Source organism: Thalassophryne amazonica, chromosome 5, assembly GCF_902500255.1.
Source record: "Thalassophryne amazonica chromosome 5, fThaAma1.1, whole genome shotgun sequence".
NCBI lineage: Eukaryota > Metazoa > Chordata > Actinopteri > Batrachoidiformes > Batrachoididae > Thalassophryne > Thalassophryne amazonica.
The window spans coordinates 118,121,384-118,265,562 of record NC_047107.1 but is presented as its reverse complement, the minus strand read 5'-3'; the positions used below and the strand labels follow the sequence as shown (position 1 = coordinate 118,265,562).

General features: G+C 41.9%; 4 protein-coding genes and 1 long non-coding RNA gene across 6 annotated transcripts; 2 read left to right on the top strand and 3 right to left on the bottom strand.

Annotated features, from left to right (window-relative positions):
- Positions 1–17,560: 17,560 nt before the first annotated feature.
- Positions 17,561–18,816, bottom strand: LOC117509999. Its single transcript, XM_034169607.1, is given in 2 exon segments — positions 17,561–18,096; positions 18,099–18,816. Coding segments are annotated over 2 exon segments (1,254 nt in total).
- Positions 18,817–21,679: 2,863 nt separating this feature from the next.
- LOC117511190 lies at positions 21,680–30,780 on the top strand. The gene is made up of 3 exons (XR_004560906.1): positions 21,680–21,690; positions 22,971–22,976; positions 30,438–30,780. It is a non-coding gene; the product is annotated as an uncharacterized LOC117511190 (long non-coding RNA).
- Positions 30,781–31,361: 581 nt separating this feature from the next.
- Positions 31,362–48,564, bottom strand: LOC117511189 (zinc finger protein OZF-like). 2 transcript variants are annotated; one of them, XM_034171185.1, is made up of 2 exons: positions 48,325–48,564; positions 31,362–32,751 (listed from the first exon to the last, which is right to left on the bottom strand). In XM_034171185.1, exons 1-2 carry the CDS (start codon positions 48,488–48,490, stop codon positions 31,637–31,639), a joined length of 1,281 nt encoding a protein of 426 aa, XP_034027076.1. In that variant the 5' UTR covers positions 48,491–48,564; the 3' UTR covers positions 31,362–31,636. The 2 variants fall into 2 exon arrangements, with proteins under 2 accessions (XP_034027076.1, XP_034027075.1); XM_034171184.1 differs by having other exon boundaries at positions 48,301–48,563.
- A 3,601-nt stretch (positions 48,565–52,165) lies between these two features.
- Positions 52,166–69,203, top strand: tmem175 (transmembrane protein 175). The gene is made up of 10 exons (XM_034171183.1): positions 52,166–52,426; positions 58,649–58,687; positions 58,767–58,862; positions 58,942–58,995; positions 62,032–62,067; positions 62,144–62,230; positions 62,486–62,650; positions 63,834–63,912; positions 64,000–64,135; positions 66,695–69,203. Exons 1-10 carry the CDS (start codon positions 52,232–52,234, stop codon positions 67,362–67,364), a joined length of 1,557 nt encoding a protein of 518 aa, XP_034027074.1. The 5' UTR covers positions 52,166–52,231; the 3' UTR covers positions 67,365–69,203.
- A 2,542-nt stretch (positions 69,204–71,745) lies between these two features.
- cds1 (CDP-diacylglycerol synthase (phosphatidate cytidylyltransferase) 1) lies at positions 71,746–143,572 on the bottom strand. The gene is made up of 13 exons (XM_034171182.1): positions 143,316–143,572; positions 116,188–116,345; positions 103,655–103,751; positions 102,787–102,884; positions 101,638–101,777; positions 93,648–93,706; positions 91,314–91,396; positions 88,244–88,331; positions 87,885–87,953; positions 83,378–83,530; positions 79,275–79,394; positions 77,579–77,682; positions 71,746–74,573 (listed from the first exon to the last, which is right to left on the bottom strand). The coding sequence occupies exons 1-13, from the start codon at positions 143,382–143,384 to the stop codon at positions 74,438–74,440; spliced, it is 1,374 nt and encodes a 457-aa protein (XP_034027073.1). The 5' UTR covers positions 143,385–143,572; the 3' UTR covers positions 71,746–74,437.
- Between the last annotated feature and the right edge of the window lie 607 nt (positions 143,573–144,179).

The window sequence follows — 144,179 nt, the reverse complement described above, 5'->3', positions numbered from 1 at the left end:
TATAAAAAAGCCCTCCGTAAAGCTAGGACATCTTACTACTCATCACTTATTGAAGAAAATAAGAACAACCCCAGGTTTCTTTTCAGCACTGTAGCCAGGCTGACAAAGAGTCAGAGCTCTATTGAGCTGAGTACCGTATTTTCCGCACCATAAGGCGCACCTAAAAGCCTTAAATTTTCACAAAAATCGGCTGTGCGTCCTCTAATCCGGTGCGCCTTATGTGCGCACTGAATTCCAAAATCTGTAAAAACGACCGACGTTGTCTTTGACCATCGGAATATCGGACCATTTCCCGCTGACACAGGGACGTAATACGTAAAGTACGTACGCTGGCAGCATAGAGTACGTACCCTGGCAGCGATAAACCAATCGGAGAACATTACGTAATACGTAAAGTACGTACGCTGGTAGCGTAGAGTACGTACGCTGCCAGCGATAAACCAATCAGAGAAGAGTCCGTGAGTCCGTGGTACATACACTTACCTCCGCCACTCCTCCGGTAGTTACCGTATACTACAGGTATCCTGCAAAACAACATTTGTTTGTCTAAGGACCCCCGAAAATGGCGTCAGCGAAGAGACATGCTTACGAGGCACAATTCAAACTGCAGGCTATCAGTTACGCGGCTGTTCATGGGAATAGAGCAGCTGCGAGAGGAAACAAGAAAATGAACTGCGCAAAGTTAAAAGGACCAAACAGAGTTTCCGCAGAAACAAAGTTGGCCACAGCTAGAAGACCAACTCGAGCAATGGGTCATTGAACAAAGAACAGCCAGGAGAAGCGTCTCTACAGTCACCATTCGGCTGAAGGCAAAAACGACAGCGATGATGAGAGGGAAGATGAGTGGGAACCGATCTTAAATATGATCAATCTTTATTAGTTGGCTATGTACCACAGGCTTTTAAGGTGGCAGTAATTAAACCATAACTTAAAAAGCCATCACTTGATCCAGCTATCTTAGCTAATTATAGGCCAATCTCCAACCTTCCTTTTCTCTCAAAAATTCTTGAAAGGGTAGTTGTAAAACAGCTAACTGAGGAATGGTCTATTTGAAGAGTTTCAGTCAGGTTTTAGAATCCATCATAGTACAGAAACAGCATTAGTGAAGGTTACAAATGATCTTCTTATGGCCTCAGACAGTGGACTCATCTCTGTGCTTGTTCTGTTAGACCTCAGTGCTGCTTTTGATACTGTTGACCATAAAATTTTATTACAGAGATTAGAGCATGCCATAGGTATTAAAGGCACTGCGCTGCGGTGGTTTGAATCATATTTATCTAATAGATTACAATTTGTTCATGTAAATGGGGAATCTTCTTCACAGACTTCCACAAGGTTCTGTGCTAGGACCAATTTTATTCACTTTATACATGCTTCCCTTAGGCAGTATTATTAGACGGCATTGCTTAAATTTTCATTGTTACGCAGATGATACCCAGCTTTATCTATCCATGAAGCCAGAGGACACACCAATTAGCTAAACTGCAGGATTGTCTTACAGACATAAAGACATGGATGACCTCTAATTTCCTGCTTTTAAACTCAGATAAAACTGAAGTTATTGTACTTGGCCCCACAAATCTTAGAAACATGGTGTCTAACCAGATCCTTACTCTGGATGGCATTACCCTGACCTCTAGTAATACTGTGACAAATCTTGGAGTCACTTTGATCAGGATATGTCATTCAATGCGCATATTAAACAAATATGTAGGACTGCTTTTTTGCATTTGCGCAATATCTCTAAAATTAGAAAGGTCTTGTCTCAGAGTGATGCTGAAAAACTAATTCATGCATTTATTTCCTCTAGGCTGGACTATTGTAATTCATTATTATCAGGTTGTCCTAAAAGTTCCCTGAAAAGCCTTCAGTTAATTCAAAATGCTGCAGCTAGAGTACTGACAGGGACTAGAAGGAGAGAGCATATCTCACCTGTATTGGCCTCTCTTCATTGGCTTCCTGTTAATTCTAGAATAGAATTTAAAATTCTTCTTATTACTTATAAGGTTTTGAATAATCAGGTCCCATCTTATCTTAGGGACCTCATAGTACCATATCACCCCAACAGAGCGCTTCGCTCTCAGACTGCAGGCTTACTTGTAGTTCCTAGGGTTTGTAAGAGTAGAATGGGAGGCAGAGCCTTCAGCTTTCAGGCTCCTCTCCTGTGGAACCAGCTCCCAATTCAGATCAGGGAGACAGACACCCTCTCTACTTTTAAGATTAGGCTTAAAACTTTCCTTTTTGCTAAAGCTTATAGTTAGGGCTGGATCAGGTGACCCTGAACCATCCCTTAGTTATGCTGCTATAGACTTAGACTGCTGGGGGGTTCCCATGATGCACTGAGTGTTTCTTTTCTTTTTGCTCTGTATGCACCACTCTGCATTTAATCATTAGTGATTGATCTCTGCTCCCCTCCACAGGATGTCTTTTTCCAGGTTCTCTCCCTCAGCCCCAACCAGTCCCAGCAGAAGACTGCCCCTCCCTGAGCCTGGTTCTGCTGGAGGTTTCTTCCTGTTAAAAGGGAGTTTTTCCTTCCCACTGTCGCCAAGTGCTTGCTCACAGGGGGTCGTTTTGACCGTTGGGGTTTTTCCGTAATTATTGTATGGCCTTGCCTTACAATATAAAGCACCTTGGGGCAACTGTTTGTTGTGATTTGGTGCTATATAAATAAAATTGATTTGATGTTAACCGCTGATATCCACAACTGACGGGGATTTGCGGCTTGGACTGGGACAGTGTGTAAAACGGATATATATCGTGCCCATCATGTCCACATCACAAACTAAAATATGTTGTAGTGAATGCATACAAATTGGCCATGAATAAAGCGTTTTTATTACATCTGCTTTGCAGCTGTTTTGCGGACAATCTGTGAACGCATAACAAACACGTCACGTAAACCCAAAGTACTATATGTGGCAGAAAGCGACATACCTGCCAGTCAGTGCCGGTCCGGCTGTGTAGATCCACAAAGACGTAGCTGCTGCAATCCAGGACTTTTATTTAACACTAACAAAAGGAAGAGTTGCTGTTTTAGCCACAACTCACTCACTCAAAAAACAAACACCCAGAGCGGCTTCCCCCCTCCCCCCCCTCCCGCTCCCCAAACTCATGAACAGTTAACCCTCGCATGACAACACTCTGATCAACTTGTAAAGTCCAACAAATGCTCCAGAGGCTGTATTGCTGGTGTGAATAGTGATGCTGACGGCCCGAGTGAGCTTCTTTTATGACCACAATGCAGATTCTGTGCACGTGCAACACGTGCGAGATGCATTCATAATACACCTGTAATACTGCCGTGATAATCTCAATGTGTCAGATCAGTTTCCTCACTACATGCATTATATAACCGGAAGAAAATGGATGGATGGATGGATATTCGCTATATATAATTAATATATCCGTAATTCATACTGGGACATTTGTCATTTTTTGGCCATTTTTGTTGCGGATGACAACGAATGCCCGCAATTTGTGTACTCAATTCATGCGCAGTTATTCCTCTCCCCATTGGGACAGGGCCCTAATATTGTTGATGTTTCGTAATCACTCACTCACTCATCTTCAATAGCTTACTCCACATCTTGTTGCTCAATGCTGACAAATTATACTATATTTGTTGTCATTCTGCCGCCTGATTCTGTTTTTTTCTCTCTGTTTGAGGTGCAGCTCCATCCAGAGGTGGGAGTGGGTGTCTTCTTCTGCAAGCCTCCCATCCTGGACACCAGCATGGACTCCCAAAATTTCCTGTATATTTATAGTCAATTGTGTCTGTAGCATGGCCCAAGCAGAGGGTCGCCACTGAGTCTGGTCTGCTTGAGGTTTCTTCCTCAAATCATCAGAGGGAGTTTTTCCTTACCACTGTCACCTGTGTGCTTGCTCTAGGGGTTGGTAAGGTTAGACCTTACTTGTGTGAAGCACCTTGAGGCAACTTTGTTGTGACTGTTTACACAGAGACTGCTACCTGCTGCTTTGGACTTGAATTAACAGTCTTTTTCAAGACTTTTTTACTTTTTTACCTTTTACTTTTTTTAACTTTTACTGTGCTCCAACGCCTAAGGAAGACCTCTAACGGTCAAAACATCGCGACGGAGCACTTTTATCAGCTAACTTTCATCAGCGTTGGCCAAGCTAACTAGCGTGCTAACGCTTTCGTTTTATTTATTTATTTTTATTTATTTATTTATTTATTATTTTTTATTGTAATTTTATTATTTTTTTTTCTCTTTTAGCACTGTTGTCGTGCGTTATCTGTGCTGCTCCACAGCGTGTTTAGTTGATTTTTATTTTAGTTTAGCATCGTTGTCGTGCGTTGACTGTGCTGCTTCATGCCTGTTTGGTGCCTTGATTGGGGCACTACCTTCTGCTGAATCACCTTTAAATTATTTACACATTATTCACTTTGTGTGTTTTTAGGAGTCCGCTAGGTTGCGTAGCTACTAGCTCTTAGCCGATTTAGCATGGCGGCTTCTCCTGTCTCTCCCGTACTTTTCTGCTCTGGGTGTGAAATGTTTAGTTATTCCTCGGCCTCCTTTAGCAGTAACGGTACTTGTAATAAGTGTAGCTTATTCGTAGCTTTGGAGGCCAGGCTGGGCGAATTGGAGACTCGGCTCCGCACCGTGGAAAATTCTACAGCTAGCCAGGCCCCTGTAGTCGGTGCGGACCAAGGTAGCTTAGCCGCCGCTAGTTCCCCCCTGGCAGATCCCGGGCAGTCGGGAAAGCAGGCTGACTGGGTGACTGTGAGGAGGAAGCGTAGCCCTAAACAGAAGCCCCGTGTACACCGTCAACCCGTTCACATCTCTAACCGTTTTTCCCCACTCGACGATACACTCGCCGAGGATCAAACTCTGGTTATTGGCGACTCTATTTTGAGAAATGTGAAGTTAGCGACACCAGCAACCATTGTCAATTGTCTTCCGGGGGCCAGAGCAGGCGACATTGAAGGACATTTGAAATTGCTGGCTAAGGCTAAGCGTAAATTTGGTAAGATTGTAATTCACGTCGGCAGTAATGACACTCGGTTACGCCAATCGGAGGTCACTAAAATTAACATTAAATCGGTGTGTAACTTTGCAAAAACAATGTCGGACTCTGTAGTTTTCTCTGGGCCCCTCCCCAATCAGACCGGGAGTGACATGTTTAGCCGCATGTTCTCCTTGAATTGCTGGCTGTCTGAGTGGTGTCCAAAAAATGAGGTGGGCTTCATTGATAATTGGCAAAGCTTCTGGGGAAAACCTGGTCTTGTTAGGAGAGACGGCATCCATCCCACTTTAGATGGAGCAGCTCTCATTTCTAGAAATCTGGCCAATTTTCTTGGATCCTCCAAACTGTGACTGTCCAGCGTTGGGACCAGGAGGCAGAGCTGTGGTCTTACACACCTCTCTGCGGCTTCTCTCCCCCTGCCATCCCCTCATTACCCCATCCCCGTAGAGACGGTGCCTGCTCCCAGACTACCAATAACCAGCAAAAATCTATTTAAGCATAAAAATTCAAAAAGAAAAAATATATAGCACCTTCAACTGCACCACAGACTAAAACAGTTAAATGTGGTCTATTAAACATTAGGTCTCTCTCTTCTAAGTCCCTGTTGGTAAATTGATATAATAATTGATCAACGTATTGATTTATTCTGCCTAACAGAAACCTGGTTACAGCAGGATGAATATGTTAGTTTAATGAGTCAACACCCCCGAGTCACACTAACTGTCAGAATGCTCGTAGCACGGGCCGGGGCGAGGATTAGCAGCAATCTTCCATTTCAGCTTATTATTAATCAAAAAAACCCAGACAGAGCTTTAATTCATTTGAAAGCTTGTCTTTAGTCTTGTCCATCCAAATTGGAAGTCCCAAAAAACCAGTTTTATTTGTTATTATCTATCGTCCACCTGGTCGTTACTGTGAGTTTCCTCTGTGAATTTTCAGACCTTTTGTCTGACTTAGTGCTTAGCTCAGATAAGATAATTATAGTTGGGCGATTTTAATATCCACACAGATGCTGAGAATGACAGCCTCAACACTGCATTTAATCTATTATTAGACTCTATCGGCTTTGCTCAAAAAGTAATGAGTCCACCCACCACTTTATCATATCTTAGATCTTGTTCTGACTTATGGTATGGAAATAGAAGACTTAACAGTATTCCCTGAAAACTCCCTTCTGTCTGATCATTTTTTATAACATTTACATTTACCCTGATGGACTACCCTGCAGTAGGGAATAAGTTTCATTACACTAGAAGTCTTTCAGAAAGCGCTGTAACTAGGTTTAAGGATAGATTCCTTCGTTATGTTCTCTAATGTCATATACCAACACTGAGCAGAGTAGCTACCTAAACTCTGTAAGGGAGTTAGAGTATCTCGTCAATAGTTTTACATCCTCATTGAAGACAACTTTGGATGCTGTAGCTCCTCTGAAAAAGAGAGCTTTAAAATCAGAAGTGTCTGACTCCGTGGTATAACTCACAAACTCGTAGCTTAAAGCAGATAACCCGTAAGTTGGAGAGGAAATGGCGTCCTCACTAATTTAGAAGATCTTCACTTAGCCTGGAAAAAGAGTTTGTTGCTCTATAAAAAAGCCCTCCGTAAAGCTAGGACATCTTTCTACTCATCACTAATTGAAGAAAATAAGAATAACCTCAGGTTTCTTTCAGCACTGTAGCTAGGCTGACAAAGAGTCAGAGCTCTATTGAGCTGAGTATTCCATTAACTTTAACTAGTAATGACTTCATGACTTTCTTTGCTAACAAAATTTTGACTATTAGAGAAAAAATTACTCATAACCATCCCAAAGATGTATCGTTATCTTTGGCTGCTTTCAGTGATGCCGTGATTTGGTTAGACTCTTTCTCTCCGGTTGTTCTGTCTGAGTTATTTTCATTGGTTGCTTCGTCCAAACCATCGGCATGTTTATTGGACCCCATTCCTGCCAGCTGCTCAGGAAGTCCTACCATTATTTAATGCTTCACTCTTAAATATGATCAATCTATCTTTGTTAGTTGGCTATGTACCACAGGCCTTTAGGTGGCAGTAATTAAACCATTACTTAAAAAGCCATCACTTGACCCAGCTATCTTAGCTAATTATAGGCCAATTTCCAACCTTCCTTTTCTCTCAAAGATTCTTGAGAGGGTAGTTGTAAAACAGTTAACTGATCACCTGCAGAGGAATGGTCTATTGAAAGAGTTCAGTCAGGTTTTAGAATTCATCATAGTACAGAAACAGCATTAGTGAAGGTTACAAATGATCTTCTTATGGCTTCGGACAGTGGACTTATCTCTGTGCTTGTTCTGTTGGACCTCAGTGTTGCTTTGATACTGTTGACCATAAAATTTTATTACAGAGATTAGAGCATGTCATAGGTATTAAAGGCACTGCGCTGCGGTGGTTTGAATCATATTTGTCTAATAGATTACAGTTTGTTCATGTAAATGGGGAATCTTCTTCACAGACTAAAGTTAATTATGGAGTTCCACAAGGTTCTGTGCTAGGACCAATTTTATTCACTTTATACATGCTTCCCTTAGGCAGTATTATTAGACGGTATTGCTTAAATTTTCATTGTTACGCAGATGATACCCAGCTTTATCTATCCATGAAGCCAGAGGATACACACCAATTAGCTAAACTGCAGGATTGTCTTACAGACATAAAGACATGATGACCTCTAATTTTCCTGCTTTTAAACTCAGATAAAACTGAGTTATTGTACTTGGCCCCACAAATCTTAGAAGCATGGTGTCTAACCAGATCGTTACTCTGGATGGCATTTCCCTGATCTCTAGTAATACTGTGAGAAATCTTGGAGTCATTTTTGATCAGGATATGTCATTCAAAGCGATATCAAACAAATATGTAGGACTGGCCTTTTTGCATTTACACAATATCTCTAAAATCAGAAAGGTCTTGTCTCAGAGTGATGCTGAAAAACTAATTCATGCATTTATTTCCTCTAGGCTGGACTATTGTAATTCATTATTATCAGGTTGTCCTAAAAGTTCCCTAAAAAGCCTTCAGTTGGTTCAGAATGCTGCAGCTAGAGTATTGACGGGGACTAGCAGGAGAGAGCATATCTCACCCGTGTTGGCCTCTCTTCATTGGCTTCCTGTTAATTCTAGAATAGAATTTAAAATTCTTCTTCTTACTTATAAGGTTTTGAATAATCAGGTCCCATCTTATCTTAGGGACCTCGTAGTACCATATTACCCCATTAGAGCGCTTCGTTCTCAGACTGCGGGCTTACTTGTAGTTCCTAGGGTTTGTAAGAGTAGAATGGGAGGCAGAGCCTTCAGCTTTCAGGCTCCTCTCCTGTGGAACCAGCTCCCAATTCAGATCAGGGAGACAGATACCCTCTCTACTTTTAAGATTAGGCTTAAAACTTTCCTTTTCGCTAAGGCTTATAGTTAGGGCTGGATCGGGTGACCCTGGACCATCCCTTGGTTATGCTGCTTTAGACGTAGATTGTGGGGGGGTTCCCATGATGCACTGTTTCTTTCTCTTTTTGCTCCGTATGCATCACTCTGCATTTAATCATTAGTGATCGATCTCTGCCCCCCTTCACGGCATGTTCTTTTCCTGTTTTTTCCCTCAGCCCCAACATCTCAGCAGAAGACTGCCCCTCCCTGAGGCCTGGTTCTGCTGGAGGTTTCTTCCTGTTAAAAGGGAGTTTTTCCTTCCCACTGTTGCCAAGTGCTTGCTCATAGGGGGTCGTTTTGACCGTTGGGGTTTTTCATAATTATTGTATGGCCCTGCCTTACAATATGGAGCGCCTTGGGGCAACTGTTTGTTGTGATTTGGCGCTATATAAGAAAAAAGTTGATTGATTGATTGATTGATTTGGTGCTATATAAATGAAATAAATTGAATTTGAAATGAAGGGGCACGGGGTGGAGCCTATTCCAGCAATTGTTTCATAATCATTTGTCAACAATTATTTGGATTTTACTTATAAACATTTCCTATTTGTAATTATAACATGGAACCTAAAATGCCCCCCCTTTTTTTAAATTACAAACCTTTTTTGGGGGGGGGGGGGCAGTGAATCTCACAATGACTCTTGGGATTGTATGGGTCATGAAGGATACGCCTGTTGTAGCCTTCATTTTCGGGGTGGGGGCAGGAGAGAACGCTGCATTTGCTGCACCTATCACCTTTTGGCCACATTAGTTACAAGAGACAGAGGCAAAGCAACCAGCTGCCTTTAATTTTTCAATCAGAGTGGATGTGTTTTACAACCTCAATTCCAATGAAGTTGGGACGTTGTGTAAAATGTAAATAAAAACAGAATACAATGATTTGCAAATCCTCTTCAACCTATATTCAATCAATCAATCAACTTTTTTCTTGTATAGCGCCAAATCACAACAAACAGTTGCCCCAAGGCGCTCCACATTGCAGGCAAGGCCATACAATAATTATGAAACACAGTCTACGTCTAAAGCAACATAACCAAGGGATGGTCCAGGGTCACCCGATCCAGCCCTAACTATAAGCCTTAGCGAAAAGGAAAGTTTTAAGCCTAATCTTAAAAGTAGAGAGGGTATCTGTCTCCCTGATCTGAATTGGGAGCTGGTTCCACAGGAGAGGAGCCTGAAAGCTGAAGGCTCTGCCTCCCATTCTACTCTTACAAACCCTAGGAACTACAAGTAAGCCCGCAGTCTGAGAGCGAAGCGCTCTAATGGGGTAATATGGTACTACGAGGTCCCTAAGATAAGATGGGACCTGATTATTCAAAACCTTATAAGTAAGAAGAAGAATTTTAAATTCTATTCTAGCATTAACAGGAAGCCAATGAAGGGAGGCCAACACGGGTGAGATATGCTCTCTCCTGCTAGTCCCCGTCAGTACTCTAGCTGCAGCATTCTGAACCAACTGAAGGCTTTTTAGGGGTACTTTTAGGACAACCTGATAATAATGAATTACAATAGTCCAGCCTAGAGGAAACAAATGCATAATTAGTTTTTCAGCATCACTCTGAGACAAGACCTTTCTGATTTTAGAGATATTGCGTAAATGCAAAAAGGCAGTCCTACATATTTGTTTAATATGCGCTTTGAATGACATATCCTGATCAAAAATAACTCCAAGATTTCTCACAGTATTACTAGAGATCAGGGAAATGCCATCCAGAGTAACGATCTGGTTAGACACCATGCTTCTAAGATTTGTGGGGCCAAGTACAATAACTTCAGTTTTATCTGAGTTTAAAAGCAGGAAATTAGAGGTCATCCATGTCTTTATGTCTGTAAGACAATCCTGCAGTTTAGCTAATTGGTGCGCATCCTCTGGCTTCATGGATAGATAAAGCTGGGTATCATCTGCGTAACAATGAAAATTTAAGCAATACCGTCTAATAATACTGCCCAAGGGAAGCATGTATAAAGTGAATAAAATTGGTCCTAGCACAGAACCTTGTGGAACTCCATAATTAACTTTAGTCTGTGAAGAAGATTCCCCATTTACATGAACAAACTGTAATCTATTAGACAAATATGATTCAAACCACCGCAGCGCAATGCCTTTAATACCTATGGCATGCTCTAATCTCTGTAATAAAATTTTATGGTCAACAGTATCAAAAGCAGCACTGAGGTCCACAGAACAAGCACAGAGATAAGTCCACTGTCCGAAGCCATAAGAAGATCATTTGTAACCTTCACTAATGCTGTTTCTGTACTATGATGAATTCTAAAACCTGACTGAAACTCTTCAAATAGACCATTCCTCTGCAGGTGATCAGTTAGCTGTTTTACAACTACCCTCTCAAGAATCTTTGAGAGAAAGGAAGGTTGGAGATTGGCCTATAATTAGCTAAGATAGCTGGGTCAAGTGATGGCTTTTTAAGTAATGGTTTAATTACTGCCACCTTAAAGGCCTGTGGTACATAACCAACTAACAAAGATAGATTGATCATATTTAAGATTGAAGCATTAAATAATGGTAGGACTTCCTTGAGCAGCCTGGCAGGAATGGGGTCTAATAAGCATGTTGATGGTTTGGATGAAGTAACTAATGAAAATAACTCAGACAGAACAATCGGAGAGAAAGAGTCTAACCAAATACCGGCATCACTGAAAGCAGCCAAAGATAACGATACATCTTTGGGATGGTTATGAGTAATTTTTTTCTCTAATAGTCAAAATTTGTTAGCAAAGAAAGTCATGAAGTCATTACTAGTTAAAGTTAATGGAATACTCAGCTCAATAGAGCTCTGACTCTTGTCAGCCTGGCTACAGTGCTGAAAAGAAACCTGGGGTTGTTCTTATTTTCTTCAATTAGTGATGAGTAGAAAGATGTCCTAGCTTCACGAAGGGCTTTCTTATAGAGCAACAAACTCTTTTTCCAGGCTAAGTGAAGATCTTCTAAATTAGTGAGACGCCATTTCCTCTCCAACTTACGGGTTATCTGCTTTAAGCTACGAGTTTGTGAGTTATACCACGGAGTCAGACACTTCTGATTTAAAGCTCTCTTTTTCAGAGGAGCTACAGCATCCAAAGTTGTCTTCAATGAGGATGTAAAACTATTGACAGATACTCTAACTCCCTTACAGAGTTAACTCCCTTACAGAGTTAGGTAGCTACTCTGCTCTGTGTTGGTATATGACATTAGAGAACATAAAGAAGGAATCATATCCTTAAACCTAGTTACAGCGCTTTCTGAAAGACTTCTAGTGTAATGAAACTTATTCCCCACTGCAGGGTAGTCCATCAGGGTAAATGTAAATGTTATTAAAAAATGATCAGACAAAAGGGAGTTTTCAGGGAATACTGTTAAGTCTTCTATTTCCATACCATAAGTCAGAACAAGATCTAAAATATGATTAAAGTGGTGGGTGGACTCATTTACTTTTTGAGCAAAGCCGATAGAGTCTAATAATAGATTAAATGCAGTGCTGAGGCTGTCATTCTCAGCATCTATGTGGATGTTAAAATCGCCCACTATAATTATCTTATCTGAGCTAAGCACTAAGTCAGACAAAAGGTCTGAAAATTCACAGAGAAACTCACAGTAACGACCAGGTGGATGATAGATAATAACAAATAAAACTGGTTTTGGGACTTCCAATTTGGATGGACAAGACTAAGAGACAAGCTTTCAAATGAATTAAAGCTCTGTCTAGGTTTTTGATTAATTAATAAGCTGGAATGGAAGATTGCTGCTAATCCTCCGCCCCGGCCCGTGCTACGAGCATTCTGACAGTTAGTGTGACTCGGGGGTGTTGACTCATTTAAACTAACATATTCATCCTGCTGTAACCAAGTTTCTGTTAGGCAGAATAAATCAATACGTTGATCAATTATTATATCATTACCAACAGGGACTTAGAAGAAAAGAGACCTAATGTTTAATAGACCACATTTAACTGTTTTAGTCTGTGGTGCAATTGAAGGTGCTATATTATTTTTTCTTTTGAATTTTTATGCTTAAATAGATTTTTGCTAGTTATGTGGTCTGGGAGCAGGCACCGTCTACGGGGATGGGGTAATAGGGGGATGGCAGGGGGAGAGAAGCTGCAGAGAGGTGTATAAGACCACAGCTCTGCCTCCTGGTCCCAACGCTAGACAGTCACAGTTTGGAGGATCCCAAAAAATTGGCCAGATTTCTAGAAATGAGAGCTGCTCCCTCTAAAGTGGGATGGATGCCGTCTCTCCTAACAAGACCAGGTTTTCCCCAGAAGCTTTGCCAATTATCAATGAAGCCCACCTCATTTTTTGGACACCACTCAGACAGCCAGCAATTCAGGAGAACATGCGCTAAACATGTCACTTCCCGGTCTGATTGGGGAGGGGCCCAGAGAAAACAACAGAGTCCTACATTTGTTTTTGCAAAGTTACACACCGATTCAATGTTAATTTTAGTGACCTCCGATTGGCGTAACCGAGTGTCATTACTGCCGACGTGAATTACAATCTTACCAAATTTACGCTTAGCCTTAGCCAGCAATTTCAAATGTCCTTCGATGTCGCCTGCTCTGGCCCCCGGAAGACAATTGACAATGGTTGCTGGTGTCGCTACTTCACATTTCTCAAAACAGAGTCGCCAATAACCAGAGTTTGATCCTCGGCGAGTGTATCGTCGAGTGGGGAAAAACGGTTAGAGATGTGAACGGGTTGACGGTGTACACGGGGCTTCTGTTTAGGGCTACGCTTCCTCCTCACAGTCACCCAGTCAGCCTGCCTTCCCGACTGCACGGGGTCTGCCAGGGGGGAACTAACGGCGGCTAAGCTACCTTGGTCCGCACCGACTACAGGGGCCTGGCTAGCTGTAGAATTTTCCACGGTGCGGAGCGAGCCTCCAATTTCGCCCAGCCTGGCCTCCAAAGCTACGAATAAGCTGCACTTATTACATGTACCGTTACTGCTAAAAGAGGCCGAGGAATAACTAAACATTTCACACCCAGAGCAGAAAGTACGGGAGAGACAGGAGAAGCCGCCATGCTAAAACGGCTAAGAGCTAGTAGCTACGCTAAGCTAGCAGATTCCCAAACAGGGAATCCGACACTAGACAGGCTGTGGAGCAGCACAGGTAACGCACACAACAGTGCCAAAACAAAATAAAAATCCACTAGACAGGCTGTGGAGCAGCACAGGTAACGCACAACAACAGTGCTAAAACAAAAAAAAAATCCACTAGACAGGCTTGTGGAGCAGCACAGGTAACGCACGACAACAGTGCTAAAAATAAAATAAAAATCCACTAGACAGGCTGTGGAGCAGCACAGGTAACGCACAACAACAGTGCTAAAAATAAAATAAAATAAAAATAAAAATCCACTGGACAGGCTGTGGAGCAGCACAGGTAACGCACAACAACAGTGCTAAAAAATAAAATAAAATAAAAATAAAAATCCACTGGACAGGCTGTGGAGCAGCACAGGCAACGCACGACAACAGCGCCAAAAAAAAAAAAAAAATCCACTAGACAGGCTGTGGAGCAGCACAGGCAACGCACGACAACAGTGCTAAAACAAATAAAAATCCACTAGACAGGCTGTGGAGCAGCACAGGTAACGCACAACAACAGTGCCAAAACAAAATAAAAATCCACTAGACAGGCTGTGGAGCAGCACAGGTAACGCACAACAACAGTGCTAAAACAAAATAAAAATCCACTAGACAGGCTGTGGAGCAGCACAGGTAAATGCACGACAACAGTGCTAAAACAAATAAAAATCCACTAGACAGGCTGTGGAGCAGCACAGGTAACGCACAACAACAGTGCTAAACAAAATAAAAATCCACTGGACAGGCTGTGGAGCAGCACAGGTAACGCACAACACAGTGCTAAAAAATAAATAAAATAAAAATAAAATCCACTGGACAGGCTGTGGGGCAGCACAGGCAACGCACGACAACAGTGCTAAAACAAAATAAAAATCCACTAGACAGGCTGTGGAGCAGCACAGGTAACGCAGGACAACAGCGCTAAATAAAAATCCACTGGACAGGCTGTGGAGCAGCACAGGTAACGCACGACAACAGCGCCCAAAAAAATAAAATAAAAATCAAAATCCACTGGACAGGCTGTGGAGCAGCACAGGTAACGCACGACAACAGTGGTAAAAAATAAATAAAAATCCACTGGACAGGCTGTGGAGCAGCAAGGTAACGCACGACAACAGTGCTAAAAAATAAAATAAAATCCACTGGACAGGCTGTGGAGCGCACAGGTAACGCACGACAACAGTGCTTAAAAAAAAATAATAAATAAAAATAAATAAATAAATAATACAATAAAATGTTTTAATGTTCAAACTGATAAACTATTGTTTTGTGCAAACATTTGCTCATTTTGAAATGGATGCCAGCAACACATTTCAAAAAAGCTGGGACAGTGGTATGTTTACCACTGTGTTACATCACCTTTCCTTACAGCAATCAATAACTCAACAACAATCAATAAGCATTTGGGAACTGAGGACACTAATTGTGTCATGATTGGGTATAAAAGAGCATCCCCAAAAGGTTCAGCCATTCACCAGCAAAGGTGGAGCGAGGATCACCACTTTATGAACAACTGCGTGAAAAAATAGTTCAACAGTTTAAAGAACAATGTTTTTCAACGTTCAATTGCAAGGAATTTAGGGATTCCATCATCTACAGTCCATAATATAATCAGAAGATTCAGAGAATCTGGAGAACTTTCTACACGTAAGTGGCAAGGCTGAAAACGAACAGTGAATGCACATGTCCTTCGATCCCTTAGGTGGCAATGCATTAACCCTCTGGGGCCGACGCCATCGTATACGATGGCTAAGACCAAGCTTTACTAAATTATAAATAACCTTTGAATGATAAGATAGAAACTTACTTTTTTTTTTTTTTTTTGCTGAAAAGTTAACTCTGCGGACTTTCGAGCCAGCCATCAGCCATCTTTGTACTCCTCATAGAAGCTGTGTGATGACGTGCGCAATGTGAGTGTCCAATCGGAATTGGTTCACCGTCACATGGTTTTCCAAAATCCAATCATAGGGCAAATTTACCTCAGGTGAAAAGCCAAAGATCGTTTTCAGGAGTGATGTGTTACTAGTTGGCCCGTTTGAATAGCCCCCTGGGTGCTCAATGAGTACATACTATTAGTACATACTCAGTGTGTCCTGCACCATTACGCACAGCGATCAGTGAAAGCAGGAGCAGGAGCCTCTGATGATAATCTCACGTGCTCAAACAAAGAGTGTGTAACTATCAGGATTGCTCCACTAGTTTGCTTGTAAATGTTACTGGATAACTCTGTGGCTTTCTCTGCATAAAACATTGTTTACCATATCAATGGACAACAAAATGCATAGACTATTTTGTATATATTGTTCAAAATGTGCATTTATATTTATTGTTTGAACCTTTTTGTTGTACAGACTTTCACACAAGACCTCAAATTAAATTACCTTCATAAAGTGTCAAAACAGTTGTTTATTATAGTTTGCTGTGTGTTTTGAATAAATGTGTGGAAAAAATTTTTTTCGCTTTATTTTTTCCTTGCCTATTTTTGATTGTAAACCTTTATTACACTTATAAAATACAAAAAAAACATATATATTCTGAAAGCACAGGTTGTCCTGAAAAAAAAATACATAAAACTTGATTGTGGGATGCAGGGAGAGCTGTTAACAGCAATAATAAAACATTTATGCCAGGCGAGTGAACTGTCCAAAAAAATGCTCTCGGACCCCAAAGGGTTAAAAACCGACATCATTGTGTAAAGGATCTTACTGCGTGGGCTCAGGAACACTTCAAAAAATGAAGGTTACGTATGTAACCATGGTTCTATGAATCCCGTATGACCGCCAGAAGGCGGTACTGAAAGCACTGAATGATCCCTTCGCGCATGCGCAGTTCGAGCAATAATGCCAAAATAGTCACACCTGTGACACCACGGATGACCAATCACAGTGTATATAAGCATACATCATCCGAGGCTCTGCTCCTACAGAATCTTCTTGCACAAAGCGGAGATTCCGAGAGACAGAGAATCTCTGGCGGTCATCCGGGATTCAAAGAACCGTGGTTACATACGTAACCTTCATTCCATTTCATCCCTCCTGACCGCCAGAGGGCAGTGCTAAAAGCACTGAATGACTAATACCAACAATGTCATGAGGAATCCTGAGCACCTACATCACAGAGGAGATCCAGAGGACCCCAACAGGAGCACACGACCCAAAAGATGAGGGTCGGCCACATTGACATTGTAGAAACAAATGAACATACTCGGAGAAGCCCATGATGCCGCAGTGCAGATGGCATTCAGCAGAACCCCTCTCAGAGCTGCCCAGGAAGCAGAGACACTCCTGGTAGAGTGAGCCTTCATGCCGGCCGGCCGGGAACAGCCCCCTGCACGAAAGGCATGGCAGATGACATCAACGATCCGATGAGAGAGACGTTGTTTAGATAAAGGAAAGCCCAACTTAGGACACCCATGACACAAAAACAGCTGGTCAGAGCATCTCAAACTCTCAGTAGCCGCAATATACGCCTCCAGTGCTCTCACTGGACACAACAACTCAGACCCATCCCCGGCCACAGACGCCTAGGCTCGAAACTGCGCTAATCTCAATGGCTGGTTACTATGAGCACAGGACAACACCTTAGGCAAAAATGCCATGTTCGGCCACAGGTTAACATCAGCCCGATCGGGACCCCATCTGAGACATGAGGGGCTGACAGATAGAGCATGTAACTCACCCACTCTTTTAGCGGGAGACGATGGCCAACAAAAATGCAGTCTTACCCGAGAACCACTTGAGGTCTGCCTCTGCCAAAGGCTCGAATGGAGGACGACAAAGTGCTTCGAGAACCAGGGTCAGATCCCAGGCTGGTGCACATGGGGCAGCCGGTGGATGCAACCAACGAGCACCACGCAGAAAAAGAGAAACTGGATGATGGCTTCCAACTGAACAACCACCCACTCTAGTATGGTAACATGAAATAGCTGCTACATATACCTTCAGTGTCGAGGGAGAGCGGCCCTCATCAAGGACAGATTGGAGAAAATCCAGAATAGTAGAAACGGAACAGGTGTCTGGATCCTCACTGCAGGCAGAACACCATTGACAAAATAGTCGTCACTTGTTGTCATATAGCTGCTGGGTAGAAGGTGCCCTGGCAGACAAAATGGCATGCCTGACAGGATCAGCGAGTCCAGTCAGTCTTGTTCCCAATGGGAACCATGGACGCGCGGGCCAGGACGCAGCCACCAGCAAGAGTCTGTGGCCCTCTCTGAGAACCCGCTGTAGAGTGGACCAAATCAACGGAAGAGGAGGAAAAGCATACAGGAGCACCTTGGGCCACGGATGAGCAAATGCATACCGACCCAACGTGCCCAACACCCCTGTAAGGGAAAACCACAAAGGGCAATGAGTTGACACTTCCGTCGTGAACAGATCCACCTCTGCGCGACCATAGAGGTCCCAGATCCTGCTCACCACATCAGTGTGAAGACACCACTCCCCTGGAGCAGGCGCCTGACAGAGTGCGTCCACAGCTCGGTTCTGCTCTCCCGGTAGATACTCTGCCCGCAGAGTGGACAGACGAGGAAAGGCCCATTCCAGCAGATCCCTGGAGACTTTCAGAAGCTGAGCCGATCTGGTACCCCCTGATGGTTGATGTCGTAGACAACTGAGGTGTTGTCCGACCATACCAGAACGTGTCTCCCCTCCAGGTAGGGAAGAAAGTGCCTCAGAGCTAGATGCACTGCCAGTAGCTACAGCACATTGATATGTCTCAAGCGATCCCGTCGGCTCCAGAGCCCTTGAACCGCTCTGTGCTGCCAGACCACGCCCCCATCCGTGGAACTGGTATCCGTGGTGACCACCTCTCTGCGGTACACCACCATTCCCATCGGGACACCCCTGGACAAATAAGCCCTGTTCCTCCAGGGAGCCAGGGCCCAGAGGCACAACCATGTTACCGTGAGCATGCAATGTCTGAGCAGTTGGGGGTCCAGACAAAAGCTGTTGAGCCACCTCTGCACAGGGCATAACGAAAGCAAGCCCAACGGCACAACGCGAGTGACTGACGTCACTTTGCCGAGAAGATGCAGGACGGCGATGTATGGAAACCGCCTGCCTAGTCTGAACCGACTGACCAACTGGAGGATATTGTCTATCCTGCGGACAGATGGACGAGCCTCCATGGAAGTTGAATCCAAGGCCACCCCAAAAAAAACAGTGGTCTGAGAAGGACTAAGGCAACTCTTCTCCAGGTTGACCTTGAGACCCAACTGGGACGCGTGAGCAAGCAGCCGATGCATATCCTGAGATGCACGCGCTCGAGATGGGGCGCACAGAAGCCAATCGTTGAGATACGGCAGAATCTGCATTCCGCATGCTTGCAGTGGGGCGAGAGCTGCCTTCACACATTGAGTAAACACTCTTGGAGAAAGGGAGAGGCCAAACAGGAGTACCCGAAACTGCCAATGACAACCTTGATAGGCAAACCTCAAAAAGCGGAGGTGGTCTCCCGCAATAAGTACATGAAAATAGGCATCGGTCAGATCTATTGATGTAAACCACTCTCCCCTTGCCACAGTTTGAAGGACCTCTGCCGTGGTCAACATGTGAAACGGCAGCACCTTCAAATAACAATTGAGTCTCCACAGATCTAAAATGGGATGAAACCCACTAGTCTTTTTCGGTATGAGGAAATATGTTGAATCCTCTGGGCTGCTGCAGATGATCCATCTCCTCGATAGCACCCTTGGCCAAGAGGGTGGAGAGCTCCCGGTGTAGTGCTTGGGCTTTTACCGGGTCAGCAATCAAAGTCACCTTGACCCAGTCCGAGATGTGTGGCCGGCACCAGAATTGCAACCTGTAACCACGGGTCAAAGTAGCAACCACCCACGGATCCACAGTGTGAGCAGCCCAGTAGTCGAGCTGCTAATGGGAAAACCATCCGACTGCCGGCCCAGTGGCCTCACCTCCACTCCCCACAACCCCTAGGGGCCCTGGGGGGTTGGCGGCCACCATCTGAAGCTCAGGTCTGCCTGGATGGGTGGCTGACTGGCTAACGAAAACCACCACCCAGCCTCCGCTGAGAGCCGAGTGTCCAATGCCGCCTAGTCTGCTGTGTCTGGATGGTCTGCTCCAGTGCCTCCAGGACAGCTTGGCCAAACAGCTCACATGGCTCCACGGGAACACCACGGATGGTCCTCCAACATACCTCAGTCAGGGTAGACTGCGCCAGCCAAACCTGCGGACGAGCCTGAACAAGGAAAGACATAACTCGGCCAAGCTCCCTTGACATTAGGGCAAAAGCCTGCAACGCAGTATCATTAAATCCTACCACACTTGCCGCAGCACCAGTATCCAGCAGAGATGCAGAAACTGCAAACAGGAGGTGCACCAGGGAATTACCCAACTGGCCAGCATGCACTCCGGCATTATAAGTCTTGCAAAAGAGGTCGGTCACACGGCACTGAGTCCATGGGACCCAAGCCTCACTGTGTAGAGCCTCCTCAGGAGACACAATAAGCGAGGCTACCGCCAGGTCAACTACTGGCATGCGGTCAAAACCGGCCCTGGCAGACTCATGCATAGAGGCCAACGCTTGACCGTCCGCCGAGAGACGTGATAAGGCCGAGGGTCCCACCAACACGCTGACAATTCGCTCAAATAGTCCACTGATGGGGGAACAGAAAAGGCAGTGGGCCCTACGCATAACATCCTGCTCAGCGGCATCGCTCGACTCACTGACTACACTTTGAGATAAGCCGAATGAACCCGTTTCAGAAGCAAGAGACGACAGAGTCTTTGCTTCCGCCCCAAAATGAGAGGCCGAGGCAACGAGAGACCTCCACTGCCAACTCAGGCATAGGTGGAGAAGCACCCGTCTCAGGCAAGGGAGCTTCCAGTTGCCGGGCTTGAAACAATGACTTCATCTCAGCCAATTCTGCAGACAGCTGCTCTACCCTTGATTGGCTTTGACCCGCTTCTTCTTAGGAGGAGCCGCGGTAGCAGGGACCTCACTCCGACGCTTTGAACGCCTGGGTGCAGTCACCTGCACCGAAGGCGGGAGCTGGTCGGCCTCTTGTTGAGGGTGCACGTGTGCCAGCTGAGCCAATCTCACAGCACGAGGCATGTAACTGCAGTTCATACAGGGATGTTCTGACAGCGCCTCTATCAGGTGATCAAGCCCGAGACAAGCTGGGCACAGGTCATGACCGTCATCTGCTTGGACTGCGAGCCCACAAGCAGCACAGCAGTGGCAGCCGTCGATAATCCTGACCACTCAACAGACGAATCCACACATCTAGCAGTCTTCAGAACATATGCCAGCACCGGGAGAGGGGGCGCGAACGCTGCCGTCACCAGTAATAGCGAAACAGGAGACCAACTCCGTTAGCTGTGACAAAATGCAGGCCAAAAAAAAAAAAAAAACTGGGATAGGGGAGCGTGCATGCCGCCGTCACCAGAAGTAGCCAAAGACACACACAAAAAAGACTAATACAGTCAGCTGTCAATGTAAGCAGGCTCAAAACCGGGAGAGGGGACGCTTACGCTGCCATCACCGGTAGTAGCAAAAACTAAACAACAAAAGGAGGCCAACACCGTCAGCTGTAAACATAAATAGGCTCAAAACTGGGAGAAGGGGCACTCATGCTGCCGTCACCGGTAGTAGCAAAAACTAAACAACAAAATGAGGCCAACACCGTCGGCTGTAAACATAATAGGCTCAAAACCGGGAGAGGGGCGCTCACGCTGCCGTCACCGGTAGTAGCAAAAACTAAACAACAAAATGAGGCCAATACCGTCCGCTGTAAACATAAATAGGCTCAAAACCGGGAGAGGGGCCGATCATGCTGCCATCACCGGTAGTAGCAAAAACTAAACAACAAAAAGACCAAAGACTAACTCAGGTAGCTCTAAACAATATATATATGTCCATATACACGCGCAATACCGGGAGAGGGGGTGAACACGCTGCCGTCACCGGTAAGGTCGAATAAAAGAGACACTTACCGCAGTAACAAAAACTGTCGCAGCCCCAGGAGGGCGAAAAATGCTGCTCCTGCCAAAAGGAAAGGCGAAAGGGCATCCAACGATGGCAAAACCACAATAAATATCCAGCACAAAATGGGGGACACCAACAGTAGTGGACCGCACGCGAGAAGAAAAAAAGGAACACAGCCTCGGATGACATATGCTTATATACACTGTGATTGGTCATCCGTGGTGTCACAGGTGTGACTATTTTGGTATTGTTACTCGAACTGCGCATGTGCGAAGGGATCATTCAGTGCTTTCAGCATCGTCCTCTGGGAGTCAGGAGGGATGAAATGGAACCATTGTCAGTTAACCCAGTTCATCGCTACATCTACAAGTGCAAGTTAAAACTCTACCATGCAAAGTGAAAGCCATACATCAACAACATCCAGTTGCTCCAATTCAAGAACCTTGAGTACAGACTGCTGTGGGACACAACAACGAACCTGTTGCTAGTAGAAGATACAAATCATCACTTTTACAGCCAGTTTATTTGAGACAAGTCAGGGGATGTACACAAACATTTCCATGCCTCTGAATATGTCCTGGACTCAATCATGATGAAATACAAACAGTATGGTACTGTATGGTAAATCTGCCTGCAAGAAGGAAAAAAGTGAAGGAAGCCACCAAGTGAAGAAATTGTGCATCATGTAAGTTTTGTCTGTCCTCTTCCTGGTGGACCAAAGGATCTACAGACCCTGGACCAGGGTCAGGTCTCCTGTGTGCCTTCTGGCAAACAGTAGCTAAAATTTCACATCTTTTTTTTTTTTTTTTTTAGAAAAGCTTTTGCTGTTGGCCATAAATAAATGTTCAGCATTTTGACTGTAAGTCGTAGTACCTCACTTGTGTACCTGATGGCGGTGTTGTGACAGAAACCATTTTTCAGTCTCACCTTGAATATTTTTCCATCACATTGCCATGGAGATGATCTTGGCATAAAGCCGCCTCAATCTCTGTAACCATGAAATTATGCTGGAGGTTCGGTGAGCTCACATTAGCCCGACAACCGGCCCAGTAGAGCTGAAACAACTAATCGAGTTAATCGATTAAAATCGATTATTAAAATAGTTGTCAACTAATTTAGTCATTGATTAGTTGCTAATAACTTTATTTTACTGCAAATGTTTCATGTCTTCCATATAATCAACCGAGCTTTGCTTTGAATCTTGAACCAAAGAAGGAGTGCTTTGAGCTGCTGCTTCGTTGGTTTCATTTGTTTTGTTTTGCTTTATCTTAATTTTTCCCCACTAAAACACTAAAGAGCATATGTCTGTGAGGAATATTTACCTTTTCAATGTTAAACTGACCTGTTAAGGTCTTCTGAAACAGTTGATAGATGTATTTTATGCTAACACCGATGCTAATGCGTTAACATGTCTATGGCGTTTTCAATGTTAAAGTTAGCATTAAGCTGCTAGCATTTCAGCATGTTTGTACATTTGTTTTCTGTATAATAATTAATGGCTCAGCATTTGTTGTCGTAAAAGAGTCAAATGTATTACAAACTATAATATTTTTTAATTTATTTTTATTTATATATTAATAATAGCAACAATAATAATGGTAATAATAAATAATAATGCTACAATACAATTTTAGAGAAAGAGACATGAGTCACGTGTCATTGTGAAATGACCACATAGTTTACAAGTTATACAGAGAATGTTGCACATATAATGAGTCAGGCTACAGTTTTTGATTTAGGTTTTATGGTTAACTGGTCATGCTAATTGCTCATTTGCAGCAACAAAAATACCTCTTTTTCACCATATATTTTATAACATGTATATGTTTCAATGTTGTTTTATGGCAACTCAGCACTTTGATAAAGCAATGCCATTTGAAATAATTATTTTTGTTCTTTATTATTTTATATTTCAACAACCAAGGGACATCTGACGATTTGTTGATTTTCAAGTATTTGAAGTTTTCAAATAATGTTCTGTTGTTAAATAAAGTGATGGAAGGAGAGAAAAATTGTTTCCCTGGCACATATTAAAAAAAATTCCCCGCTAATCCGATTAATCGTGTCAAAACCCCATCAGATTCATCGATGATCCAAATAATTGTTTGTTGCAGCCCTATGGCCCAGCTATGAATTTTGGGGGCTTTATTGACCTCGATGGCTGAAAACCCAAAGATGGAAACGTCACTGCCAAGATCCGTCTCTAGGAGTTTTACAGCTTCACTGGGTCGCACTCTTCCACTGGTCTCACTGAATCCAAGGATTCATTTAGATGAATCCATGTTTCCCTCCCAGAGTCCATCTGTTTTTTATTTGTTCATACCTTTGTGCTGCTATTAGTGCTTCAGAGCTGCTACCTTTAATATGGACGTGTTCCCGTGTGTTTTTGCTGCTGTTCCACATCATGACGGGCACTTCGTATTTACTATTTGGCAATGAAAATGCTGTTTTTCTGTTATCATGACGATTTGAAAGATTCCACAGTGATCAAACAAATGAGTGGATGTTTTCGCTCTCTCACCCTCATGCCGTCATGCCAGGAGCTGCTGAATGTTGCATCAAAGGCCCAGCTGATGGTCGTGCGACGTGGAATGGAGGCTTTTCTCTTAATCACTGCCTCAGTGTCTCCGATGGATCTTCATGGCGTCAATGCCACGTGTACAGCTGCTGCTCCATCCTCAACCTCATGAAGCATTAAACAGCTCCTGAGGGACTGCAGGAGACCGAGGGCCAAAGAGAGTGAAGAATAAAGACAAGACCAGGTGCACTTGCCTTGCACTGCAGCACGACACAGGAAGTGATTTATCCATCAGCAGGCCCACAGGAACTGGCTTTCACCATTAGCTAATGAGTCCTATTCACCGCAACAACACACAACGCTCCCTAGGGTCTCAAAGTGCCAAAGCCCCCCCACAGTCCATCTCACACACACATTTTGGTGGGAATTTTGTTTATTTTCTAAAATTTCAGTTAACAGAAGATTCATTTATATTCAGTCGAGGAGGCAAAATATACACTTGCATAAAGTTTTTTTGTACACTGAATTTAAATTTGGTAAATATTGATGTGAACTGTGCCAAAGCATCACAATAAATATCTTTATGCCTCAAATTGTGAAGCACAGAAGCTGTTATTTCACAAAATGAACTTTTAGAAAATCTGCTAGAAAGTGTTCTACAAACAAATCAGTGGAGCTGACAGTCGATTCAAATCAATTTATTTATACAGCAGCAAATCACAACAAACATAGCCCCAAGATGGTGCACATGCGCAAGGTTCAAGTCTTACCCAGCCCAAAAGCAAGGCCACTGATGACTGCAGTAAGAAAACAGGTGATTTTTGATTACAGGAAGAAACCTAAAGCTGACCAGACTCAGGCTGTGTACCAATTCAGCATCTGTATCCTTGTATGGCTGTGTCCCAGTTTGGATCTGCAACCTTTTTCAGAGATGTACCTCAAGGCAGGGTCTGCATCCTTCTCAGGGTGATCTCCAAATTGAGGGTCTGCACCCTTCTAAGGGCAGTCTCCCTATTCAGGGTCTGTACCCTTTTAAGGGCGGTCTCCTAATTCAGGGTCTGTACCCTTTTAAGGGCGGTCTCCCTATTCAGGGTCTGTACCCTTTTAAGGGCGGTCTCCTAATTCAGGGTCTGTACCCTTTTAAGGGCGGTCTCCCTATTCAGGGTCTGTACCCTTCTAAGGGCGGTCTCCCTATTCAGGGTCTGCACCCTTCTAAGGGCAGTCTCCCTATTCAGGGTCTGCACCCTTTTAAGGGCGGTCTCCCTATTCAGGGTCTGTACCCTTCTAAGGGCGGTCTCCCTATTCAGGGTCTGCACCCTTCTAAGGGCGGTCTCCCTATTCAGGGTCTGCACCCTTTAAGGGCAGTCTCCCAATTCAGGATCTGTACCCTTTTAAGGGAAGTCTCCCTATTCAGGGTCTGCACCCTTCTAAGGGCAGTCTCCCTATTCAGGGTCTGCACCCTTCTAAGGGCAGTCTCCCTATTCAGGGTCTGTACCCTTTTAAGGGCAGTCTCCCAATTCAGGATCTGTACCCTTTTAAGGGAAGTCTCCCCATTCAGGGTCTGCACCCTTCTAATTTTTGTATTTCTTGTATTTAAATGGTATAAACAAATTAGAATGTGTGAAATTCCAAGTGTTCCAATACTTTTGGAGGGCACAGTATCCTAACCTTATGATGAGTGCAAAATGAGTGTGGTATTATTAGTTTTGTTTAAGAATGTTTAATTTTCACTGTCGCTGCACTTTGCGTTAAATCATAGTCATATCGTATATCATATTGATATGGCAATATTGAGAGATACGATAATTTGGCCAAAACTAGCTGAAAACTTTGAATATTAATTTACATCTACATTTTTAAAAAATGCTTAAAGTGACAGGAGGTTAAGAGGGCTGTAATTAGGGGGATCAGCTGAAAAGCATGGGGGGCAGAGCCCCTCCAGAAGCTCAAAAAGCAAAATAAGGAAAACTGTTAAAAAGGCAGGCGGTCTGAAGCTGAAAGGTTTTAATCATGCTTATGCTCCCAAGAACCATTTTTCTGAAAAACGTCTGAAGGACCTAAGGACATGGTTTGATGGCAAGGAGCTTTTCCAGGCATGTGAGAAGCAAATAAAGAAAAATGTTTAAAAAGGCGGGGGTCTTGGGGGGGGGTGGAGCCCCCCCAGAAGCTGAAAGGTGCTCCCCTGAAGCATTTACTCAAAATAAAGTCTGAAGGACCTAAATGACATGGTGAGATGCTGACGAGCTTTGCTCATTCATTTCTGTGACATATGCATATTCACATGACCATTTGCATCATAAAAGGGCCCTCGTGCTTTGTGTTGAGTCTCCAAAAACAACTTTTTTTTTTCTTCCTAGTACTAGCATCAGCAAACTTTTGCCATACTTGTTTAAAATATATCAAACTCACCTGTGTCTGCTGAGGGAACAAATCGTAGCCTTTCTTCTTTGTTTTATAAATTGCTGACATGACTCACAGCTATTCTGCGCCCCCTACAGGCCTGGGAGTGCACTTTAAAGTGCTCAATTATGCTCTTGAGATCAATCCACCCCGGTAACTCACCCCATGCTATATCTCAATTCAAGGGCCGCCTCGGAAGGCTGTATTCGCCAACCGCATACATCACAGTGACATGACTGGGCTGTCTGATTTTAAAGGCTCTTTGGAATGCAGTTGTCTTTCTCCCAAAGACATGAAACAGTAATAAAAACAGGATACAGCAATAGAAAGGCAGCAGATTTTTGTATGTGTGCAGAACAAACCAGGTTTATGGAATGATTTGGGCAATGACAATGGCCACTATGCTAGCTTACCTAGCTAAGGTTGCTAGGTAACAACACAGGGCACGACCAAGATAAGCAAACACAATTGTAATAGCCACAGTCTCATTTCAGAATGGTTAGCTCAGCCCAGGGGTGGATTGACCATTAAGAGTACCAGGATTTTTCCTGGTGGGCCGAACAATGAATGGACTGATGGCAGCCTTTTTTTTTTTCCCTCATGGTAACTCTCCCCATAGACATTATAAAGAGTAGACGCCGCATTGGGTGTTGAGGCGCAAGAAATCTTGGACCGGTCATCGTGATTACATCATAAGGCACAGTAAAGGCTTGATTTTATATTCTTTCTTATTTTTTAATCTTTCTATATTAAAGTTGCTTTGTTTGTTATTTTCTCTGTTCCGTAAAGTTTCTTTTAACACTGTGTAAAGCCTTATATAAATATAATGCATTATTATTAGTATTATAATAATGTGCTGAGAGCTGCAGAGAGCTCTGTATACAGTCCTCTTTTAGTGCTTTTAGCTGGAAAACTTTCACAAGTTTGTACATGTGTAAATATGGTTTGGGGTGGGGATGTCATGTTCTTGTGTTAATTTCACAATTTACATTTACATTTTATTCTCTCTCCGCTTTGTACAGCTTTGGAACTCTTTCTCTCTCTGAACTGATATTGATACACTATGTGACACACACACACACACACACACATTATATATATATATATATATATATACACATACATACATACATACACACACACACACACACAGAGTTGTATGCAAACGTTTGGGCACCCCTGATAATTTTTTGGATTTTCCTTTATAAATCATTATTGTCTGGATCAGAAATTTCAGTTAAATATATCATATAGCAGACGAATACACTGATATTTGAGAAGTGAAATGAAGTTTCTAGTATTTACATAAAGAGTGCAATAATTATTTAAACAAAATTAGGCAGGTGCATAGGTTTGGGCACCCTTGTCATTATAAATACATTTAGTTCTAATTATTGGAACACAAGATTGGTTTGGTAAGCTCATTGACCCTTGACCTCCTTACACAGGTAATCAATTATGAGAAAGGGTATTTAAGATGGCCATTTGCAAATGTTTCCCCTCTTTGCATCTCTTATAATGAGTGGCAACATGGGAGCCTCTAAACAACTCTCAAATAACCTGAAAACAAAGATTGTTCAACATCAGATAAGCTGAAGCGAAGGATGGTGATAACAGTCAGTCAACCCACAGACCTCTTCCAAAGACCTAAAACATGATCTTGCTGCAGATAGTGTCTCTGTCCATCGTTCAACTATACAGTGCACTTTGCACAAGATGCTGCTGTAATGCAGAGGAAGCCTTTTCTGCGTACACACCACAGAGTTGCTTGAGGTATGCTAAAGCACATTTGGACAAACCAGCTTCGTTTTGGAATAAGGTGCTGTGGACTGATGCAACTAAAATTGAGTTATTTGAACATAAGGGGCAGTATGCATGGCTGAAAAAGGAATGAATGATTGAATGAATGAATAAGTTTTATTCGGCACGCACATAAACAAAATACCAACAAAAGAATCTCTTACTAACAAAACAAACTGAAAAAAAACAAACAAGATAATACAACAATAACAAAGGATTTCCCAATTGGGTGCGGCCGAAAGGACCACAGAGCGTGAAAATCAGTTTAGTATTCAGAGTCTTAAGATGGATTAAATGCGCTGCGCTGGTCAAACGCATGGTGGCCCCATGGCTCGTCAGCACGGCTGATGCTGCGTCTACTCTTTATAATGTCTATGACTCTCCTGGCCCAAGGAGAGAGACTGGCCCACAGAGCTCAGCAGCAGCCTGCAGACACAGCATAGGCCCAGTGGCTTGTCTGTCAAAAGAATACCTAACCCAATTGTGGCCCTATAGGCTACAGAGGCCAAGGAGACCCTACCATACATGTTCCAAACCCCCCACTCTCATCCAATCCAATCACCTTTAATGATAAGCAATCATGGGGGGGCAACATAGCAGAACATGATAAACAAAGCAAGCCACAAAATGGAGAAAAAGTGGTGCAGAAAAAACACCTCTCGCTACTGATGCTGGTAAGAGCAGAAAATTTTCAGAGATGTTTGCTCCGGAGGTCAGCCTAGCAGGGGTGCCTGCGGGTCCCGAGGGAGACAGAAATACCAAAGGACATCCACACCATGTCCAAATCACCTCAGCTGGCTCATTTTGTTGTGACGGAGCAGCGGCTCTACTCAGAGTCCCTCTTGGATAGTTGAGCCTCTCACCCTGTCCCACACTGTAAGCTCAGATACCCAACAGAGGAACTTTATTTCCAGCGCTTGTGTACGTGACCTTGTTCTTCCAGTTGTTACTCAAAGTTCATGACCATACGTAGGTGTGTAGTATAAACAGTCCTGCCTTCTGGCGCAGCTTTTTTTTTTTTTTTTTTAATCACCATGACAGTCCAGTACAACATCCTTAAAATCTCAGACGCAGCCCCAATCTGTTTATTTCATGTTCCCACTTGGAACAAGCCCCTGGGATACTTGATCTCCCCCATTTTGGGACATCACTCTCTCCTGACCAGTTAATTAATTTTTATGATATGCTCTTTTTTGTACTTCAGTGAAACATGTACCAATCTGTTTTGGGGCCAGTTTCCACTCTGACTGAGCAGGATTTTTATCAAATTTTAGCAAATATGACAGCTCTTGCTATGTAGGACAATGTTTAATAATTTTAAGTTGTCCATAAGGTGAGGGACACAACTTAAGTTGATTTTTGCCTGTCAGATTATCTTATTTTCACCAAACATTAACTCCTCTAATGTATAAAGTCAAGATCTGGCTGCATATTTGAGCAGCTTTTGCCACCATCTAGTGAGCAATGTGAGCATTTCAGGGCTTCGGATACATCTTAAGTCTTAAGATGTCAGAAATGTGATTTTTTTTTAAAGCATGTAGAGCTTTGACTTCCCAGTATAAATGTATTAAAACTTTGGATTTTGAGAGTTTTACAATTCTTGAGTTTTAATATACAAAAGTTTGCCGGAAGGATGGAATTTCTCCTGACTAGTACAAGTTATAGTTGTGAATAACTGTAGAGCTTTCCTGGAAATAATGCAAACAAATAAATGAATTAAACAAAAAGGCTGCATTAAAAACAGGCACAGAAGGTTTTTTAGTTTATGTTTTTATTGAAGTACCTGAGCAGCGAAAGAGAAAAAAAAAAAAAAACCCTACATATCAGCTCCAGGCCAAACAAAAGCTAACTGTAGTATATGTAGCAATTTCAAACAATCAATGAAATGTACATCAAAATAATACAATATGTCAGTAAGACAGCTAACATGTAATAAAGAATAGGAAATGACTAGAAAAGTTGACTATGTAGAACATAACCACTTAAATTTAACATACTCGATCACACTTTCCTGATGCATTCACTGGACACTGGTGGTTACATGACGCTTGTGTTTTCATGTGTTAAACATGTTGTAAACATGTTTTGTTGCAAAAAAAAAAAAAAAAAAAAATCACCTGGATGAACACTGACCAGGAAACAATAAATTTAGTCTCAATATCTGAAATCTGGACAATTACTAGTTCATTTACTAAATTCATACTGATGCAGTGGATCTTAATGTTCTACCAATTCTTGTCCAGTAATTACGTCCTTGAAACACTCTTTAGAAGAAAGAACTCTTTACCGCTCAACTGCATAAAAAGAAAACTAAATACATACATTTAGTACATGCAGTCTGGACGGTTAACAGTGTTGATGCAAAATGAATACATATAATGTCAGATAATGGTGAGAAATGTCTACAATTTAGAGCCCAACCAGTACTGAACTGTGTTGGGGGGGAGAACAATACTGATATTAGGGAGTTAAAAACAAAAAAAATTACAATACCAATATGTCTGCCTATATATACATTAAAAATGGAAATGATTACTAACGTTTCATAATCAAACCCTTATGACGAAGAAATGTAATTGAGGCTTGACTTTTTTACAGTATAAACAAGAACTTTATTATAAATAAATATAAATTTAACAGTGTCACATCACTCAGCATTTGCATAAAATAGACTTCTTGTCTATTTTGGCCCCACCCAGCTGTTGGCATAGAAATCGTCTCTTGTCACTGTAAAACACCTACTGTGATTGAAAATGAATGGCAGCAGGTCGCTTTGTCTCCGTCTCTTATAGCTAAAGTTACAAAGGGGTGATGGGGGTCCCAGCCATGCTTAACACCACTGTTAACAAATCCATCAGATTGACCCCTGCTGGGCAAAACTACCTCACGGCACCAAAGGGTTTTTGTCTGCATTGTTTATTCGGAAAGTTTCTATATCAGCAAAATTAATGCCGACACAAATATGTTCATGATAGGCCTATATCGGCTGATATTATCATTCACGTAATACATCAATTGGACTCCACTACAAATGTATTTTTGTCAAACTGAAATTTACAGTGCTGTGTAGATTAGGGACATAAAGCTGGGAAACATTGTATATGTAGATAATTGTCAAATAAAAAGTTCTGATAAGTCCTTTTGTTAACTCCTTTATTGCAAACATTTCATAGTGACTAAAAAAAAAAAAAAAAAAAATCCTCTGTGGAATGCCAAGTGTCTCAGATTATATTTTTTTGTTAAACTGTTACCACAAATTTCGCAACAATAAAGATCTTCCGTGCAGAGTCTTGTGAAATTTAAAATGTTTTTCTTTTTTTTTTTTTGCATCAAGAAAAACGTTTCTTATGAACTCAACAGCTGAATGTCCTGTATGGCCGTGTAGCACAAACTGAACAACTAAGTGGTTTCTCATCAGAAAGCCAAATCTGTCCACACTCACGAATGGATAAATGACTTATCTCCTAATTTATTACTCATGAATTGTCATGTGTCTTTTTAGATGGCTCATAGAGCCAAATCCTTTATCACACACTGTGCAGCAGTATGGTTTCTCTGCACTGTGACTCATCATATGTACATTCAGAGTGCCCTTTTGCCGAAATCGCCTCCCACATTTAAAGCAGCTAAAAGGCTTCTCGCCTGTGCCAAGGTGAGTAAGCATGTGTTTCTCCAGACTCCTCCTCTCGCTAAACTGCTTACTACACTTAGAGCAGCTAAACGGTTTCTCTCCTGTGTGGATTTTCATGTGTGTGTTCAGACTGCTTTTTTGTGTGAACCTCGTGTTACACACGGAGCAGCTGAATGGTTTCTCTCCTGTGTGAACTGCCATGTGTCTCTTCAGGTGGCTCTTGGAGCTGTAGATTTTCATGCAGACTTTGCAGCTAAACGGATTCTCTTCACTGTGACTCATCATGTGTATGTTCAGAGTGCCCTCTTGGCTAAATCGCCTCCCACACTTAAAACAGATAAATGGTTTCTTCTTCCCTGTGTGACTTCTCAAAAATCCTGTCATATGGCCCTGTTCTTCATCGATAACAGAGCCGCTAAATGGGTTCTCTGAGGTTTTGGTTTCAGTATCATTGACAGAGACTTCGTCATTTTTTGGACAGTTCAAACCTGGTTCCCGCTTGCTGGTCTCGATCCAGTCATCACTGTCTTCAGTCTCCGATTCAGATGGGTTTGTACTGCTGTCACCGGGGCGCAGCTGGAAATGACTCTCTAGATCCGGGTTGCCGATTTCTGATCCTCCACACGACTGTCCATCAATTTCTGCTTCCACATGCTCAGTTAAGATGTTGGACAAAGACTCATCTGCAAACTCTGCTCGGATGTGATGAAGCTGGGAGGACTGAGGCTTCTCGCCATCATTTCCACTCTCCACATGAACAGGCGGAAACGGCGTCTTCAGGATATCAGCCTCATCCAGACTCTGAAGCCGTGCTTGCTGCAGACTCATCCCAGGTTCGAGCTGTTTTTCCTTCATCTGTAAGGACTGTGCATCCTCCACATCCACACATACGATGCAGTCCGGCTGCTCAGGAGGAATCTCAGGTTGTTTGCCCACCAACACCACCTGCTGTTCATCTGCACAAACCACACACACACACACACACACACACTATGATAAACCATGTTTGTGAAACCCTATGAATTCCTGGTATAAACTTACATTTAAATGTCTTATAATCACTATGTACCTTTTAGTTGATGCACTACCATCTACACCTATTTAAGATGTGGCAAAAAGCATTAGGTCAGAGGCAAAGTTTGGAGAATTTATCCCAATGTTAACAATATTAAAATTGGTAACACTTGTTCTAGAATGCGCCACTGACATTTGCAACAGATGGCCCGGGCATTCATCAGTACATGGGTTGCTCAATTTGGCACTCCATCTGACTTTTCTTCAGACAGGGGCTTACAGTTTATGTCCAAGCTCTGGAACGCAATCGCAGACAGCCTGGGTGTGAAGTTCCACCGGACCACGGCGTGTCACCCCCAGGCTACTGGACTGTGCGAGCACTTTAATCATTTCATAAAAGACACTCTGCAGACAGACGGTGGTTGGGTGGACAGGCTACCGTAGGTCATGCTGGGCCTAAGGACTACCCCCAAGGAAGACCTCCACATTCCTCATCAGCGGAGTTGGTTTATGGGCAACCACTACGGGTCCCCGGGGATTTTATACCCGACACCACCACACCAACAGAGTGAGTTCTCCAGGACAAAGTTAAGCTTTTCACACCTGTGCCTACTTCACAACAAGGCTCCCCGCCTGCCTACATGCAGCCACACCTACAGTTTGCGGACTACATTTTTATTTATCATGACGCTCACAGAGGACTGCTACAGCCCCATATGACGGCCGTTTCAGGTACTGAAAACTGGACAAAAACTTTGTCGATGACAATGACAAGAAGGCCAAATGCATTTCAGTGGACTGCCTCAAGTTGGCCCACCTGTATGTGGACAGGCACAATAAGCTAGCCTGTCTCCCTGCACGGTGCCGCCCGCCTCACCAGCCCAGGTGGACGGCGATGGCTCCTTTATGCCACAGCGCCTCTGACACCCCGATACGAAGAAGCTGTTGTGGCCGGATAATTCCCCTGCCCCCTCTATAATGGTTTCCCCTTTTTGTTGTTCTTCCTTATGGTGAATTCTGGGGGGGATCTGTGTGGCGGACACGCAACATGTTGTTCAAACATAAATTCACCAAGTCAGATTGCCACCTGTGGTTACAATGTGTCCAGGTCTTTATGGTAAAACCTGTCTCACGTGTATGTGAATTATCTGCTTTATACATGTTAATAAGCCAAAGACACGTACACCAATTTCTCGGGAGGCCCTCTGCCAGGCGATATACAACTGCTTGTCCTCAAAGCTGTCTGATAACCCATATTCGAATGCTGACCACTCATTGCATGGTGTCAAGAGCAGGCAACAGTCTGCACCTGCTGTGTTTGTAACAGCTGACCCGGTCCTTTGATGTTTTACTGTCGGGACTCCCTTGGTGTGAGAATCCGGGCCAAGCCTTATAAAAGTCTGTATGTGAAAGTTTTTCAGTGTGCTTTTCATGGAATAAAGGGACATGTTTTGCATTACTGAAATGTAGAAATTGTCTCTTTATTTTGCCTGGCTCAATTTCTACACAGCTTGGAGCATCTATCTTTGGGAAGTTTTGCCCATTCTTCATGCAGCACCTCTCAAGCTCCATCAGGTTGGATGGGGAGCATCTGAGCTCAGCCATTTTCAGATCTCTCCAGAGATGTTCAATTGGATTCAGGTCTGGCTAGGTCACGCAAGGACATTCACAGAATTGTCCTGAAGCCACTCCTTTGATGTCTGGACATTGTCTTGCTGAAAGATGATCTGCCGTCCCAGTCTGAGATCAAGAGCACTGTTTTCATCCAGGATGTCTCTGTACATTGTTGCATTCATCTTTCCCTCAATCCTGACTAGTCTCCCAGTTTCTGCAACTGAAAAACATCCCCACAGCATGATGCTGCCACCACCATTCTTCACTGTAGGAATGGTACCTGGTTTCCTCCAAATATAACACTTGACATTCATGTCAAAGAGTTCAATCTGTCTCATCAGAGCAGAGAATTTTTCTTCTCATGGTCCAAGAGTCCTTCAGGTGCCTTTTGTCAAACTCCAGGTGGGCTGCCATGTGCCTTTTACTAAGGAGTGGCTTCCGTCTGGCCACTCTACCATACAGGCCTGATTGGGGCCTGTACGGTATGGTCATCTGCTGCAGAGATGGTTGTCCTTCTGGAAGGTTCTCCTCTCTCCACACAGGAATGCTGGAGCTCTGATAGAGTGACCATCGGGTTCTTGGTCAGCTCCCTGACTAAGGCCCTTCTCCCACGATCACTCAGTTGAGACAGGCAGCCAGCTCTAGGAAGAGTCCTGGTGTATCCGAACACCTTCCATTTAAGAATGATGGAGACCACTGTGCTCATTGGGATCTTCAAAGCAGCAGAAATGTTTCTGTACCCTTCCCCAGATTTGTGCCTTGAGACAATCCTGTCTCAGAGGTCTCCAGACAATACCTTTGACTTCATGCTTGGTTTGTGCTCTGACACGCACTGTCAACTGTGGGACCTTATATATAAAGACAGGTATGTGCCTTTCTAAATCATGCCCAGTCAACTGACTTTACCCCAGGTGGACCCCAATTAAGTTGTAGAAACACCTCAAGGATTATCATTGGAAACAGGATGCATCTGAGCTCAATTTTGAGCTTCATGGAAAAGGCTCTGAATACTTCTGTACATGTGCTTTCTTAGATGATTTTATTTCTAATAAATTTTCAAATATCTCTCCAACACTGCATCCAGGTGGACAACAGGAGGAGTGACACACCCTTTAAGTGTCAGGCCTGTGTGACCCCCTGTTCTTGTGTTGGACAGGAATTATTTATTTGCATGGCGCAAATAATTTATTGTTTTGTAAATAGTTGTACAAGAAACACCTGAAGCATTTCCTGTATCTTAATGTAAATGTTGTATATAACTTTGCTTGCTACATTTATGCAACGTTTTTGAAATTTACAATTTATATTTTCATTCTAAGTTATAAAAATGGCTCGTTAAACATGTTTTCACAGTACAAAACAAAAACTTTTACACTGGTTTTATGTTTTTGTGTGAATTTAGGTCAATTGTGTTGTGCTGAAAAATATGACATCAAACATGGCAAAGTAAACAGTTTTTAAGGTAATTTATAAAGGTAAAACCAAAAGTAGTCCAAAACTGCAGCAGCATTTTGGAGGCAAGTTGGAGGCATGCAAGAGAAGAATAGTTAACACCAGCAGAAAGTGCATTACAGTAATCAAGTCTGGAGCTGATGAAAGTATGAATGGCTGTCTGAAGATCATGTCTACTGAGAAAGCGCTTTACTTTATCCAGAAGACGTAGCTGGAAAAAACGTGATGTGACAAGAGTTTATCTGTTGATCAAACCTCAAACAGCTGTTAAATGCATACTAACCCCAAGAGCCATAATCATTTACATATTTATGGCTTCCTGAACTCTAAATTGCCTGATCTTAAAGCCAGAAGACCTGCTCACATATGTATGTGTATCCGAAGATTGACAGGACTCCAAATGCATACTTATTCATGTTAATTAAGTGTCAGGGATGGCATTTCATGTTTCAAACACAAGTTTGTCTGGTTTGGGAAGGTTTTCAATATCACTTCATTTGTGATTCTGAGAGAGAATGACCTTCTGACAGGCAACATTTTCAAGATCAGCTGTCAAGCGTTTGAACATGGACACCCATATATCTTTGTCGGCATGTCAGCCAGTTCCATCTCAAGATCGGGTTGACTTACACCTGCATATGCATTCATATTCATCTGGGATGGATCGATGCTCAATGGAGTGACAGGGAAGAATGATGTGGTTTTTTTCCTCTCTGAACTCACAGAATTGTTTCCCAAACAATATTTGCATTGTGATTCCAGACACGCAGCAAAGCGTTTCAGCACCTCCCTTCTGGACAGCCCCCAGATTTTGTTATGCAGCAGGAGATCAGAAAGCGCGCCGTGAACCATGAGATCAGAATGCGCGCCGTCCACCATGAGATCAGAATGCACGCCGTCCACCATGAGATCAGAATGCGCGCTGTCCAACTCACCCAGTAACAAACGGAACTGATGGAGATTTAAACCTTTTCCATGATTTTGCTGACAATCTGAATGACGACATTCATTACTTCTGTACATTCTGGAGGAAATGTTTGAGCGCACAGTGCCCCTTGGTGCAGGATGCAGTGAAATTTCAGCAGCTTTCTATCCACCGACTTCTGCAGTAAAGTCCTTCTGCACTTCTGTCATACTCGGTGCCCCATCAGTAGCCACTGACACCAAGTGGGTGGTGTTTACTTCTTTAGCTCTAAAACAATCCTCCCCACGTGTTTGGCCTTTTAGTGGCATCAATTCAATCATTTCTTCCTGTGGCCCCACAGAGTTCACATATCGGCAGAACAGCACCATTTGTTCAATAGCACTTTTGTCTTTGGACTCGCCACAGGCGATTGAGTGTGCCAAAGCTGAATTGTTGTCTTTAATTTGCTGTCTGATTTTCTGCACAATTTCACTTTTGTTTTTGAAGTCCGAGAATAGATGTTCTGAAATCTTAATGAATGATTCTTTTATGTATTCTCCATCTGTGAACTGGCTTCCCGTGCCCGACTATTTCCTAATCAGCCACAAAACTAGCATATGTGGTTGAATTTGAAGCCTTAATCCACTTCCATGAAATGTTTTTCCTCAAGTCAACCTTCCAAATCAGTCCCAAAACGGCCTTTTCTCCCTCCTCTCCATCTGGATATTTTCCAGCAAAGGCTATGTGTTAATTCTCAAAATGTCTCGCAACATTTGATGTTTCACTGTTTGCCAATTTGTCACCACATATCAAGCATACTGGCAACACCAGTCTCATCAGCAGTGAAAGCATATGATTCTGCCCATGGAGCATTAAACGTTCTGTTTGCTTCAGGAATGTTTCTTTTCTTGGATTTATCAATCGTTGACCTACAGGGGGTTCAATAGCTCAATAAATCTTGCTGTCAGGTGTTGCACATTGTTGCGACGCATATTTTGAGTGACAAAAGATGAAAAACGTTTTATTTTAATGTTACAAGAACACCATAATCTTCAAATTTAGAATTACATTGGGAAAAAAATGAACAAAGTAAAAAAAAAACATTTAAATTAAATACTCATTTAGTTCAGGCAGGAGATACAGAATATAACAAACCAGAACAAACCGTCTAAAAAATAGTTTTCATCCAAAGGGAATCATGGCACTTAACTCTTCAAGGTGAAATAGTATGTTCAGTATGCAATACTGGCAGTCTTTTTCACCCAGTACAACCTGTGACCGTACCATTCCTGTCCATAAACAGTGCAATTTGTTTTATATATTTTTTTTTAGATGTTTTATTCCTGTTCATAGTCAGTGCAATATGTTTTTATGTTTTTAAACTATTTATTACTCTTAACTCACGAGCCGAAGCACTTTCAATTTCGTTGTGACTTTGTAAAAAGTAACAATGACAATAAAGACTATCTATCGTATCTATCTATAAGTACGCTGTACTTGTCTATAAGCTGCAGGTCTCCACGTTGTAACATGAGATATTTACACAAAGATGTTAGAAAGATTTTTTTAACATCTAATTAAATGTGTACCGTAAATGCTTTTTTCCCCTCAAGTGTTACACATAAATATTGATGCGCATGTCATCCAGCGAGCGTGCAGTGTCCCTGTTCCACACAGAGAACTGAGCAATTTTATAACTTTTTCTTGAGATTTCATCGCATGTGCAGCCAGGATCGCATGGAGGCTGTGGTAAATGAGACGTCAATGAGGTGCTGTGACTTTTTCGACTTGTTGTGCCAAGACAGAGAACCAGTGGGGGGGGGAGAGAAGGCTCTGCTCTGCTAACTGATCTGACGGCACAAAGTGCCGCAGAGCGACTTTTCTTCGCTAAAATGCACAGGTAAGACCTTATATTTACACTGTGTGTGTGTGTGTGAATTCAGACCGCATGAGGAGCGCAGATTTCAGGAAATCATCTGACAGCATCAAATAACATATTTGTTGTTTATCTGAGAACATTTTATTTAACTTATTACCAGGCAGCACTTTGCAATTATTTTACTGTCCTGTTTGTATAATGTTACAATAAATTGTTGGTTTAAACAACAAGCAAATTTAGGTTTTGCATTTTGTTCCCATACTGTACCGAAAATAAACCGAACTGTGACCTCAAAACAGAGGTAAGTATCGAACCGTGATTTTTGTGTATTGTTATACCCCTACACTGCAGTGATCGGTCGCATCACTGGAGGTGATGAAGCAGCCTGCAGGAGTGAGGTGGCCAGTCTAGTGTCATGGTGTGAGGACAACAACCTCACCATCAACACAGACATGAGGAAGGAGAAGACACCTCATCATCCACTGTTTATCTGGCAGCTTGAAGTGGAGAGTTTGAGCAGCCTTAAATGCCTGGGTGTTGACATCAGTGAGAAGCTCACCTGGACACTGAACACCCCACAGCTGGTTAAGAAGGTCCAACAAGGGCTGTATTTCCTGAGGAGCATTTTAACCAACTACCTCACAATGTGGTATGGCAGCACTACTGCTGCAGACTGCAGTCGCCTGCAGAGACTGCTGAGAGGATCACCAGGAGTCCACTGCCCACTCTGCAGTGCATCTACCACCACAGAGTCCACAGGAGAGCTGCCTCCATGCTCAAAGAACCCACCAACCCACAACACTGACTGTTCACACAAGACTAAAAAACTTTCTTCTCCTCTGCCACCAGAGAGGAGTCACAATTCAATTTCAATTAATTTCATTTATATAGCACCAAATCACAACAGAGCCGTGTCTCAAAGTGCTTCACATGAGTAAAGCCTCGGTCCCACTGAATATTAAGCCATGCATTATGTGCCCCAAATGGTTGTGTCAGCGATTATTCAAAAAATTATCCACGTTTTAAGCCGTCACGTATCCGCTACTAAGGTGCCTCTATGTGCCTCTCGTGGGCCAGCCTGTCTCGTGTCGCCGCATATGAGCCACGTCAAGCCACATACGATCCATGTAGCGCCATGTAAATGTGACGTTGGTGCACGTTTAGGCATGGGTTTGGTCCAAACCTCCAGCCTTCCCACACTTGGTCCCTTTAAAGTGTGGGCTTTCAATTCACAGCATCCATTCATGATGTTGTCACATTTTTTAAAGGCAGTCCAAAAATAGATGCTCCAGTACATTCCGGCTGGTGTGCGCCGTGCATCAGGCTGTTGTTCACCTGTTACAGAGTCATTAAATACACCAGACCAGCTTGAACCAAACCACGAGTTCCTGGACAATCGCTTCTGCGCTTCCTGTCGCCGGCTTTATTTCTTTTGACACTGTGATCCCACTTTTAACTTTGTGTTCATCCGTTAATGTCTGCAAAATCACTCTTTCGCGTGTGCGCTGCTGTTCTGCGTTCCTGGACAGCCGTCTCTGTGCTCCTTCTCGCTGGCTTTATTTCTTCCATGGCTTTAAACACAGTCATTTTCACACTGTGATCCAACTTTTAACTTTGTGTTTGTTTGTTATTGACTGCAAAATCACTCTTTGGCGTTCTGCCTAAATGCTCGTTTTGAGTGCGAGTCATTGCACCAGTGCGCGCGCACACAGCGGAGCTCCTCATCCATTAACAAGATATTAAATCTATCATAGACATACTTTTACAGCTGATTATATAGAATGAATGAACATGCAACTGTTTTACCAAGCTATTAAAATAAAAACATTACGAATAACTACCTTTTAGCTGCTTCAAACCTGTTCTCCACTTCATGGAGCAGGGGAGAGAGAGAGAGAAAAAAAACAAACAAACAAACAAAAAAAAAAAAACAGGCAGAATTGTGTGCGCAAGAGGGCTGAGCTTCTCCAAAAAACAGCCTCTTCCGGTCCTCGTAGCTGCCAGACACTCGGATAATGGCCTTTTACAGCCTTATCCTCACCACTAACATGCTTCTATAATCCTCATTAGTCCTTGTAGTAACTCGTACGCAAACTGCCCCACGCTTTTGTTGCTAAATTTTGAACATCTTGAAATTAGCACAATGCTCAGAGATGAGCCTCGTTAACCGAATATACTGCCTCTTAGAACCACTATTCTCCCACGATAGTTGAATACCTCCTCTTGTAGCAACAAAAGCATGCTGCGTGGCTCGTTATTCATCCTTCATTATTTGGTGGGACCAGGGCTTAAGTTCTAACCTTACCAACTCCTAGAGAAAGCACACAAGTGACAGTGGTGAGGAAAAACTCATTCTGATGATACTGAGGAAGAAACCTCAAGCAGACCAGACTCAGAAGTGGCCCACAACCACGGAGTACACATTTGCATTTTGCACAACTGTGTTGCACATTCCATTACACATCCCATTGCAGGTATCAGACACTTTGTATATATCAGATATTTTTACCATTGTATTTTTTTTTTCATTCTATTATTTACTATTTATATATAACTCAGCACCAGTATGAACAGCAAAGTAAGAATTTCATTGCACGGAGAAACATGTTTCTTCTTGCTGTATATTACAATAAACACTTCGAATCTTGAATCATTTTCCCCCTTAGTCATAGATTTCTATGTCCCCACTTTAAAAATGTTCCATTCCAGAAAATATTATCAATTGTGAATTCTGAGGTGATCTGGCTAATATTTAGGGGGAGCACAGTGAGGTTATAATTCTCTGCAAATTTAAGTTTGCAATGGGGGGGGGGGGGGGGCAGTATATGTGGTAGATGGTATAAATTGTATAAATTTGGCCTATGGTAGAGATTTGGACTCCACCAACCAATCGCAATAATGTTTGTTGATGCAAGCACAGAGATGACAGAGCAGCAGGAGCTGGTTAAAATAAATGATGCACACTTCAAGCTCTATACCCGTTTTAAAATTCTGTTAATAGGCCTATTATAATGTGAATTACGCTTAATAATTTTTGCAAATGTTATGGTCATATTTGGTGCACGTATTTGCAGAAAGCCTGAGCAAGAAGTCTCATTTCCTCATTTAAGTCTGTCTCGGGACAGGAAAGCAGAGAAAAAAAAAACATGCCTTCCCATTTATCATTGGTGGAAACGTATGACCTAAGCCAATCAGGATCACCAACCCACATGGGGTGGTCTCTGACGAGTTTCTGGACAAAATGTCACCAAAGGCAGACAAAAGTACTAACACTGCCTCCAGCTGGACAGAAGCAAGAATGCCAAAGTGTGAGGTCACTCCAATGTCCAAAATTACATGTCCAACACAAGTCAGAGAAGTCTTGTTTTGGACAGGAATTGATTTTCTGAGTGGCACAAATAGAATTTGTGTGGCATCTTGTTGCATGCACATAGTTGTACAAAAAACACCTGAAGCATTTCCTGCATTTTAATGTAAATAGTTGTATTTAGTAAGGATGTCCCGATCAGGTTTTTTGGGCACCGATCCGATTCCGAGTCATTTGATTTTGAGTATCTGCCGATACCGAGTCCCGATCCAATACTTTAAAAAACTGAATGAACAATGAACAAATGCTAAATACATAATATTTTCATTTTAATCACCTTATTTTATTATCACTTATACAGTGCACTTCTCCTTGAGGTCGCTTGAACAATCAAGTAATAATCTACCAGACTTAAAAAAAAAATGTACAAATTTATAATTTTATATAATCTGAAATAACAGGTGGTTTTAATTTAGAGATGAAAGGTTTCTAAAAAACCATTTATTGATAAAGCTATTTTAATTACAAGTGTTCTAAACTTTTAGGACAGCGCGAAGCTACGTCACAGCTCAGAGCATCGAAAGTTGGATTGGGTTGAACTTATGTTTTTTCTTTTGTTCAATTTAAAAAATAATAATAAAATAAAATAAAAAAGACTGGGTTGAACTTTGACCGCATCAGCCTGCCGACAAGCGGCAATGCATGCTCCCCTCAGAAGCGTCACTTTAGTTCGGAATTTGACGCCTCTAAAAAGCAACACGTCTCATTGAAAATAATGCTTTTTAGAATGATTCTTGATGCCTCTGACGCTTCCAACGCGTGAAAGGGCCATTAATCTGCAATAATGAGCTTGAAATAGCGCTGATCAAAATAATGAGGATGAAGTCTACATCGGATTCTTGATCGGGATGCAATGCCCGATTTCGATCAAGTCTGAAACTTCGTGATCAGGCCCGATTTCTGATCACGTGATCGGATCAGGACATCCCTAGTATTTAACTTTGTTTGGTTTTTTGCTACATTTGTTCATGTTTTTGAAATTTACAATTTATATTTGCACTCTACGTTACTAAAATGGTGTTTGTGTTCACTGCACTATTTTGCACTATAGAGCGCTGAGTTTTAATTTTAAGTTTTAAGATCAACACAATAAATGTTCTCAAAATTACAATATATATGTTTTTGTTGTTTTTATTTATTTATTTATTTATTTATAATCAATTCAGTTTTGCTAAGGGACTATATAACTCATTCAGAAACACTTCCATCATTTTTACACTTTAGTTTATATTGTGATTTACGTATATAACAGCTGAGGGGATTGTCATTTCATTGGTGCTTTGTATGTCACATGACATGGATTAATTTGTCCCATTTGTGTTGCATTGCATTTAGAGTGCAGTTTGATTCCATTTAGAGTGCAAATTTGGTTCCATATGTTTGGTACCATTGCACTCTGTACACATGGGCACACATACACACACAAGCGTGTTCATACATGCACATGAGTGTGCCCATACGTGCTCATGCACGCGCGTGCGCGCACACACATACATACACACACACACAAAACAGATCCACTGAGCTGTCTGCAGGCTGTTAGCAGGAAGAAAGAATGAAAAGCTAGACTAATTTCTGACCATGGAACTGTATATAAGAACTAGAGAGCGCAGTCCCAATGCTGTACACTAAACGAAAACATCCCTTCATGGACAGCGACATAACGTCTCCTAACCGGGCAAAATATTGATGAAGTACCCGGATGTTAATGCATTTTCAATGGAGATTCACGACTGAACACACTCAGAAAAATGCTCGCAAAATACGTGTTAAAATGCCATTTTGCCCTGATATCGAGATAGTAAAATTTAATTACATTAAATTATGTCAGGAAAGTATTAAACTTACTCTGACACACACACATTTCCAAATATTAGTGTTGAAAGTTACACGGATCTGCGCTAAGCTACGCTGCTAGGCTGAGCTGCTGCTGTGTTCAATGCAACACGGCTCCTAAAGCCATTACAATACACACACACACACACATATATATATATATATATATATTTTTTTTTTTTTTTTTTTTTTTTTTACACAATTATCCTTTATTGACGGAGTTTCATTCATGAAGTCAGCGGTGCGGGTACACATTTCTATGTGTGGGTGTGACTGTGAGCAGCACAGCGCGGGTCATTATAATCTCATTATTTTAAGGTGCAAATTTAAAAAAAATCCCCAGTCTTGTTGAACAATTTGAATTACTAACAACAAGTATTTTAACTAGACATTGGTCTAGCAGTGGAAAATATCAACTAGACATAAGTGAAGAGGTAATGGTCCGTGTCATCGGGCGACACAGGTACGGCAGGAGACATACAGCTGCTTATCATCCAAATATCACGGACAAAGTGACAAGAAGAACCAAAACCACTTACTTATGGAAGGAAATATTGTCTCCCTTGTTACTCCGTTTGTGGCTTTGCCAACATGCGCAGCTTTCCGGCATATTCCACCTGTTTCTTGATGAGACTAAGTGAACTTTTATGCATGCAAATCACTAACTTGCCCGGAATTAAAATGCCGATCACGCCTCCTTTGTCGGCACACGGCTCAGCGCTACTGCGCTCTCTAGTTCTTATATACAGCTCCATGTTTCTGACATGATTTTTTTTTTCCACTGCACTGAGGATGTACACAGTCTTTTTTTTTTTTGGTACTACACGCGCACACAAGCGCTGACTCGATTGTGTGTGCGCACACACGGGGGACAACGACACGATGATTTGATTGAGCTAACTGACGTTGCTAATTCTTGTAACACACATACACAAAATCCACTCCGCTGTAAGCCGTCTGGATGCATGAAGAATGGTTCCGATGAAAAGTTAACGTGATTTTTGGCTGGAGTGAGGAACTACACAGTCTTTTTTTATGGAAGTCCAAAGTCGGTGCACAGCATCAATGGACTACACGTCACAATTTGGACTTCAGCAGCAGAACACCAAAATGTACGTCCCTTTTCTGTTGTTTATGAATTAATAAAATATCAAATGACAAGGATTTATTTTAGCCATTATATAAAACAAATAACGAATGTTTTTACATTCTTTCAATGGAACGAATATTTAATTTGGTGAAAGCTGGAACATACCTCATTGAATGGTTTGCAGACAAGCGTCGACTCCATTGTGTGTGCGCGCACGCGCGGGGGACAACGGCTGGGGCAAACCATTCAACGAGGTTTGTTCCAGCTTTCACCGAATTAAATATTCGTACCATTAAACTCATGAACATTCATTATTTGTATAATATACCGTTACCGTGAAAAGATTCAATTTATACTGCAATATGAATGTTAGGTCATATTGTCCAGCCCTAGTTTGCAATTTTCCTGATTTAGACGAGTGGCATATATGACTCTCTGACAAAATAAAGACAGTAGAGTGTGCCTATTGAAATTTCATGAAAAAAAAAAAAAATTTCAAGGCAGTTTTATTTCCCAACAACTTTCAGTACCAGTTTCATACCTCATGCCATTCTGTCTGTTACAGAAATTAGCACAGAATACAGAATTTGGAGAGGAAACATCCCTCTCTGCCTTCTACTGTGTTAAGAGACAATATAAACAATAAACAAAGTGTATATTATTTGAAATCATAAATGTGGACTTTTTTATGGTTTTTGAAGAATTTCAAAGCCTTCGTGGCCCCTTAAATATATTTTGATTTTGCTGAAATTTGTGCTGTAGTAATTTCTTGGGTAGTGTAACAAAATAAACCTGGGGACAAGATGGTTTTCAAAACTTTTTGAAAAAAGTGGGAAAATGATGCACCCTACTCTGCAGTCTGTTCTTTGCTCTCTGTGTCCTCACAATCAATCAATCAATTTTTTATATAGCGCCAAATCACAACAAACAGTTGCCCCAAGGCGCTCCACATTGCAAGGCAAGGCCATACAATAATTATGTAAAACCCCAACGGTCAAAACGACCCCCTGTGAGCAAGCACTTGGCTACAGTGGGAAGGAAAAACTCCCTTTTAACAGGAAGAAACCTCCAGCAGAACCAGGCTCAGGGAGGGGCAGTCTTCTGCTGGGACTGGTTGGGGCTGAGGGAGAGAACCAGGAAAAAGACATGCTGTGGAGGGGAGCAGAGATCGATCACTAATGATTAAATGCAGAGTGGTGCATACAGAGCAAAAAGAGAAAGAAACAGTGCATCATGGGAACCCCCCAGCAGTCTACGTCTATAGCAGCATAACTAAGGGATGGTTCAGGGTCACCTGATCCAGCCCTAACTATAAGCTTTAGCAAAAAGGAAGTTTTAAGCCTAATCTTAAAAGTAGAGAGGGTGTCTGTCTCCCTGATCTGAATTGTGAGCTGGTTCCACAGGAGAGGAGCCTGAAAGCTGAAGGCTCTGCCTCCCATTCTACTCTTACAAACCCTAGGAACTACAAGTAAGCCTGCAGTCTGAGAGCGAAGCGCTCTATTGGGGTGATATGGTACTACGAGGTCCCTAAGATAAGATGGGACCTGATTATTCAAAACCTTATAAGTAAGAAGAAGAATTTTAAATTCTATTCTAGAATTAACAGGAAGCCAATGAAGAGAGGCCAATATGGGTGAGACAATCTGAGACATGGAAGGGAACTCTGCGCAAAACAGCAGACTGACAGCTCGCAGCATCAAACTCTGATGTAAACAGAGGGAGTTAAGGTTTTCCAGGGAGCTAGTTGCCCTGCTTAGTAGTGTAATGAGTAAAGTGGTTGGGACTCTCACAGGTCACAATCTCTTCAAAAGACATAGAACGGTAATGAAATACCAATAGGTCAGTATATGTACAGCTTGTTGGGAGGAACCTGAGATGTCTGTCCATTTTTTGGGCCAATGTCCAGCATGGTGGAGACTGAGGCAAAGGTTCTTGAGTTCCTTTATCTTGGAACCTGACCAGATTAGGAAACTAAACCTAAGAAACCTGGTATCCTTTATCAGGGGTACCAAAAGGTTTAACTAAGAACCTTTATTATGGGGGGAGAGCAATGGTCCCATTTGTGGCCTACGCTGTGTTGGGCTGATAGTCCACTCTCTCTTCCCTAACCTAATCTAAACACAGGGAGTGATTACAGGTGCATGTGCAGAACATGTTACACTGGTTCTTCGATAATACCGTGATCCGGTAGAGACCCTGAACAGGCACCAGTATGAAAATCATGGCCAAAGTGGGTAAAGTAGAAGTTTGTCTGAGCTACCCTGGCTACAGGCCAGACAACAGAGTGTGGTAGCTACATGAAATAGGACATGTTTATACATTCTTACTGTGATTTTTGCCAAGTTTTTGGGGGAAAAAATTATTGTGTTTATTACAAACGAGATTGCTGGCGTCATATTCCTGGAATCAATGTTATGTATTTACGGAAGAATTAATCACCGAGGGTAAGGCTGTATGCTAGGAATAACACTTAAAAAATAATAAATAAATAAATAAATCTGCATTTTGGCGAAGGAGCGCAGAGCCAACACAAGGGAGCGCTGTGCCCCCATTTCCCAGTTTAGAAAGACCCCGAAGATGTACTGGAACTCATTTAGATAGGATGTCAGAAATAGACAACTTCAGGGTCCCGTCATCCTTTGCGCACATGGAGTTGCTCCAGTCTCATTCTAACATGGCACTGCATGGAGAGCCATCATTTCCTTGCAAGTATTGGGAAATTAAGGACTTTTTGGAATGGGAATATTGATGGCACGGAACATGGATGCGATTCAAAAAAAAATCTATGCATACATTAACTTGTGTTTGAATACTTTTGGCAAACCACATTTCATGCTGGTTTGCCTTTCTTTTCCTTGTGCCTGACATGCAATGATGTCATTTTCGTTATTTACAACTTGAGTTGAACTGGAACCACTCCTGGGACCCTAAAAGACTCCATACAGAATCAGAATTATTGACTTCTGGCATCCAAAAGAATGCAGATTTTTCTCTCTTCTGTATCTGCAGGAAATCTATACATTTTACACCCATCTTCAGATAGATGTTTGCAACCATACGCGCATACATCTCAACAACCCGTCGGGTTGAGATGTTGTGATTCCGAGTCTGATCGCCGTCTGATTGGAAACAACATGGCGCCTGACTGTCGCCAATCTGTAGGTAGACGCTCTACAGCCAATGACGGCGTCCCCTCTAGTCATTATTCATCTCTATGGTGGCCACACCGTTAACTAGCTTAGCATAGCGCCAACACACTTACAAATCCTGCGGAGACGCTTCAGTAAAAGTACATCTGAAACGTAACAGCGCTGTTGTTTGAATATGTGACAATAATAAAAGAACAAACCTGCTACTTGTACTTGAAACTGACCAAAAACAGCTTGTAGCAGTTTATGCTGTCGGCTGTTCTCCTCTTTTGACCGCTTAAGTTCTTGCTCATATTCTACAAAGGTTCTCTCAAACAGAATATAGATGTCTTCGGCGGCTGCAGCTAAACGCTGACTCACTAACTCTCTCATTAACTCAACTTTAGACATTTTTTTGAAAAACCTCCGTCGAAACGAATCTGTGCTGCTCTGCTAGCTTAACCGTGTTGCCAGGTCTGGTGAGAGAAACAAGCATCGCCGTTCAGACAAGAAACTAACAAAACAGCAAAATGTAAAAAAAAAAAAAAAAAAAAAGAAAAATGCCCCAAATGGTTTGTTTCGGCAACACACAGCTGGTTAATATATATATATATATATATATATATATATATATATATATATATATATATATATATATATATATATATATATATATATATAAAAAAAATGAAAAACAATTATATATTTGAGCGTTTTATTAAGTTATAATAAAGCATTTTTCTGAACCTCTTCATTTCATTTATTCAGATAAAAATTATATATGCACAGTGGGTACAAATATAAGAACAGAAGATTACACTTAAAGTACTCATAAAATAATACTAAAAATAATAAGAATAATTCCAAACAGGTCCTTGGAAAAAAGAAGACATTTGGCCAGAACGGTTTGGACATTAAAAGAGAAAAAGAAAGAAAAAAAAATAAAAATAATAAGATACTGAAATGACGAATAACCTAAAATTACAAATTAAACTATACAACAAACTAAAAAATAATACAGAAAAAAATAATAATGAGAGTGAGGGGACGGTGGAGCGTGAGATTGGCCGGAGAATTGGCGCAGCAGAGGCAGTGTTGCATTCGCTGTACCGTACTGTTGTGACAAAGAGGGAGCTGAGCCAAAAGGTGAAGTTCTCGATCTATTGGTCAATCTTCATTCCTCTCACCTATGGTCATGAGGGTTGGGTCATGACTGAAAGAACTAGACTGGGGTACATTTGGCCGAATTGGGCTTCCTTAGGAGGGTGGCTGGCGTCTCCCTTAGAGATAGGGTGAGACGTTCGGTCATCCGTGGGGAGCTCAGAGTAGAGCCGCTGCTCCTTTGCATTGAAAGGAGCCAGCTGAGGTGGTTCGGGCAACTGGTAAGGATACCCCCTGGGTGCCTCTCTGGGGAGGTGTTCCAGGCATGTCCATCTGGGAGGAGCCCCGGGGAAGACCCAGGACTAGGTGGAGAGATTATGTCTCCACATTGGCCTGGGAACGCCTCGGGATCCCCCAGTCAGAGATGGTCAATGTGGCTCAGGAAAGGGAAGTCTGGGGTCCCCTGCTGGAGCTGTTGCCCCCGTGACCTGCAAATATTGCTCATTTTGAAATGGATGCCTGCAACACATTTCAAAAAAGCTGGGACAGTGTTATGTTTACCACTGTGTTACAGCACCTTTCCTTCTAACAACACTCAATAAGCGTTTGGGAACTGAGGACACTAATTGTTGAAGCTTTGTAGGTGGAATTCTTTCCCATTATTGCTTGATGTACGACTTCAGTTGTTCAACAGTCCGGGGTCTCCATTGTCATATTTTGCGCTTCATAATGTGCCACACATTTTCAATGGTTGACAGGTCTGGACTGCAGGCAGACCGGTCTAGTACCCGCACTCTTTTACTACGAAGCCATGCTGTTGTAACACGTGCAGAATGTGGCTTAGCATTGTCTTGCTGATATAAGCAGAGACGTCCCTGAAAAAGACGCTGCTTGGATGGCAGCATGTGTTGCTCCAAAACCTGGATGTACCTTTCAGCATTGATGGTGCCATCACAGATGTGTAAGGTGCCCATGCCATGGGCACTAACATACCCCCATACCATCACAGATGCTGGCTTTTGAACTTTGCGCTGGTAACACTCTGGATGGTCTTTTTCCTCTTTTGTCCGGAGGACACAACGTCCATGATTTCCAAAAACAATTTGAAACATGGACTCATCTGACCACAGCACACTTTTCCACTTTCGTCTGTCCATTTCAAATGAGCTCGGGACCAGAGAAGGTGGCAGTGTTTCTGGATGTTGTTGATGTATGGCTTTCAATTTGCATGGTAGAGTTTTAACTTGCACTTGTAGATGTAGCGACAAACTGTGTTAACTGACAATGATTTTCTGAAGTGTTCCTGAGCTCACGCAGTAAGATCCTTTACACAATGATATTGTTGGGAAAGTGTAGGTACACGGACCCACAACAGGGGGCGCAAATGAACGGACAATGGAGGAGGTCAAATAACAACACTTTACTGTTGTGAATGGGCACAACAAATACAACAGATTACAACAATAGACAAAAAGCCAAATCACAAAAGGTGTCGTGTGGGCAGGCTCGAAGATAGGAGACGTCTGTCCAAAGCAGAACCGGAACCACACGATTTCCTCCGCCACCAGACCCCGGGAATACTGGAGCCGCCAAGTCCCGAACTCCCAGGTGGCCACTGCCTCCGCGTGTCGGACCTGGTACTGCTGGCGAGGAACAAAAAAACAATTAAATGTGGGCGCGTTTGCACCCAGCAATCCGCACGGCAGGAAAACTACTTCCACCTCTCGTTGGAAAAGGAGTCTGCTATACAACGCACAAAAGTCACAAAAGGTGACTGTCACACAGTCAGCTGTGAACGTTACCTTCCAGGTAGAACGATATCTCGGCAAAGAGGTGGAGACGTCGTCCTGCTGATGTACCCCTGCTGATCGGATGATTGGTAACAGCTGTTGCAGGTGATGCGTGACAGCTGTCACCCTGGCTGCTCCTGTGAGGCGGCTGCGCCCTCTGGTGCCTGGAGCCCGCACTCCAGACAGGGCGCCCTCTGGTGGTGGGCCAGCAGTACCTCCTCTTCTGGCGGCCCACACAACAGATATCAGTTTTTAATGCAGTGCCGCCTGAGGGATTGAAGGTCACAGGCATTCAACAGGCAGTCCCAACGTTTCTGAAACGTGTTGCAGGCATCCATTTCAAAATGAGCAAATATTTGCACAAAAACAATAACATTTATCAGTTTGAACATTAAATATCTTGTCTTTGTGGTGTATTCAACTAAATATAGGTTGAAGAGGATTTGCAAATCATTATATTCTGTTTTTATTTACATTTTACACAATGTCCCAACTTCATTGGAATTGGGGTTGTAAGAGTTAAGTTTTACTTCCATCATTTATGTTTAAGCTTTGGATACAGGGAGGGCTCCCCTATCTGTGAAAGCCAGTAACATTAGAAATGTGAGACTAAACTATAAATCCACATTGTATAAAAAGTGCTGTATGACCCATTTTCTGGGCTGTCTGTGAGGGTCCCGGTCTGGTTTTCATTGTGACCTTTAATAAACCCAAAATGAGGAATACAAGAGTTTGATTCTCGGAATGGCAGTAAATTACATAAAGAGCCGGGAGAAATTACACGGTTGAAGACAAGAGGAAATAATAGGTCACATAACTTGGTAAATTATAATCAGAGGTCTTCACCCCTTCTGGGTTTGGACCCCTAATTATTCCATTTATGGAGTTACCTGTTTCAGAAAGCTATACTTCCACTAAAAAGTGTTCAGTTGTACATAAAAACACACATCATGTATAAAAATTGTCCAGAAACTTTTAAAATTTAAATTTATATTACATAAATTATGTTTTGTCTTTAAAAAATGATTCGTTTACATACTATAGTTGTCGTCTTGCTATACCTGCTTTGAATAAAGTTATTTAAAAAAGAGAGAGAGAGAGAGTTAGAGGGAGGTCACACTGCCCGGAGCTTCTGAGCAGTGGCGAGCGGTGGAGGACGGGAGGGAGGCGTCCTGTCTGCGCAGGCGGCGCGCAGCACTGACGCAGCCGGTCCCCGGTCAGCTGACGCTCGGTGTGGTGTGTTTACGTTCAATTCCACGTAATGATGGAGGAAAATGACAGCAGCGACATCATCGAGCACCACGTCGAGGAGGAGATGGAGAAGAAAACCAAGAGGTGCAGCACAGGTTCCGTCCGGGTGAGCGGGAGTCCGTCCGAACCACCGGGAGGGACTCAGTCTTCACACCGGCTCCTGTCCTACAGCGACGCCGTCATCTCCATCATCGCCACCGTCATGGTACAAGATTACATAGAATAAAACGTCACAGTGGCAGCACGATCTTTTAAAAAGTCCAAATTAAACTTTTTCTACATCGGCATAAAAATAATTCATTCACCCACAGTATTATATTTATATCTGCGCAGGTGCTTTATGACACCTGTGCCTTTAAAATGCACTTGTTTAGTTTTTACTTTTTTCTAAACAACCAAATTAATAAACTCTAAAATAGACATAATTATTTGATTCCATCAGCCGGTGCTGTTGGGTTTTTATGTTCCAGTATTATGCCTGTTTTTAATTTGGTTTTATCCTTGTTTACTGACGTAATTGTCAATTGGGCTGCTTTGAAATTCATGGTTGGATTGGTGATATTCAGATCTGACAGAGTGGCTTCCCTCACCTGAAACATCGCTATATATACAAACTGTAAAAAAAAAAAAAAAAATCTTCCCCACGTCAGTGGGCGTGGCTCTCTTTGAGTTTCTGTATATTCAAACTGTAATGAGTCATCAGAGGGCTGATTAACACTATGCACACTCAACACACCAAAATACAAAATACAAGTAAATATACATCAGCCTATCGTGGTGTTTTCACTGTGAGACTTCATGATGAAGTCATGACAAATTTGCTGACCAATATATGTTTTAGATTATCCATTTAGGCTTCTTGGTTGTTGGGATATATAAAAAAAAAACGTTAAGCTTTTTTTGGGGGGTGGGGGTGGGAGGGGGCTTGTTTTCATTGATCTTTGACCAAATTACTTCACACTCTAATCACCACTAGATGTCGCTATACATAATGTTCACACCAAGTTTGAAGGAAATCCGTCCAGCTGTCTCTGAGTTATCTGATCCAAAGACACAGACGTCAGTAAAAATAGTGCGCTATCACTACTGCACTGACGCCCAAGATAAACAAATTTTCTACATCTCTTTGTAGTAGAGAAGCTTGAATCTTTGACTGGACTGGGTTGCTTGACGCGTGGACGTTTCGCTTCAAATCACAGAAGCTTCCTCAGCTAAAATTCTTGCTCTGGTAGTCTGACTTCTGTCTTGACCCTTGCAGAGAAGAACAAACAGAAGCCACAAAAGCTGGAGTTTTAAACCTAACCAGACCCCTCCTACCGAAAGGCAGACTGCTATTGGTTAGTGACTAAACAACTGCTTTAATTAGCACTTATTGGGCTCTAGTTAGCACCCTCCTAATGACAGGGTAGCTGTCCCTCCTAACGAAGGGACTGACGCCTCTCCTGATGAGTCTCCTAATGACGTGAATGACTCATTACCATGAACAAAAGACTGAAACTGCTTTGACCTGAGTACCCCATTGTAAACAGGGGACAAAGCGTGTCTCAGACCCCCTTCCCGGTTAAGGCTGGGTTTAAACTGTTTCACACAGAATGCCTCCTTCACCCCTCTCTCAAACCATTTCTTCTCTCTGGCTAAGATTTTATCTTCCTTGTCCTCACATGTGTGGTTAGTGTCTTTAAGGTGGAGATTAACTGCAGACTGAGGTCCACTGGTGCCCTCTCTGCGGTGCTGGTATAGCCTTTTGTGCAACGGCTGCATCGTTTCACCTATGTAGTGTTCGTTACAGTTTTCCTGACATCTGATAGAATACACTACATTGCTCCGTTTGTAACTAGGGATCCTGTCCTTAGGGTGAACTAATTTCTGTCTCAAGGTGTTAACAGGTTTAAAGTAAACTGGGATTTTGTGCTGTGTGAAGATCCTCTGTAGTTTTTGCCCTACTCCTGCTAAATAAGGAAGAGACACTCCTCTTCTTTTTGTCTCCGTCTCCTGTCTGACTGGTCTCTTTGTTCTCTGGGACTTCTGCACTTTATCCAGGGACCATTTATTTATTTATTTTATTTATTCAATGTTTTACCAGGTAAGTCAATTGAGAACATTTTCTCATTTACAATGACGACCTGGACAAGAGGCAACACAACAGCAGGAGAGAATAACAGATTCACAATCTCCACATACAACAGTGAAAAACATACAGTAAAACAACTGCAGAAACAACAACAATAAAACAGAAAATGTTAAGAATTAAGATATACAATATTAAAAACATGTGCAGTGGTCCTGTAAAATGTTAGAAATTGAGTTTTTAAAAGTAGATAGACGTAAAAACAAACTAAGCTTTAGAGACTGTTGTAAGTTATTCCAGTCACTTGCTGCAGAAAACTGGAAAGAGGAGCGACCAAAGACTGTGCGAACTTTTGGGACCACCAGACTGATGTAAGTGCTGGAGCGGAGAGTGCGACTAGAAGCATGGATGTTTAATAAAGAGCTCAAATAAGCCAATCAAACATTTGTAAATACACAATAGCCAATGGATTTGTCTACGTGTGTGGAGAGAGGGCCACTTCACCATTGAGTACAAGTCACAGTGGTGCATGGTGAAAGGTGCACCTGTAACAAAGCGTGTGGCAGCATGATATACAACATCAAGTTTGTGGAGCAGAGTCTTTGATGCCATTCTGTAAACTAAGTCTCCATAATCAAGGATGGGGAGAACTGTAGTTTTTACCAAAAGCTCTCTTATTGGGCGAGTGAAAGTGTTTTGTGGCGGTATAAAAAGCCATTCTCGCCTTTGCTTTGGTGAGCAGATTAATGATGTGGGTTTCAAAAACTAGAGAGTTATCAAGCCATACACCTAGATACTTATAGTGCGAGACAGTCTGAATTTCTGATCCGTCCAGGGATACAATTTTACCTGGACTCTCGGGGAGCGGGTACCCAATATGTGGTACCCACCTTTGGGTACCCACATATTGTGAGGGCTTTCCGGACAAGTTGTTTAGCCCTTCCCTCTGTAGTTGTGGGCACCTGTAGGGTTCTGTGTTGAAGAGTCCTGATCACCCGAGCTTGTGTTCAAGGGTTGGTTTGAGCCAAAGAGCAGATATTGGTCGGTGTGAGTGGGTTTTCTGTAAACCCCTGTCTGGAGCTGCCTGTTCTCTCCAATTGTAACATCACAGTCCAAGAAGGCTAAATGGTTGTTTCTGGCATCCTCACATGTGAACTTGATATTGGAGTCCACCGAGTTGATGTGCTCTGTAAAGTCCTCAACTTCCTGTTGCTTGATTTTAACCCATGTGTCATCGACATATCTGAACCATATCTGGGGTGTTGCTTACATTTATAAATCCAGGTTTACCTTATTGACTGTTGGGGGTCATAAATATAATTCGTTTGAGCATCTGACTCTCCGCTCTGATGCTACATATTGTCAGGGTCAGAAGTATGGAAATCAGTCATGTTATTTTGTCACTGTTTATAGGCCTCCTGGCCCATATTCTGAATTCTTAGATGAATTTGGTGCATTCATCTCTAGCCTGTCAGCTAGTGCAGACAACATTTTGATTATTGGTGACTTTAACATTCATATAAATAAGCCCTCTGAACCCCTTTGCAAGTCATTTATGGAACTTGTGGATGCTTTGGGATTCCAGCAATGAATTCAGGATTCAACGCACATTAGTGGAAATACCCTTGATTTGGTTCTCACACGTGGCCTTGCTATCACGAACATTGACATTTTGCCTCTTGCCTCGGTGGTCTCTGACCACTCATTTATTAGGTGTGCATTTATGTTGCCGCGTTTAGTGGACCGAAAGCCTTGTCTGTCTCTGCAGCGACGCATTAATCCCTCAACTATGACTGAACTCGAAACCAGACTGCCTGAAATTTTGGCTTCAGGTTTGGAGAATGTTCAGTCAGTGGATAGTCTTGCGGATGGCTTGAATTCAGCGCTCAAGGCTACACTGGATAAGGTTGCGCCTCCTCTTTTAAGGCCACACCTTCCCAGGGCGCAGTCGCCTTGGTTCAATGGTTACTTGCGTGACCTTAGGCAGAAGGTTCGAGGTTTGGAACGGAAATGGCATAATTCTAAATTACAGGTGTTCCACCTTGCATGGCGTGATGCTGTCTTAGATTATAAGCATGCACTACTGGCTACAAAGCGTGCCTATTATTCTGATTTGATCAATAAAACAAGCATAATTCAAAGTTTTGTTTGACACTGTAGCATTTCTCATTCATGGACAACCACCTGTTATTCACTCTCCCTTTTCAGCACAGGACTTCTTGGACTATTTCGAGAAGAAAATTGAGGATATTAGGTTGAGCATATCTCACCAGGCTTTGGTCCAGCCACCGCATACTGCTATGTAGGTGGATGCGCTCACTGAGGTGTTACCCAGATTTACAGATTTTGATGGTATCTCGCTAGGCGCGCTGACGAAGCTCATGATGTCTACTAAAAGCACAACCTGTTCATTGGATCCTATACCAACAAAACTGTTTAAGGACCTGTGGCCCACTCTTGGACCGACTGTGCTGGAAATTATAAATCTCTCATTAACTTCTGGATCTGTTCCTAAATGTTTCAAGTCTGCAGTGATTAAACCATTACTTAAGAAATCCAATCTTGACCCTTGTGGATTGAAAAATTATAGACCAATATCAAATCTATCATTTGTTCTAAAATCCTGGAAAAAGTGGTTTCGCGACAGCTCGTGGACTACCTCACTGAGAATAATCTTTTTGAGCCACTGCAGTCTGCTTTTAGAAAATATCACTCCACAGAGACAGCACTTACTAAAGTAGTGAATGACCTTTTGCAAGCAATGGACTCAGATACCGCTACAGTCTTGGTGCTGTTGGATCTTAGTGCTGCGTTTGATACTGTGGATCATCATATTTTACTCAGTAGGCTGGAGAATCACTTTGGGATTACTGGAACTGCTCTTGCATGGTTGACGTCATACCTGTCCAGTCGTTCTTACTGTGTCTTGTGTAATGGCACCTCCTCTGAATGTAGGGACATGAAATTTGGGGTTCCGCAGGGATCTGTTTTAGGCCCCCTGCTTTTTTTCCTTTATGTAGCACCCCTTGGGAATACCCTGCTGCGCTTTGGGATTCCATTTCATTACTATGCTGAGGACACTCAATTGTACATGCCAGTAACTGCTGGTAATCTCATTCACATAAAATCTTTGGAAGATTGCCTTGTATCAGTAAGAAGTTGGATGTCTAGTAACTTCCTACTTTTAAATTCTGATAAGACTGAAGTTATGGTTCTTGGTCCAGCGAGGTATCGGCATCAATTTGATCAGCTAGCATTTAGCTTAGGTTCGTGTGTTATACATCATACGGATAAAGTGAGGAACCTTGGAGTAATTTTTGATCCTACGTTGTCCTTTGATCTCCACATTAGAGACATTACGAGGACTGCTTTCTTCCATTTGCGAAATATAGCGAAGATTCGTCCCATCCTGTCTATGGCTGATGCTGAGACTTTGATTCATGCATTTGTCTCTTCTAGATTGGACTATTGTAATGCTCTATTTTCTGTCTTACCGCAGTCCAGGATTAGGGGTCTTCAACTGGTTCAAAATGCTGCTGCCAGACTTTTGACACAAAGCAATTCAATCAATTCAATCAATCAATTTTTTTATATAGCGCCAAATCACAACAAACAGTTGCCCCAAGGCGCTTTATATTGTAAGGCAAGGCCATACATTATGTAAAACCCCAACGGTCAAAACGACCCCCTGTGAGCAAGCACTTGGCTACAGTGGGAAGGAAAAACTCCCTTTTAACAGGAAGAAACCTCCAGCAGAACCAGGCTCAGGGACGGGCAGTCTTCTGCTGGGACTGGTTGGGGCTGAGGGAGAGACCCAGGAAAAAGACATGCTGTGGAGGGGAGCAGAGATCGATCACTAATGATTAAATGCAGAGTGGTGCATACAGAGAAAAAAGAGAAAGAAACAGTGCATCATTATAAATTAATAAATTTGAATTTGAACCAGTGAGGGTTAGGAGCATGCTAACTAGAGCACAATAGGTGCTAATTAAAGCAATTAGCCAATAGCAGTCTGCCTCTTGGTAGGAGGGGTCTGGTTAGGTTTAAAACTCCAGCTTTTGTGGCTTCTGTTTGTTCTTCTCTACAAGGGTCAAGACAGAAGTCAGACTACCAGAACAAGAATTTTAGCTGAGGAAGCTTCTGCGATTTGAAGCAAAATGTCTTCACGTCAAGCAGCCCAGTCCAGTTGAAGATTCAAGCTTCTCTACAATGGAAACCACCTGGACAACTGAGAGCCTTCACAGAAATACAGCTGTTTTTGGATGTTTGGAATTGTTTCAGTTGGGGAAAGTTAGTTCATTGTTGTTTCTGCGGATGTGATGGTGTGTAAATGCGACCTTTCTTAAACTGTGATTTCAGATTCTGCCAGTTGCACATACAAAGGTGGAAGATCAGGAGGTAACGTTAACGTCTGCGACTTCTTACCAACAGAGTGTAAGTGTTTAAATGGTGTAAAATTAATCCGTTTGTGTTTCAGGATTTGAGTGAAAGTGTTCAGCTTCTGCTGACAACTAAGATCGCTGTTTACTTGATGACCTTCCTGATCGTGACGGTGGCGTGGGCCGCTCACATCAGTCAGTTGTCAGTGCTAACGCAGGAGTCATCTTGTTTTTGTTTTTTAATATTGGTTACTGATTGTTTTTGGTTTTCTTAGATTGTTCCAGGTGATCAATAAAATTGATGATTGCCTGGCACTGCTGAACCTCGTAAGTATCGGTTGGGTTCTAGTTACCAGAGCAGGGGGCCTCATGTACAAAGCGTGCTTACGCACAAAAAACCTAATGTACGTCCGTCTCCACGCCAACGTACAGGTGTATCAAAAGTGAAATGATCGTGGAAATGTGCGGTGCGTCATGCAAAAATCCTGGCTCACGTACACACGTTTCTAAAGCTATTGTTCCATTGCGGACACATAAAGGAATCTTTAATAGTGTGAAAACAAGAAATCATCAGAGTGATGTGCACATCAGAGAGACAGTGATGAGCAAATAACGCGTTTGCAATTATATGGATGGATATAAAAGCACGCGCAAAGTGATGCGTAAAATGGCACTAACAGTGGCTGTGTTTGTGTTGTTAGGAGACCTTGCAAATGGTGCAATCCGACATGAGGTGTGTACTCAGGGAACGCAAAGATTTACTTGCAAATGACAATAATTGGCTCATAAACCAATTTTGATTACCAGGCCACTGCTACTGGGAATACCACACAGAACTGCAGCCGCCCAGAGCACATACGGCGAGGAGCCAGGGGTTGTCTCTGCGCACACAGGTGCTGATCACGCTGGGCATCCTGGCATCATGGGCATTCCAACGGGAGCTGGCTGATCAGTCAGGAGTGTGCCAGTCAACCTTGTGCGGAGCCATTTCAGCTCTGTGGGGACGCAATCATCCGAATGTCATCCAGGTACATTCCAACATTACAGCGCATTTTGCAGCGAGAGCCGGTTTCCCGAAGGTAATTGGGGCTGTTAACTGCACACATACGTATATGAAAGCGTCATCACATGATTTAGCAGTTTAATTGTTCCTAAGGAAAAACCAGCGTGGACCATTTGGGCATGTGCACATTCGATTTTTATTATTATATTATTAATGTTTTCTTGATGGTTGAACTAGGGAGCCTCTTAACAAGCCCCCGATAAAAGCGTGTGTAATGTTAATGTCACACACTGTTAGCCGCCGTTTACCTATCTCTTTACTTCAGCGGGCTCGTACAGCTCAGTTCAGCATTTACACACACAAATATACTTATTTAATTTCCGTTTTACATTACAGCGAGCTGTGAGAACGGCGATCTAACCACAGCTTTCCTTGTTTTTGCACCTGTCTCTGAAAGTTCTTAACTTTTACACACAACAACACACAGACAATGGTGGGCATCATCAAATGCACAACACTCCACACTTATGGTTCTGTCAGCACGACACAACCAAACTACTGAATACATTTGCATATTCAAATAGAGGTGTGGCCAGGATTTGATGCGTGTTCACGTGTGCTAAATTCCACGTTCAGTGGGATGTACAAACTGAACGTGCGTGGATTCATGCCTACGCACACTTTGATACACCTGAATATACAGTAGTGTTCAGAATAATATTAGTGCTATGTGACTAAAAAGATTAATCCAGGTTTGAGTATATTTCTGATTGTTACAATGGGGAACAAGGTACCAGTAGATTCAGTAGATTCTCACAAATCCAACAAGACCAAGCATTCATGATATGCACATTCTTAAGGCTATGAAATTGGGCTATTAGTAAAAAAAAAAGTAGAAAAGGGGGTGTTCACAATAATAGTAACATCTGCTGTTGACGCTACAAACTCAAAACTGTTATGTTCAAACTGCTTTTTTAGCAATCCTGTGAATCACTAAACTAGTATTTAGTTGTATAACCACAGTTTTTCATGATTTCTTCACATCTGCAAGGCATTAATTTTGTTGGTTTGGAACCAAGGTTTTGCTCGTTTACTAGTGTGCTTGGGGTCATTGTCTTGTTGAAACACCCATTTCAAGGGCATGTCCTCTTCAGCATAAGGCAACATGACCTCTTCAAGTATTTTGACATATCCAAACTGATCCATGATACCTGGTATGCGATATATAGGCCCAACACCATAGTAGGAGAAACATGCCCATATCATGATGCTTGCACCACCATGCTTCACCTGTCTTCACTGTGAACTGTGGCTTGAATTCAGAGTTTGGGGTCGTCTCACAAACTGTCTGCGGCCCTTGGACCCAAAAAGAACAATTTTACTCTCATCAGTCCACAAAATATTCCTCCATTTCTCTTTAGGCCAGTTGATGTGTTCTTTGGCAAATTGTAACCTCTTCTGCACATGTCTTTTATTTAACAGAGGGACTTTGCGGGGGATTCTTGCAAATAAATTAGCTTCACACAGGCGTCTTCTAACTGTCACAGCACTTACAGGTAATTCCAGACTGTCTTTGATCATCCTGGAGCTGATCAATGGGTGAGCCTTTGCCATTCTGGTTATTCTTCTATCCATTTTGATGGTTGTTTGTTGTGAACAGCCCCTTTTCTACTTTTTTATTTTACTAATAGCCCAATTTCATAGCCTTAAGAGTGTGCATATCATGAATGCTTGGTCTTGTTGGATTTGTGAGAATCTACTGAATCTACTGGTACCTTGTTTCCCATGTAACAATAAGAAATATACTCAAAACCTGGATTAATCTTTTTAGTCACATAGCACTACTATTATTCTGAAAAACTACTGTATTTGTGCTTACGCCAGATTCAGGGTTTTGGCGTATGCCAACCTTTAGTAGAAAGTCAACGCAAGTCTTTGTACATGAGGCCGCTGGTGATCTTCAGAAGTAAGACTTAAAAGAATTTAAAAAGAAAAATTTAAAATTTGTAGACCAGTGTAATATCTGCATCAATACCCCCCCCCCCCCCCAAAAAAAAGAAAAATCAATATCGGTATGGCTCTAGTTAACAGAGCAAGTGATTTTCAGGTGTAGGACTGTGATTTAAAAAATAAGAAAAATTTGTAGAACAGTGTATTCAGTGACTTGAAAAGTGTTCTTGCATTAATCTCCTGATGCGTCGATGCATATTAAGGAGATGAAACATTTATCTATTGCAATTAACCTTAAATATGTAAACGTGCTATGTGAGCATCATGTTGCACATTTATTTAAGGCTAATTGTAGGTTTCTCGGATAAACGCTGTTTTCTGCTGTAGTTGTGCTTTTGGTCCTGTTTCAGGCGTGCATGATGTTGATAACGTTCCTGCCATACACGGTGAGTACCAAACATTGCGCATCGTTCTGGTTTCTGTTTTTTATCTGCTGTCTAATGCTAACATCCATGGTTGCAGTTCTCCCTGATGGCGACTTTCCCCAAGAACATTCTCGGGATTTTGCTGTTTTGTGGATGCGTGATAGTGATTGGCCTCATCAGGTCAGTATTCTCCTTTCTTCACTTCATGTGATGGTTCTGCTGTTTTTTGACTGTAGATCAAACTGTTGCCTAAGAAACAGGAAACTGAGATCAAAGTTTGCTTATTTTTCCAGAAAATTAAAGATCCTGGATTCACTTTATTTCCTTTATTTTGTGATCCAAAAGTCACATTTTGGCTCAAGTTGCTTTCCAGTGAACTTCCTAACGTCTGCCTAACGTGTGTTGTTTTTGCACCTTCGATCTTATTTCCCGGCCGCAGGCGGTGATCGTGCTGTACGCCTTCAGCCAGCCCTTCCTGCTGAACGAGCAGATCCAGATCTTGGAGAACCGGACTTTCTACAAACACCACATCTTGAAAGTCATCCTGAGGGTCCCCATCATGTGTTTCTTTGCCAGCATCACCTCATTCTTCCTGTTCCAGTTGGTCGGTCACGTTTCTGTCTCTCCATAATCATAATCTCCATCATCAGACGTTATCAGAGATTGTCTGCTCGTTACTGTTGTTTATTTAATCAATAAGGTCAACAAATATTGAAAAAAGTCTTCTGAAGCCTGAGATTCTCAAATTCAAATATTCAAATTACAGCACATGAATAGTTGTTTTTCATCTGCTCCCATTGCGCTACAGCAGATTTTGCATCTTCCATCTCACCTCGTCCTCCTGTCTCATCGACCACCAGCATATCCTCCATTACTTCATCCATAAACCTTCTCTTTGGTCTCCCTTTTCTTCTCCTGCCTGGTGACTCCATCCTCAGTATCCTTCTCGCTATATACCCTGCATCCAAACCTCTCAATCTTGCCTCTCTGACTTGGTCTCCAAACCGTTCCGTCGTTGTTCATTCCTAATCGTGTCCATCCTCGTCACTCTCAAAACTGTAGCATCTTCAGCTCCGCCTCCTGTCTTTTTTTTTTTGCACCTTTCCTTTTCAGTCTTGCACCTTCGATCACAAGTCATTACTTTTGCCACTCTCCTCCACCACACTCACAGCAATATAAAGAGAAGAATATAAATTTTAAGGGAGCCAAACTGTCCACAGATCTCAAATCCAAAGGCTTTCCAGAATTCCACCAGTTGGGAGCCACAGTCTCCTTTGGTTTTCAGCCGAGACAGACTAACCACTAACAGGCTTTGGTCAGAAGACCTCAGAGACCTGCTTGTTCTGTGGAGACACAAGAGTTTGGGAGGCATTTGACCACGTAGCGCTCAAGAAAACCAAAATCTTTCTCCCCACGAAGTCTTAACTTTATGGAGTCAGTGTGAAGATGACAAAACTGGTGTCACTTGAGACCTCTTGGAGGATCTTGAAGAAGCCATCCAGAGGCGGCTTGCTGAGGCAGCAATAAGTTTTTGAAATCTAATCGTGACAAAATGAATGCATGAATGTGACTGAGTCAGGCAATGTTCAATGAGTGGAGAAAAAACAAGGTGATGTCAGACAACTGACGTGATAATCTAAACTGAGATCCTGGTCAAATGTAAGGCACAGATTTGTAATAGTTGGATGACCTAAGATGACGAGTGAAAGTTCTTCATTTCTACTGAAGTCTTTTTGTTATAAGTAAATTCAGCATTTTTCCACACTGGAAATATTTTTGTATTCCAGTCATACGTGTTGCTGGCCATTGTCATCTTCCTGCCGTACATCTCACAGTGTGTGAAGTGGTGTCGCTCGAAAGCAGTCGGTAAGGTTTTCGGGAGGTTTTCTATCCACATCTTGACTCTGGTCAGACATTCTGAAGTGAAGTTTTGTGATCTCTGCTCATCTTCAGGTCACGTGGAGGAAACACCAGACTCCATGTTGTTCTACACCTACCTCCCTAATGAGCCCCTCAGTAAGGAGCGAGTGGAGGCATTCAGTGATGGCGTTTACGCCATCGTGGCAACGCTGCTCATCCTCGACATCTGGTTTGTTGGTTTCTAATCACTTTCTGCTGCCTTGCGATAATTCTCTTCTGGATCTGCTGCCATTCTTCCGCTGTGTTGCACCTCTTGGTTAGTTTATATGTAGCCACGGGATCCATGTTCACCGTTATGCTGATGACTTGCAGATGTACTTCCTGTTATGTTGGTAGCATCTCATACTGCAAATCTGAAGGTGTGTCTGAAGAAGAACAAGTAAGTCCTATACAGGCCCTGAGGCCCGTTGCTTATCTTAGGATTCTGTACCGTGAAGTACATGAGAGACTACAACTCCTTCTGGATAGGACGCCAGTCCAACGCAGGTTACTTCCACAGCAAAGACTGATATCCACTTACAGTTGGGGGGGACTAAGACAATACCTTCCCTTGGCCATACCATTTTGCCAAGGGATAGTATTGGGATTGAGCCAGTGTCATGTCCAAGGATGTGGACAGGTAGCGTGACTGCCAGACAAACCCAAGTCTACATACTTGGAAGTCCAGACCTGCTCTACATGACTCAGTCTCATGAAAGACTTAAAAATCTTGATGTGAACTTTGATCTGCATATTAGCGAGGTGGCTCATCCTGCCCGTTATCTTTATGTGACATTGTAAAGTCACATGAGTCATTTTAACCAGCGAGTGTTGAGCAGCAAGATGCTGTTCCACTTGCAGATGTGATTCCATGTGCTTGGATCAGGTATAAGATCTGTTTTTTATGTGTAAATGTGTTGAACCTACAACTCTAATTCCAGTGAAGTTGGGACATTGTGTAAAATGTAAATAAAAACAGAATACAATGATTTGCAAATTCTCTTCAACCTTATTCAGTTGAATACACCACAAAGACAAGATATTTAATGTTCAAACTGTTCTGTGAAGGCTCTCAGTTGTCCAGGTGGTTTCCATCGTAGAGAAGCTTGAATCTTCGACTGGCTGGGTTACTTGACGCGAGGACATTTCGCTTCAAATCGCAGAAGCTTCCTCAGCTAAAATTCTTGCTCTGGTTGTCTGACTTCTGTCTTGACCCTTGTAGAGAAGAAGTGAAACATTCTCGCGTCAAGCAACCCAGTCCAGTCGAAGATTCAAGCTTCTCTACAATGTTCAAACTGATAAACTTTATTGTTTTTGTGGAAATATTTGCTCATTTTGAAATGGATGCCTGCAACACGTTTCAAAAAAAACTGGGACAGTGGTATGTTTACTACTGTGTTACATCACCTTTCTTTCTAACAACACTCAATAGAGTTTGAGAACTGAGGACACTGATTATTGAAGCTTTGTAGGTGGAATTCTTTCCCATTCTTGCTTGATGTACGACTTCAGTTGTTCAACAGTCCGGGGTCTCCATTGTCGTATTTTGCGCTTCATAATGCGCCAAACATTTTCAATGGGCGACAGGTCTGGACTGCAGGCAGGCCAATCTAGTACCCGCACTCATTTACTACGAAGCCACGCTGTTGTAACGTGCAGAAATTGACTTGGCATTGTCTTGCTGAAATAAGCAGGGGCGTCCCTGAAAAAGACGTTGCTTGGATTGCAGCATGTGTCGCTCCAAAACCTGAATGTACCTTTCAGCATTGATGGTGCCACCACAGATGTGTAAGTTGCTCATGCCATGGGCACTAACACACCCCCATACCATCACAGATGCTGGCTTTTAAACTTTGCGCTCGTAACATTCTGGATGGTCTTTTTCCTCTGTTGTCTGGAGGACACGACATCCATGATTTCCCAAAACAATATGAAATGTGGACTCATCAGACCACAGCACACTTTTCCACTTTGCGTCTGTCCATTTCAAATGAGCTCGGGCCCAGAGAAGGCGGCGACGTTTCTAGATGCTGTTGATGTATGGCTTTCACTTTGCATAGTAGTTTTAACTTGCACTTGTAGATGTAGCGACGAACTGTATTAACTGACAATGGTTTTCTGAAGTGTTCCTGAGCCCACGCAGTAAGATCCTTTACAAAATGATGATGGTTTTTAATGCATTGCTGCCTGAGGGATCAAAGGTCACGGGCATTCAGTGTTGGTGTTCAGCCTTCCCGCTTACGTGTAGAAAGTTCTCCAGATTCTCCGAATCTTCTGATTATATTATAGACTGTAGGTGATGGAATCCATAAATTCCTTGCAACTGAACATTGAGAAACATTGTTCTTAAACTGTTGGACTATTTTTTCATATACCCAATCATGACACCTGTTTCCAGTTAACCTGTTCACCTGTGGAATGTTCCAAACAGATGTTCTTTGAGCATTTATCAACTTTCCCAGTCTTCTGTGGCCCTGTTCCAGCTTTTTTGAAACGTGTTGCAGGCATCCATTTCAAAATGAGCAAATATTTGCACAAGAACAATAAAGTTGATCAGTTTGAACATTAAATATCTTGTCTTTGTGGTGTATTCAATTGAATATAGGTTGAAGAGGATTTACAAATCATTGTATTCTGTTTTTATTTACATTTTACACAACATCCCAACTTCACTGGAATTGGGGTTGTATGTAAATGCCATGAATGTGTTCAAAAACGTCTAAACCTTTGTTCTCTTTGGTTCCCTCAGTGAAGACAACGTTCCAGACCCAACAACCGTGAGGAACCAGTTTGGCGGGAGCCTGATTGCGGCACTGCAGGTCTACGGTCCAGAATACCTTGCATACTTTGGCTCCTTCGCTACTGTAGGCCTCCTGTGGTTCGTCCATCACTCACTCTTCCTCCATGTCACCAAGGCAACGCGTCTCATGGGCCTACTGAACACCTTCTCTCTGGCTTTTGTCGGAGGTTTGCCTTTAGCTTACCAGCTAACACACGAGTTCCTGCGAAATTCCCGCAATGAACTGGAAGCCATCCAGATCAGTTGTGTTATAATTTTCTTTGCAGGAATTTTCCAGTTAGCTATTTGGGTTGTTGCCCTTTATAACGAACTGGAAACCCTGCACCCAGATGTACGATATGGGGGGCGCGAGCACATCCTCATGTTAGCTAAGTTAGCATTGTACCCCTGTGTTGCTTTAGGGACATTTTTCCTGACATGTATTTTAAGTAAATTTAGCACCTCAATTTTTCACCTGATGGAAATTACAGTGCCTTTTGCTTTTCTTGTGTTGAGGTTGTTAGTGCGTGTTGGGCTAGCTTTGCTGCGGTTAATTTTCTGTCCTGATAGGCCAAATTCACAGTCTGTTGTAATTGAGGAAGATGAAACAAGGGTTCAATTCAATGATTTGGTTAGCTAACTACAGAGGATAACTCAATACAAAGTTAACAAACGGAGTGGTGAGGTGTTTCTTCTCTGAAGGAGTTGTTTGGAGTCTAACAGGCTTCCGTCAGAAAGACTCATTTCACTGTCAACCATGCACTAATTTACTATCTGGTAAACTGAACATTCCAAAGCTAGAAAGAAAGACATGATTTCACATTTACTGCCCCCTTACTGTTAGCGCCACTGAGGGATCGATCCCAACAAGTAGGACTGTCTGGAGCAAAATAGTCCCCTGCAGCAGCAGAATCCGGTGTTCATCAAGGGTCTGTTCTTGGCCTAATCTTGTTCCCGATTTATGTAAATAACATGAGGAGTTTGAGTCTTTGTTGATGACTGTACTGAAAAGGATGAATACGTCCAGAAAGACTTAAGGATCCTGAAGAAATGGGTTGAATCTGAAAATCAAACAGAGCACCTTGATGTTATCATTTTAAAATAATTTAAATTGTGGCCAAAGCCAAGAGGAAACTGGGGGGGCTTGAAAGAAACCTAAAAACCCATGGAACTGGCACAAAAGAACAGTCTTATAGGGCTTTGTGTGCCCAAGAAATACCCAGACTAGAATTGCACAACAATTTTGAATTCTTGTGAAAATATCAACAAGCTCCAAATTGTCCAACGCAAAGCAGCACAGACTAATAATTTCCACAATACCAGCTGTGAGACTTTAGGCTAAGAATCAACACTATCACCCAGTCCCTCCCAGGACCTGGCTGATACAAGCTTGTATGCAAGGCATAGTTTCTTGAAAGACACAGAAACAGCAGACACCAAACCCCAGAGGAATATCACCATGACAGGTTCTTCCCAGCGTCAACAGACTTTTCTTTGCTAATCCTCAGTGGGCTCATGGGCCTGATACAACATGTCAGAAATGTTTTCAGGAGTGGTTTTAGCTACAGAAGAAATCAGGTTTTGTCAGTGCTTTTCTGTGGCATTGAGCGTCTTGATACTCGATTGGCATTAATTTTACTCAGGCCATGTTAGCTTAGCATGACATTAGTTTAAAATGTTTTCACAGCAGCGTTGATAAACTGCATGTCAAGTTGTTAAACCTTTGGGGTTTTTTTTAATCATCCTGGTATGAAATACAGGGGGATACAGCTATCAGCATGTCCGTCCATTTTCGCTTGTTAGCGCAGTTTCTCAAGAACCACTTGACGAATTTCAGTCATATTTAGCATAAGGGTATACTCTGGTGATCCCTGGACATTTTGTATTACAGACTTGTGGGGACCAGGGGCAACATGTCATCTCCTGATGATTTTTTTTTTTTTTTCCATGTTAGGATTAAATGTCGAGCTCATGTATATTCAAACTACTGAACATAATGAAATTTTATTTTCTGTGACATACGTACGTAAAATGTTTTGCAGTTAAACTGAAATTGTAAAATGCACTATTTTTTATTACTTTTTTATAATTTGCCACAAGAAGATTAAATGTTGATCTCATGTCTGTTCTTCAAACTACCAAACATGATGAAATTTTATTTTCTGTGACAAATATGGAGCTATAACGTACATTTGGCAGTTAAATTTCAATTGAAAATCGCACTATCATTTTTATGTCCAGTGGAATGTAAACACTGTTATCTACTACAAAGAAGTTTAATTATTGTGTCCTACGGCAGTCTGTGCTCAAGGTTCTTGAAATGGAGCACTGTCTCCACCTGGTGGACATTTATCATTAATGCAGGTAAAATAGAATTTTGTCCAGAACTCCAGTACATATCCATTATTTAATGCATTTCTAAGCACATGAGCAGAGACCACTGGAGGGGTTGTATCATCAAAATAAAATGACAGGAAGTCCTTATTTTACAAGGCCATACTGTATGTTTCCACTGATAATCTGAATGTTTTAATCAATTTTTATTTTTAATAGTTTTTTTTTTTTTTTTTTTTTACGTCCACCAAGGATGTAATAAAATCATTGGTGTTTATTTGTCTGTCTGTGAGCAGGATTACATCAAAACTGCACGGATTTTACCTAAATTTGCACCACAAATAGATATTAGGCCACAGAAGATTCCATTAAATTTAGGAGGTGACTGGATCTGGATTGGTGGATGTTAGAAATCTCAGATTGCTCTTATTCTGCCATGTCATTGTTGCAGAACTCCGTAGTTGAGGATGTTAAATGTAAACATAAAAGGTAAAAGGTCACAACAACCTAATATGAAGTCATCAATTTAACTTTTTTAAAATGCCAGTGTGATTACTGTAGAATGTTTTTGTTGTGCAGTTTTCATGTGATTCAAATGTGAAATGCACTTTAATGAAGAGCTGTCAGATGACTGAGAAGGCTTTGTGACATCATCAAGCACCACTGCAGACACTTGAACCTGGTCCTGTGGGTCTGCTCCCACATGCCTGTCCATCACATCCCTCCTAAAACCTTCTCTCGTTGTCTGCACGGCCACACACATCTTTTTCCCTGCCTTTTTTTGGATAGTTGTCACTTTGTGTCAATAAATGTGAAGTTGTTCCTTCAGTCTGGAAGTGAGATTTTTATGTTCAATAGTTGTTCAAATGTTCAAACACCAATACGAAAGAAAAACGAAACAAACAGCACATCAGATATAATAATTTAAGAAGAACCTCAAAGATTTTAATGAAAAGAAACCTTTATTCACTGTTTTAACCCTAAACCCTAAACAGTTTTACATTCTCCCCAACAATCTTTGTATTTACCCCCAACAAGCAGCAAAACATTACATCTTAAAATGACAACTTTACCCTTCAAGCTTCAGATTTTCATTACAAAACATCTCCACATAAACCAAATAATAATAATTACATAAATGAAAAAGCAACCAAATATCTGCAGTGCATCATTATATACTTTTCAGCTATAAAACTATTTTTCCCTCTTTCACAAGATTAATGATATAAATTATTCAACGTAATAAGTTAGTTACTGTAAACCGTGGAGTTTGGAGTGTGCCACCAAGTAACCGGTTATGTGTCGCGCTTCTATCCGTCATACCTAAAGGTTTATTATTTGCCATTTTCTATTTCATCGTGCAATTAATGTTTAAGCGTCACGCTATAATAGGGCTTGGGAAAGTAACAGTGAACATCTTAAGAACAAAGTGTTGACGTAAAATGTGACAGAAAAATCTGAATTTTTTATTTTAAATAACTGACACCATTAATTATTTAAGAATAATAAAACTTACAATTATGGGAACATCCAATAAACAAGTTTCACAACTTGTTTTTAAAGAGACTTTAAATGAAGCAATTTTTTTAAAACAACAAAAAGACTAAGTAACCAAAAGTAACGCATATCAACCATTCAGCAGAAGAGTTGAGATTTTTTTGTACAAAAGTATCAATAATCCATATTTAACATGTTAACGCTTCTATCTTAGACATTAGCAGGTAACAAAGTATTTCTATGGAAGACGGTAACAGGGCGTCTAAAGGAGAATTTTTGTGAAGTAGAATCCTTGTCAGGTTCTCCGCGAGGCCCCGGAGCCTCAGGTTGGGAATCACAGCAACTAACAATCAGACCGCCTCCAGTTTGTTATGGATTGTTTGCTGTTTTTACCTGGATGCGTTTCTTCCTGTTGTCCGGCGAGTAAAGAAACGGTGCATTTTATACAGTACGTTACAGCTAGTCCCAAAAATGTCTTCAGGTTGCTCACAGACACATACAGTGACTTTTTTATGCATTACAACTTTTTGAAGCCACTTATTAGTGTGACATTCTGAATTTTTATCCCATTAAAGCACCCTGCCCCTCTTAAAATACTATGTAAGTGTCATTTTAAAAACTACTCATAATGTTACAATTTTCTAGATATTAAAAAATATATAGTTTCTCAATTTTTAGATGTTTTTCCAATTAAATTGTAACTTTTCATGTTTGCTGATAACTGTGACTGTAGTTTTTAAGATGTGTTTTACTCTCACGGTGTTCTCATGGTATTTACAGTATCTTAGTGTATTGATGTTTACTTGTAAATTTGCAACTTTTTGCTGAACCTATGACAAAACTTATATTTGTAATGTGATTTTTTGCTTTCCTTCAGAATTTTACTTTGAGGTTTATTCTGGCGTGAATTTATTAGTGATGTTAAATTTGTGTTGTACAGTTCAACTGGAAACATTCTAAAATTCTACATTCTGTGTAAACGTAAAGCAGAACAGGATCCATCCACAAAGAGATGCACACTGTACACAGGCTACGAAATCTAGTGACCCAGTTCCCTGATCTGGATTCATCTGAACTGGGTCCTGCAGCCTTGTCCAAACCACGGGTTCCAATCAGATGGTGCTTTGGTAAACATTTCTCTCTGCCTGAGCTGAATTCCTTCAGAAATTCCAAAATCTCCAGATTTTTTACATCAAGTTTTACTGAACTCACATTCAGAGAATAAAGTAGAAAACTTGCATAAGGCTAAATATATTGCTGATGAACTTTCTGTTCCGGTTCCTGTTTTTATAAACAAGCAGATGTGCAGATGCAGTATGACTTTTTTTTTTTTTTTTTACATATTTTACAGGATACAGGACTTATCAGCTTAAACGTTTGCATCAAACAAAAATCAATTATTGCATTTGTCGAACCAACGATGACGTCCATGTATGCTTTAGCATTTGAATTTTACTTGAATTGATTTATAAACAAAAAATGTTCTTTAAAACATTTTTTCTTTCTTAAACAAAAACAGATTTAAAGTTTTGTTTCCATCATTTTTTTGATGATTCATTTCCACTTTTCAACACAATTTTTAACGAAGAGCTGAAAATGTAATTACAAAACTTCAAAACAATCAAATATTTCTCAATTTAAATTTTGCTGATGTGATTGGTTAAGTTTTTCATTGTTTATGTTTTTCCACTAACGTTTATAAATTTTACATTTCTTTTTCTGATGGGAAATTTCAAACAGTAAGTCACAGACTGAACCGTTACATCACTAATAATGACAGCCCCCACCTACCAACTGAAATAGTCAGGAAGACACTAAAATAGCTTTTGTGTGTGTGTAGCTAACATGCTGCTAATCAGACAAAGGAAGCACAATCTTTCATAAAATTACAGCATCTGAATAAAGTTGAGTTCAGACTTACATTTCTACCTGTTTTATTTGTTCATGCAAAATCTCTTTGGATATCATTTCTCGTAGTTTTTTTTTTAATCAGCAGGTTTACACGCATATGTGTTCAGATAAATATTTTCACTGTATTTATTTACAAAACTAAAAGATAGGAAACACACGTGGAGACTTCTGATGTACAATTAAGTAAGAATTAAATAAAAAAAAATTCCTTTTTGTATTTTTTGCGTGTATTTTTCAGTTAACTAAACAGTTTAAAACTCCAAATTAAGACAATATTTATCATTTTGTTTTCATTTTTGTTTCATGCCAGCATCAAACCTGGACACAGGAAAATAATAATATAATACTTATTATTATAATCATCATGTATTTTGTATTTCAGTGTATTTCTGCTTTTAGACATCAGTTTTAAAAACATCCAGTTTATTTGAGGTTTAACTACAGAGATGAGATCATCGGAATTTAACTTTTTAAATCAGAGATTCTTCATCCACATTAGATCTGATATGGATCTGCATATCTATTTGGCACAAATTTTACATGGATGTGTTTCCTGACGCAGCGCCACATTACGTGCAGAACAGGTGGTCATGATTAAAATTGTTAACATTTTGCATCAACTAGACAAGATTTCAGAAATTACAAAAGGAATAATCCAGTCAGATTTAAAAAGAAAACAAAAACAAACAAACAAAAAAAAAACATTTTAATTGGTTGGGACATTTTTTGGTGGGAAGCATCAAATGCTCAGATGCTAACGTGGTTTAGCTGTAGCAGCTACAGATTCAAGCTACACCTACAATGTTGAATGCAGATCGGGAAAAAACAAACTTGATTTCTTTTTTTGTACCAAGATTAACAATTGTGAATGAACATCCAAAAATCAGACACTGCAATTAATGAAAACTGTTTGCTATCCATGTTCGCACTGTGGATGCTGGTGTGATGTCGGTGACTCAGCATCCAAAGGCTAACGTGACCACGTACGCTAACCGCTAACATGTAACTGCATATGCTAACACTGACTGAAGTTGCCATGTTCTTTTATGCCGCCTGCCATCAACGTAACAACGCGGGAATAGACTGTGTTACGCTCACCACCAGGAATTCCGCTGAAGGTTGGAAAATGTTTGCTTTAATCCATTTAAACATTTTCTTTTTACAGCTGAAATCCAGAAACAATTTACAAATCAGTTATGCAAATAATGCAGGAAGCTTCTGTAAGATAGACATTTGATTTTTTTTAAAAGAGTGGATGTTTTTGTTTTGCTCTTTTTTAAGATAATACTTTCTGATAAATTTTTCCTGATGGTGCGTTAGAAATCTTCCACTGTGTTTCTGCTGGTGATGCGTTTCTGGCTCGAACGTGCACGCCGAGTGAAACCTAAAAGCTAGAGGAGAAAAGGCTCGGCTTTGTTCAGCAGAAGCTTCGAACATGCTGTGTGATTCGTTTTCCTCATGCTGTGCGCTTCAGACCATTATATAAATAAATAAAACAGTGTTTGTTTGATGACCCGAATTCACCCCCAGGACCACCCAGCACCCAGTCCTTTTTTTCTTCTTCTTCTTTTTTTCTTTTAAATCGTAGCTTCATGTCTACGTGCTCGACACTTTGGGTCCAGTTCCTGCTGGTAAATGCTTCATTTGTTGAGCTCGACTCACTGCAAAACCTGCTGTCTGCAGGAAGTCGTCCTCTGCCCGCCCAGCGCGGTGAAAGACGTGTGCTTAACAGTCCAAGGTCCTTCAGGCCTCAGGTTGAATACCGCCCCCTTTTTGCTTGTAGGAAGTAATAAACTCACCCAATGCCCCCCCACCCGCAGTCCCCACCCCCAAGCATAGAGGTTCCAAGTCACCACCCGGCAGGACGATGATGATGATGGATGTGCTGTCAAGCAATACATGCGTGTGCGCGCATGCACGCACACACACACACACACAGAGTGCGGTAATGAGTGTGATGCTGGCAGTGTGTCATTGCGCCTCTGTGCCAGCAGGGGGCAGCATGCCTCTGTCTTTGAGGTGGGAGTGCAGCGTGTAGAAGATGCTGAGCTGCTGCTCGGGCTGCAGCATGAGCAGCTGCTGCAGAACTTTGCTGGGGTTCGGTCCTCTGCAAACCAACAAACAAACAAACAAAACAAAAAAACACGTCAGAGGCCCTGTGGATCAGCCCCGCCCACTCTGTCACATTATCCCCACCCCTCCCTGTAGTACAACCCCTGGCAAAAATTATGGAATCACCGGCCTCGGAGGATGTTCATTCAGTTGTTTAATTTTGTAGAAAAAAAGCAGATCACAGACATGACAAACTAAAGTCATTTCAAATGGCAACTTTCTGGCTTTAAGAAACACTATAAGAAATCAGGAAAAAAAAAATTGTGGCAGTCAGTAACGGCTACTTTTTTAGACCAAGCAGAGGGAAAAAAATATGGAATCACTCAATTCTGAGGGAAAAATTATGGAATCATGAAAAACAAAAGAATGCTCCAACACATCACTAGTATTTGTTGCACCACCTCTGGCTTTTATAACAGCTTGCAGTCTCTGAGGCATGGACTTAATGAGTGACAAACAGTACTCTTCATCAATCTGGCTCCAACTTTATCTGATTGCTGTTGCCAGATCAGCTTTGCAGGTTGGAGCCTTGTCATGGACCATTTTCTTCAACTTCCACCAAAGATTTTCAATTGGATTAAGATCCGGACTATTTGCAGGCCATGACATTGACCCTATGTGTCTTTTTGCAAGGAATGTTTTCACAGTTTTTGCTCTATGGCAAGATGCATTATCATCTTGAAAAATGATTTCATCATCCCCAAACATCCTTTCAACTGATGGGATAAGAAAAGTGTCCAAAATATCAATGTAAACTTGTGCATTTATTGATGATGTAATGACAACATCTCCCTGTGCCTTTACCTGACATGCAGCCCCATATCATCAATGACTGTGGAAATTTACATGTTCTCTTCAGGCAGTCATCTTTATAAATCTCACTGGAACGGCACCAAACAAAAGTTCCAGCATCATCACCTTGCCCAATGCAGATTCAAGATTCATCACTGAATATGACTTTCATCCAGTCATCCACAGTCCACGATTGCTTTTCCTTAGCGCACTGTAACCTTGTTTTTTCTGTTTAGGTGTTAATGATGGCTTTCATTTAGCTTGTTGAATTTGCATTGTTCATGCGTTCGTCTCATCGCGTTTGGATTATTGTAACAGTCTCTTCACCTGTCTGAATAAGAAGGAGTTGGCCCGCCTGCAGGTTGTGCAAAATTCTGCTGCGCGCCTGCTTACCCGCACCCGCAGGAGGGACCATATTACTCCTATTCTTAATACTTTGCATTGGCTGCCTGTCTCCTACAGGATTCATTACAAAATCCTGGTATTGAGTTTTAGAGCTCTGCATGGACAGGCACCGGAGTACATCAGGGACCTGATCCAGCCTTATGCTTCCTCCAGGAGCCCCAGGTCGTCCAATCAGAACCTGTTGATGGTTCCTCGGACCCGTTTTAAAACTCGCGGGGACAGGTCTTTTAAAGCGGTGGCGCCTAGCCTCTGGAATGAGCTTCCCTGTGCCCTTCGTTCTCTGGATTGTATAGATTTTTTTCGAAGGCAACTAAAGACGCATTTCTTTAAGTTAGCTTTTTAGCCTAATACTGTATTTTGATGTTTTCGTATGTTATTTTTAGATTATTTTTGTATGCCATGTGCAGCGCTTTGTGACCCTGGTCTGTGAAAGGCGCTTTATAAATAAAGCTTACTTACTTACTTACTTAGCTTTTCTGTATGTAAATCCCATTTCCTTTAGGCGGTTTCTTACAGTTCGGTCACAGACGTTGACTCCAGTTTCCTCCCATTCGTTCCTCATTTGTTTTGTTGTGCATTTTTTATTTTTTAGACATATTGCTTTAAGTTTTCTGTCTTGACGCTTTGATGTCTTCCTTGGTCTACCAGTATGTTTGCCTTTAACAACCTTCCCATGTTGTTTGTATTTGGTCCAGAGTTTAGACACAGCTGACTGTGAACAACCAACATTTTTTGCAACATTGCGTGATGATTTACCCTCTTTTAAGAGTTTGATAATCCTCTCCTTTGTTTCAACTGACATCTCTCGTGTTGGAGCCATGATTCATGTCAGTCCACTTGGTGCAACAGCTCTCCAAGGTGTGATCACTCCTTTTTAGATGCAGACTATCTGATTTGATGCAGGTGTTAGTTTTGGGGCTGAAAATTTACAGGGTGATTCCATAATTTATTCCTCAGAACTGAGTGAGTCCATATTTTTTTCCCCTCTGCTTGGTCTAAAAAAGTAACCGTTACTGACTGCCACAATTTTTTTTCTTGATTGCTTATAGTGTTTCTTAAAGCCAGAAAGTTGCCATTTGAAATGACTTTAGTTTTGTGTCATGTCTGTGATCTGCATTTTTTCTACAAAATTAAACAACTGAATGAACATCCTCCAAGGCCGGTGATTCCATAATTATTGCCAGGGGTTGTATTTGATCTAAGACGAACTGAGACCTCCTTGCTCCCATTTCATTTGTGACCACTAGGTGGCAGTGGTAGGAGGAAAATAATGAAAAATTCCTAAATGCAACCTTGGTTTGTTTAAAACATGACAGTGTCATTCATTATATTTCTCTCTGATCTGTTCATCCTCCACATTCCGTTTTCTGTTACTTTGAATTTTTTAGTTTGTCCGTTCGTCATTGACAGGTCTCACACGGTGGACAGTGAGAGACTGTGATGACTTCAAGGGTCATAAAAAAAAAAAAAAGAAACAGAGCATTTTATTTGCAAAAGCATTCGCAGCTGCACAAATCAACCAGTCAGCTTCAACCAGACAGCGTGTCACATTACAGCCTGAGGTGACAGCAATCACACTTATTTTTTTTAAATGATCAGTTAAAATTTAGGTGGTAAATGTGAACACAGCACAAAGAAAAAGTTTAATTATTTAAAAAACAAAAACCTGCCAGTCTGGTTCTGGATGAACCTGGAGGAAGGTTAAACCTCCTCCTTAAACCTTCTGTACTGTGTGTCTGTCAGGCAGAGTTAAGGCCCAAAGACGAAGAAAACTTAAGTCAAAGTGTGACTTCAGTGTCTTACCTGATGAAGCTGGCGATGTAGACGTGTGTGAAGGTGGCCATCAGGTACTGACAGTCAAATCGGTCCATGATGCCGCCGTGACCCGGGATGGTGTTGGCAAAGTCCTGCCGAGAGAATGGACATGGAGTTGTGAGCTTTAGTGTCCGCATTTCCAAAACACAAGCATTTTGGAATCAGATATAATGTCCGGGGCAATCTAATCGTTCAGACATGAGACTGAAGCAGCCAGAGTGGAGTTTGTCACATGTCATAGAATCCAATGGACGTTGACATTGTTTGACATTTACTTTGCAATCCAAGCATTCAACACAGTCAAAACTATTCCATTTATTAATCCCATTAGTTCAATCAATAATTTCCACCACATTTTACCAAAATTGGAGTAACTTTAGCTTTTGACCCCTGTACAAACTGAAACTGACCTTTGTTATCATTCTTGCTGTTTTTAATCCCATAACTCCACAGCATTCAGTCATAGATAGCCCAAACTATACCTTTTTGGAATATTTATGATTGAACATATAATGTGTTATACTTTTCAATATGATTGGAGAATTTCTAAATTTTTACCCCTGTGTAATTCTTCATTGACCCCTACCTGGCCGCCATATTGGATTATCAAGTGTGGCCAGCACTTTTTTCCTCAAACACTGATTTATAAAGAACATTCATGCCAAATCTGATGCTTGTATCACCAAGTGAACAATTCTGGCCAAAAGTCATACTTATCTGCTTCACTATAACTGAATATAGTGGATAAAGCAAAAATGTAGATTAAGCGGATAAAGCTGATCTGCCATTGCTGGTTTTTGACCCAGATTGTATATATTTCTTGGCACAATTTTTTTTTAAAAATCAGACACCCAATCAGAAACATGAAAATGGGTGTAATCTGTGATTTAAGTGGCACTGTCGAATGTTGTGATCAGTCGGGAAGGTTTTAAACATATTCAAGAAATTTGTGACATCGACAGGCATCGCAATCCACAAAATGTGAATAATCTGATGTAATACGTGTGGATAGGGGGTAGTTTGTATCTGTTACTGTAATTTAACAGGTGTTTTTGGTTTATATTTCATTAGTGCATCTAATTCTGCTTGAATGTGGATTTGGCTGCTCAGTTATTTTGATGCCAGGCAACAATTAAAAGCATAAATTAAAATACAATACAGATTGCTTTGTTTTGTAGCAGAGCTCTTTCCTGACCAGTGCAGGCAGTGCTCAGTGTATGTGCAAGCCAGTGTGTTCACAGACTCACTGTTTGTTGACCTTTTTAAATCTCCTCTGGACATTTAATCCACAAGCGCATGAAAGGCATGCAATACTCTTCAACAGAACACAGTTTTCAGATGTTAACAGATACACTGGAGGTTTGTGGAAAAGTCTTGTTATAACCACAGACTGTGTACAGACTGCACACGGCACTGTTGCCAGCACGCCCAGAGGATCCCGTTCAGGCTGCGTTCAGTATCACTTGTATTCTGCACTAATCTGGTGGAAAATACTATGAAACACAACTTTAGACTGCTGCTGTAATGAATCTGGAACAATTTCCTTATTTTTCTAATTGGACGGCAATTGGGGCCACAAGAAAGCAATGGGAGACCGGCTTAAAGTGGAGGGAGTAAAATAAAATTCAATAAAAGAAAAAACTTTACATACAATAAAAAAATTTAGAAAGTATTACATTATTACTTTTATTTTGAAGGCTCGCTTGAAGCCGCTGGCGAAGAAACCACCGAATGGTCCAATAAGTGAAGCGAAGGACGAGAGGAAAATGCTGTGGATCTGGAAGGGGTACAGGTTGACCGTTTTCTAAAAGACAGGGATGTAAAAATATTTAAATGTCAAATCAACACCACAACACCTTTAAAAAAAAATAATAAAAAAAATAAACACACAAATGTCACAAAAATCTCCAAAAATACTGGAGCTTTTTCACAATACTTCACCAGTAAAGACGATAAATTCTCAGGAGAAAAAGATATTGAGGTGGAGCTCATATAACAGCAACATAAAGTCGTTAATACAGACATTATCAGCCGATAACGAGAAAAATATGACAATGGACATTGACAATTTTATCGGTGCAGTCAGGAATAAAAGGTGAACTACCCACCATGGGCAGGTCCAGTGGTGGACTTGGGTGGCATAGGCCACCCCACTACTATAAACTATGATTGTTTATCTGCCCAATCAAAGGTGGGACTTTGAACTCTTTAATGAGGTGCAAGAGCCATCCTGTCATTTCAGTCATCTGGGCTGGGTTTCATAGCACTTAAGGTGTACTTACACGAGCATGCCTTTGACTCACGCACTAGCACGAACTGTGTCATGCTGGAGAGTAAACTCTTTAACAGGTGTACACAGGATGTGAGAGGGGCGTCGGTGTGTGCTATTTGGCACGATCTAATCCCCAACATGACATGTAGCTTGTCAAGTGGAGTAAAGTAAAAGTGAACAGAGTGAGAGGTGACGTCAGTGGATTGCATCAGAGCTCAGCTCGTCTGAAGGACAACAAGAAGTTAAATCTGTTATAAACATATTTTAACAGTTTTACTGTCGCCATAAGGACGGCCCACGGCGCCTAATGGCGATCTGCGCTCCGAGGCGGCGGCGTCTCGCTGTTTCAAGCTGAAAATTTCCTAATTTCAGGCTCTGTGGACCCAAGACGTCGTGAGATAACAGAGAACTTTCAGAAGAATTCGGGATCAGGAGTTTATCCAGACATTCCACTGTTAAAGGAGATTTTGTTATGAAAGAACGTGCGGGCAGATTTGCATGTCGGGCCGGACCCGACCGCGGGGGGTCGCCACAGGAAAAACACCTCCGTTGGAAACCTTAACGGACAACTTGGAACATGCCCAGCTGTTTAACAATTTCTCAGATACTCACTTGTTGAAAGCCATCAAAAGCCGCCTGAATTTTACAAATGCTTTTCAACACGGAGGTGTTTTTCCTGTGGCGGCGCGAACGGATTTGGGGCGTCGTCACGGACCCGACTCGGCAAATTCGTCCGCACATTCTTTTATTACAAAATCTCCTTTAACAGTGGAATGTCCGCATAAACTCCTCATGCCGGCCTCTTCTGAAACTTCTCTGTTCTCTGACGACGTCCTGGGTGAACAGAGCTTTAAATTAGGATGTTTTCAGCTCGAAACAGCCAGACGGACGCCACCTCCGACCGCACCGCGCCGATCCGCTTTGTGGGCTGTGCTTAAAGCGAAAGAAACTCCATAATCTCTCATCAGCCGTTAAACTTTACACCGAAAACCAGCTGAATTTCTCGAATAGTGTCCACACGGATATCCCTAACCGGTCCTGAAAAAATTTGATAAAGCAATGCGCGCCGCCTCCCTGCAGCGTCTCAGACAGAGATTCCGACGGGAGGGGGAGTCCACACCTCACTCAAAGCCTGCCCACAGGCGAATGACGTCACCGACAGGCATGACAAAACTCACGCATGTGCATGAGGGTTCACGCTTGTCTGACGTAAAAACATATGAATCAAATCCATTTATTTTTTGAAAAAAAATAAAATAAAAAGGACCGCTTTTTTAATCACAGACCTCGTATATATGTAATATGTAATGTAATATATGAACGGCGTCCAGCTGTGAACACAACCGGTGGGATTGTCATGACGACGTTCGTGCTATTGCGTGAGTCACAGGCATGCTTGTGCCAGTGCACCTTTAGAAAACTACTTTACTACTTAGAAAAAGGCTGATTTTTGTTTTTATGGATTTGATGACAACTTTTAATTACTGTATTTTCCAGAGTATAAGTCTTAGTAGTTTTGGAGGCCCTGTGGCCTACTCTGGTGCAATTTATATACCAAAAATCACAAGTTTAATAGAAATTTAGGAATGCAATAGCTCAGATGGTAAAGCGAGCCGTCTTGTGACCGAAGAGTTGGTGGTTCAAATCCGGCTCTCAACCAGTCAAAAATCTGCATGCTGCCGTTGTGTGCTTGAGCAAGACACTTAACCCACCTTGCCTGTGTATGAATGAGGTGGTGTCGGAGGGGCTGTAGGCGCAGAATGGCAGGCACGCTTCCGTCAGTTTGCCTCAGGACAGCTGTGGCTACACTAGTAGCGTACAACCACTAACATGTGTGAATGTGTGAGTGAATGAATAATGAAACTTGTAAAGTGCTTTGGGTGTCTTGAAAAGAACTCTATAAATCCAAGTCATTATTATTATTATGACTATATCTGACTTCTCTGAGATTCAAAGCCCTAAACAAATTAAATGGTAATCATAAAAGAACAAATGGCAATAATAAAAAGTACCTTTCAACAATGCACTAAAATCCAAAATTAAAGAACTAATAATATAGCAAAAAGGTGAGACTTTTACTCCAGTGTGACTTAGCTGTGTGCTCGCATAATGGGGCAGAACAGTCTCATTTGAACCCCTGCGTGATATCGCGGGATTTGACAGCTTCCGGGGACAGCCTGCCAGTGCACAACACAAACACAGCATCACTTCACACGGAAAGATGGTGTACTGTTTTGTTTTCAGCTGCAGTTACTGAAGCAGTCATGAAAAGTGCAGTTTTTTTGCAGTTCCCAGTGGAGAAAGGAAGACGAGATAAATGGGAGAGGTTGTGTTGGTAGGCTTTAGCGAGATTTAATGTGAATAATGATAATGGGGCTGTCCCCAGAAGTACAATTTTTGTGTCATATACTTTCATTTAACCCCTTTATTGCTCACCCTCACACAAGACTACGGTGCCCAATTCCTGCCACCTCTGCAGAATTTAGTGCCCCATCCAAAGAGCCACCCCAGTCAAATGATCCGGGACACAGTACTGCTAACCATTCATGTGCTCAATTCTCCCAAAGCCAAAAACATCTTCCAATTTGAAAGCCGAAGCAGGATTGTGTCTCAGAAGTATAAAATGAAGCATTTCAGGCTGAGAGTTTGTACAACAGCAAGAACATTTCTACAAGCTGAGTCACAGAATAGTGCAGTTCTGAAGTCCAAACATATTGAAGTAAAAATGTCAATCAAAATGATAATCTCCAATGTTTTATCGCTAGTGTGTCTGTATAGCATGACTGTTAGAACAGTCATGTGGAACAAATCATCAATGTTTCATATTAAGGTTCTTGTAACATTAGTTAGTTAATCAGTGACAAGGCATTTAGATGATGCTTATTAACATTACTTGTTATAGCAAGGCTGTAGAAGTGTTAGTCGAGGACTCCTGCAGCTTAAGGGAACACAGATTTAAGATTTTAAGACTTTTTTAAAACACCAGTTGGAATTAACTTTAAGACCAAATGTGTGCATTTGGTCTTAAATCTGTACATACATCCATTAATATCTTAATACGAGAGGTGATTGAGAAGTTTTGGAGTCTGACCCAGAAAAAGGAGGGCGTGGTACTCAATCTTTAGCATTTTGTGAAACCAACATTTCTGGAGAATGTGTGACGTTTAGACTCACTGCGTGCAATGTTGAGAAATGCTGGTTTCTCAGAATGCAACAGATGGACAACCACACCCTACTTTTTCCTGAGTCAGGCTCAACACTTCTCAATTGCTCCTCGTATGCTGTTTTCCAGGTACTGGATCTAAAGCGAGAGCAAGGTTTATAATGTGATTACTAACACATATATAGTCTGATTAACACATAACATTAATATGCATTTTACGAACTTATAAAGGCCTTATCACTGATTAAGTAGCATCTGAACGTAAAGAGTTGACAGATTTATATCAAAATCAGCATTCAGTCCAGTCTTTAAGAGAAACCTGACTGATTTACAGGAAATGAAGCAGTCATACCCATGTCAGTACATTCTGCAGCACAGTGGGAAGCATGTACTCCTGCATGACAAAGATATCAGAAGGTTCACACTCCACAGTGAACCTGTTGGTCTCACTGTTGAAGCCCACAGGACACACAAAATACTGGAACTGGGACAGCAGGTAGGACAGCTGCACAAATGACACAAAATGGATACAGGAAGAACTCACAAATATCACATTTCACATCTGAATATGCTACAGTGAGAAGAAGACAGCAAAGGTTGTAAAGTATTATAAGTAACTCTGAATTTTACCTGCAGGATTTAAAATGTGCTCAGAAATAAATTAAAATGAACCAATTCTATAACACAATCAGAATATTTAAGCAAATGCCCAAAGTTACTAAACAGCAATAAATAAAGACATAAAATGCAGATTCAGCACAATTATTTTTGCATTAAAATCCTTGTCTTCCATCTGCTAAGCAATTTAATGAGTAGGACAAATTATTGTCAAGATATATTTGGCACAGGAGAAAACCTGGGATAAAATTTCAAACTCTTCAATTGACAAAGAAGAGGGGCGGACCTGTTCTCCCCTGCCTTAAGGACTATTATAGAGCAGCACAGCTACGGATCTTTTATTGTTGGTGCAAATCTGACTACCAAGGTAGATGGAAAGAAACTGAAGAGAACATGTCAGGGGACGTTCCAAACCAGGCGAGGTTGGGAGATAAAAGTTGAATTAAAAATGTAATGGAAATGGGTAATACTTGGATCAATTTATCTCTGAAGATATGGGTAAATGTGGTCAATAAAAATGGTATGATGGAGGAGATCAAGGTGATTGTGGTGGTGGTCATGATAGTGATTTTACTTCAAATAAGTTGGATATTTGGATATAAGTTTTAAAGGATGGGTTCATCAGGCCCTCTCGTCATACTGTACTGTTTTGATTAGGGTACACTGAATGACTTTCAAACATTTAAGAGTCTACACGGGTTAAAAAAAATAGCGATTATTATAGATTTCTACAGCTACGTCATCATATTAATAGTTTCAAGACAGAGAGTAGAGTTGCCTTAGAAAACAACCTATTGAAAGTCTTTATTAGTGCATATAAAAATCACTGCTCAGTCATCTCACTATTCAGACACAGCCAGCTGCTGGAGGAATTGTGGCTACCACGATGCCAACCATTATCATATTTTTTGGGACTGCCCAAAGATGATCCCTTTTTAGCGTAAGATCCAATCCAAATTAGAACTTATATTTGAGATAAAAATTACTTTCAATTGAGATGAACTTTTCTTTGGGCTTTTAACCTCCAAGACCACAAATATTAGAACTAAGAAATTGTTTGGAACATTGAGTGTGGAAGCTACAAAAGCAATTACAAAGAAATGGCTGAAACCTGATACTCCATCTATTAAGGAGTGGTGTAGTATCATATCGTCACCTGCCTAAAATAATGCCCTAAGTCATGTTTTGGAAAATATGACTTAGGCCATTATTTTAGGAAGGTGGCAATATATAACATCTATGTAATGGAATGAATCACCTTTACTTTGAGGCTCCGGAACAGTGGATTTGAGGAAATTTGGAGGAAGAGGACAATGTATATTTCCCCGAAATGCCCAACTTTTGTTGAGTTAAAAAAAAAAAGGATTAGGAATATTATACGTGTAAGAGGTATTTTGGTTCTCTTGATATTTGGAAATAAGAGCACCCCATGTTCTGTTTAAGGTTAAGTTATAATATGATGTGTATTGATATTGTAAATAATAAAGATGGGCAAAAAACAAAACAAAACATGGATCAGATGTAAAAATGAATGTACAACCCCTGGCAAAAATTATGGAATCACCGGCCTCGAAGGATGTTCATTCAGTTGTTTAATTTTGTAGAAAAAAGCAGATCACAGACATGACACAAAACTAAAGTCATTTCAAATGGCAACTTTCTGGCTTTAAGAAACACTATAAGAAATCAGGAAAAAAAAATTGTGGCAGTCAGTAACGGTTACTTTTTTAGACCAAGCAGAGGGAAAAAAATATGGAATCACTCAGTTCTGAGGAAAAAATTATGGAATCATGAAAAACAAAAGAACGCTCCAAAACATCACTAGTATTTTGTTGCACCATCTCTGGCTTTTATAACAGCTTGCAGTCTCTGAGGCATGGACTTAATGAGTGACAAACAGTACTCTTCATCAATCTGGCTCCAACTTTCTCTGATTGCTGTTGCCAGATCAGCTTTGCAGGTTGGAGCCTTGTCATGGACCATTTTCTTCAACTTTCACCAAAGATTTTCAATTGGATTAAGATCCGGACTATTTGCAGGCCATGACATTGACCCTATGTGTCTTTTTGCAAGGAATGTTTTCACAGTTTTTGCTCTATGGGAAGATGCATTATCATCTTGAAAAATGATTTCATCATCCCCAAACATCCTTTCAATTGATGGGATAAGAAAAGTGTCCAAAATATCAACGTAAACTTGTGCATTTATTGATGATGTAATGACAGCCATCTCCCCAGTGCCTTTACCTGACATGCAGCCCCATATCATCAATGACTGTGGAAATTTACATGTTCTCTTCAGGCAGTCATCTTTATAAATCTCATTGGAATGGCACCAAACAAAAGTTCCAGCATCATCACCTTGCCCAATGCAGATTCGAGATTCATCACTGAATATGACTTTCATCCAGTCATCCACAGTCCACGATTGCTTTTCCTTAGCCCATTGTAACCTTATTTTTTTCTGTTTAGGTGTTAATGATGGCTTTCGTTTAGCTTTTCTGTATGTAAATCCCATTTCCTTTAGGTGGTTTCTTACAGTTCGGTCACAGACGTTGACTCCAGTTTCCTCCCATTCGTCCCTCATTTGTTTTGTTGTGCATTTTCGATTTTTGAGACATATTGCTTTAAGTTTTCTGTCTTGACGCTTTGATGTCTTCCTTGGTCTACCAGTATGTTTGCCTTTAACAACCTTCCCATGTTGTTTGTATTTGGTCCAGAGTTTAGACATAGCTGACTGTGAACAACCAACATCTTTTGCAACATTGCGTGATGATTTACCCTCTTTTAAGAGTTTGATAATCCTCTCCTTTGTTTCAATTGACATCTCTCGTGTTGGAGCCATGATTCATGTCAGTCCACTTGGTGCAACAGCTCTCCAAGGTGTGATCACTCCTTTTTAGATGCAGACTAACGAGCAGATCTGATTTGATGCAGGTGTTAGTTTTGGGGATGAAAATTTACAGTGATTCCATAATTTATTCCTCAGAATTGAGTGAGTCCATATTTTTTTTCCTTCTGCTTGGTCTAAAAAAGTAACAGTTACTGACTGCCACAATTATTTTTCCTTGATTTCTTATAGTGTTTCTTAAAGCCAGAAAGTTGCCATTTGAAATTACTTTAGTTTTGTGTCATGTCTGTGATCTGCTTTTTTTTCTACAAAATTAAACAACTGAATGAACATCCTCCGAGGCCGGTGATTCCATAATTATTGCCAGGGGTTGTAACTCTTGACCACTGTATGTTTTTCCTCATAATAAAGAAAACATAAAAATCTGGGTTTTTTAAACTGAAGTCTAAGACATGTTCAGCGACTTGGAAATGTTTGTGTCTTTCCCCTGACGTCTTAAAAGAAAAACCTGGCTGTAAAAGTGATAATATTCTACAAATGCATGAAAGTATTCCAATAATTATGTTGCACACACATTTTATCTGTATTTTTCCACTATATGAACTTTTGCTGTTACCGTGTGGTCGTGAGACTTGGGACACGAACCAGTAACCTAAGGCGACAAATGGACGCCTTTGGTATAAGATCTCTTTGGAGGATAGTTTGGGACCACTGGAATGACTTTCAGTGCTTTCACACCTACCATTGTTGGGTCTGGACCAAAACAGCAGGTGTTAGAAGCTGTCTCAGACCACAGTCCAGATCAAAAGACCAAAATCTGGTCCAACCAAAAGAAGTGATCTTTGTTTGGCTCAAACTGAACCACGTCTGGTGCGTTAACAGTGTGAAAACACTTACTACATGGTCCAAAATTTTGGACAAATTACAGGAAGGAGACAAGTTAACATCACCTATTAAACAGTAGAAGAAAAAAATGGCAATTTAACCCATGTTAAAAACAAAATAGTTTTGTATGTCGCTGTGGCAGGCGGGAAAAGTTGAAAATATTTCAGTTTTTTGGGGGGGTGTTTGAGCCTATATTTCATAAATGGTGAAAGAGAGACAGGAAAAAGGAATCAAAAAGCGAGAGAAGCATGCAGCAAAAAACAAACCTGGGGAAGCTGCAAACCGCATTCTGCAGCATGTGGTATGCACCATAACCCCTTATTCTCAAGGGCCTCGACTTGACTTGACTCATTTTCAATAACTTTGGACATTTTACCAAATATTCTGATGATTATAAAAAATCTGTTTATTTCTGAACATATTTTAAATTCTGGACTTTAACTACTGAGCAGGACTATGCTAGTGAGACAGGTTCCCCGTCTTAGTTTTGGGGGAAATGTACTCACAATGAAGCCAAAGGCCACCGTGGGGAAGAATCCTCCGATAAATCCCTCCCAGGTCTTTTTGGGTGAGAGCTGCAGGAAGGACAGAAATGTTTTAATGTCTAAAATCCTCAAATAGAAGAAATGGTAAAAATGGTAAATGGACTGCATTTATATAACGCTTTCCCATCTGAATCAGAAGCTCAAAGCGCTTTACAATGACACAGACACACACACTGATGTCAAGGTACTACAACGCAAGGCGCTCACTACACACAGGGAGCAACTAGGGGATTGAGGACCTTGCCCAAGGGCCCTTAGTGATTTTTCGGTCAGGCTGGGATTTGAACCGAGGATCCTCTGGTCTCAAACATTTGCATTACCTTGATGAGTGGAGTTCTCCCAAAGAAGAATCCAAACAGGTAGGCCATGATATCATTACAAATCACAATGGAGATCGGCACAATGAACCTATCAAATCAATAAAAACAACAACATGAGAAAAACATTATCATACAGTGATTACAAAATCTGATAAAACGTCACATCCACAAGTCAAAGCCTGGTCTGAACATCTACTGCAAATACGTGGTCTGTGAGAAAAGTATCCAACCTTTTTATTTTATGCAAAAAATATATGGATTTGATTCATATGTTTTTACGTCAGCCAAGCTTGAACCTTCGTGCGCATGCGTGAGTTTTTCCACGCCTGTCGGTTGCGTCATTCGCCTGTGGGCAGGCTTTGAGTGAGCACTGGTCCACCCCTCTCGTCGTTGTTTCATTGTGAGGAAATGGCGGAATGATTTGGGCTTTTTTTCCATCAGAATTTTTTCAGAAACTTTTAGCGACAGAAACCATTCGAAAAATTTATCTGGCTTTCGGTGAAAATTTTACGGGCTTCACAGAGAATAAGGAGTGTTACTACAGCTTTAAGGACGACCCACAGTGGCGCATGGCTCCGAGCCACCATCGAGAGGCAGAAACCACCACATCATTTCTAAACGGATCGCTGTGTGGAGCCAGGACCGTCGTGTGCAATTTCTTTGGTTATCACAAGAGCTGGACATCAGCCATTTTCCAGAAGATTTCACTTTTAACAAGAGATTTTGTCATGGAAAGCCGCGCGGAGGCTTCGCGCGTCACGACCGATTCGCTGATCGAGCGAGACAAAGGAACACCTCCGTTTCAGAGTGTTAAAGGACAAGTTGGGACATGCCTATCTCGGCTTTCAGTGCTTATCAGTCGAGTGAGTATAAGAGAAATTGTGGAGAGTTGGGCTTGTCCCAACTTGCGCCAGCCGTGCGCCATTGTGGGCCATCCTTAAAGCTGTAGTAACACTCCTTATTCGCTGTGAAGCCCGTAAAATTTTCACCGAAAGCCAGATAAATTTTTCGAATGGTTTCCAGCTGCCTGTCTCTAACAGTTTCTGAAAAAATTCTGATGGAAAAAAAGCCCAAATCATTCCGCCATTTCCTCGCAATGAAACGACGACGAAAGGGGTGGACCAGTGCTCACTCAAAGCCTGCCCACAGGCGAATGACGCAACCGACAGGCGTGGAAAAACTCATGCATGCGCACGAAGGTTCAAGCTTGGCTGACGTAAAAACATATGAATCAAATCCATATATATATTTTTTGCATAAAATAAAAAGGTCGGATACTTTTCTCACAGACCTCGCATACGAAATCTTTAACATATATGTCGTCAATACGTAAAATAAGACAATTACTAAACAAGTAAAATTTCAAGATATACAGACTTGTTTTGAGAAAGTCTTAAGTGAATGTGTCTTGGAAACATCTTGTTTGGAATCACAGCTGAGATAAAAGAAACTTTTTTTTTTACTCATAAGGTTTTTAAGCTGATGCTATTTGTAAAAGATGTAACACTTCCTAAAACTCATCAAAATAAAGCTCAAAATGAGATTTCTCAGATAATCATTTTACAGGAAAACAAGTTGTTTATAACAACTTGTATGAGTTGCTTTTATAAACGAATATAAGAACTCTTCTGTTCTTAGGTCTTCTCAAGGGAACTTGACACTTGCATAAATTTGATCCCCGTACTGCCACTCAATGCGTCGTGCCAATGGATCCCACTTTGTCCAGCTTGACAGTACACTTTGTCTGGCTTGACGCCCACTACATGAAATAATAATTTTGTAGCTGATCATGCATTTGCGCTCAGAATTGGGCTGTTGACACCATTCTCTCATCACTCCCAGAATCAGAGAGAAATTGTCTACAGCTGCAGGTTATCTCGTGCTCATCGTGTGGTGCAGCACACATTTGGATTCTTGTGACATGCAATGTTTTCAAATAGGTTGCACAATGTTCACGACTAGTTCACACAAGCAGTACAAAATTAATGCGTGCCAGAAATTTTGAACATTCCAAAATTTTCTTTGCGCACTGGTGCACAGTTTATGCACAATTTATGATGAGCTTACTCACCGGCACGCAAGACAGTGTGCCAGTGCGGGGATCAAATTTGTGCAAGTGTCGCAACTTTCTGGTTGCCTTTACGGTGCATCTGGAAAGTATTCACAGCACCGCATGTTTTCCATATTTTGTTATGTTACAGCCTTATTCCAAAATGGATGAAATTAATTTTATCCCTTAAAAATTGCACACACAATACCCCATAATGACAATGTGAAAAACTTTGAGGTTTCTGCAAATTTATTAAAAAACAAAACATTACATGGGGCACACGCACAGGGAGTTCTGAACTGGGAACCTTCCCTTTTGGAAGAAACTATATGTGATGTACAAATTAGCTGACACAGCTGATACACAACATGTCATATTGTAAGCTATTCTTAAATTTGTAGTAAATTATCTCCAGTTTTACAATATATCTTAGTGTGTTCCGTATCTTAGTGTATCATGATATGTACTGTATTGACAGAATATTAGAACTAACTCTTTACTTTCCAGAACACAGCCAACATACTTTGAGAAATTTGACGTACTGACGTGAGAATAAAAATATCAGTACTTAGCATAAAGACTGCGCAGTGTGAGAATTAAACATAGTAATGTCATGGTGATGTACTGAAGTAGAAAAGTACGATCATCCTTCATAGCCTTCATTTTACCAATGCACTGATGTTTAATCAGTCACTTTTTCTATTAATTTTCTCAAAAAAAAAAAAAAAAGAATAAATAAATAAATAAATAAATTTTTTTTAATAAAACTACCACTATCATAAAATTTTCTTCCAATAATCTTATATCAATACCAACTTTTTTCCATTTAATTAAAACTACTCTAGCAATAACAGAAATTTTTTTTCCCTGAAAATAATTTTATTCTTGAAATCAGATAACGTTATTTCTTACGACTCAGTCAGACCCAAAGAGCTGGCAGTGAAAATGTGGCGATACGGATGGAGTCAGTGCATGTCAGAGACCAGGCCGGTTCTTCAGGTCCGACTGTGTCCTGCTTACCAGATCATTCCTTCAAACAGGTTCTGAATGACAAGATGGGACTGAGTTACCACAATCAACAGGGTCACATGGGTCCAAGCAAACTGGAATGGCAAACACAAACACCACAGTGTCACTGCACAGGAATGTAGCCACGCCCGCTGCCAGCTCACATAAACAACAGCGAAACCATTCAGACAGACCAGGTGAAAGACAATGAGCGAACGCTGCCGAACCGGAGCAGAGTGAACATGCCTCCAAGCCAGAGCCCAGCATATTTTTAAAAGATGAAATGACTTTAACCTACAAACAAGTAAACTCAAAACAAACAAACAAAAACTTTAAATATTGAAGCAGATATTCTGTTTTTAGCTGACAAATCATCTAGTTGGTGTCTTTTTTTTTTTACACTTTACTTTCAATAAGTCGCATTTTGAAGCATAAAGATGATTCTGGGATGAGTTTCTATAACTTTGATTCTGAATATTTGTCCTAATGTCACATTTTGTTTTCTACTTTTGACTATTTCTGCGGCATTTAACCAAATTTAGTTTTTGGGCAAAATTACCATGACAACATTCATTATCTATTCATTCAATTAAACACTTTGCTTTTACCAATGGTCCAAACTTCAAAAATGCAGTATTTAAAACATTAATTATGAACAGTTCAGTGATTCCTTTTAATTTGGTGTAAATTAATCTATAAATCATTTTAGCCCTCTAGGAACTATACATGGTTCTTTTAAGCGTTGGTTCTAAACCCCTCAGTCTGTCAGACCAGCATCAGACCCACAGCTGGGGCCAGAGGTTTACATACACTCATCAGGAACAAGAGTGTTGTGGTAGTATTAATGACTCTTCTGTCTTTTTTTTTTTTTTTTTTTGGATAGTTTCTTTTTTGTAGTAGAATGATGTAGAACATACATACGAGGTCTGTTAGAAAAGTATCGGACCTTTTTTTTTTTTTCAAAAACCTGATGGTTTTGAATCAAGCCTGCTTGCATGAGCCAACCTTGAACCTTCGTGCGCATGCGCAAATTTTTTTCACGCCTGTCGATTGCGTCATTTGCTGGCATGCAGCCTTTGTGTGAGGACGTGTGTCGTGCGCTTGTCGGATTTTCATTGCAAGGAAAATGACAGGAACAACTGGAGCAGCGCTACTGCATCAAATTTTGCCAGAAACTGAGCGACAGCCAGGTGGAAACCATTCGGAAGATTCAGACGGCTTTCAGTGGCTTTTCAGTAATGTGACTATCTGAGAAATTGCAGAAGAGGTTGGCATCATTTTTCAGAGTCCAGCATGTCCTGTGAGGCTTCAATACAAAGGTGCTTTTGCTCCATCAGCAACAGCACAAATTTCGCTGCAACTCTTTTCATGGCCAAATCTTCATAATGGAATGTGCTGAAAAAGTGCTGATGTCCACCTCTTCTGCAATTTTTCGGATATTCACACGACGGTCCCGCATCACCACAGTGTTCACTTTGGAAATGATCTGGTCATTTCAGCATGTTGATGGCCGACCGGAGCGTGGCTCGCTCTCCACCGTTGTGCAGACGTCTTTAAACCGGTTGTACCGCTCCTTAATCTGTGTGACGCCCAGAGCAACGTCACTGAAAGCCGTCTGAATCGTCCGAATGGTTTCCACCTGGCTGTCGTACAGTTTCTGGCAAAATTTGATGCGGCGCTACTCCAGTCGTTCCGTCATTTTCCTTGCAATGAAAATCCGATGCGCGCACTACACACGACCTCACACAAACGCTGCTTGCCAGCAAATGACGCAATGGACAGGCGTGAAAAAATTCACGCATGCGCACAAAGGTTCAAGGTTGGCTCACGCAAGCACACTTGAATCAAATACATCAGGTATTTGCAAAAAAAAAAAAAAAAAAGGTCCAATACTTTTCTAACAGACCTCATATTTAACAGAAAAGTACTGGCTGTAGCCGGGTTGTGGAAATTAAAACCCATGTTGGAACTTTCAGAAATAATGAATTCATCACCGAAGTGGCTATTTATGTCATTTTTGGGTGTTCCTTTAAATTATAGATATTTGTTGTACAATCACTGTGCTACAGAAAAAGACCAGTTCAAAGAAATCAGTGAAATCCAAAACCTGCTGTGAAGTTCACATCCATGTAAACCTCTGACTACAGCTCTTGTACATTTCTCCATGATCACGAACAACATGGACGGTTATTTTATCAATAATCTAATATATAAAAAAAAACATTCATGTTCAAGGAACAAACGTGTAAGAGTGAGAAGTAAAATGATAAGATTTCAATAATAACAAAATGAGAGACACGAGGGTTAGTGATGAAGATGGGGGGGGTTGACTTAGCTGATACACACCATATAAAACTGCAGGCGGTAATGTTTCTTCACTAAACTCAGCACAAACATGCAGAAACCTGTGAAAGAGTAAACAACATGCAGTCAGCCTTGTGAAAATCAAAAAAAAAAAAACATATTTCAGATGATACATGGGGAGGCTGTGACTGAACACCACTGAAGGCTTTTCATCCTTTGATTTCACACTGATTTTGGATTCCCCATCTGCTGGGTGGAGACTGACTGGAATGCCTGTCTATGAAGAGTTGTGGTTCCAGAACTGGGTCAAGAGTGACTCACATTTACAACCATCTGTAACTGAACTGTGGCACCACCCCCTTTTCGAAGTAACATCAAGAAAAGAAACTGAAGATGAGTGGAAACAGCAACTGCTGGACCATCAACATTTTTAATTACTAAAGCTGAGCAAAGTCTGAGTGTTACACAGACATAAACAATGTACATATACAGCATATAAAATAATGTGCAAACTAGTAAAAAAAAGTATGTAAAACAGCGCATCAATCAAAATGTACATTAAATAGCGCGTCAATCAAAATGTACATTAAATAGCACGTCAACCATAATGTATAGTAGAGAAGCTTGAATCTTCGACTGGACTGGGTTGCTTGATGTGAGGACATTTCGCTTCAAATCACAGAAGCTTCCTCAGCTAAAATTCTTGCTCTGGTAGTCTGACTTCTGTCTTGACTCTTGTAGAGAAGAATAAACCAGAAGCCAACAAAAGCTGGAGTTTTTAACCTAACCAGACCCCTCCTACCGAGAGGCCGACTGCTATAGGCTAGTGACTAAACAATAGCTCTAATTAGTGGTGGTTTGAGCCAAAGAGCAGATATTGGTCAGTGTGATATCTGCTCTTTGGCTCAAACCACCCCCTTGAACACAAGCTCGGGGTGAACAGAACTCTTCAACACAGAGCCCTACAGGTGCCCACAACTGCAGAGGGAAGGGCTAAAGAACAACAACTTGTACGGAAAGCCCTCACAGTATGTGGGTACCCACGATGGTCCCTGGACAAAGTGCAGAAGTCCCAGAAAACAAAGAGACCAGATAGACAGGAGACGGAGACAAGAAGAAGAGGAGTGTCTCTCCCTTATTTAGCAGGAGTAGGGGAAAAACTACAGAGGATCTTCAGACAGCACAAAATCCCAGTTTACTTTAAACCGGTTAACACCTTGAGACAGAAATTAGTTCACCCTAAGGACAGGATCCCTAGTTACAAACAGAGCAATGTAGTGTATTATATCAGATGTCAGGAAAACTGTAATGAACACTGCATAGGTGAGACTAAGCAACCTTTAAACAAGAGGCTATACCAGCACCGCAGAGAGGTCACCAGTGGACCTCAGTCTGCAGTTCATCTCCACCTGAAAGACACTAACCACACGTTTGAGGACAAGGAAGTTAAAATCTTAGCCAGAGAGAAGAAATGGTTTGAGAGAGGTGTCAAGGAAGCATTCTTTGTAAAACAGTTGAAACCCAGCCTTAACCAGGGGGCGGGTCTCAGACACGCTTTGTCCCCTGTTTACAATGGGGTACTCAGGTCTAAGCAGTTTCAGTCTTTTGTTCATGGTAATGAGTCATTCACGTCATCAGGAGAGTCGTCAAGGGAGCCATCAGGGGAGGCTTCCATCCCATCATTAGGAGACTGCACAATAGGTGCTAATTAGAGCTATTGTTTAGTCACTAGCCTATAGCAGTCGGCCTCTCAGTAGGAGGGGTCTGGTTAGGTTAAAAACTCCAGCTTTTGTTGGCTTCTGGTTTATTTTTCTCTACAAGAGTCAAGACAGAAGTCAGACTACCAGAGCAAGAATTTTAGCTGAGGAAGCTTCTGTGATTTGAAGCGAAACGTCCTCACATCAAGCAACCCAGTCCAGTCGAAGATTCAAGCTTCTCTACTAAGGAAACCACCTGGACAACTGAGAGCCTACACAGAAACAACGCATCAACCTAATTATCATACATTAGGTTCACATGTCATTTTGCATGCATTAGGTTCACACTTTAATTTACAGACATTCTGACTGACACGTTGGTTTACATAGTGTGTAAAACACGTTAATCAAAATGTATGAAAAATAGTGCGTGAATCTAATGGATGTAAAATGTGTGTAAAACGATGTGTCAACCAAAATGTATGCAAAACGTGACAACCTAATTTATGTAAAACATCAAATCTATGTAAACATGTCAGATGTATGTAAAACATGTCAAATGTAAAACGTGTAAAGTTTATGTATGTAAGCAGAACAGCTTGGGATGCCGACAAAGGAGGTCGCATCTCCTCCTCTCTCTCTGTGCTTTTGTATCTCTGCTCCAACCTTCAAAGTCCCAACTTCACCAGACTGTGAATTCTTCAAACTATATTTGGATTAACCATGGAATTGATCAGCTGCTCTCTGAACGCTATTCACACCATTTTTTCGACAAGGAAATCAGGGCTGGGGAACCCTGGATGCCCAGATGTAACCTACCCTGCGGGCTATGTTCCCCATGCCTGGGAGAAGTGGCGTGTTGTGTGCTTGGTACCACTCTCTGTGGAGGACGTTGAAGACTTATTTATATTTGGTTTTATTGTGGGAGGGCTGGTACTTACTGGTTTATGTGCTGCCCTGACCTAACAGAGAATTGGCAAGACAGCTGCTACCAGGACCACGACCCCTCACCTGTCTGTCATGATGAATGAGTTGGGCAAGGTGATAGTCTCAGACTGCGAAAACCCTTGAACTCAGACATAAGTTGGATAACCTCTCGGAGCAAATGTATGCCTTGCAAAGGAAGATGTCGAAGACCAGGGAATACTCATAAATTGGATTTGGTCGATCAGAGGAGCCGCAAATGTGTTTCTCTGCTCAGCCCTAAACGTGGCAGGCTTATCAGCCTCCGAAAGTCAAAACACCCCGCTGTTTTCCTCCGGAAGAATTTCTACTGCCTTGGCGAACCATTCCGCTGCCCTCTTATCTTCTGGCCCCCCTAAAGTCTGACGTTGTCAAGGCAACTCCAGACATTATGCACACACTGACAGAAAATGATATAAACTTATCTGTACAACCACACATGACGCACGCCTCCACTACCAAGATTTCTAACACCCCCCCGCCCCGTGTCTCTGACCCTACCCCCCAGGCCTCCGCTCTGCCGCTCTCCCCCAAGCTTGCGGCTGCGCGGGAAACTGCTGCGGCCATGCCACACTCACACTGCTTCAATTCGGATGACAGACTGTCTTAAAGTTTAGCGTCCATCAACAATCAAATGTATATGTGTGGTGTTGTCATTCTGATGTGTGCCACTATTATATTCAACTAGTAATAATTGTGAATTAATTGCTGTATTTCTTGTCTGAGGTAGTTGGGTGTGATATGAATTGCCCTTTTAGGGATCAATAAAGTTGGTTGAATGTTGAGAATGTGTGTACAAAATACGTCAAACTAACATATACTCAACAAAAATATAAACGCAACACTTTTGGTTTTGCTCCCATTTTGTATGAGATGAACTCAAAGATCTAAAACTTTTTCCACATACACAATATCACCATTTCCCTCAAATATTGTTCACAAACCAGTCTAAATCTGTGATAGTGAGCACTTCTCCTTTGCTAAGATAATCCATCCCACCTCACAGGTGTGCCATACCAAGATGCTGGTTAGACACCATGATTAGTGCACAGGTGTGCCTTAGACTGCCCACAATAAAAGGCCACTCTGAAAGGTGCAGTTTTGTTTTATTGGGGGGGATACCAGTCAGTATCTGGTGTGACCACCATTTGCCTCATGCAGTGCAACACATCTCCTTTGCATCATCCGTGAAGAGAACACCTCTCCAACGTGCCAAATGCCAGCGAATGTGAGCATTTGCCCACTCAAGTTGGTTACAACGACGAACTGGAGTCAGGTCAAGACCCCGATGAGAACGACAAGCATGCAGATGAGCTTCCCAGAGACGGTTTCTGACAGTTTGTGCAGAAATTCTTTGGTTATGCAAACCGATTGTTCCAGCAGCTGTCCGAGTGGCTGGTCTCAGACGATCTTGGAGGTGAACATGCTGGATGTGGAGGTCCTGGTCTGGTGTGGTTACACGTGGTCTGCGGTTGTGAGGCTGGTTGGATGTACTGCCAAATTCTCTGAAACGACTTTGGAGACGGCTTATGGTAGAGACATGAACATTCAATACACGAGCAATAGCTCTGGTTGACATTCCTGCTGTCAGCATGCCAATTGCACGCTCCCTCAAATCTTGCGACATCTGTGGCATTGTGCTGTGTGATAAAACTGCACCTTTCAGAGTGGCCTTTTATTGTGGGCAGTCTAAGGCACACCTGTGCACTAATCATGGTGTCTAATCAGCATCTTGGTATGGCACACCTGTGAGGTGGGATGGATTATCTCAGCAAAGGAGAAGTGCTCACTATTACAGATTTAGACTGGTTTGTGAACAATATTTGAGAGAAATGGTGATATTGTGTATGTGGAAAAAGTTTTAGATCTTTGAGTTCATCTCATACAAAATGGGAGCAAAACCAAAAGTGTTGCGTTTATATTTTTGTTGAGTGTATATAAAATGTGTCACATTAACGTATGCCCCGGTCACAACCCACCGTGTTTTTTTTCGCCGTACGTTTTCTGCGGATGCCACGGCCACTACGTTTTTGTGAAAACGTACCGAGGCAGTAGCAAGAGGAGGGAGGGAGTACGTTCAACACACGTCTCTAGGAGCGTAACGATAAAGAGAGTTGACAATAAAGCAGTGTGTGTGTGGGGTCGCTTTGCTTTTTTATGAGCGGGACCGGAGCGGCAGGTGTTTTTTGGCGTCGGCAATGCATGAGCATGTCCAGCCTGCAGCAGTAAGTTGTACGAGTGTTTACTTGCTTCGAAACGTTACAGCTAGTTATCAGACTGAAGCTGTGAAGTGTCTGTGTTGCTGACGTTTGGAAATAAAGTCCAAGTTCAAGTGAGAAGCTGCGTTGTGCATGCAAGTCTGTCGGCCTCCATAGTATGTGGTGAGTGCCATAATCCGTACTGCCTACGTACGGATTTGGTTAATTCAATAGTAATTGAATGAAAATGTGCTGCTCTGAATCCGTACTGAGGCAGTACTCACAACATGCGTCATCTGTACTGCTGGTGAATCCGCAGCCTGACCGCAGCAAAAGTTCTGCATGCACTAAAACCTCTACGGCGTGTCTGCGTGCTCCTAAATTCGTACTGAGGCAGTACTTACGACGTACGGATCTCCAAATTTAGCCCACGTTTTTGCAAGTAGACTGCATGCACGTGCAAGTAAGATGGGTTGTGACCACGGCTTAAAGCAATATGTAAAATATATGTGAAACAATGTATAAAATGTATGTATGTAAATTGATATAAAGCAAATGTGTTGCATCCACTGGGTCCAATGGATTAGGTCCAAAATGACCTAATTACACCCTACGTACCGCCCCAGGCTCTGCGTTCTCAGGGCGCAGGACTATTTTGTGTCCCTAGGGTGAATTAAAAAGTCTGCAGTCCACAGAGCTTTCTCTTATCATGCCCCTGTTCTGTGGATTGATCTCCCTGTGTAGATAAAACTGACAGATTCTGTAAAGACTTTCAAGTCCAGACATAAGATGCACCAATTCTCCTTCTCGTATGCTTAGCATACTGGCATAGTATGGAACTATGTTTCCTATCCCTTCAACTCATCTTATTAGCAATGGAACATGTCTCGGCCTCACTTCATCTAAATTCTGGGTCTGTTAGTGAAGCTCAGGGCTAGCTGCTGACGATCACCTTAGTATTCTGTCTGCTTTCCTGTCAATTTAGTGCTGGTGAACTCATACCTTAGGTGCGGTTTTTCCATCCTACTGATTCTGCTTTTTTTTCCTCTCTGTCTGAGGCACTGATGACATCACGCAAGGCTGACAGCTGCACACCACAGGGCGCTGGACTGATCATGAGATCCCATGGCTGAAGCTGACACAGCACACTGCTGTCCGCTTTTGGAATGTACTCTACCATGAGGACAGCTTGTGCTGTGGCCCACTGATGACGTGATGAATGGATGGACGCTGGCTCTGCGCCCCAGGGCACTGGATGACCCCCTGCCTGCAGCATCAATGACTGCGTGCTCATCTCAATAATACACTTTGTTTTTGATGCAACTGTGGTTATTCCTGTTTCTTCAGCTTGCTAAAAACTTTGTAAAAACCTTGTAACTGTTAGACTGGCCTAAGGCAGTGGTGTCCAAAGTATTCCAGAAAGGGCCAAGAGGGTGCAGGTTTTCTTTGCAGCCACTGACTTCAGCAGGTGATTTCACTGATGAACTCGTCCCATCTGCTCAAAATGATGTTAATCAGTGAAATCTCCTGTTGAAGTCAGAGGCTGCAAAGAAAACCTGCCCCCTCTTGGCCCTTTCTGGAATACTTTGGACACCACTAGACTAAACAGTGGGTCACCCCTTTGAGTCTGATCTTCTTGAGGTTTCTTCCTCAACATCATCAGAGGGAGTTTTTCCTTATCACTGTCACCTGTGTGTTTGCTCTAGGGGTTTAAGGTTAGACCTTATTCTTATGAAGCGCCTTGTGGCAAATTGGTTGTTATTCGGCGCTATATAAATGAAATAAATTGAAATTGGATGCGTATAAAAAAGTGTCAAACAAACATTTGCAAAAAAAAAAAAAAAAAAAAAAACCCATGCAAAATGTATGTAAAACAACATATTAACGTATGCAAAAACATGTAAAATGTATGTAAAATGTGTAAAATTTATGTATGTAAACCAAATATGTAAATAAAAATGTGTCAAACCTGTGCGTAAAGGTTTGTAAACATAATATATATAATAACCTGCCAAACTAATATATATAAAACAGGTAAAATTAATGTATGTAAAATAAATCTTTGCATTTGGTGTTAATGCAAGTAATCTAAAGTTTTGCTTACTTACAAAACAAAATAATGAATATTTTTTTTGTAATTAAATTTTCATTAAGTGGATTTCATAGGGAGGGAAACAAAAATAAGCAAAACAATACTGAAAAGGAAGGAACACTGTTCAGTTAATACATCAGAGAATTTATAAATGCCATTAAATACATCAATGAATTAGCTTGCAATATATTGGTTCATAATATACTGACACAGAGGTTTTTCATTTGTTCACAAACTCTAATAAATTCTAAACATCTATGTTAGCGCAAATTTTGACACAAAACATATTTTGAGCATTAGGAAAAACTGAAACAGTTTGAGCAAAAGCATCAGGACTGTTGAAATTAATTATGGGCGAAGGTTTCCAAATGGCCAAAAAGATGGATCATGACGTACAGGAAAACAATAAAGAAAGTGTTTTGAAGAAAGTTGATTCTTTTAAAACATATTTTAGACAAGAAGAGTCACTGAGAAAACGCAACATCGAGTCATGCAAATTAATTGTGTGTCATTCAGTCATGGCCTTTGATAACACACAACCCTTCAAACAGCTTTAATCCACATTAGTGTTAGTCTGAGCTAAACAGAGACCACCCAAGGTCAAGGATGTGACCAATCGAATAGAAATATACAGTATGACTTCATATTGGAGTTTAACACTAACCACGGGTAATTTTTTAATTAATTCCTCAAAATAGCTATTTGAAAAATCCTCTGAAAGCATTGGGGCCAAATTATGACCTTGATTCCTGACCTTCACTTTTAACCCATTTCCCCCAAAATCAAATTACATTGTCTTTGACTGACTCTGAATCGTTCCAGCAAGTATGACCCAAATTCAAACAAAACTCAGTTATATACTGTATTTCACACATGGACAGATGGACACACAGGACAGAAAACGCGGGTGTACAGAACTACAAAATGTGATCACCAAATTAAAACTAGGAAAAGTCCAAAGTGATGCCTGATCTGTCTCCTAGCTAATCACAGTTTTCATTTGTTTTATTTCCAATAAAAGGTGTCATCCACCTGGAAGAATCGAGTGAAGTCAGGCTGTTTGGCAAGATACTGTTACCCACCTGTGAGGTACAAAGCAAAGGAAATGAAGCGGTGATATCGAGAAAGGAACTGCAGTGGTTCTTCCCTCCGCACCAGCCCCCCAAAGTAATCCGCCAAGGTTTCACCATAGAAGAAGTAATTGACACAAATGAGGAAGTACCTGGAGCAAAGAAAAACAAAAAGAATTCTGCCTTTTGTTTTGTGTTTTTATCCCAGTATGATTTTGTTTGATTTTTTTTTTTTTTTGGTCAGACTTCTTATATTCCATTTTTTTTTGTGCATCATACACCAAAAATCTTTGGAAATTCAGTTCATGAGTAATTCTGCAAAAAAACAGAAGTGATCATGTCATCACCATGGTGGAGGTGTTGAGATGATAAGAGGTTTAGTGTTTACTCTGTGCATACACGAAGGAACCGAGAGGGAGCAGTGTAAAGGTTTCTCTTTGACTTCATTCACTTCCAGCATGGCAGTGATCTTTGCTCCGCTTTGACTGTTGGTCTAACGGACTCTGTGTGTGTGTGTGGGAGTGTGAGAGAGAGAGAGAGAGAGAGAGAGAGAGAGAGAGAGAGAGAGAGAGAGAGAGAGAGAGAGAGAGAAAAAAACACTCAGGAACAGGATTATGCAGCCATTTCCCAGACCAAATGGACACTGAAATGAAGCAAGACCATCTGCAGAAATTAACTTAAATAGAATTGTGGAGTCTGTTTGTATCCGTTTTAATCTGTGGACATGTTTTATTGTTTGATATTGCACCGTTACGTTATGAAGACATGACTGATTGAATAAACAAACATATAACTGAGAGGCCTTCTGGCGCTGCACAAAATGAACTTTTCTGGAATCTTTTACTTTAATTTGTTGCACAAACACTGTGCGTTAAAGCTAATTAATTTTATGTAATGCCACAGCAGCCCAAATAAACACAATTCTAAACAAAGATGTAAATTTAATAAACTCCAAAAGTTAAAGAAAAATCCACTTTATAAGAAAGGAGGAGTATTTTATGGATTTCTGTCAGGAAATTCTCATGTCAGGCTGTGAGATTAAAAACACACAAAATGTGCAGTTAAGGTGAGAGTGAAGCCTAAATTGAAATGACAAGAGTTCAGGGTTAAAGCAGGTCCACCTTCTGAAGTGAATCCGTAGTTTGAGTGCTCTCTTCTTACCAGCTCAGGGACCTGAACCAGGGGAGTTCATAGGAACGGTAAACTCTGTAACCAATGGTGATGATCTCATGGAAACACTTAATTTGTACAGTCATTACCTGCATGAGGAGACAGTAAGAGAGCAGCAATATGATAAACTCATGTTGCTTCTGTTTCATTTCACATGCACCATTAAAAAAAAAGAAAACACTGATTTGTGCAATAAATGCACAGATGACAACAACCCAAATACAATTAATAACATTTTTGAGTCATATCAGCTCATGCATCACTGGTGCATTGTGGGACTCTGCAACCTTATTTTATACCACAGAAACAAAAGAAGCATGCAAGTTGTCATTTGGTGTGGAGGTGTAGGGAACCTCTTAGCACATGTGTGTGTGAAATGTTTTCTCACCCACAGAACACATGACATATCTCCCTCTGATTTTTGGCTGTTCCCCAAGATCAAAATGACACTAAAAGGGACTCGATTTGAGCTGCGAGAACACATCATGCGGAACATGATGGCCTAGCTGGACACTATTTCAAAAGAGGCCTTCCATCAATGGCAGAACCGCAGGGAAAGTGTGTGCAGTCCTGATGAGACTACTTTGAATGGGATTAGGATTTCAAACCCCCAGGTGCGTAACTGAATTTTTCATGGCCAATGGTTGTATACTTTTTGAATGTACCTCATAGGTTTGCTTTCTGCATTTGCCGGTATTTACTTCATTTGGAAGACATTTTTGGATTCAACTACTTGTTGCAGAATTGATGCAGGTGTTTTTTTTTGTTTTTGTTTTTTTTTGTGATTGTAAGTGTTGCGGCCTCTATCAGTCCCTATAGAGTTGTCTCTCTTTACAAAACAATGATCTGTGTCACTTACCACAAATATAAGAGAGATGGGTCCCATATAAATGACTGGGAAGAAGCCTGCTATCATGGCTACAGACAAAAGCCCTCGTATCCAGTAGTTCTTCCATCTGTACAAAATAACAAGAATAAAAACAGAATAATCACATTTCATCGAGTTACTGTTGCTGCTTTTGTAATAAATGTAGGCGGGGAAAACAAGTCCTGTAAATCTGTTTCTTTTTCTGCTCTCTCCGTGCTCTCCTTTCTGCTACAGTCTGCAGTTTATTTTTGGAGAATTGTGACGTAAGACGTGTTCAATAAAGTGGCTGTGATAAAATATTCTCAATTTTAGCAAAGATTTGGCTATTTTCTTCATGGCCAAAGTGTTGTATGCACATGTTTAGTTCAAGGACTGTTGGACATTTTGATAACAACCATTTCTATTTTTATGCAGTTTCTAGTCATAACAAATGGTGTAATTTTGACCATGTTCTTTTAAAGAAAACATGACTTTCAAAGCCACTTGTGGGTTGTGGATTAAAAAAAACAGTCAAAATGACAAAACCTAAATGAAGTGGAAGGATAAGTCAAACAAAGCAAACAGCATATTTTTCAGAGTGCAAGTTGTGTTTTTTTTTTTTTTTTTTTGTCTGCAGAATTTACTTTGTAGCACAACATTTCCCTAATCAGTCACACGTGTGCACACCACAGCATGTGCTGCTCCTTAAAATAAGGACTTTTAAATTCCCAGCATAAACAAAATGAACAAATAAACATATGCTGGACAACATACTGGATGTTATTTGATGCAGATGAACATGGATTAGTGGCCCACAGAAGTTTGAAATGCTACAACAAAACTGCTAAAAAAAAAAAAACAACTTTTTTTTCAGCTCTTTAATTTGGGATTTTTGTTCCTTGTAATGTACTTGTTTATTACTGGAGTTTATTTTGTTGAGTATGTTGATTCCTGGAAAAGCCCTACATAAATAGTTAATAATAATAGTATTATTATTAATAATAATAATAGGCCTAATACTATGAACAACAACAACAATAAAAATACCATATTTTGAGAGTATAAGTCACTTTTTAACTAGTTTGGGAGATCCTGCCATAAAAAACACATTTGTTGGTAAGACCGTAATAATAATTATGACAACTAATTATATAGGACTTTCCCAGGAAGCAAAAGTACTAAACAAAATACCAATAATAAAGAGTACACTACAAAATTGCACAAAAATCCCAAATTAAAGACCATATCATACAGAAAAAGGTGCGACCTGTATATGGTTCTTAATTCTTCAAGAGGCATTTTTTATTTTTATTTTTTTACAGGTGTGACTTACACTATAGAAAATTCCATAATAATAATAATTAAGACGAGATTTTTTTTTTATTATTCATTTTTTTTCTTTTTGGTTTATAAGTGACACCAGGGGGTAAGTTGCAGGACCGACCAAACTCGCAAAAAAGGGGAAAAACCCGCCACTACTTATATGCTGGAAAATACAGTATGAAAACAAGTCATGACAGACAAGATATAGTCACAGTGGAAACAAGAAAAGCTTCTGGTTGGGGGACATCAGCGATCTGTGCGTACTTTCTGACAGATAAGAATAAACACATCCATTAAAAAGAAACAATATTCACCTCTTCAGACTGATTATTTCAGGAGAAATGCTACGACAGTGGACAATGCTGGTTGTTTGTTTTTGTCTGTGTCGGGACTCAGACTTCCATCTACAGGACAAAGTCGTGCATATCGCATTCGAGCCCTGCAGGGACGCCCTTACTCAAATCAATCACCACCATAATCCATTAACAGGCTTCATTCCAGAACTCAAGCATCCATCGTTTTCAAAGCCCAAACTGGGGATTGTGTAATGAATCTGTATTGACCACACTGTCTCTCTCACACACACACACAAACACACACACACACACCTGCCTGACTGCAAAACAAAAGCCTGTGTTGTGAAAGTGTTGGAACACGGACCCACAACAGGGGGCGCAATGAACGGACAATGGAGAAAGTAAATAACAAGATTTACTACTGAACAAGCAAGAGTAATACAACAAACACAATTTAGGGTCGAATCCGCTGGTGTCGTGTGGGCAGGCTCGAAGGTAGGAGACGTCCGTCTCAGTCGAACCGGAACCACCCAGATCTCCTCTGCCACCGAACCCTGGAAATACTGGAACCGCCAAGTCCCGACTTCCCAGGTGGCCACTGCCTCCGCTCGTCGGATCCGGTACTGCTGGCAGGAGAGAGCAACAACACACAGGAGTGGATGAACGCACCCAGTTACAGAGAGGGGAGAAGCCGCCTCCACCTCTTGACAAAGTTCAGCAGGAAGGTGAGTACTTATCCAAGGAATAAGGTTCTTAGTAGTCACCAGTCCTGAAAAACGGTTTTGACAGTCTTAGTTGATAATGTAAAGTATACCTGCAGAGAATACTACCTTGGTCTTAGGTGATATCTCGGCACTGAGGTGGAGACGCCGTCCTCCTGATATACCTCGGTGCTGAGTGGAAACAGCTGTGTTTGGTGATGGGTGACAGCTGTCACCCAGATTACTCCCATGATGCGGCAGCGCCCTCTGGTGCCTGGAGCCCGCACTCCAGGCAGGGCGCCCTCTGGTGGTGGTGGGCCAGCAGTACCTCCTCTTCAGCGGCCCACACAACAGGACCCCCCCCTCAACGGGCGCCTCCTGGCGCACAACCGGGCTTATCCGGATGGCGACGGTAGAAGTCGGCCAGGAGGGCCGGGTCCAGGATGAAGCCCTTCTTCACCCAGGAGCGCTCCTCGGGGCCGTACCCCTCCCAGTCCACCAGATACTGAAAACCCCGGCCCATTCGACGGACGTCAAGGAGCCGGCGGACAGTCCAAGCCGGTGCTCCGTCGATGATCCGGGCAGGAGGCGGTGCCGGACCCGGGGTGCAGAGGGGTGAGGTGCGAAGAGGCTTGATCCGGGAAACATGGAAAACTGGATGGATCCGCAGTGAGGCCGGAAGCTGGAGCCTCACTGCGGCGGGGTTGATGACTTTGAGGATTTTATATGGTCCGATGTATCGTTCTTGCAGTTTAGGAGAGGTAACCTGTAGGGGAATGTCCTTGGTGGATAACCAGACCTCCTGCCCAGGACGATACTTGGGAGCCGGGGCCCGTCGCCGGTCTGCATGTTTCTTCGCCCTCGTCTGGGCCTGCAACAAAGCAGAGCGGGCGGCCCGCCACACCCGACGGCACTTCCGTAGGTGGGCCTGGACCGAGGGCACACCGACCTCTCCCTCAACCACCGGAAACAAGGGGGGCTGATACCCCAAGCACGCCTCAAACGGGGAGAGGCCGGTGGCTGATGACACTTGGCTGTTGTGGGCGTACTCGATCCAGGCCAGATGGGTACTCCAGGCCGTCGGGTGCGCGGCTGTCACACAGCGAAGTGTCTGCTCCAGTTCTTGATTCGCCCGCTCTGCCTGCCCGTTGGTCTGGGGGTGGTACCCAGACGAGAGGCTGACCGTGGCCCCCAGTTCCCGGCAGAAACTCCTCCAGACATGTGAGGTGAACTGGGGACCGCGATCGGAGACGATGTCTGATGGTATGCCATGCAGACGGACGACGTGGTGGACCAGGAGGTCCGCTGTCTCCTGGGCCGTAGGGAGCTTCGGGAGGGCCACGAAGTGGGCCGCCTTGGAGAAACGGTCCACTATCGTGAAGATGACAGTGTTTCCCTGGGACGGCGGGAGACCCGTGACGAAGTCCAGGCCGATGTGGGACCAGGGGCGATGAGGCACGGGCAATGGCTGTAGTTGCCCTGAGGTTTTTCTATGATCTGCCTTGCCCCTGGCACAGGTGGTACAGGCCTGGATGTAGTCCCGGACGTCGGTCTCCAGGGATGCCCACCAGAAGCGTTGCCGGACGACTGCCACGGTCCTTCGCACCCCTGGGTGACAGGAGAGCTTAGAACCGTGACAGAAGTCCAGGACTGCAGCCCTAGCTTCTGGTGGGACGTATAGTCTGTTTTTTGGTCCGTTTCCGGGGTCCGGGACACGGGTCAGGGCCTCCCGGACGGTCTTCTCCACGTCCCAGGTGAGGGCGGCCACGATAGCGGACTCCGGGATGATGGGATCCGGGGGATCCGACGGTTCCGTTTTGACCTCATCTTCGTGCACCCGGGACAATGCATCCGATCTCTGATTCTTGGTCCCGGGGCGGTAGGTAATCCGGAAGTCAAAACGGCCAAAGAACAGTGACCAGCGGGCTTGCCTGGGGTTCAGACGCTTGGCGGTTCTGATGTACTCCAGGTTCCGATGGTCAGTGAAAACCGTGAATGGCACGGCTGTTCCCTCCAACAGATGTCTCCACTCTTCGAGGGCCTCTTTCACAGCAAGGAGTTCCCGATTGCCGACGTCATAATTCCGCTCAGCGGGGGTCAACCTGCGAGAAAAATAGGCACACGGGTGAAGGACCTTATCGGTCTTCCCGCTCTGGGAGAGCACCGCTCCTATCCCTGAGTCCGAGGCATCCACTTCAACCACCAACTGGCGGCTAGGATCGGGCTGCACCAGAACTGGTGCAGACGAGAAGCGCCGTTTCAACTCCTTGAACGCGGCCTCGCACCGGTCCGACCAGGTGAAGGGAACTTTTGGAGAGGTCAGGGCTGTCAGGGGGCTAACTACCTGACTGTAGCCCTTAATGAACCTCCTGTAGAAATTTGCAAAGCCGAGGAACTGTTGCAGCTTCCTACGGCTTGTAGGTTGGGGCCAATCTCTCACCGCCGCAACCTTGGCCGGGTCCGGGGCGACGGAGTTAGAGGAGATGATAAACCCCAGGAAGGACAAAGAAGTGCGGTGGAACTCACACTTCTCGCCCTTCACAAACAGCCGGTTCTCCAACAACCGCTGCAGAACCTGACGGACATGCCGGACATGAGTCTCAGGATCCGGGGAAAAGATGAGTATATCGTCCAGATATACGAAGACGAACCGGTGCAGGAAGTCCCGCAAGACATCGTTTACCAACGCTTGGAAAGTCGCGGGAGCGTTAGTGAGACCGAACGGCATGACCAGGTACTCAAAATGACCTAAGGGGGTGTTAAATGCCGTCTTCCATTCGTCTCCCTTCCGAATCCGAACCAAATGATACGCATTCCTAAGATCCAGCTTGGTGAACATTTTGGCTCCATGCAAGGGAGTGAACACTGAATCCAACAAGGGCAACGGGTATCGGTTGCGAACCGTGATCTCGTTCAACCCCCTGTAATCAATGCATGGACGAAGCCCGCCATCTTTTTTACCCACAAAAAAGAAACCTGCGCCCATCGGTGAGGTGGAATTCCGGATCAATCCGGCAGCTAATGAGTCCCGGATGTAGGTCTCCATTGATTCGCGTTCCGGCCGTGAGAGGTTGTACAGCCTACTGGACGGGAACTCACTGCCTGGAACCAAATCGATGGCACAATCATACGGACGGTGGGGAGGAAGCGTGAGAGCCAGATCCTTGCTGAACACGTCAGCGAGGTCATGGTACTCCGCTGGCACCGCCTTCAGATTGGGCGGGACTCGGACCTCCTCTTTAGCTTGGGAGCCGGGAGGAACCGAGGAACCGAGACACTCCCGATGGCAGGTTTCGCTCCACTGAACCACTACCCCGGACGGCCAATCAATCCGGGGATTGTGTTTAAGCATCCATGGAAACCCTAAAACCACACGGGAGGTGGCCTTAGTCACGAAGAACTCGATCACCTCCCGGTGGTTACCTGACACCACCAGAGTTACTGGAGGTGTCTTGTGCGTAATTGGTGGGAGTAGGGAGCCATCTAGTGCCCGAACCTGCACAGGCGAGGTAAGAGCCACCAGAGGGAGCCCTATCTCCCTGGCCCATCTACTGTCAAGCAGATTCCCCTCAGAGCCCGTGTCCACCAGTGCTGGGGCCTTCAGGGTTGAATCCTCAAACAGGATCGTGACTGGGAGTCGTGTAGCAATGTGGGTGTGTCCCACGTGAATGTTTTGACCCACCCCTGGCCCAGTCTCTAGGGGCGGGCATTTGGCGTTTGACCGCTCGGGACAGTCTCTCACATGGTGCTCTATTGAACCACAAACAAGACACGCTCCGTGGGTCCATCTCCTCTGTGCATCTGGTGCCCTAAATGTTGCCCTACTCGTGTCCCTAGCTTCGTCAGTAGGGGGAGCTGTGACCCCACGGAGCGCAGGGGCTGTGGAGCGTGGGGAAGGCGGTGCTCGATCGGAACCGGAAGGGAGAGGGACGACGCGTGCCTGGCCACGCCCTTCGCCTCGTTCCCGACGGCGTTCTTCTAACCGGTTGTCGAGTCGTATGACTAGATCGATGAGCCCGTCTAAGTCCCGCGGTTCGTCCTTCGCCACCAGATGCTCTTTTAGGACCAGTGACAGTCCGTTTACAAAGGCGGCGCGGAGGGCAGTGCTATTCCAGCCGGATCTCGCCGCCGCGATGCGGAAGGCGACGGCATAGGCAGCTGCGCTCCGACGCCCCTGTCTCATTGACAGTAGCGCGGTTGAAGCGGACTCTCCTCTGTTGGGATGGTCGAACACCGTTCTGAGCTCCCGTACAAACCCAACGTACGTATGAAGGAGCCGTGAGTTCTGCTCCCAGAGCGCTGTAGCCCAAGCGCGTGCCTCCCCGCGAAGCAGATTTATTACATAAGCTACTTTGCTAGCATCAGTCGCGTACATTACGGGACGCTGTGCGAAGACGAGCGAACACTGCATCAGAAAATCCGCGCACGTCTCCACACAGCCTCCGTACGGTTCTGGAGGGCTTATGTATGCTTCTGGGGACGGAGGAAGGAACCGTTGAACGACCAGTGGAACGTCACTTTCACGCGCAGGGTCCTCGGGAGGGAGAGCCGCAGCGGCGCCCGAAGGGCGCGCCTCCACTTGTGCGGCGAGAGCCTCCACCCTGCGGTTTAGGAGAACGTATTGCTCGGTCATTGAATCGATCCGAGAGGTGAAAGCGGTGAGGATCCGCTGCAACTCGCCGATTACCCCTCCCGAAGCCTCCGCCGCGTCTTGGTCTTCCATTGGCCGTTCAACAGCCGGTTGACGCCCCTCGGGGTCCATGACGCTGGCCGAGATATCCTGTTGTGAAAGTGTTGGAACACGGACCCACAACAGGGGGCGCAATGAACGGACAATGGAGAAAGTAAATAACAAGATTTACTACTGAACAAGCAAGAGTAATACAACAAACACAATTTAGGGTCGAATCCGCTGGTGTCGTGTGGGCAGGCTCGAAGGTAGGAGACGTCCGTCTCAGTCGAACCGGAACCACCCAGATCTCCTCTGCCACCGAACCCTGGAAATACTGGAACCGCCAAGTCCCGACTTCCCAGGTGGCCACTGCCTCCGCTCGTCGGATCCGGTACTGCTGGCAGGAGAGAGCAACAACACACAGGAGTGGATGAACGCACCCAGTTACAGAGAGGGGAGAAGCCGCCTCCACCTCTTGACAAAGTTCAGCAGGAAGGTGAGTACTTATCCAAGGAATAAGGTTCTTAGTAGTCACCAGTCCTGAAAAACGGTTTTGACAGTCTTAGTTGATAATGTAAAGTATACCTGCAGAGAATACTACCTTGGTCTTAGGTGATATCTCGGCACTGAGGTGGAGACGCCGTCCTCCTGATATACCTCGGTGCTGAGTGGAAACAGCTGTGTTTGGTGATGGGTGACAGCTGTCACCCAGATTACTCCCATGATGCGGCAGCGCCCTCTGGTGCCTGGAGCCCGCACTCCAGGCAGGGCGCCCTCTGGTGGTGGTGGGCCAGCAGTACCTCCTCTTCAGCGGCCCACACAACAGCCTGGAACCAGCACGGTGTGTAAACGGAGGAGAAAAACAGCTGCATCATGAAAAAAAGAAAAGCTTCTCTCTCTCTCTCTCTCTGCGGCCTGACTGGATTAGTTCTTCCTGTCAGCCTTTAAACTGTGTGACCTGTGTTCTGCTCACTGGTCACACCCTCCACCACTAATGTGCAAATCAAACACGACCTTCATCTGAACACCTCACCTGCTCCAATTAAAGACACCGAAATTACACTGCAGAGAAAATGTTTCTGCGCCCGTTACGACATTAAATAAAAAAAAAAACTGATAGAAAAATAGATCATAGAAATTTTAGATATATCAATATATATGTTATATTAAATTCTCTATTACTACTACTCCTCCTCCTTTATAAGTATCTGCATTTCCAAGTCACTGAATAAGTCTCAGAATTCATTTCCATCCATAAAAAATACAAACAGTATAAACAAAGGCTAAATCTGTCAGGCAACTCTCGAACCCTGCCAGACTGTGCAAGAAGGAGACTGGTGAGGGAAGCTATCAAGAAACACCTATGACAACTTTCACACAAGACTGCATCCCCCCCCCCAGTAAATGCTGCTTTGGTGCGTACGTGCGCACAGGTATGTGATAACATTTGTTTTGTCAACACACATCAGCTTCACACATCACACTTCTAGCAAGAACTGTAAAATGAGCTAATTTTAGTGAAGAACTTTTTTCATAAATCAACAAAACATTTTTTGAAAATGAATCACAGGATAGAGTAGTAAATATATCAAACAATATTATAATATGTGTATAATCAACATATATCAAGGACTTGTACCAACTGTCACGAAATTCATCCTAAATAACCAAGGAGTTGATTTCAGAATGCAAGCACCAACTCATGAAACTAGCAGTGTCTGGATTTGGATCTTCTTTGTCTTTCGGCTGTTCCCGTTAGGGGTCACCACAGCAGATCAATCGTTTCCATCTCACCCTGTCCTCTGTATCTTCCTCTGTCACACCAACCACCTGCATGTCATCTCTCAGCACATCCATGAACCTCCTCTTTGGTCTCCCTCTTCTCCTCCTGCCTGGTGGCTCCATCCTCAGCATCCTTCTCCCTATATACCCTGGGTTCCTCCTCTGCACATGTCCAAACCATCTCAATCTCGCCTCTCTGACTTTGTCTCCAAATCGTCCCACCTGAACTGTTCCTCTGATATGTTCATTCCTAATCTTGTCCATTCTTGTCACTCCCAAAGAGAATCTCAACATATTCAGCTCTGCCACCTCCAGCTCTGCCTCCTGTCTTTTTGTTAGTGCCACTGTCTCTAAACCATACAACATACCTGGTCTCACTACTGTTTTGTAAACTTTCTCCTTCACTCTTGCTGATATTCTTCGGTCACAAATCACTCCTGCCACCTTTCTCCACCCACTCCACCCTGCCTGCACTCTCTTCTTCACCTCTCTACCACACTCTCCATTACTTTGAACAGTTGACCCCAAATATTTAAACTCATCTACTTTCACGACTTCTACTCCTTGTAACTGCACTATTCCACTGGGCTCCCTCTCATTCACACACATGTACTCAGTCTTGCTTCTACTGACTTTCATTCCCCTTCTCTCCAGAGCATATCTCCACTTCTCCAGACTAGACTCAACTTGCTCTCTACTCTCACTACAGATCACAATGTCATCTGAAAACATCATAGTCCATGGGGACTCCTGTCTGATCTCATCTGTCAACCTGTCCATCACCACTGCAAACAAGAAAGGACTCAGAGCTGATCCTTGGTGTAATCCCACCTCCACCTTGAATGAGTCTACCATTCCGACTGCGCATCTCACCGCTGTCACACTATTCTTGTACATGTCCTGCACTACCCTAACATACTTCTCTGCAACTCCAGACTTCCTCATACAATGCCACAACTCTTCTCTTGGCACCCTATCATAAGCTTTTTCTAAGTCCACAAACACACAATGTAACTCTTTCTGTCCTTCTCTGTACTTTTCCAACAGTATTCTCAGAGCAAACATTGCATCTGCTCTTTCTCGGCATGAAACCATATTGCTGCTCACAGATCTTCACCTGTTTTCTAAGCCTAGCTTCTACTACTCATTCCCATAACTTCATGCTGTGGCTGATCAGCTTTATGCCTCTGTAGTTACTGCAGCTCTGCACATCACCCTTGTTCTTGAAAATAGGAACCAGCACACTTCGTCTCCACTCCTCAGGCATCCTCTCACTTTCCAAGATTTTATTAAACAATCTGGTTAGAAACTCTACTGCCATCTCTCGTAGACATTTCCATGCCTCCATTGGAATGTCATCTGGACCAACTGCCTTTCCACTCTTCATCCTCTTCATAGCAGCCCTCACTTCTTCCTTGCTAATCTCTTTTACTTCCTGATTTACTCTCACCACATCATCCAGCCTTTTCTCTCGCTCATTTTCTTTATTCATCAACTCTTCGAAATATTCCCTCCACCTTCTCAGCACACACTCCTCACTTGTCAGCACATAACCATGTGCATCTTTTACCACCCTAACCTGCTGCACATCCTTTCCAGCTCTGTCCCTTTGTCTGGCCAATTGGTACAAGTCCTTTTCTCCTTCCTTACTATTCAACTTCTTGTACAGCTCGCAATATGCCTTTTCTTTTGCTTTTGCCACTTCTCTTCTGGCCTTACGCCGCATCTCCTTGTACTCCTGTCTACTTTCTTCATCTCTCCGACTATCCCAAAACTTTTTCGCCAACCTCTTTCTCCTTATGCTTTCCTGGACCTCTCATTCCATCACCAAGTCTCCTTGTCTTCCTTCCACTGTCCAGATGTCATACCCAGTATTGCCCTAGCTGTCTACCTCACCACATCTGCAGTACTCTTCCAGTTGTCCAAAATTGCTTCCCCTCCAACTAGTGCTTCTCTCACCTGCTCGCTAAATTTCACACAACAGTCTTCCTCCTTCAGCTTCCACCATCTGATCCTTTGTTGAGCTCTCACTCTCTTCTTCTTCTTTACCTCTAAAGTCATCCTACAAACAACCATCCTATGCTGTCTAGTGACACTCTCTCCTGCTACCACCTTACAGTCTGTGATTTCTTTTAGCTTGCATCTCCTATAAAGAATGTAGTCCACCTGTGTGCACCTTCCTCCACTCTTATATGTTACGTTTTGACCATTGGGGTTTTTACGTAATTATTGTATGGCCTTGCCTTACAATATAAAGTGCCTTGGGGCAACTGTTTGTTGTGATTTGGCGCTATATAAATAAAATTGATTGATTGATTGATTACCCTGTGCTCCTCCCTTTTCTTAAAGTAGGTATTCACCACAGCCATTTCCATCCTTTTTGCAAAATCAACTACCATCTGTCCTTCCCCATTCCTATCCTTGATACCATATCTACCCATTACTTCCTCATCACCTCTGTTCCCTTCACCAACATGCCCATTGAAGTCTGCTCCTATCACCACTCTTTCATGCTTGGGCACACTCTCCACCACCTCATCTAACACACTCCAGAAATCTTCTTTCTCCTTCATCTCACAACCTACCTGTGGGGCATATGCACTGATGATATTCATCATCACCCCTTCAATTTCCAACTTCACACTCATCACCCTGTCAGACACTCGCTTAACCTCCTTCCTTTAAAATGACCCCAACACCATTTCTCTTCCTGTCCTCACCATGGTACAACAACTTGTACCCACCGCCGATGCTCCTGCTCTTACTTCCCTTCCACTTGGTCTCTTGCTCACACAATATGTCTACCTTTCTCCTCTCCATCATATCAGCCAGCTCTCTCCCTTTACTAGTCATACTACCAACATTCAAAGTCCCCACTCTCATTTCCACCCTTCTAGTTTTCTTCTTCTCCCGCTGTTCGTGGCAACGTTTTCCTCCTCTTCTTCGTCGTCTTCGCCCAGCAGTAGCCCAATTTCCACCGGCACCCTGTTGGGCAATAGCACCGGTGGCGGACGTTGTTAACCCGGGCCGCGACCGATCCGGTATGGGAATTCGATTCTGAGTCTGCATAGTTGGGTTGGCTTGTTTTACGCCGGATGCCCTTCCTGACGCAACCCTCCTCATTTATCCGGGCTTGGGACCGGCACTCAGAATTTTACTGGCTGCACACCCCATCAAGGGCCATAATTCTGGTAAAATGAGCTGAACTCGAATGATATGATAATATGCACATTACCAACCTATAGCAAGGGCTTGAACCAAGTTCCACAAAATTCCTCCTAAAAATGCGAGAGAAGTGAATTGCAGAACACTTATACCCTTTTTGGGACAGGCAGACAGGGAGGCAGACAGACGGGCAGAAATCACCACAACATAATCTCCCTTTGGGCCTTCAGCCAGCAGGTATAAAGCAACAAAAATCCTTCCCTTTTTTTGCACCAGCTGAAAAACTACTATCCAAACCTTCCCTTGTGTAGTTACACACACAGACAGAACAAAGCTAATTTAACAGATGATCTGTTAACTTGGATATCAAATTACTGCACATTAAAGTTGTATTTGGTCTTACGTCACACTGACTCTTGCTGATAACAGTTCCAGATAAGTAATGCCCAAAACGGTTGCTGGACTACAATCTTCTTGTCTGCAGTAAGACCTGAGACCTGCGGGTTTTGTGTGTTAGTGAAAGGCGGGAGTCACTGTTTGGTAATTGTATTCCCGTTAGTGCTGTAGTAGTGTAGTCATTAAGATAGTTGAGGGATCTGTGCGTACCTGGGTGGCAGCCCCTCCAGAGCTTTGTTCAGGCACTGTGGAGTGTTATCTGTATCCGCTGTGGACAGAGGAACGTCTGGAGTGTCTGCTTTGAGGTCGAGGTCGCACTCTCCCTCAGCATCGCCTTGCAGGCCCAGCCTGTCCTCTCCATCAGTCTCCTGTCAGGACACACACAGAACAATAAGTCCTGACTGATAAAATGCCTGAAGGTCACAACGAGAAGACAGCAGAGCCACAACAGCAGCGAAGGAAAAATAATGTGGACCAGCATGTCTGTTCCTGGATCGCTGGAACAGAAGAGGGGATAAAGTGCAGTTTTACGATGCAACGGCGATGGCCTGCAGCAGCCAAAATAAACCAATAAATAAATAAATGTCCTCTAAAGTCCCTTTCACACTGGCGTATTCATAGAGCTGGGTATTGCGGCGTTGTGTTTCATTTAAATACGCCCAAAATGTGCGCGTACTCAGCCTTTTTCCGTGTTCATAGATCTGCTTGCAGCTGCGTGTGATCGCTTTTTAATGTGTGCACACAGTCGCGTGTTGCCGCTACTTATTTTGCGCAGACCTTCTTAAAACTGCATTAAGCGCTCTACGCCAAAGAAAATTAAACATTTTTAATTTCTTCCATCCTACGCGTGTAGCCCACAACATACTGCTGCGTAGGGAGCAAAAACCCAACGTTGAGCTGCTAAAGTGGGCATAGAGCTGCTCAACTTGGTGTAGATGAAACGCCACAATAAGCAGCTCTATGAATACACCAGTGTGAAAGAGGCTTTAGAGAAGAGAGTTTCTTCTCTTAAAACTTAACTTGGGGGGGGTGGGGGGGGTGGCACGTAACCACTGATCTGAAGCCCTGTGTCATGCTTATCATTATTAGTTAGAGTACAAGTGCTACTAAAATAATGTGCTCACAAAGATGACACCCCACCAAGTAGTCCTTTTCTACCCAAAAGTTTATTTTTGGGTATGGACCCCGACCCCCCTAAATTTGCCACTGCTTAGCTTTGTCTGCCGCCATCAACTCATTTCAGATTGTCAAGTATTTTTAAATTTGTATAACACCCTGTCAGTTAAAACCAAACAAACCAGCTCACTGGTTTGTTTGGTTTTAATTTATTCAAATATTCAATGCGCATATTTGTTTAATATGCGCATTGAATGACAGGATATGACATTCAATGCGCATATTAAACAAATACGTAGGACTGCTTTTTTGCATTTATGCAATATCTCTAAAATTAGAAAGGTCTTGTCTCAGAGTGATGCTGAAAAACTAATTCATGCATTTATTTCCTCTAGGCTGGACTATTGTAATTCATTATTATCAGGTTGTCCTAAAAGTTCCCTGAAAAGCCTTCAGTTATTTCAAAATGCTGCAGCTAGAGTACTAACGGGGACTAGAAGGAGAGAGCATATCTCACCCATATTGGCCTCTCTTCATTGGCTTCCTGTTAATTCTAGAATAGAATTTAAAATTCTTCTTCTTACTTATAAGGTTTTGAATAATCAGGTCCCATCTTATCTTATGGACCTCGTAGTACCATATCACCCCAATAGAGCGCTTCGCTCTCAGACTGCAGGCTTACTTGTAGTTCCTAGGGTTTGTAAGAGTAGAATGGGAGGCAGAGCCTTCAGCTTTCAGGCTCCTCTCCTGTGGAACCAGCTCCCAATTCAGATCAGGGAGACAGACACCCTCTCTACTTTTAAGATTAGGCTTAAAACTTTCCTTTTTGCTAAAGTTTATAGTTAGGGCTGGATCAGGTGACCCTGAACCATCCCTTAGTTATGCTGCTATAGACTTAGACTGCTGGGGGGTTCCCATGATGCACTGAGTGTTTCTTTCTCTTTTTGCTCTGTATGCACCACTCTGCATTTAATCATTAGTGATTGATCTCTGCTCCCCTCCACAGCATGTCTTTTTCCTGGTTCTGTCCCTCAGCCCCAACCAGTCCCAGCAGAAGACTGCCCCTCCCTGAGCCTGGTTCTGCTGGAGGTTTCTTCCTGTTAAAAGGGAGTTTTTCCTTCCCACTGTCGCCAAGTGCTTGCTCACAGGGGGTCGTTTTGACCGTTGGGGTTTTTACATAATTATTGTATGGCCTTGCCTTACAATATAAAGCGACTTGGGGCAACTGTTTTTTGTGATTTGGCGCTATATAAATAAAACTGGCTCTCAATTGGCTCTCACTGACAATCAGGCAGGAGTTTCTCTCTTTTGTGTCCAACACTGTTCAAATGGTATTCAGACAGATAAATGTGGTACTCTTCCTGTACACAGTTACTCTGACACATTGTACTGTGCACACACCAAAAAAGAGCCATGAGGAAACAACAAAGAGCAATACTATATTATATATATGGAAGAGAACAGGTGATAGTGTTTATAGGGGTATTGTATGGGGCTGTATATTGAAATGTGATGACATATTGTATTGTGTTGTCCAGAAATGGAGCTAAATGCTTTACTGTATGGGATAGAGGGATGACCTTCATATTGACTGGGTTTTGAATGGTAACAAAATTATGATGAACAGGTGAAAAAGATGTAGGAATAAATAATTGAAAACATCTGATGCTTTTCAATCATGCAATCTGTCATACTTAAGGTTTTAGTATAATTATTACGATTGTATTCTTTTGCTATCATTTTCTTAGATATTATTTTTGTGCCCCGTGACAGCCTGGCACCCCGCCTCACGCCCTATGACTGCTGAGATAGGCTCCAGTAGAGTACCTTAATTCAGAGATTAACGACACGGCAAGCAAAAAAATAAATAAATAAATCGGTCATGTGACTCATGGTGCCATCTTGGGGCCAACATAGCATTCGCTGTTAATCTGTCTGCATGTAAATCCAGCTATTTTAATCACTGAAAATTTCCTTGTTGCTGTGCATTTGGGGCACAAAACACAAGGGCTTCAAGATGTACAGATTCCCTTCAGATCCAAACACAACAAAAATTTGGGAAAATAAAGTCAGCTGTGTGGGATGGAAGCGACTTCATCATCAAAGCTTTAAGAGGTAAATTTATTGTTCTGTCCCATGTACAGTAAAACTCACCTAAACTGTCATCGTAAAAACCTCATATTCGCACTTACTGGACAAAAAAATGCCTCAAAGTGTTTGTATTGTTTTCCATGTAATAAACACTGTACATAACAGATTTTGTATAATGGATGTATAATGTATTTCCATTAAAAACCCCTTGCATGTGGGACCGAAGTCATTTCCCTGATTAAAAGTCTGTTTTTTTTTTCCCATGCCGTGCTCAGACGTGGCCCCACAGCCTGATGTGCACCTGTCAAATCAGACACAAAAGGCTGTGATGTGACACTTCTGCTTTCACTCCATCTCCCAGATATTTTAATAGTTCTTGCAGTGTGCTGATTACAAATGGATCAGAAAAGTCCGCACCGCTACAACACGGTAAAAACTGTAAATTGTACAGTTTACCTTTGAATTGGAGGTGATGACTGTCAAAGGAAAAGCTTGTTGAGGGTCAAATTAGTCCACAATAAAGCATAATCCAGCGATGGAGAACTTTAAAACGGTCACGCACGTCATTGAATGACACAGAGTTACAGAGCTGCAGCTGCATAAATCAGGCTTTAAAATAATTACATAAATCATTATAAATTGTTAATTCATGTAAATTGATATCTTAACTATTTTAATATTTATTTTGATAGCACCTGTACCTTGATGTGCTGCTGTATGTGGTTAAATAATAAAAAAAATGTTGAAAACATAAAAGGTTCATTCAGTAGTTCAGCACATTTGGCCCCAAAATGGTGCCATGTTCTCAGTTGATGCTACTCTCTGAATAAAGGGCCCCTAGGCTCCAGCCACCCCCCACCCGGTGACCCTTAATTGGAGTAAGCAGGTATAAAATATGGATGGATGGATATTATTTATGTTTCCATATATGAAATAAAACAATTGTGAAAAGCAGCAAACATTTGTCAAGGTTCCACCCCCTTTTGACACCAGAATGAAACAATGTATTAGTGCTTTGACTCCTAGGAAAACCAGATATAAATAATCAATATTATTAACAATAATTGTCAATCACAGTACAAGTGCTGCTAAAATAATGCAGTAATAATAATAATACTAATAATAATAAATGCATTATATCAGTGTCACAGAAGTCATAGGACCGCCTGAGTTTATAAGGAAAATTTTGACTGCAATCAAACAGCGCAACAGTAAAATCTGAACATTTTTTGCAGAAATGGAGTAAACATCAACACCAACTGTTCCCTAAAGCGTGTGTGTTGTGAGGATGGATGCAGGATTCTGCAGCCCGCTGACTGGATTTAAATGCCGGTTAAAGATTCATCATCAGCCTCACAGCAAACCTCCAGGTGTAGACTTTCAGCTCAGTGACGACCAACAACAACACTGGAAGGTGAAACGTCTAGAAGACAAGGCAGCGAATCCTCAGGAACTATAAACAAGTGACTAACTGCTTATGTGAATCTTTTGTCTTCAGCTCTCAGTTTGATTGACAGAGGAGGCTAAACTCATTCATAAAAATATGACACTGTAGAAAGGACCTGTTCTGCATTATTAATAATCCGCCATCATGTTTTAAACCAAAGAAGCTGCAAAAACGATCACTTCCACAGACACGCTCACAGACTCAGAGTTTAAATGTCCTTTTGCACTTGAACGCCTCTCAGATGGTCCGTGACATTTCGTCCCTTTCATGGCTGCTTGCTCTCACATTTTGCTAAATACGGTTTGTGGGGTCTTCTCTCGGAGCCAATCAGCCAGGTGCATCTGTAACCGTGGACAAGTTGAGTTTGGACACATTTGGGCTCGAGTTGTTGTAACTGTAGAGTCCCACTCAGAATTTAATGAGGAAAATGCTGCTGTTGTCAGAAGCTAAAGACACAGGTTTACATACACCTGGACTTAAAAAAAAAACTTTAAATGCTCCTTTAAACAGCAAGAAAGTTTGTAGAAGACTAAGTGGAAGAATCTGAGTGTTATGCTGCAGTTAAGGCTCAACCTGCAACCTACCTTGCGTGCACTTGAAGTGCAATATAAATGTACAAGCAAATACACTCTCGTATGTCTGTAGTGGTGTTTTTGAGTGTGCACGAGTTCACTATACTGCGCGCACAATCATCAGGCAGGCCAGTTTTTTGACATTATCAGCATTTCTAGGCATATTTTTGAACTTCAAGCTACATAAACCTGAATGCTTACTGGACTGAAACATCATCAGGTGATACGTATTTGTGTAATGAAGGAGTGTGTGGCCTAATGTGATTGACATCCCATATCAAGGAGTGCATAATTATTAAGGTGCCCTGACACTTGCACAACTTTGATCCACGCACTTGCACACATGTTGTCGTGACAATCCTACCCAGTGTTCCCAGCTGGACACAGCACTTTGTTCCACTGGCTGCCACGTGCTCTGCGCTGGACGCTGCGTATATTAAATAATTATTTTGTAGCAGATTCATCATTTTCTCTGCAAGTTGGCTGCTGAAAATGGCTCGAATCTCTTCCTGAATCACAGAGGTCGGCTCCAGTCAGAGCTGTTCGCGTGCGTGAATGAGCTGGAGATAGCCTTTGGAGCTGTCTAAAAAGGTAATTATTTGTCATGTTTACATTGTCATGGCTTGGCAAAACAGTTGCATGTTCATTCCTTCTTCTGTGCAGCTGTAAAAGTATGTTTGTGACAGATTTAACATCTCGATATAATTGTTCAGATGAGCTGCGCTCTGATACGGTGCTGATGCAATCGCTCTATTCACTTCTTTACTTGACTTGACGAGTTGCACGTAGTGTTGGCGAGTAGATCGTGCAACGTTGCATGACATTTACGCATGAAAGATTTTTTGAACATTTCAAAATTCTCGTTCCGCAATTGCAAGTGCCGGTGCCCCCCTCACGTTCAGTCTACACCTGTTAACGATGGGTTTATGCTCCTGCATGACACGGGGCGTGCAAGTGTGTGCATCAAAGTCATGCAAGTCTCAGAGGGCCTTAAGCAAGTACTCTAGAAATAGTCAAACTACTATGGAATGATCACAGAACATTTTATTGCAAACGGTCAACAGGGTTGCAAGAAATGTGGAGAAGCAACACAAATTAACTGAAAGAATTTAAGAATTAAGTGTGACGCTACCAGGAAACCGTTATCCTCCAGTAGGACCATATTCCAGCACTGCAGCCTATCTGGAGTATCCAGAAGTACAAGGTGTTCAGTGCTCAGATACGACCAACATAAGGAAGGCTGAAACACCACCATCACTGAAGCAGACTCATGATTTGAAACATCAAGATTGAGCTGATGGACACACAGCACCACTTCGAGTCAGTGGTACTGGTGCGGACTAGAGGCTGACATTTTTTCGGGAATCCCATGGGTCACGGGATTCCCGTGGGATTAAAAATTCACGGGGAGCAGACGGGAGCGGGAACCAAGGCTTTAGGCAGTGAGCCGGCCTGCCATCATTTGGGTGGTCAATTTTTGAAAAAGAAGGCTGAAAAAATAGAGTAGGCTTTGCTTAAAGCCGTCAATTAGGGTTCGATCACTGCAGCCGTCTGTGTGTGTGTGTGTGAGTTGACTCACTGCGAGGAGGGAGAGGGGAGGGGGCGGGGGAGGAGGTATGAGCCGCTTCAGTCAGTTTAGAGTGACAGCGTGTGTTGAGCAGAGTGAAGCAACACAAACAAAACTGTGGCGCTGCCTTTATTTCTCTCTGGACTGATCTGAAGCTATATGTTGAGTGTTGGGGGGTTTGGCTGGATGTTTTTGTGTTGTTTTCTTTTCTTTGCTCTCCAGGTGGTATGCAAACTGGTTTTTGTCTGTGGAGAAGGTGCTGGCAGAAGAATCCTTCACCCTCATCAACAATGGATGTGGAGGATGTTCATGTGCAGGCCTAATGACTCGCAGCACCTGTGGATGATGCTCACGTGCAACCTTAAAGACTTTCAGCTGAAGCGGATAATGAGATGGCGTTCTGCATTTAAGCCATGAGTGATTCAAGCAGAATTGCCGGGAACTCGACCTTGTGACGTTCGTTTGTGAGACGCTGAGGACCGGGCCTGGGTTTGACACATCATGCCTGTGAAGGAGGACGGGTGAGGGACACATGCTGTCAGCACATATCAGAGGTGATTGATTGTCTGAATAAGTGTTAATAGTAATTTGGTATTTTGTTACGCAGTATATTTGAACATTGATGAGAATTGTGCAGCTCGCTTCTCACGGCTGTGGCGTGCGGACTGATGATCCTCCACCTGTTGTGAGAAGCTGCTCATTTACATAAAGCTTAAATTCAGACCTGAATGTGTTGCTGATAGTTTGTGCCTTTGAAGGATATTAGTTGTAGCTGTTGACTTACCTCACCTCTTCTATCCTTCACAGAGTCAGTTTGTCGTGTCCACCTGGGGGGTGTTTGGCAGTGAACTTGAGTCCAGAAGCGCCGGGCTTCGATCCCTTTGGGCGCTGGAGAGCGCGCCGTCCTTCACGCCGCCAGACAAACGCACTTTTATGTTGTACACAATTATTGCACAAAAAGGAAATAAATGTTTTGTTTTTGGAACCGCTTTCTGGTTATTTAGCGCTGGGTTCAGTCAGACGCAGGTCCGCTCCTCAACCCGCGTCGGCACATAACACTATATCCTGTTCACACCGTGTGCGCGTGTCCGTGACAGTGAATTTATGAGATGAAATAAATGGTCAAAGTTGCTTAAAAAAATGAAAATATAGGAATGAACGTTAGAAAAAAAAAAAAATCACACGTGTGTTAAAAAAAAAAACTGATGTGGAGAAACTCTACAGTGATGTTCAGAAACAGAAATCACATAAAGCAGCTGAGAACTCTGAACTTTAACAGGCTGTTATTTTACAGAGATATTTATTTTAGATCTCTTAATGTCGTTTTATGCTCAAGCACAAAATGTGACTGAGGAGGAGAAAAAAAGAGGAAATGTACTCTAGTCAGAATAAAAATATAAGCTGCTGATTTTTGTTATTTTTCAAAGTTATTAGGCTGCAGCTCTGCTTTTCATTTATTTCAAACTAAAATACCTATTAGTATTTTCAAAAATCATGAGTCAAATCAGTCTGCATCGATATGTTTTTCCTGAACATGTTTGTGTATTTTTTCCTTCTTCATAAAAGTTCTACAAAGTTTGAAAAAAACAATAAAATGTTCACACTTTTCTTTATAGCAGTTCTGTAATTTCAGAAATGCAACAGAAACAACCACAAATCAGAAAAAGATGGGACTGTATGTAAAATGAAAATAAAAAGAAAAATGCTGCACTATTCCCAGTTTCTCCACTCAACCACAGAAGCCAAAAGTTCCTCCAGAGTTGTTTCTTGGTGGCTTCCCTCACTTGTCTTCTTCCAGCATGGACATCAGTTTTTGAGAACTGCCTACCTGACACAGATTTATCATAAAGTACCACACTGTTTGTATTTCTGAATGACTGATATAAATTAAGTCTAAGAAATATTCAGTCACTTGGAAATGTTCATGTATTCATCCTCTGGCATTTCTCAAGAAAACTGGCCGTAAAAATTATTAATTAATTCTTACATTTAGAATAAACTGCCCTGTCCCAACCTTTTTTTTCTTGGAAAATGCTGCAGGCCTTAAATGTAGGAATGGATATATATTAACAAAAAATAAATAAAAATAAAGCTGACCTCACAAAACATGAAATATGTTGATTTCATACAGTCTGCAGTTACAGAAATAGAAGTCAAAGTAAATGTCAGGATCATTACATGTCCATCACCACCACCTTTTGAAAAACTATAAGACCACAGGCCATGCATTATTTATGTTTTGTGTCTTTTATGTTGTGTGGGCCGCTGAAGAGGAGGTACTGCTGGCCCACCACCACCAGAGGGCACCCTGCCTGGAGTGCGGGCTCCAGGCACAAGAGGGCGCTGCCGCCTCACAGGAGCAGCCGGGGTGACAGCTGTCACTTATCACCTATGACAGCTGTCACCAATCATCTGATCTTCATTTGTATATCAGCAAGACGACATCTCCACCTCTTTGCTGAGATATCGCTCTTCTTAGGAGGTAACGTACTCAGCCGTTGTGTTGTCTTTCAGACAGTAAACATTGTTGCTTTGTGTTTTGACAGTAGTCAGTGAGTACTTGCAGCTGGAGACTGAGTTGGACTTTTCACCAACCTTTTTGATAAGTACTCATACTCCTGCACATACCAGTTTTCTGATGAGAGGTGGAGGTGGATTTCCCACCATAAGTGTTGCTGGGTGTAAACGCACCCACATCTAACTGTTTTTGCTCCTCGCCAGCAGTACCAGATCCGACAAGCGGAGGCAGTAGCCACCTGGGAGTTCGGGACTTGGCGGCTCCAGTATTCCCGGGGTTCAGTGGCAGAGGAAATCGTGTGGTTCCGGTTCTGCTTTGGACAGATGTCTCTTTATCTTCGAGCCTGCCCACATGACACATTCTGTGAATTGACTTCATTGCATTCTATTGTGATCTGCCGTGTTTGTTGTGCTCATTCACAACAGTAAAGTGTTATTATTTGACTTCCTCCATTGTCCGTTCATTTGCGCCCCCTGTTGTGGGTCCGTGTTCCTACACTTTCACAACATTTTAGTGAAGTTGATTTATTTTTTATTTGGATTAAGGCAATAAGTGCCTCCCTGTATTACCACAGATGAACTCTTCCTGTTGCCACATCTTCTGAAATAAAACTGCAGAACACTAAAGCCTAAAAACTAAAAGAAGGAAAAAATGGGAGCGGTACAGGAGCGGGAGTCATTCTGAATGAGAGCGGGATGGGAGTGGGAGTCATTTTACTAGGAGTGGGAGTCATTTTACTAGGAGTGGGACAGGACAGGAATTTTTTGGGGTTTTTTTTTTACTCTGGCCTGGGATTGGGATGGGACAGGAATTCTTCTGTGGGAGTGGGACGGGACAGGAGTGAAAATCTACTCCCGTGTCACCCTCCAGTATGGACTTCCATTACGAAGGATAAGCTAGTTGGATATTTGTGCTCTGAAAATGGACTTAAAAACCAACTCCCAAAATGACTGCCAGTTTTGAGAAGATACTTTCTCTAAACAGGGGTCCAGGATACAGTCTGCATCGTTCAAGAAGGCAAAGATTTTTATTCACAACACAACGCTCCATCACACGTATCCAAGTAAAAGTAACATGGCCCCCTCCTCACCCGACTCTGTCCCTACTGAGAAGTTGTACCCCTTTCCTGTTTTTTGTGTGTTCAGCGGGTTAGCATGTGTTAAATTGCACAAACAAATTAAGTTCATCTCATGTGTCGGTTGAAATTGCTGACAATGTAACTGACATTTTATTCTATTTGTCTGAGAACTGTAAAACTAGTTCTCAGTGCGTATTACCTCTAAGACCTGTTCATGGAGATTTACTTTGATTCCATGTGATGTGTTTTAGGTTTATTTAGTTTATTCTGTTTAAACCTTCTAGTAACAATTTCTATTTTGTCATTATGGTGTTTATAAAACTTTCTACATCGACTGCAGAAGCACTACGCCGTCGGATTGTCACAATACTAGAATTACAAACTCAAAAACAATACCAAGAAAATAGTTAATACCATTTTTGATACCACGGGGGAGGGGAGTAAGGTCGAGGCTCAAACATCCCGGTATGTGTGGTTGGTCTGTTTGTGCTCAAAACCAAAAAGTGTCGAGTCCCATCACGGCCAAACCTGAATTTGTACTCAAGCTTCTTTACGAAGGTCTCAAACAGCAGTAATCTGGTTTCCGCCGTGTAATCACTTCACGGTCAAACAAACCCGTGAGATAACAAAGATGCGCCATGTTGCAAGACAAACCAGAGACCGCTGAATGTTTGAATATGTGTACAAGATTAAAGCTTAAACCAGCAAATGTTTTCATCAGAGCAGGAAACTGAACTTGTTGGAAGCCTGACAGGGAATGTAGTAGTAGGTCTTCCACCACCTTGGTCTTCCCTTGCCTCCTCCACAGAGAAGTGGTATGGTGCAGACAAGGTGCCAGAAATTTATCAGCACGCATCTCGATGTGAATGCGAGTAATTTAGAAAAATTTTGTTAGCTGGAAGATTGACTTTAAATCCTGTATTTAGTCATTCACAGCATGTCGACGGTTTATCGGACGGCAGAATCAAAACATGATCAGAGTGCGTGTAAGCAAAGCATCCAGCCATGTGCAGCCACACACTGCAGGGCATCAGCCTCTGCAAGCACAAACCTTATGTAGCGCCGCCGTTTGCAGCACCAAGGCGCCAGCTCTGCCACAAAGCAAAAGAGGAGAAACAAGACGAAAGCTCTCTAATCACAGCAACAACTGTAAGACTAAAACAACTCCACGTTCACCAAGACAAACATCCTTCCAGAAGGTCACAGTCAAGGTCGCTAACTGACCCCTGCAGGCCACATTTGACCCAGCCTCCTTGTGCATGGACACGCTTTACCAGGGTATCTGGAGTACATGTCTGAAGAAAAATCTGACATTATTTATAATTATATCCATGTTGCCAAATGAGCATTTTAATGGCCTAAACCTCAGAGCATCCCCCCACGCACCCACGCCAGGATGCTGCCCTTGGACCCCATTGGGAAACTGGTGGCACCTAAACCCCCAGCCCGACCTACAGTAGCCTCACTCTTACACTGTCAAAAAATGTGATGAGTACCCTTTCAGGGATGCATATCCACAAAAATGAGAATGTGGCTTAACAATGTGTCAAAATTTCTAAACTTCAGTTTTCACGTCTTTAGTTCTACATTATCACATATTGCTTTATCTGGAGACAAAGGGACAAACATTTTTGGAAAAAGCAAAACATAAGATACCAGGTCTAAAGTATCATATTTAGCACATTAACATTAACAACAGAGAATCAAACTAGCACAATTATTATGGAGTTTTAAGCCCTGGTCATGAGAGAGGGTACACAGCTGAAGGACTGTAAAAGTTTGATAACACCATAAATGAACCATATGTAACATTAACATGCTAACGGTTGTGATGAGTATACACAGAGCACACTATTAGAATGTTTGCATCCTAACATGAAAGCTAAGAGTTTTAGGAACATCTCATGCTAGCATGTCAAACTGCTACCAGAAATAACAGGGATTTTTTAGCAGAGTAATGGGATGGAAAAATCACTTTAAAAAGCTGGGAGTTTAGGGGCTGCTTAGGCAGCGCCCCAATGGGGCAAAGGCCCCTTGAAGCTTTTGCATTATGGACTTATAAAGAACCTTCTTTGTTAGTCTAAATATACCAAATATCTCTGCAAGTTGACTCAAAGCTGAATGTTTCTGCCTCATCTTCTTCAATAAGCGAAGTGCACATCTCGGGCCGCGCAGTGCATTATGGGTACTCTAAGTTTTTCGGCTACCAATCCACATTCAAAGATGGCAGAAAGCAGTGAAGAGTGCTACAACCCCTGGCAAAAATTATGGAATCACCGGCCTCAGAGGATGTTCATTCAGTTGTTTAATTTTGTAGAAAAAAAGCAGATCACAGACATGACACAAAACTAAAGTCATTTCAAATGGCAACTTTCTGGCTTTAAGAAACAGTATAAGAAATCAAGAAAAAAAATTGTGGCAGTCAGTAACGGTTACTTTTTTAGACAAAGCAGAGGGAAAAAAATATGGACTCACTCAATTCTGAGGAATAAATTATGGAATCACCCTGTAAAATTCCAGCTCCAAAACTAACACCTGCATCAAATCAGATCTGCTCGTTAGTCTGCATCTAAAAAGGAGTGATCACACCTTGGAGAGCTGTTGCACCAAGTGGACTGACATGAATCATGGCTCCAACACGAGCGATTTCAATTGAAACAAAGGAGAGGATTATCAAACTCTTAAAAGAGGGTAAATCATCACGCAATGTTGCAAAAGATGTTGGTTGTTCACAGTCAGCTGTGTCTAAACTCTGGACCAAATACAAACAACATGGGAAGGTTGTTAAAGGCAAACATACTGGTAGACCAAGGAAGACATCAAAGCATCAAGACAGAAAACTTAAAAATGAGGAACGAATGGGAGGAAACTGGAGTCAACGTCTGTGACCGAACTGTAAGAAACCACCTAAAGAAAATGGGATTTACATACAGAAAAGCTAAACGAAAGCCATCATTAACACCTAAACAGAAAAAAACAAGGTTACAATGGGCTAAGGAAAAGCAATCGTGGACTGTGGATGACTGGATGAAAGTCATATTCAGTGATGAATCTCGAATCTGCATTGGGCAAGGTGATGATACTGGAACTTTTGTTTGGTGCCGTTCCAATGAGATTTATAAAGATGACTGCCTGAAGAGAACATGTAAATTTCCACAGTCATTGATGATATGGGGCTGCATGTCAGGTAAAGGCACTGGGGAGATGGCTGTCATTACATCATCAATAAATGCACAAGTTTACGTTGATATTTTGGACACTTTTCTTATCCCATCAATTGAAAGGATGTTTGGGGATGATGAAATAATTTTTCAAGATGATAATGCATCTTGCCATAGAGCAAAAACTGTGAAAACATTCCTTGCAAAAAGACACATAGGGTCAATGTCATGGCCTGCAAATAGACCGGATCCTAATTCAATTGAAAATCTTTGGTGGAAGTTGAAGAAAATGGTCCATGACAAGGCTCCAACCTGCAAAGCTGATCTGGCAACAGAAAGTTGGAGCCAGACTGATGAAGAGTACTGTTTGTCACTCATTAAGTCCATGCCTCAGAGACTGCAAGCTGTTATAAAAGCCAGAGGTGGTGCAACAAAATACTAGTGATGTGTTGGAGCGTTCTTTTGTTTTTCATGATTCCATAATTTTTTCCTCAGAACTGAGTGATTCCATATTTTTTTCCCCTCTGCTTGGTCTAAAAAAGTAACTGTTACTGACTGCCACAATTTTTTTTCCTGATTTCTTATAGTGTTTCTTAAAGCCAGAAAGTTGCCATTTGAAATGACTTTAGTTTTGTGTCGTGTCTGTGATATGCTTTTTTTCTACAAAATTAAACAACTGAATGAACATCCACCGAGGCAGGTGATTCAATAATTTTTGCCAGGGGTTGTATGATTTGGAACACTGAATTGCTGGAAAGTTGACGATTTAAAGCATTTTTGTAAGCTCCGCGGATTGTCTGTTACAACCAGGACTGCGTACGGCAGTAGACAGAAACGGAAAGAAGAGCTGGCTGCCCTTGCGTGTGCTGTATCGGTACAGAAACTAAGGAGGAATCAATTCAAATCAAATAAATTTTATTTATACAGAGCCAAATCACAACAAACAGTTGCCCCAAGGCACTTTATATTGTAAGGCAAGGCCATACAATAATTACGTAAAAACCCCAACGGTCAAAACGACCCCCTGTGAGCAAGCACTTGGTGACAGTGGGAAGGAAAAACTCCCTTTTAACAGGAAGAAACCTCCAGCAGAACCAGGCTTCTGCTGGGACTGGTTGGGGCTGAGGGAGAGAACCAGGAAAAAGACATGCTGTGGAGGGGAGCAGAGATCAATCACTAATGATTAAATGCAGAGTGGCGCATACAGAGTAAAAAGAAAAAGAAACACTCAGTGCATCATGGGAACCCCCCAGCAGTCTAAGTCTATAGCAGCATAACTAAGGGATGGTTCAGGGTCACCTGATCCAGCCCTAACTATAAGCTTTAGCAAAAAGGAAAGTTTTAAGCCTAATCTTAAAAGTAGAGAGGGTGTCTGTCTCCCTGATCTGAATTGGGAGCTGGTTCCACAGGAGAGGAGCCTGAAAGCTGAAGGCTCTGCCTTCCATTATACTCTTACAAACCCTAGGAACTACAAGTAAGCCTGCAGTCTGAGAGCGAAGCACTCTATTGGGGTGATATGGTACTGTGAGGTCCCTAAGATAAGATGGGACCTGATTATTCAAAACCTTATAAGTAAGAAGAAGAATTTTAAATTCTATTCTAGAATTAACAGGAAGCCAATGAAGAGAGGCCAATATGGGTGAGATATGCTCTCTCCTTCTAGTCCCTGTTAGTACTCTAGCTGCAGCATTTTGAATTAACTGAAGGCTTTTCAGGGAACTTTTAGGACAACCTGATAATAATGAATTACAATAGTCCAGCCTAGAGGAAATAAATGCATGAATTAGTTTTTCAGCATCACTCTGAGACAAGACCTTTCTAATTTTAGAGAGATTGCGCAAATGCAAAAAAGCAGTCCTACATATTTGTTTAATATGCGCACTGAATGACATCCTGATCAAAAATGACTCCAAGATTTCTCACAGTATTACTAGAGGTCAGGGTAATGCCATCCAGAGTAAGGATCTGGTTAGACACCATGTTTCTAAGATTTGTGGGGCCAAGTACAATAACTTCAGTTTTATCTGAGTTTAAAAGCAGGAAATTAGAGGTCATCCATGTCTTTATGTCTGTAAGACAATCCTGCAGTTTAGCTAATTGGTGTGTGTCCTCTGGCTTCATGGATAGATAAAGCTGGGTATCATCTGTGTAACAATGAAAATTTAAGCAATCTAATAATACTGCCTAAGGGAAGCATGTATAAAGTGAATAAAATTGGTCCTAGCACAGAACCTTGTGGAACTCCATAATTAACCTTAGTCTGTGAAGACGATTCCCCATTTACATGAACAAATTGTAATCTATTAGATAAATATGATTCAAACCACCGCAGCACAGTGCCTTTAATACCTATGGCATGCTCTAATCTCTGTAATAAAATTTTATGGTCAACAGTATCAAAAGCAGCACTGAGGTCTAACAGAACAAGCACAGAGATGAGTCCACTGTCTGAGGCCATAAGAAAATCATTTGTAACCTTCACTAATGCTGTTTCTGTGCTATGATGAATTCTAAAACCTGACTGAAACTCTTCAAATAGACCATTCCTCTGCAGATGATCAGTTAGCTGTTTTACAACTACCCTTTCAAGAATTTTTGAGAGAAAAGGAAGGTTGGAGATTGGCCTATAATTAGCTAAGATAGCTGGGTCAAGTGACGGCTTTTTAAGTAATGGTTTAATTACTGCCACCTTAAAAGCCTGTGGTACATAGCCAACTAATAAAGATAGATTGATCATATTTAAGATCGAAGCATTAATTAATGGTAGGGCTTCCTTGAGCAGCCTGGTAGGAATGGGGTCTAATAGACATGTTGATGGTTTGGAGGAAGTAACTAATGAAAATAACTCAGACAGAACAATCGGAGAGAAAGAGTCTAACCAAATACGGGCATCACTGAAAGCAGCCAAAGATAACGATATGTCTTTGGGATGGTTGTGAGTAATTTTTTCTCTAACAGTTAAAATTTTATTAGCAAAGAAAGTCATGAAGTCATTACTAGTTAAAGTTAAAGGAATACTCGTCTCAATAGAGCTCTGACTCTGTCAGCCTGGCTACAGTGCTGAAAAGAAACCTGGGGTTGTTCTTATTTTCTTCAATTAGTGATGAGTAGTAAGATGTCCTAGCTTTACGGAAGGCTTTTTTATAGAGCAACAGACTCTTTTTCCAGGCTAAGTGAAGATCTTCTAAATTAGTGAGACGCCATTTCCTCTCCAACTTATGGGTTATCGGCTTTAAGCTGCGAGTTTGTGAGTTATACCACAGAGTCAGGCACTTCTGATTTAAAGCTCTCTTTTTCAGAGGAGCTACAGCATCCAAAGTTGTCTTCAATGAGGATGTAAAACTATTGACGAGATACTCTATCTCACTTACAGAGTTTAGGTAGCTACTCTGCACTGTGTTGGTATATGGCATTAGAGAACATAAAGAAGGAATCATATCCTTAAACCTAGTTACAGCGCTTTCTGAAAGACTTCTAGTGTAATGAAACTTATTCCCCACTGCTGGGTAGTCCATCAGAGTAAATGTAAATGTTATTAAGAAATGATCAGACAGAAGGGAGTTTTCAGGGAATACTGTTAAGTCTTCAATTTCCATACCATAAGTCAGAACAAGATCTAAGATATGATTAAAGTGGTGGGTGGACTCATTTACATTTTGAGCAAAGCCAATTGAGTCTAATAAAAGATTAAATGCAGTGTTAAGGCTGTCATTCTCAGCATCTGTGTGGATGTTAAAATCGCCCATTATAATTATCTTATCTGAGCTAAGCACTAAGTCAGACAAAAGGTCTGAAAATTCACAGAGAAACTCACAGTAATGACCAGGAAGAGAGAGCTGCTGTCGAAAATGACCAGTCCTTGTTGATAGTTGGAGACAAACATTCATGGTGCGACATTACAGTCATAAACCGATGCACGAAAACGGCGCCATCAACCAGATTATAATTCGGCACAGTTTCAGGGTATTGACAAAATAAATGTGTGCAAGAAACTTACAATTTTAGTCCATCTTTTATGTCCCCCTGGATCTTTCTTTTCTGTGGGGAAATTGTGTAGAATGAACGGAGGTTTACAACCACATTTCTTCTTCTTTCCGTCTTTGGGTGGACTCGGCGGAGCTTGCAATCGTGTGTTTTCAGCCACCTTTCAAGCTTAGAAATTCAGTTCGAGCATTTGAAAACAACACAATGCGCACCTGTCATTATTGTATGCATCGCTTAAGACTTAAAGTCTTTGAAACAATCCCTGTAAACCTTAAATTTCACAGTCCGCTAATGCTACAATGCTTCAATGGTAGCGTTGTGTGTTTGGTAGCTCGAAATTTTGACCCCGTTTGACGTACGTATGCACAGATGTGTTGCGCACTTCGCTTATAGAAATCATGAGGTTGTCCAGGGTTTCCTGTTTCAGTCTATTTCAGAGGGGGGTTGAGACCACAGAGGTGAATAATGAGTACTAAAGTCCGCAATCACACTGAGCCGTGTCCCAGCAAGGAGACGTGGTCTACGGCTGAAACGATTACTCGAGTAATTCGAATAATTCGATTACAAAAAATGTTCAGGGCAAATTCAGTGCCTCCAAGCTCCATTTAACATTGTAGTATATATGCCAGGCCTGTGGATAGCGCTATAACGTCCCCAGAAAAAAAAAAACAGAAGAAGACTAGAGCATGCGCACAGGCCATGTAACAGCTAATCAATTTAGCGCCAATAGCTACAGCTTTCCAATGCGAGACAGAGTAAAATAAAGCCTTTTAAGAGAAAGACAGTCCACGCTGATCATCTGAAATAGACTGCACATTTAAAGTCAAGCAGTGTGTTTGCCTATTTTTAAAAACACACGGTTCGCTCAATGTGGGGAGTGACTCGCCCGGCGGCCAGCTGCTGTCCCTCTCTGCCCAGTGTGAGGGGCTCAGCGCTTACCTTACACTGGGCGAGCCACAGCTCCGTCCCCGGCCACACTGACAAAAAGTCTCTGCAAGAAGATCCTCTCAGAAAAAGTCCACTCTTTCTTCTGTGTTTTACTCAGACTCACACTGAGTGCTTTGCTTTTTAATCTTCGTTTTTTTGGGCAACACACAATGCTTCACAAACACTGTAACTCAAATAATAATAATAATAATAATAATAATAATAATAATACAAATAAACTGACTGCAAGGCTTGCATGTTCAACCTCCAGCTGAAATGTATCTGCTGAATCGAAGAGAAAGAGGGATAAAAAAAAAAGGTTACATTTTACAAGTTGGGGAAAAACAAAACAAAACAGCAAGCCACATCCCATTGCCACTTCAACAAAAATGTCAAGACTTTGGCGCAGCGACACTGTGCCATTGAGTCCTGGACTATTGATTAAAAATGCACAAGTACTTTTTACCCGATTACTCGATTAATTGCCAGAATAATCAACAGAATACTCTATTACTAAAATAATCAATAGCTGCAGCCCTAGCGTGGTCACCATTTTGGATTTGGGCAACTCAGTGGGCAGCATGCACTGCCACTCAATTAGTCTCTTCAAGAAACAGGTGGAATATTTTGAAAAGCTGTGCATGTTGGCAATGCAACAAACGGAGGAAGAAGGGAGACATTTCCTTCCATAAGTAAGTGGTTTTGATCAATCTTGTCAGTTTGTCTGTGACATTTGGTCGATAAACAGGTGTATGTTGCCTGCCATGCCTGTGTCGTCCGAGGACACGCACCATTAACTCTTCACTTATGTCTAGTTGATATTTCCCCTGCTAGACCGATGTCTAGTTAAAATACTTGTCGTTAGTGATTAAAATTGTTCGACAAAACCAACAATTTTTTTTATTTTGCACCTTAAATAACGGAGCCGCTGCTCACAGATTATAATGACCTGCGCTGTGCTACTCACAGTCACACCGTCACACAGAGATGTGCACCCACACCACTGACTTCATGAATGAAACTCGATAAATAAAGGATAATTGTGTAAAAAATATAATATATAAATGTATTGTAATGGATTGATGAGTTGTGCAGTGCTGAACACAGCAGCAGGACATCTCAGAAGCTGATTTATCGCAGCTGGATCAGATCAGATCCATGTAACTTTCAACACTAATAGCTGGGAATGTGTAGGTGTCAGAGTAAGTTTAATACTTTCCTTACATAATTTAATGTAAATTAATTTGACTGGCTCAATATCCAGATCAAAATGACACTTGTGAACAAGATCCCAAGGTACGTGAACTCTTTCACTTGGGACAAGACTTCATTCCCGACCCAGAGTAGGCAATCAATTCATTTCCTACTGAGAACCATGGCCTCAGATGTAGAGATGTTGATCCTCATCCCAGCCGCTTCACACTCGACTGCGAAATGACCCAGTGAGTGTTTGAGGTCACAGGCCAATGAAGCCAACAAGACCACATCATCTGCAAAAAGCAGCAATGAGACCCTGAGCCCACCAAACTGAAGGAACCCCCGCCCCCGACTATGCCTCAATATCCTGTCCATGAATATCACAAACAAGATTTGTGACAAGGTGCCCTGGTGGAGGCAGGCATCTCATCGGCTGGGCCTGTGGGCGCAGTGAAGGAGGTCGTTGCATAGCGGAAGTGGAGACGTGTAGCTGGTAGCAGACGGCGACAGCAGCAGAGAGCGACAGCATTTGGAGGAAAAGTGCTTAATCAGTGAATTCCCACAAAAAGAACACATGAAGGATATTATCATTTTTTCTTTACATGATGTACTGTAACTTCAGCTTACCGGAGAGCCGGTAACAGCTGCAGAAAGCGGCAGCATTTGGAGGAATGATGTTTAATCAATCAAGTCCCATAATAACACACGGAGTACAAGGTCTATTAGATAATAAACCGACCCTTTTATTTTTTTTTTTAACTATATGGATTTGAATGACGTGCGATTACACGTGTAATCTGTGTTTCTGTCGCTGTAAGGACTTCCCACAGAGCAGGACATCGTGCAGCGCTTCCAGGCGCCATCGTCGGCCTGTTTTGACCTGAAAACATCCTAATTTAAGGCTTAATTCACCCAGGACATCGTGAGAGAACAGAGAAGATTCAGAAGAGGCCGGCATGAGGACTTTATGCGGACATTCCACTGTTTAAGGACATTTTGTAATGAAAGATGTGCGTGCAAATTCGCCGAGTCGTTTCCGTGACGACTCGGCAAATCTGTGTGCGCCACGACAGGAAAAACACCTCCGTGTTGAAAACCATTTGTAAAATGCAGGCGGCTTTTGATGGCTTTCAACAAGTGAGTAACTGAGAAATTGTTTAACAGCTTGGGCATGTTCCAACTTGCCCGTTAAGGTTTCCAACGGAGGTGTTTTTCCTGTCGCGACCCCCCGCGGTCAGGTCCGGCCCGACATGCGACTCTGCCCGCACGTTCTTTCATTACAAAATGTCCGTTAACAATGGTATGTCCGAATAAACTCCTCATTCCGACTTCTTCTGAAAGTTCTCTGTTCTCTGACAACTTCCTGGATCAACAGAGCCTGAAATGTGGAAGTTTTCAACTTGAAACGGTGAGACGCTGCCGCCTCGAAGCGCAGATCACCGTGAGGCGCCATGGGCCGTCCTTACGGCGACACTACCAGACCAAAATCTCTCATCAGCCGTTAAAATTTTTACCGAAAACCAGCTGAATTTATCGAATGGTGTCCACTCAGTTGTGCCTTACAGTTTTGAAAAAATTTTGATCAAACAAAGCAGCAGTCTCTGAGCCATTCCTAAACAATGAAAAAAACGATGAGAGGGTGGGCCACTCCTCACTCAAAGACTGCCCACAGGTGAATGACGTAACCGACAGGCATGAAAAAACTCTCGCATGCCCATGAGGGTTCAAGCATGTCTGATGTAATCACACGTGATTCAAATCCATATGGTTTTTGAAAAAAATAATAAGGTCGGATACTTTTCTAATAGACCTCGTATATTATTATTATTCGTTTTCCTTTACATAAGGGGCCGCAACTTCAGTTTACAAATCGGTGAAGCAGGAGATATTACTGGTGTAGTCCACACCAGAGAACCGTTGTGGACTGCTCCATGAAAACGGCATGTTAATGAGGAAGGAATAAAACCTGTCCAGTATGAAACAGCGGACGATTCTCGTTTCTTACCTGTGACAACAGACGAGTCCCAGTTACCGACTTTAATCAGCAGAAAGGTGAGTCAAGACTGACATCTTTAAATTGCTTTGACAAAGGTTCATGAATAAATTGTGGACTTGATGCTTCTGAAGCAGCGGGTCATGAAGTGACAACAGAGCTATGAGAGCATTGTAATGTAGAGGCACGTGTATGACAGAGCTGATCTCAGGCTGCCAGTTGTATAAATTAACCTAGATAACCCACACAGGCAGCAAACAAGCACACGTGGCTAGATGTCAAAACAAGCCAAAGCTCTACTGCAGCGCTTGTTGTTAAATATTTGCCTGAATACATACAAGTTAGCCAGGTACAATCAACGTAGAGAAATTATCATTTTCCCACTACACACCCTCGAAATCAACGCACCGGTGTAATTTGCAGTGCAATTTTGTCAGACAACAGCTTAACAGTCCATTACTCTGCTATAACACTGGTGAGACGTATGAATAATGAATAGAACAGAAACTTACTTTATTGCCATTGCAAATATATACATACAACAAAACTTGTCCTCACTCAGAGGACAGTCAGACACAATCTAACCACTGGGAGCTGTGGGCAGCCACAGTCCAGTGCCCAGGGACCAACTCCAGATATAGACATTGATTGCAGACCCTGCAGCAGGTCTGTAATCAACCGCTGCTGCAGCGGCTGTTTTGAAGCATGAAGCAAGGAAGCAGTTGCCCACTGCTTCATTGGTTCATTGCTTCGGTGCTTTTCAGAAGCGGCAAGTCCGCATCTTAACCCCTTTCAAAGTCATCTAAAAATGTCAATCGTGTGTCACTTTTGTGTGGATTAAAGTCACTAACTGGGACTCTTGTCTTGTTGCGAGCAAGAAATGAGAATCGTCCTCCGTTCCATTCGCACAGCTCCAAATACTGCGCTGCCCTCTGCCGAGTCCAGTTAGAGTCCAGCTGGAATTAATGACTTCAAAGTGAATCGCCGTTTTAAATCAAATGACACCTCTTTCCAAATGCTGTAACACAGACAACAAATTACAACAGACTAAAACATTTTTTTTCCCTCCCAAAATGAGATGTCCTGCATTCTTTATGAATTACATTGATGCTGACGTGCAGCGCAGTCAGCTGAGCTCAGCTCACATGTATGGAGTTAGATTTGTGCCATTAATGTCTGAAAGGAAATGCTTGAGACAAAAACTACAGATTTTGTTTATTTTTATTTGTGTCCAGAGATCAAGGATCCAGTGACCAATTTCATATTTATTTACTTTAAGACGCAATAAAATGTTATTGACATAGAAAACCTGTAAAGCCTACTTTTCATACACAGAAAATTCGCAGGAGGTATTGATAAGGGAATCGGATCGATAAGCGGAATCAATAATGGCAATGATAGATAAAATCTTATCAATACCATCCCTGTTTGAAGTAATATTATTTATGTTAAAATGTGTTAATTATGCCAAAGACATTTAAAAACAGAGATGTTTAAATGTTTTTTTAAATACGACAAAAGATAAAAATAAAAGAATAGAAAATTATTTAAAAATATGTTTAAAATGTTTACAAAGGCTGTAAAATGTGTAAATGCATAGACAGTTCCTTAAAAACATAGAAATACTTTTAAAATGTGTTTATGATGTGTAAAAGAATAAAACGAAACACACAAAGATGTTGAAATTGTGTGTGTGTGTGTGTGTGTGTGTGTGTGTGTGTGTGTGTGTGTGTGTGTGTGTGTGTGTGTGTGTGTGTGTGTGTGTGTGTGTGTGTGTGTTGGTGGGGGGGGGGTGTAACTATCCATTTGTTCTCTGAGGGGGGGCTAACTCTTCCACACTTTGAAAACCCCTGATCTAGAAGATCAAAATGTATCCGGGCCACCTAATGATGTTAGCTTCCAAAGTCAACAACAGCTTATCTTAGCACTAAAACTAGCATGTTCTATCATTACACATCAATATTACCTCATCCTGTCAGCATGCAATGCTATCAGGTTGTTCTGCCAAGGTGTGGTGCTAAAATAAACTAGTTTTGTCAGTGTGTGATGCTAACAGTCTATACTATCTACATGAGGATAAAATTAGATTGACAGCATGTTACCCTAAAAATAGCATGTTCAGCCACAATCTGAAGCTCAAATTCACTTGTATTCTTAACAGCAGAGTCCCATTAACCTTTTCTATCAGTATGTAATGGTCATATCAGTTTATTCTGTTAGCATGTGAGGGTAAAGTGAGCTTGATTTGTTAGTGTGTGATGCCAACATTAATGTGTTCTGTTGATTCTGACATAAACTTGGTCTGTGTGGCAAAGGATAGCTGGCAATCTCAGTCTGTGCTCATGTTAGCTTAGCTAATCTCTTCAGCATGTGCCACTAACATTAGCTCGTCCCGTGGGTGCAGACCACTAACATTAGTGCATCCCGTGAGCGTGGACGACTAACATTAGCTTGTCCAGTGAGCATGGACCATGAGCGTGGAAATTCAAACAATTTCAAAGACAATGACATTTTATTCTGGTACTGATTTCTCCATGCACCGTATTTTCCAGAGTACAAGTTGCAGGTTTTTTTTTCTTATTCTGGGTGGTCCTGCGGCTTGTAGTCTATTCTGACTTATATAGAAAAAATCATGTGGTTACTAATATTAATAATTATAATAACAATTGATATCAGACTTTCCCAGGAATCAAAGCTCGACACAAAATAAACTCTAACAATAAAAGAATAAATGTCAACTAGAGCACCGCACTCACAGAGCGCAAACTTCTGCCAGCATTAGATTCCAATTCCACAAATTTTTACCTTGGAAAAAATTTTCAAGGTCAAAGTCCTGTTAGAAGTGGCTTTTCATAAGCTAAATTAGATGTGATCAAATGTCAGGAGTATGCATTCAGTTCATGTACTTGAATCGAAGGTTGTTGTGGTTATTTTTCTTCAACTATTTTGATTTCGGAATTCTTTTTCTGATAATTTTCACAGAACATTGGTTATCTCTGCTATGCACAACTTGTCATTGCTTTTTGGCACTTGGTTTCCAACTGATAACTACTGGCAGTAGATGGCAGCCACACATTTGCTAAAACCTTCAAAATTACTGCATCACTTTAAAACTAAAACATACAATTGATATTTTCACTTTGTAAAATGACAGACGTGATGTTAATTTCAATAACTTCTCCGCAATTAGTTTGTTTAAAATTATAACCATAAGTCAAAACTGTCTGCCTGCAAGACTACAGTGAAATGACCAGCAGGTCTGTATGGTGTGAAGAGAAATTCTCTTTTTTCTTCCCTCCCTCTCTCTTCCTTTCTCTCTGGTAGTCAGCTCTCCTCTGCTTGCAGAGGATAGAGCTCTACCATTCATGGTTGTCTGTCTGCTACAAAACATGTAACAGACAGGCACTAAAATTTTTTATTTCAGACCTTACAAATGTTTTTAACTATTAAGCTTTATTTACTATGCCCACAAAAATACGTTAGCGGTCGAAAAGTTATCAGAACTAAATTTATCAGATGCTAATTGGCCCACTGAGGCTTTTCAAAGTTATCTGGAAAGCTAATCCACTAATGAAAATGTTAGCTTCAATAATTAGCAATTAGCGGAACTGTGCCCACCACTGGCAGTGTGTCACCCCTCTAAGTCTGGTATGCTTGAGGTTTCTTCCTCAAATCATCAGAGGGAGTTTTTCCTTATCACTGTCACCTGTGTGCTTGCTCTAGGCGTTTGTAAGGTCAGACCTTACTTGAGGCAGCTTTGTTATGATTTGGTGCTATATAAAATTAAATAAATTGAAATTTAATTACAACTGAAATTCTTTGACAAATTGAAATTTTCTTCATGAAAATGATATTTAAAATTTGTTTTATTTTATAATGCACTTTATTAGAGAATTATTTTATTATTGTAACAATACTTTCTCTTAAAATCATTACTACTGAACTGCAACTGATTTCCTACTAAAATTTCAACTATTCTTGGAACATGACTTTAAATTTTTTTTAATGATATGAAATCTAGGTCAAAGGCTTCTGAAAAACCTTAGGCTATATTTCCTGTTTCCTTGCCATGTCTCACTTTTAAAGAATCAACAAACAAAAATCACAGCCACAGAAGTCTGTAACACCTTTGGAGTTGTTCTGGGTGTCTTGGTGGCTTCCCTCACTTGCGTCCATTGTGAATGCTCATTTAGCTTTTGAGAACAACCTGGTCTACACAGATTTAAAATTCATGTGTCATACTCTTTATATTTCTTTACAATTAATACAAGTGAACTCCAAACAAACTTTTGGCCTTTTATCTGCTGATCTGTCAATTAAATAATGCAGGGATAGCACACACACACACACACACACACACACACACACAAATACAATATAGCACATGGATCATATATATGTAATTACCCTGAAATTTAACACAGCAGTATGAACTATCAGCTAATGTCCATTACTTTGTTTCAACTCTAACATATGTTGTATGGCTAAGATAAAAGCTTTGATGTTGTCCAAATATTTATGGACCTGACCATATTTCTACTAAGAGTTTTGACTATTACAAATGTTGAATGATAAAGCTATACTTATACACTCACTACATTCTTATATAATTGTGTTATGTTTTATTCTTCTTTTACAGTAGTCACGATTATTGTAATAACTTTCCTTTTGCAAAACCATAGTTCTTAAATTACTTTCAGAAAAACTATAATTTTAAAATATTATGACTTTTTCAACCATAATTTGACTGCTGCGTGACCTCTGCCACAATTACAACTTGTCACAATCTTTTTATAATTTTTACAAGAATTTAGGGCTTTATTTTCATAAACTCACAGTCATGACATTGTTTTCTCTTAAACTGTCTTGGACATGTCATGACTTACTTGTAAAATTTTGACTTTCCCTAATGTAACTTGTCACAAATACCCTATTAATATAACATTTATCATTGTATTATAGCAACTATCATGTATTAGAACTTGTCAATCATGCAACTTTTATTACTGCATTATTGTAATTTTTATATATTACAACTTATAATTATCATATAACGTTTTCATTATATTATTGTAGTTTATCTAATTATTAGAACTTGTCATAATTATATTATAACGTTAAGTCATTGGATTATTGTAAATTTTTATATAATTCTAACTTGTGGCAGTATATAAAACTTTTTAATAACTGTAGTATTGCAATTTTATATATTTTGTCAAACATTACAACGTTTTTTCATCTTTTATATAATTATTATAACATGTCAATTATATTACGATAACTTGTCATTGATTTGTTGGAATTTTTATATCATTATTAGAAGTTGTAAGAGTTACGTTTTATATCATTATTATAACTTGCCACAATGGGTTTTGTTTTTTTAAACGTTGACTTTTTATTGTTAATGTGTTTTTATTGCCTCTGTTGTGTCATGTTATGACATTTACAGTCATGATAAATAAGTTAATTTTCGTTTTTTTAAAAAAGGGACTAAATTTAAAAAGTGCCCGATTGTGTTGTCGCGGGATTAGTGAGCTAACATGCTAAAGATTATTAGCTTCTCGGCTCCCTCCCACACCTGGCCACCGAACCGGTTTAACTCGGATGACACGGAGCGGACTAAGCGGTGTTTACCGGTGGGAGTTTGTGGTGTTGTTTCGGTGTCTGTTTTTGGAATCTTTCGGTACCTTGTCGCTGAGGTTGTCGGTGCTGTCCGGCTGTCCTCCGTCTCCGCCCCGCTTCCTCAGCTCCGTCATTGTCCACTCGTTTGTCCGCACGCACGCTTAAAGTGTCACATAGAAACAGAGTCCAGGGAAAGAGCTCCAAACGATAAACCCGGTTTAACTTGGGCCCGGGACCAGGACCGCAGACAGCCGGAGTTCCACAGAGACGCGCAGACTGACAGAACCGTCCCACTGCGTGCGTTTGTTTATGACCGCAGTCTGCTGCCCTGCTGTCAAACTCACCGCACTACAGCCTCATTTCCGCTCACTGTTTCAAAATAAAGGCTGAGTCGCTACAGCACTTTAATAAACTATTTTTACAGAACTTTTAAAGCTTAAACACATTTAAAAGAGAGTAACATCAATAAATACACCTCAAAATAAAAGTTAAAACATTACAAACAAAAATCAATTTTTTACTAAGTTAAATGACAAATATTTTATAGATGAATCATTTTGCCTTTTCCCCCCCTCAAGTTTTCAAATTCTGTGATATCAGCTTCTTCAATCTGGATATTTTTCTGGGTTATTTATTCCTCTCTAACAGTAAACAGAATATATATTTTGTGTTGTGAACAAAACATTTGAGGACATCATCTGGGATTTTGTCAATTTTCCACTAATTTTTGATGTTTTATGGACCAAACAACTAACTGATTGAGAAAACAATAGACTGATCAACAATGAAAATGATTAGTCGTGGTCCTAAATATGGGGGCGGAATTGCATTTCTTTGAAATGTATTAAACAAAATCTTGTCATTTGAGGAATACTTCCAGAATCACACAACAGCTCTGCGCACTTCTAAAAACATTATGGGAGGTGAGA

Coding starts and splice junctions, on each gene's coding strand:
- LOC117511189 (XM_034171184.1), bottom strand. CDS start 48,490: ATGTCTAAAGTTGAGTTAATGAGAGAGTTAGTGAGTCAGCGTTTAGCT. Junction 32,752..48,300: donor GTTTCAAGTACAAGTAGCAG/GTTTGTTCTTTT, acceptor TGGTTTGTGCAG/ATGAACAGCAGGTGGTGTTG.
- tmem175 (XM_034171183.1), top strand. CDS start 52,232: ATGATGGAGGAAAATGACAGCAGCGACATCATCGAGCACCACGTCGAG. Junction 52,427..58,648: donor CCATCATCGCCACCGTCATG/GTACAAGATTAC, acceptor CTGTGATTTCAG/ATTCTGCCAGTTGCACATAC. Junction 62,068..62,143: donor TAACGTTCCTGCCATACACG/GTGAGTACCAAA, acceptor CCATGGTTGCAG/TTCTCCCTGATGGCGACTTT.
- cds1 (XM_034171182.1), bottom strand. CDS start 143,384: ATGACGGAGCTGAGGAAGCGGGGCGGAGACGGAGGACAGCCGGACAGC. Junction 101,778..102,786: donor TGGTTCAGGTCCCTGAGCTG/GTAAGAAGAGAG, acceptor TCTTTGCTCCAG/GTACTTCCTCATTTGTGTCA. Junction 91,397..93,647: donor ACCGCCTGCAGTTTTATATG/GTGTGTATCAGC, acceptor TTGCCATTCCAG/TTTGCTTGGACCCATGTGAC.